The 144,175-nt window shown below is 49.8% G+C and overlaps 1 protein-coding gene across 7 annotated transcripts; it reads right to left on the bottom strand.

Annotated features, from left to right (window-relative positions):
- Nucleotides 1-26,946: 26,946 nt before the first annotated feature.
- Nucleotides 26,947-122,352, bottom strand: Soxn (SRY-box transcription factor soxNeuro). 7 transcript variants are annotated; one of them, XM_076822789.1, is made up of 4 exons: nt 119,438-122,349; nt 66,458-66,523; nt 34,007-34,151; nt 26,947-27,107 (listed from the first exon to the last, which is right to left on the bottom strand). In XM_076822789.1, the coding sequence occupies exons 1-3, from the start codon at nt 120,811-120,813 to the stop codon at nt 34,082-34,084; spliced, it is 1,512 nt and encodes a 503-aa protein (XP_076678904.1). In that variant the 5' UTR covers nt 120,814-122,349; the 3' UTR covers nt 26,947-27,107; nt 34,007-34,081. The 7 variants fall into 7 exon arrangements, with proteins under 7 accessions (XP_076678904.1, XP_076678906.1, XP_076678909.1 ...); XM_076822791.1 differs by having other exon boundaries at nt 34,007-34,133; nt 119,438-122,348; XM_076822794.1 differs by lacking the exon at nt 34,007-34,151.
- Nucleotides 122,353-144,175: the final 21,823 nt, after the last annotated feature.

Below are 144,175 nucleotides of genomic sequence, written 5' to 3'. Positions count from 1 at the left end.
CCTTTCTCCACAGTAAGGTCCGCTTAAGATATTGAGAAGCCTCTCTTAGGGGGTCACGCTACTTTGATCAGCCGAAAAATTAAGCTATTTGTGAAGATTTTTTTCTTAGTAAATACAACATATAATGAAATGAATCTTTTTTGTGTTTATTAAGCTACTCTTATATTATATAAAAATAAATTTAAAATTTTTTTTACAATTTATTTTAAATTGAAAAAAAAATATACAATTTATTTTAATTGTTTTTTTACATCGTCAATATGGCACCTAAAAAAGAGGTATGCTTACGCCATAGGTGATTTCCCGGCTCAGGCTTATCCGAAACAGGAAATTCCAAAAGATTCTTAATGTGTATGAGTGTCCCTGTAGTCCCTAGCGCAATTAATAATTTTTATCGAGAAATTACCGAGATTTTTCTCATGGAACATCCGAGAATAGATCGTTTTGAGTGTTTTGTCAAATTTTTCTTTCAAATCGGCACCATTTTCTTACTTTTCAACAAAAATAGTTAATTGAGATAGGGGCTATTATAGCGACACTCATACAGATTAAGAATCTTTTGGAATTGTTTGTTTCGGATAAGCCTGAACCGGGAAATCACCCACGCCGTGAACATACCGCTTTTTTTAGGTGCCATTTTGACACTGTAAAAAAGCAATTAAAACAAATTGCAAAAATTCTTTTTAATTTTTTTTCTATAATATAAGAGTAGCTTAATAAATACCAAAAAGATTTATTTCATTATATATTGCATTTACTGAGAAAAATATTTTTAAAATAGCTTAATTTTTCGACGGTTCAAAGTAGAGTAACCCCTTACGGAAGGATTCTCATGTATCAGCCCCCGAAATTTATGAATTTCTTTCTAAAAACTCTTGTCACTATTGCATTAAACTCTGTTGGGATATAAGGAGGCATCTTTAAACTTGTAAAAAAAAATTTATGTCGATCCTTCTTATTATTTAGTAATTATTGTGGAATCGTGTTAACCTCTTCGCCGATATTGGCGTCAGGTGTAGCACCTGTTACAGTCATCTGACTGCAAAAAGAAGAAAATTCTCTTAAAGTTAAATAACGTAGCGTAAACGCTGGGGCTGGACCTAAAATTTTAATTTTAGTTTTTATTTATAATACTTTTTTTCGTCGATATAAAGAATAATATACAAAATTTGTCTAAGGAACAAACTTAATTTTTAATTTTTTTCTTTAAAGTGGACTAATCCCAGCGTAGACCATCTAACTTTAAGAAACTTCTATTAATTTTGCAATCAGATGACTGTGATAGGTACTACACATTCCGCCAGCAGGAGTTACATCGTCGAAGAGGTGGACAAGATGCCACAACAATTAATAAATAATAAGCAAGATCAACATAAAAAAAATATTCTCTGCAAGTTTAAAGGTGCCTCCTTATATCCCGCAGAGTTTAAACCAATATGAACAATAGTGTTTTCAAAAAAAAATCTTAAAAATCAGTTACTTTTGGGGCTGTTAGACGAGAATCCCCTTAATCGAGTGTTTACACAATAGGTGTACTCCTTGCGTGACTTCAGTTGTTGAATCTTTAGTGGTCTTGTCACTCAACGTTGAAACTAGCACCCAAGTGAAATAAAACCGCGATAGCCATGGTAGAAGCGATATCTATAATGTTCTTCGTTGTACAACGTGTCCAGAGGAGGAGAAGGAATGATTAAAATCGAAGATCCTTTTAATTACCATCCGTGGCTGGGTAATCGTTCTTTTGTAGCGAAAACTTGCGCCGTCATTTGGTGGTACCCGGCAGAACGGGCCCGGATAACAGCGAATCGCCACGTGGACTCGATGAACTTCGGACTAACCGCAGCCCCGAACTTTTAAGGCAATTCGACTTGCGAAATGTTTCAAGTAAATCGACAGCCACCGCCCGTACGTACGTAAGCTCGCTGGAGTATCTCGAACGGGGCGTGACCAGTCGGTCGTTTAACCAGGAACATAATTAAGAGGACCTCCCATCCTCTTCGTTTTTATCCCGCGGGGCTGGAATGTGGGGCGTGAATTATCTTGCAATGTTGCCCGATAAATTTCACCTCGTTGATTACACGAAACCACTCTCGGTTCCGCGGGGAGGAAAAAGTTTGCCCGCCAAATTCGCCTCGCGGTAGGGAAATAAAACCAGGCGGGAGAAAAGAAGAGAAAGAAGAAAACCGGGAGTTAAGTACGACGCGCGAGTAACGTACAATATTCGGGTTTGCAGGCGGAACCAGCTCGGCAAATACGAGGCCCGAAATCTTTGCTCGATTGCCAGTATCGTCTTCGCGGGACATTAGCGCCCTTTTACAGACGGGGCTATATAGTTTAAAAGGGACGAGTGAAAAAATAGGGTGCGCGTGAATTACCTCAAAGTACCGAGGCACGAATCGTGAACCTCGTTCTAACACGCGTGACATTTTTCCTCCTCTCGTGGCGGCCACAAGGTAGCTTCTGCGTTACGATCCACGGAATCCTCTTCGACAGTTTTCACCGTGGTCGCTCGTGAAAGTTGGTCAGCCTTACTAAGTTGGCGCCGTTAAGACGGGGACGAGGGGCGAAATGCAAAGTGTTCATTATTTCATTATATGCCCAAAAGTGGCCGGTTTGCTGCAATATATTACGCGTCTCCGCGCACCTGCAGCAGCACGAGAAGTCGTAGGCGATCCTGGCAAAGTGTGAGGCCGCGGGGCCACCTATGAGACCCTCCTCTCATATTTTTTCTTTCCCCCAGCCTCGCACCAGGCCTCCAGGAATGCGGTCGAAAGGATTTTACTTTCTATTTTACCGCGACGTTTATCGATACTTATTTTAAGGACACCAACGCTCTCGGCCCGCCGCCACTCTGCTCGATATTTATAATTTCCATATTTTAGCGCGTAACGCGCGTTAACCTGTCGCTAGAGCGTCGCGTTTAATTGGCGGGAATAATTTGCGAAGCTGGCATTTGGCGATAAAAAGTCGAACACCTCGAAGTTTAATTTAATTCGTCGAGGGCAACGTAATCGCGGTGGTTCCCGTCGCAATCGCTCCAACTTTTTGCAACCTTTTCAGCCCTCCTCCCCTCCGTTTCTTTCTTCGACAACACTTAGCAGCGATCGCCTGAGACGCTGTGAAACTCAGACGAGTGGAAACGAAGTTCCAAAGCTGTCCAACGGTTTGGCCAGATCAAGACCATCGGTATTAGCGGAGAAAGCTCTCATAAACAGGGGTGTTTTAGAATTCGAACGGTGGACCGGAGGGGGTGGGTAGCAAACAACCGTCAGACGTGCCACCCTCCTTGCAATACGACCACTTGGGTGGCTCCCCGCATTTCATCCTCGAGAGGAATTTGGCCTCAAATTAAAAGATCTCAGCCCGAGCCCCGAATGAAATCTCGTCGCACGAGGGGTAGATACGTTCTCGAACTACGACCTACTATAATCTGTACACGGGGTGTCTGGAAACTCTGCGCCCACTCGACGCACCTAAGCCCGCAAGCTTTACTCGCAGAAAATTTACCGGACCTTAACCAAGGCAGGTCTTCCAGCACTGGCGACCATTTGCGTGGGAGTAATTTAACAGCGTGAACTGTGTTCTACGCTACGAATTAAAAATTAGATATTAGCTGTTAAATTAGCTGCGCCGCGAGTAAATATTCGCGGGGCAGTACACCTTAGAAAAATTCTTCCACCGTTTCATTTCAATGCCTCGCGCAAATTCTACGAATCGCTCGCGTGCGGAATAGAATTGTAACGCGGGTGTCGCGTTACCGGGCAAGTTTGCTGCTGCAAAAATTGTCTGCGCAATAAGGAAGGTGTAAAAAAGTTAAAGGGCCTCCAAGACGGATTTAATATTACGTTTGGGGCCGTTTCCCGCCAGCACGAGCAGCCTCCATGGAAAAAGATTTCGTACACACCCTGTAGATGGGAGCCGCGCGTACCAGAGACCGACTATCAGGCGTATTCACCGGCTTAATGCTACCAATATCCCAAAATTAAAACGCGCCCACGGCCTCGCAAATCATTCGTGCAACGGCGCGCACAACGTGGACGAAAGTAACGATGCAATGGGGAAAAGGGAACGGGAGGAGCGAGCATTGTTACGTCGTAAGGAACAGCGACACTTCGGTACTGTCACTCGACCGAACGATTTTCTAGTTCCAGTATCGCAGAGGCAAGTGCTTTTAAGTTCAGCCATGCGTTTCAGCGATACTTGCGTGTGCTTTTGTACATCTGTCTCTGCGAGGGAAGAATTTAATTATCCTTGGTAGCGGGGCGAAGGCAAACCGAGTCAAAGGCCATTAGTGTCCAGCCACGGCTGGTGGATTCACGATGCTAAATAACGAACTAACGAAATCTCGAAGGGTAAACGGGTTCGTTTCGACCCTCGAGCCGCGGTCGCTGGAGAGCCTAAGAATTTCAATCTGCGGTCAGACGGGTGGCAGCGATGAGGGGTGGACCGAGAGACAACTCCCTTCCCGTGCCCCTCTGGGGTGCGACGTGATTTCATTGCACCCTCTCCCTGAATGGCGGGGGATCAATTTAAAAAATGATCCGGCAGCCGCCACCAAACCGATCTGTCAATGCGCGAGCTAATCGAGAGATCAATCCGGCACGGTTCGCTCGATCGTTTTCAATCTGCGCCAAAGGTGACGCGCGGCAGACTGTCCTCGACGCGTAAGCGAAGTCTTCGACTCCTCCGACTGAACGCGCACCCTGCGTTTTTCGACTGCGACTCTTCGTCGTTTCCACAGCGTTTCCAGCATTATTTAGCGAGCGTGTACGAACGCGGCTGCGTGGCCCCGGAAATCCGGGTAAAATGGAGCGACGGAAGGAAAAGAATGGCACGCGACTTGGCTGGTCAGAACGATACGAGCTATCAGAGGCGGCCAACTGGCCTGTTGCACGGCGACAAGCTGCATTTGCATTTCAACTGTTTCGCGCTCTCGCGCGGCCACTCTCAAATTCGTCCATTCAGAAATTTTTGACGCGCTGCACGCTCGGCCGCGTAGATATCCGCGGAGATCGTGCGGCAAGATTCATGGGAAACGCCACGGGGGAAATTAATCGGCTGCCGCGACGAACACTCATGGTCGTTGCCACACGTCCGCTCGAAATTTTTTCGACCAGCTCTTCTTTCCCGTTCATTGCGATAATTCCGGTGTGAACCCACGGCAGCCCCGAGGGGCTGTAAATCGCGTGACCACGTTCACCACCGAATTCCTGCCGGTGCAAAAGCATTGACCGGAGCGGAGACGCTCGCGTGTCACGAAAACGCTCCTGTTTAACCACGACATCCTTTCACACGTGAGTAAACAAATAGACGAACAAAGAAGCTGCGGCGCTGCAACGATACCTGCGCCGTCGATTTTTTAGCCGCAGCCAAAGTTTCGAAAGCGTCAAAGGACGATCTCCCCTTCCCCTGGACGGTTCTGCCAGCCCTCCGAAAACGGTGTACAGCAAAATAAGTAGGAAAGGAGCTTTCCCTGATCCCTGGGAGCCGAAGCGGTTCGAAATAAGCGGAGTCGAGGGTAATTCCGAATAATCAACCGAGACATCCATTTCCACCCTGTCCACGGGCCTTTTTATCATGTTCCACATCCTCGCCCTCTTTCTTGCCAGCGCTACCAGGCGATCCACCTTAATTAATGAGTTTATTGGAAACTCTCGCGATGTTGGCCTCGGGCCACGGCAGCCCTCGGGGCAGACCAGCAAGCGGCTCGAGACTACTCGCTCCGTCACTCTCCGCCATTTTAATTTCCCCAAGAAACTTTCTAATTACGAACTTTTCTGATTAATCACAGTAATTAATTAGTAACCTCCGCGAAAGGAGGGAAAATACGAACCCGCTGGATGCGGCGAACTGCCTCCAGTTTTCATCGGGCAGCGCGCCCCCGCCCCTACCCTCCCCGCCGCGTCTTCGTCCTCGTCAGCTTCTTTCCAGATTTTCTTCCCCCTCCGTGATCGCTTCGGAGTCTTTCCAGCCCGTTCTACCGACTTCGCCTCCCCCCTCGCGACTCCATTTTCATTATTTTTCAAGATCCCGCGCTCCCAGATTTCGTACCATTTCTCTCGCTTCGATTTTTTCGCGTACCGCTCAGGAACTTAGCTGGCTCTGGAAGGCGCTGCCTTTCCTCTTCTTCTATCAGGCATTTTTTGCGACTGCAACGTTAGTGCAGGGACCAGCTTACCCTTCCTGAGGGATTAAGAAATTAATCCTCGTTATTAGCGACGTTTATCAATTCTGGGAGCTTCGCGAGTTTCGGATGAGCGTGGCAGGTACAAGTCCGTCTGAAGTTTCCGACAAAGTTTCGCGTCACGGGCATTCTTCCTTTTTTCACGGGGAAATAGGTGCGCCAGGGGCAACGGATGATAAGACGAGGCGTCAATGATTAATATCTCGGTGCAACGGGCGCCCATCAAGGTAGTAATTAATTCACGAAAATGTCCGGGCGTCTTATCTTCGCGAGCTCCTCCCCGCTCCTCGGTCCCTCGAAGTTACGTCGATTAACAGGTCTCAGCAGTTTTCGCTATCGCGCGAACTTTCAGAAACGTCACTGATTACCCGGACTCGCGTCCGGCGAGCATTCTTCCCGGCCCGACGTACCTGTCCTCCCCTCCGCGAAGTAATCAACGAGCGTTTTAGAAACAACACGGAGGATCGACTACGGCGGAGGAAGAGAGTCGCAGTGTTTCCCTCTTATTCAGAGGCACTCGCTCGGGAACTGAGACTCGCGCGGTTAATCCGACACCTCGTTTCTAGGAAATGGTCTAAAATAGCATGAGGCTGCATCGTAGATATCCCTTATCCTTCCCTCCTTCCCATTTCGTCCTCCTAATAAGATGTTTTGATTGGCTTACCCGCTGGGCTTCGCACCTAGCGGCCGGTTCCTGGCATGTTCCAGGTAGCCGATGACTCCGCAGGATCAGGTGTACAGTATCTTTCGTAAATGGAATAAAATTCCTCGGACGCTTCGAATTACTCTGCGAGCAAACGTCTCCCGTCCCCGGGCGGCAAGGTAATGGACGCGAGCGATTTTAATTCGGAAATTGTCTTCGAAACCTACGGCGCCATTTACTGTACTCTCCGTCAGCCTCTCCGGAGTCACTTGGCTGGGTATTAGGTCCATTAATTTAATTAATCTCTCCCGACAGTTGTGGCGCGCGAGGATTGCGCGCGGTCAGAACGTTATTGACACAGAATCGTTGTAAAAAGAGTGTTGCCCCTGGACGCTCCACAGGTATCACGCTCGCGAGGTGCGTTTTTCGAGTCTGCTTGGAGGCTGCAGAGGAGAAGGAGCCGAACTTCGTGCATGCCATACCTATCATCCGTTTCTCCTCCCTCTCCTGGATCGATCCTTGTCTCTCCTCCGTCTTCCACTCTGCCTCTCCGTCCCACCATACCTCACGATCGCCGAGTCATCGTGTAATGACGTGCCGGCTGTCAGACCGCGAGGCGAGGCAGCACAATTCCAGCCACGAAACGATCGGTACGCGGCACCGTCAAGAAGGCGCGAAGAACAGGGATAATGTGTAGAGAAATAAGAAGAATTAAGAAGGAAAGCCACCAAAGGGAGGGATTAAAAAATTACTCAAACTAGCCAAAGGACATAGGAAAGCAGTAAGGAACGAGGAGAAGATTCTCAAGTGGAGTCACTAGTTAGTCCTAGTCTACGAGGATTGAACTGGAGAGGATTTTAAGAGCAGCTTAGTGACTTGTCCGCGATCGTCTGTCGGCTCCCTGAGCCATCAATTTCGACAGGGACTTCGCAGGGGTTGACCCGGTGTCCGATAAAGCTGAACGAAACTGCCGTAGGTACGTAGCTCGCGGAGACAGGTCCGCGCGACAACGCAACGGGGGCATAATTAACCGTGGCCAGGAAGAAGGACGGAAACGGACGTGGAACGGAGGGGATCTAATTTCGTCGAGGATCCTGACACCCAGACGGACATGAACGTGAGGCGAACGTTATAGGCGATGTCCATAATGGCGATGACGCGCGGACAATGGTGCGTGGACATAAATACCACGATCGGATCTCGCCAGGCACGCCTCCGATTAAATTAGGAACGGCCGGCGAGTGGCAAAAAACGATTTAAGTGTTTAGACGCTCGAGTGGATCTCGGCTAAGGACGCTTCACTGTTACTGACGGTGCCGCGAGGCCGTCGAAATTATCGCCGATTACGTTCGAATCGAGCAAGCGTTCTACTTGCCAGGCACGTGTCCCCGGACACTATCCAGGGGGTTTTAATCCGCAGGTCCCCGAGCAAGTAGCTTCTAGGTATCCTGGATTCCGGATCTTACAATTAGAATAACAAGCGCAAGACTAGTTATCCGATCAGAAAGCGACACGGTATCCAAAGTTGGCTGTCGATCAACCGAGGAACAGAGCGTGAAAGTAAGTGGAGGAGGCAACCGGGAGGCTGGAAAGGCGGTGCGAAATAACCAGGCCTGGTTCCCGGAGTTTCCGGGCGAAACAAGCCAGAAAAGGAGCCGGGCCACGGCGAGGATGCGCGTCGCGAGGCAAAGAGCCGAGTCGAGGAGTCAGGATAATTCGTGTGATCAAAGCGACCGGCTCGTTGGTGTCTCTCGCACTGGCATCGTCTCACCTTTAATAAAGCTATCTGGCATCTCTAATATCTCTTCTCGGTTCCCCCTTCACGGAGAGAGGGACGGAGGGGGCGGCCGGGACCGGCGAGGGTGAACGATGACGGGGACGAAGAGGACGAGGAGGACGAAGGCGGAGGAAGGCGAGGAGGGAGGAGGACGTCGGTGTCGAACGTTGCGAGGAACTCGGTACAAGAGAGCGGAGAAGAGGAGAGAGATCTCGGGCCTCTTTGCTCGAGAGTCGAGACACCTTTCCACAACGAGGCCTTGTTCAGCAGGAGAAAAGACACGTCAGCCGTGTACGCACCTCGTCTCTTCGGGGCCATCGATACGACGACGTGGATACCTTCTTTCGATCTCGCGGCTACGTCTTCCTCCCCGCTCTCCCCCCTCGGCAGTCTCACTTATTATAGTTACAATTCGCAGCCGATGCTTATCGGCGACCGCCGTCAATTAAGCAATTATCGACACGTTCCTCCGCCCAGGCCAGCGAGGACCCAGAGCACCGTGTCTGCTGGCTCATGGCCTCCAACTCGAATCGATCGAACCTTGCGGGGATCCATGCATCCTCCAGCCCCCTGCCCTTCGCTGGTCGCGAGCCTCCTCTCGGTGTAATTTCTTACGACTCAAGGGTACGCCACCCCGTTTCCCTCGACGCTTTTCTCGCCCTCGAGCAGCGAAATTCGCGCAGATTCTTATCGCCCAGCCACTGCCAATTAAGCAATCGTAGTCGCGGCCCGGGCTCCGTGGATATCGCAAGAAAGAACCCCCGATATCACGGGCCAGGGGCGAAGATACGGAAACGGTTCTATGGGCTTAATTGACCATGGCGAAGCGGCGTCGTGCGAGCCATTAGCGGAGTTATCGAAGTCCCACAGGGTAGTCCATCAGCAGACTCGTTAAGTTGATTAACCTCCGATGCACCGTGCAACTTCTCGCGCCGCTAATAACAAATGGGGGATGTGTAGATAAAACTGTGAAATATGCCCGGTTATTAATTTCACGGTAACGATTGTCTGCGGGAGGCTAAAGTAGATTGCGCTCGGCGGGCTGGCCTGTTTTCGCCTTTCTTTTATCCAGCGCGGCGGTTTAACTAACGAAAACGAGTGTCCGTCCACGGGCCAAGCCTCCGAAGCTCCTTCGCCCGAGTGCATTAGCGCGCACTAGCTTTCCAGCGAGGCAAGAGGTATCTGAGAAAAATCGAGGCAGGATAGCCTTAGGTAGATTTACGACGCGCGCGGAGCGACGCTGCGGAGAAATTTGGTAGGTAAAGCTGTACATACGTTTCGCTGTCGCTGGGTCCGGCGGGTCGATCAACATTTAATAAACCGCAGGAAGCGACGGGGAAGAGGCTGGACGAATAAACGAGTCGCCAGTCGGTTAATTGGCGCGCGCGGGTTTCCTTAAATCAAAAACTGTCACGGCTCCGATACTCGTATATCAGATATCGATCTCCGTTGTTATTTACGAGGCAACCGGATCGTGTCAACGTAACAGCTTCCAGGATACCGGTGTCCTGATCACGTACCGTGTGTCCCCCGCCGTGTTGTCCTTACAGGACGCGTTTACGCTGGCCGTACACGCATATATGCGTGTAGCAATTTACTGGCCGAAGAGGAGGCGTCGGGCTACATAAATCAGGAAGACAACGCGTCAGCTTATTAACCACCGACGATTTATTTCCGCCTGTTGGTACACGGACTTTCCACGCGCCCATCCACTCCATTTCCAGCCGCCACCGTTCCCGACCGGATTGAAAAATTCCTTCGAAACAAAGGGCGCCACTGTTTTTTTCTGTTTTTTCACGAACCGCCTACATGGGACGCGGTTGATAAAATGTATGGCAGAGTTATTAGAGGGTTGTTCACGCGGAAGATGCTCCGCTCTGTGTTAAGCGAGAACGCGATGGGATTGTAGTGGATTTGGCTCGCTTTGCAAACGTTTCGATAGAGCTTTTCAAGGGTATTAAGGAATTTCGTGCTGCCTGTTGACTGCCTCCCTTTCAGCCTCCTCCTTGCGCGTGCATGCAAACGAATTCCAGACATAAATTTACCAACTTCCGCTCTCCATTCAGCGGCAAAGAACGCCGGGGCATCGGTACGTTCGACGAGACTTCCGGCAATTCATGCGACTCCTTTGCAAGCTTCGACGTATGATAGCGCGCTATCGATGTCAGGTGGATAACAATATTTGCTCCTCTTCGCGCGAGCGTTGCGCTCTATTTGCGCCCAGCGTCGCCGCGAGAATTGCTCCGTGCTCGTTCACAATTTTGTAAAATCGAGCAGCGTTCGCGCGCGATTACGCAAGAGGAATGGTAGTGGAAGTTCGCGAAGGGAACGCGTGGTATCAGGAACGGCAGGAAATATGGCGAGGGGTTAATCGTGTCGGGGAGGGATCTCCTGCAATTAATCGAGGGAGGAGCACGTCGGATTTTAAGGACTCCTCCTGGTGCGTGAGGACCCACCGCGGGTTCCGTCTTCCGTTATTTATGTTCCTGGATCCAAGGAGCTCGGGGGGTCCAGGAATGTCCTCCGTTCCTCCGAAACGCAATTCGACCGCGCCTATTAATTATTTCTGGCCCGTTCGCGCCTAAGATTCTTCCGACACCGGGTAGGCCACTGCGAAACTGAAGATCCGCGCTACTTGGTAAGATGCGTAAGGTGAATTTACATTTGCCACTGCTGTTCTTCTTTCTAACGTCTCTGTTCGGACGAGCGTCACGTTGCGCCTCGGACGCTGCAGCACATATGTATCTCTAGGATCGCGTATATTCCAGCGGCATACGCGCACGCTTGGAATAATTAACGAGGAAGGGGAGGAGAGACATCGAGGGGACAGGTACCTAGTAGAGTCAGGTGTCTTCAGGTTCCTCTTGGGCTTTCTCGTTTCTTCCAGAATTTCAAACACTCTTCAGAGTTACCATTCGCTAAACGAGACGTCAGCACTAGCTATGTCCCATAAGAACCTCGCCAAACTCCTTGCACACATCGGCCAATTTGCCGACAATCGTCACCAGGAGGCCTCGGTGCACCCTGCAACGAAAAGAGTAGCTCGAGCGGAGAATCGGAGGCGGAAGAGGGGTCCAGGTAGGCAGACGGTGATCTGCACCTTGGCCACGTTGCACGGAGGAGCACGTCGCTGTAGGTAAAACGTACCAACGGCATCCTGCCCCCTCCGTTCACCTTTTTCCTGCCCCTCCCGAGGATCTGACCCAGCGACGGTGGCAGTAGCGGCGTGCATAACAGGGTGGACGTTTAACATATGACCGGCTACCAGTGTTATTAATGCGCCGGTAGCGTCGTGCTCGGTTTCTACCGAGCCCACGTACGGTGCCTACGATCCTCCAGGCCGGGTTGGGGCCACCCGCGGGTCCTCCCTGCCCCACGAGGAGGCCCCTCGATCGCGCTGGAAGAGGGCCACGGGCCACGGGCCAGGGAAACGCCGCAGAGGAGAGACGTAACACGACACTCGGAAACTGCACCGCGACCACGTCGGCCTCTCCACCCATCCCTCAACGAGTTATGTCTTCCTGCCGTCTACGGGGGCTAATTAATATGTGTTTAGGCAGAGAGACACACACCGTGGCTGGCCGGCGCGGCCAGCTCGGCTTTCCGGGGTCTCCAGTAGCGGCCTAACTGGACCCCTCGTCTTCTGCCCTTGTAAATCGTCCCGTTGTAAATTGGCCCGATCGAATCGGCGCCGTGGCGAGCCCAGATGGATGGCTACAAGGTATCCCCGAGCTCCTGCCCGAGCAGGGACGAGACTTCTTAATTGCCAACCGTTATCAGGGATTTAGGGATTGAAACGCGAGTTTCGTGGCGTTGTTCAAGTCCCTCGGTGGGTTTTAGGGAGCCCTCGATGATCTTCGGTACCGAGAGCAATCAATGGTACCCGCGCGCCGACGCCAGCAAAAATTTCACCAAAGGGGAATGAAAAAATCGTCGTGGGTGTGCCTATTTGTCCCCGACGGGGGTTGGGGCGGGGGAGGAAGCGCAGCGCGCGATCGTGCGAGCCTATAGGCGAATATCTCCCGCTCAGCCAGGACATTAGGAGTTCTCCGGCGTCCGGAGGATTATAAATCCTTAATACAGATCGGCACGCGATGCCCGGCTCGTTAGGGTGATGCATGGCCGACTCTGGTGTCCCGGGGTGTACGGTAGCCGATACCAACACAGCCCTGGCTGCTCGTCGGGCTGCCTCGTTCCTGCGGGAACGGCTACACCCTCACACACCGCCAGCCACCAGGTAATAATGAGAGATCAGAGATACGGCTCGATATTAATTGTGCGCATCGAGTGTGGCGGTGCTGCTGCTGCTGCTGCTGCTGCTGTTGCTGCTGCTGTTGCTGCTGCTTCTGCTGCCTCCACTTCGGTGTTGTTGCCCAGAGAACCGACTGCTACCGGCTTACACCGATCCTTCGATGCGATATGTGCGATATACGATACAGGACCGTGGACCTGATCCCGCTGGCTCGCTCGCAGGACTCGCGAAAAAAGCCACGCATGATCGAACCTCGGTCCTCCAGGCTCGTGGACAGTCTCGTTTGCAATTTTATCTGTCTTGCTACCCACCAGCCCACGCATTTTCGGGAATATTTGTGGGTGCAAGTGTGAGCTTGCCTCGCGATCTTGAACAGGTTTAACCCCTTTAACCCTTAGCATCATAGTGTAACACGGATGTGAATTGGAAAAAAATCATACGCGCCATTTGGGGGCTTTTTCACGAACTTTAAAGCGTTATTTTATTATTACCTAGTGTTCCTGGTTTCTCGATATTTCTTTGTTTCTCGAGAAATCAGAAATGAGATCGTATCTCTTGAGAATTCTAGAGTTCTCGAGAAATTGAAAAAATATTGCAAAAATTATATTTTTGGAATAATGTTGATAATTTTTATCAAAAACACAAGAAAACTTCAACTAAATGATTATTCATTGTATAATTTATACAAACTTGTGTAAATGAAAAAATAGATATTAAATATAATTGGTAAATTTATTTATTTAATTCAAAATTTGTACAAAGCGAAACGTTACTTTTTGGTTTTAAAATTTATTTTTAAAAAGCACTACGCGTCTAATGTAGCGTCAGCGAATCTATTTTTTGTAGCAAAATCTGTTATTGTTATATTTTGACGTTTTAGAAATATCTATATTGGCTGTTAAATGAAAAAATGTGTCTTTTGACCCTTTTGGAAGAAATTCTGGAGCATGCAAAAATTTTATATGGGTTACAATAGTCTTATCTCCTCTTTTCAATATTTCTTCTTTAATAGCCACAAGAAACTCATTAGGTACTTAATTCAGTATACAATTTTTCTAAATTTTTAAATAAGAATTTAAGAGCACTTTCAGCAGTTAATAATATCGAATCTTCTGTACTATGATTTTCTATTGGAATTCATATAGGTTCTAATGTTATTAATAAGATGTATTATAAATTGTTTATACGTTCGCGATTAACTAGTAATACATTCATTTGCGAAAATAAATGAGATTTATAATATCTTTCCTAGACTTAAATTTCTCGAGAAATTATAGTATTTCTCGAGAAATAAGAAATAAGCAATTATAAAATTTCTCGAGAAGGAACACTACTATTACCACATGTAAAAAGTGTCCTTAGGGCAGAAATACATCCGTAGAAATTCTACTGTAATACACTGTCTTGTACTGTTGATTACGACTCTTAATTTCGCCAGGACCACTGAAAATACCAGGTAAATGCTAATTTTTCTTTCAATTATTTCAGATTTCCTTTGTGAATAAATTCAATGTCCAACATAATAATGTACGTAACACTAGCGTACCATTCAGCAAAACAGAGCATTGGCTTAACATTCTAATACATAGGTATCTTTACGCATGGTTTAACATTGGTGTTACATCCATATTTTTTCATTCATATAAAAAATTGTTACCCTACGATTTTTTTTTACTTATTTCTACGACGAAGTGTGGACAAAAATTGACCAATAACAATTTTTCTGAGTAAACTAAAAAAATCACGATACTCTGGGTTAATCTTACGCAAAACTCCTTCGTTTCCTCGGGTACGCTAGACACCTTCTATTCCCACCACCATCCGTGAAAGAGAAAACACAAACCTGCGAGACCGGGAGCGAAAGAAGCAAAAAGTATCGAAGAGAAGTCCGCCAATCGTGATCGCCCTGTCGTCCCTCAGATTACGTGCAGTGGACAGATTGAGACGAAGAAACCACCGGGGCTCCTCCCTTTCGTCCTTGTCGCGATCCTTGCGCTGCCTTCTCGATCGACCCACGCCCAGAGTGTCCCGTTCCACGGTCCGCGGATCCCAGGAATATTTCCTCCCCCGTCGACCAGTGTGGGGGCCACTTCGAAGATACGATCTCGAAACAAATTACGAGCGCTGCTCGCGCGCTGTCCCCCCGCTTCCTCGTCCTTCGTCCTTCGCAGCCGGACGGGGGAATAATCGCGGCCCGTTAGCGGGCCCAAGTGAGATCGCGTCTTTTTAGATCGACGCGCGTATCGGCGCTCCTTTCCTCCTCGTCCCCCCACGTCGAAGGGAGCCGGAGGATTTATGTTCCGCAGTAATAAGTTCCCTCGGAATTAAAGTTCCACGCCCGGTACCAGTTCGCTCCGATAGCGATCGAAGTCCAGGGGAAGGATCGTCGCGGTGCACTTTCTTTTTACCCTTTTCCTCGCCGACGTTATCGATGCGCGTCGAATCTCCAGGCGACCACTGGACTGTGCCCTCCGTATCTGGGTCACAGTGGGCCAATGAAAAGTATCCTGCCTCGGGTTTGCGCTTCGCTTCGATTGTGGGACCGTGCACTTTTATGGCTGGGCGATTGGAATCGCGCCTTCCACCTCCTCTCAACTGTCCACCGAGCTTCTACTATCCCAAACTATCCCACTCGGTACAAAGCCAAAGGGATCCAGTCTATTTAAAAGTCAGCTGCCGCGAGAAGCTTCCCCGCTTGCAGCACGGTTGCCTTCTAAACCTGTCGGAGACGCGGTGCAAGCGTCGTCGGCTTGCTTTTTTCCAGGGAAACCGAGACGACTCTAATCTCCGCGGGGTAGCCAGGAACGCGACGGGTGCAGGAGCAAGAAAGCGTATAGCTGTCCGCACAAAGTGTCGCAGGTACGTGTGTGCGCCTAGCTCTCGGACGGTCCGCGGCTCGTCTCGATCCGGATTACGGTAACACCTGGCCATCCGCAATTTTATCATCCTTCGTCCCGGAAGGATTCCAATTTTCTTCTCCCGCCACGCCACCCCACGCCGCGCCGCCTCTTATCCAGCCCCCGCTGCCCGGCGACCGTCTCCTTCGCTCGCTTTTTTTCCCCACCGTCTCCGGGGGACTCAATCTGTGTCTCATCGTGGATTATTGGGATTTCGCCGGGAAGAGACTCGGAGGAAGTTGGCTGGCTAGTCGCCTGGATCGTCTGCGAGGACTCGTTGACCAGCGCTCGCCTTTAATTCCTCTCTCCTCCGCCACCCACCCCGCCAGCGCTCGCTTCCAACCAGAAATAAGGAGCCCCGCTGATCGGTGATTTCGTCGAATTGTCCCGACTGACGATTTACGCCGCTGCTGCTCGCTGTAAGTGGCGCCGGGATCCTGGACTTTTAAGTCCCCTTTCTTCTCCTTTCTCAGGATACCGGATGCTCGGACTGCAGGATTTTTAATTCCGTCTTGTTCACCGGCCGAATTCGGTTTAGCCCGTAATTGCGACGGTTCCTTGGGAATTGGCGAGTCTGCGAGGAGGCTCGCACGTCCCCGACGCCTTTTGTTTTAAGAGTACGTAGTCCGCGGAAAAGGGCGAAGGAGCAGGGGCTGCTGACAGGGTGGAATATGTAAAGAGCGCTGAATTCCCCGCGAGTTGAGGGCTCTGCCTCTCGCAAACGGATTTATCGAAACGCTGTTAGGGATCTCAGCAAGCGACACCCGCGACCAGAAATCTCGGTGATCCTCTGACCGACGAAAAAATCCTCTAACCTTCCTTTGGCCAGGGGACCCAGCAAATGAATGGACAAGGGAAAGTGTGACGATGAAAATCGCGGGCATAATCGGGGTAAGGAGCTTGCCATCCCTGGTAGCATTTTTGGTTGGCCGAGAGTTGCCGACAGCTGGGAATTAGTTGGGATATAGTTAGTGTTTTTGCCTACAAAATCCCAACATAGGGCCTACGGCAAAAAAGTTACGACAGTTTGCCTACGAATATTCAATGTTGGGCCAACAATTACTATGGTTGGTTAATTAACAAAAAAGTTACGACAGTTTGCCAACGAATATTCAATGTTGAGCCAACAATTACCATGGTTGGTTAATTAATAAAAAATTTCCAAGGAGCTGCGCAGATCGGTTGCAAATCGGTGGGGGGTACGTCTACTCTTATATGGAATGGTATATACAGTGACTCGCATTAATATTCGGACACTTTTAAAAATCGTATAACTTTTTTAGAATTGGTCCAAACAACTTGAGTTTTTTCGAGAAGCTAGAAGGATTAGTTTGCTAACTGACGCGTTTCGTCGTTTTGAAAAAAAATGTATTTGGTTGGAATAGCGAAAAGAATAGTAAAGGTCGATTTCTAAACTTTTTTTTTGTGAGCTTGTAATGAAAATTCAAAAAAACCCGTTTGTAGATTGCAGTAAGTTGTATACGTGCCTAAAATTTCATCAAAATCGGTTAACGTTGCTCCGAGCTACAAACGTTTAAAGATTGCAGAATAAGGTCGAGAATCGCGAAAATTCCCGAAATCAGCGAGTCACTGTACATACAACGCAGTTTGTTAATGTGTGGCCATAGTTGGCCCACTAAGGTTTTGTTGTATGAATTCTTGGAATTTATTTATTCCTTTAACATTTTCCACTTTAGTTTAAGGAAGTGAAAATATCAATTCAGAAAAAGGTGCTTTTCGGAATCGATACTGATATATTGTGGTCTCGCCACCGTCGTTGTGTGCGTTTTCTATGTTACGGTTATTTCAATCCATTATCTATTAATATTAAATTAAAACACGTATATATATTGTAAAATATGTTTGTGGTTATATAGGCGATTTGAATTGTTTGCATCGCCATGATGCGTTGCCTTGACAACGATCGAATGATCGAGAGGAGAGCGGTCGATTGTATGCGTCACAGCGCCACGAGGCACGACGCGTTATTCAGTAGCATTCGATAGCGTGGCTGATGGCTGATGGAGGCGAATCCGCGAGGCAGACGAAAAGAATATCGTTTGTTCCTTTTGTGATTGTGATTACTGTGATTTGTTGGGTTTCATCTCGCGGTTCATCGGACCAGATAAATATTATACTTGAAAAATTATTCATATTTTCAGAAACCTAATCTTTCTAGGTTAATCGAACTAGTCTTTCCTTGTTTTAAAGCTTCCATAACTATCTTACAATTTTGTTGTGGCTACATATAAGTATATATGTCTGTCAGTATTTTAACTATTACAATTTACAACCAATCACTACGAAATTCATCAAAAAGATACTGGTTTTAACCTCAAAGACAGCTATAAATATACACAATATGAAAATAAATACTTGGCCAGTTGCATGCTCTAATTATTATTTGTTTGAATGTGTAAAAGACCCTTGCAATTAAAACCTATGTATAGAAAAACAAAATGGTGGCAGAAACTGCCAGAGATGCTGAAATTATTGTCATCTTAACTAATTGGTTCAGATTTACAAAACATAGAGATTAAAATAATTTAATGATGCAGCGAACTAAACAATGGAATTTGGCTGCAAACGAAATCAAATCAATGATAGTCTACGAATAAGTGTTGTTTCAGAAGCATATTTTAATATCTCTAATAGCGATTCCAATCAGAGTCTATCATCGTTTCATAATTCTACCAATTTATATGTACCCTGTAATCGTGATGATGCATTGTGTGGTCTCTTTATTCTTCTAATGTAAGTACATAAGAAATGATTACTTTTACTTAACTATGTATTCTGAAAGTAATACTTTTATTTGTATTCCTTTTACTAATGTGGAAAAATGTACCATTAACCCGGGAGTAGGCGCATGTCGGTCTTTTCGACCGACGATTTCATATGTTTTGAAACATGATCCAGCGTTCGACTGTTTATTTTTTCCGTGAAGCTATTCCTCTTTGAAGGAGTTCTTGACTTATTTATGTTCCGCAGCGACGCTCAGTGCACTCGTGTAGGTTTTAAATCATACATATTTACGCGTCGGTCTTTTTTTTATAATATTTTTTGAACAACAAATATAAATATAAAATATATTAGATAATTGCTATTATTGAAAATTAAAAATCAAGTGATAAATTCAAATTGATAAATAGACAATGTAGTTTTATATTTTGCATTCGCACAAATTTTTATATAACATTTTATTTTTAAAATCAAGTACAATGCATTATTTTGTATAAAAATCAATTTTCCAGAACTCATAATATTATAATACGATTAATCATTTTATCATAAAAAATGAGAATTATTTACGTATAACGATTCTGAAGTAAATAAAATACAATGTTATGCATTATATATATTATTTTAGTCCTTTTATTAAGTTATTTCTGATTACATTACCATCGGTCAAAATGACCGACGTGCGCCTACTAACGTAAATTATTTGGCGCGCCTACTCTCGGGTTAAAGATCCATTGTATGTAAACAAATAAAATTTTCAGAAAACCGTACTTTGCAGTTACTTTTTTTCTCGAGATTGATAAGGCTTTTATAGAAGTGTAGTAAACTAACTGCCTTCCTACTGTTGGTTTATTGTAGAGGCTCAACTGTTGGGCCTATGGAAAGAAACCTTCAGTTGGGCCTATGGAAGGAAACCTTCAGTTGGGCCTACGGAAGGAAACCTTCAGTTGGGCCTGCGTTGGTTACAATCGTTGGCCCATTTAAAAATAGCGCGACACTTCAACAGTTGGCCAACGGATAACACGTCATTGGCCCAACAAACTCCCAACAAATAAATGCTACTAGGGCACGCACGGAAAATGAGGGAAAGCCGAGGGGTCGAAGTTACATCAAAGGACGTTGCGCCCCCGCGAAAACTTCTTTTTATCGTTTCCCGGTGACGCTCGGATGGCGATGCGCGAAATCGATCCGCGATGATTAATTTTCAATCGCGGCTTAATTACGCCAGCCGGCTAAGCCCGATTGAAGAGGCGTCCCAGGGATGGTGAAAGAGCTAGCTGCGTCGAAGGAGAAAGAGGAGCGAGCGAGAACGGGGCGAAAAATGGAGGAGGCGTAAAGAGAAGAGAGAGAGGAGAGAGAGAGTGAGGCGGAGGAAAGGAGAAAAGTCCCCGGCCGTCCCTACGGCCTTCAGATAAAAGGGACACCCCCGTCGTCGGTCTTGCTCCTCGTTCTCTGCCAGGATTGCGTCCAAGATGGTGGGCTCCCAGGGCCGGGGGGCGCGACGGGATTGCAGGACACGATTGCCAGGAACACGTGATTAGATGGCCCTCCTTCCACGCGATTCTCCAGATTGGACACCCCCTGGGCCGCGAGGGGGACCTAAAAAAATGCAATCGGCTCTTACCGTAATGAAAAAGAGCCGACCCCGGGTAATTCGCGTACGTGTGCACCCTTGTCTTCGTGAGTTGGTCCTGTTTCCAGGAGGGGCGAGCTCGGGAGCCGCCACCAGTCGCTGTCGATGCAATTGCAGCTGTCCCCTTTGAGGATATCGTTCCACGACTTTGTCACTGGCGATAGAGAGTTTAGGTTCGTTATTTTCTACGGTTCTTTGAACAGAATTCGCGGGCCTGGGGAGGGAACCGTTTGCGCGAGTACATCGGGGGTGGTTTCTTGGATGTCGTTCGACGTTGCAGGAACGATTCGTTTGCCATTTTTCTGTGAAAACAAGGCGACAAGTCTTTTCCTTCGAGTCACGCGTTGGTATAAAACGCAAAATGGAGAACACGCGTCCGTGGACTAAGCAGGGCGAGCAGCAAGACCCTACGCCGCTGTGGGCAAAAAGCCCATGATTCCCGTGATTCATGGGCGTTTTTACGCTGGGTGGCCGGAATAATTCACCCTAATGCTCCTGCTAACTGCCTGCGGCCGTTGCGCCCGATTGTTTATTGCCAAAGAGCATCTCTTTAATATATATATACATCGTCGCCTCTGCCCGGGTGGATCGTCGCTCGCTAGGGAAGAAGTGGTAAGAACAGGCTCGTGGCGAAAACGAAACGGATGGGTCGCGACTTTTTTTTTTTGTTGCGGCGTCTGGTGGATTTGTGTCGCGTCAATAAGCGCCGTAAAAATCGGGCGTAGCCGCGGACAAAAGACGTGGAAACTTTGTCCCTGTGTCGTTAAAGGTATCCTTGATCGCCGGGGAATTTCGTCGAGCCGTCGCGTCAAGGGTTGCGGGCCTTTGTGCAAAGGTGAACTCGTTGCGAGGGTGAACGCGGACGTTCGAGATTAACGAGTGTCGATCATATTTCGACCAGCCACGGCGGCTCTAGAACGCTTGATGGAGAGAAGGGTACAGTTTTTTTTCGCCCCTTTCGATGTCGACGTGCGACAGACCGTCGAGTATCGGCAGCGATTGCAAAACGACCACGCGGACAGGAGTGCCTTTAGTTAGACGCGTACATTAATAACACTCGACATTCGGTATATTCCTCCAGCTCCGCAGACTGCTTTCTCTATTCCTCTGCCCCCTCCCCCCCGTCGCTGGCCAACTCCTCCGCGTCCCTCCGCGCTGCAAACGCAATTCCAGGACGATTTCGTGGATGAACCATTAAACCGCGCGCGTAGGTTTTCTGTATTCGTCGCTACGCCGCGAGTCCGCCACGAACTATTTCCCTCCTGTCCATCAGATTCAGTTGCGTTCCAATCTCCCGCAGCGGGAGTACCACTCTCTGCGTTGGACGGCGACGCGAGTTCTGTCGCGATCGACGAGCGTTTTAGAAAATATTCGAAGGGGCGAGGGTTGGCGCGTTAAAGGGCTGAATGGAAGAGGGCAAACTCGCGGGGCTGCGGGAGGGAAAGTGGAGCAGTCGAATTGACGTACGGTAAGAGAGAGAGAGAGAGGTGTATTAATTAGCGACGGGAGAGAAAACTGCGACTGAGGATAGGCTGCCCCAGGCTTGAAATCGTTATCGAGGGTTTGCCTCGCGATTCTGGCTTAGCCGCCCCGGTCTACCTCGTCAATTCTAATTGCGTTTGACAGTAATTTGGCAAGGGGGAGAGGGCTGATTGACGGGCCAGCCCCGTTCCGAGGTGTTCCTCCTGCGCCTTCTCCATTCGCGTCCCACCTTTTTCCTCCAGCAACAATACTTGCGCGACGAGCAAACGATACCTACCGAATACGTATCCGGTATCCCTGATAAGTTTCCAGTTTCACCGATGTTAATTAAGACTAATCGATACCTTACCCGAGTCCTTAGCGAACGGTGAAGTTCGCAAATGAGCGCGCGTCAACCCTCACGTCGTTCATTTTAACGTTCGCGTTCGTCGTCAGTGTATTCGTTGCGTCTACACCGAATTTATTCCAATCGAAATCTCCCTGACTTGCTCCTGCTGCTTTTCTTCTTATTTTTAATTTTTCACGTGCGACTTTTCAGCCGGAATTGTGTGGGGGTTGTACAGGGGAGGAGTGTAGACAATGAAACCATAAAATATGTTCAAATCAATTTATTATTTCCGTAATTATTGTGTACAAAGGGTACATCACAACACATTCTCGTGTATTCCGACTTGTTGCTACTTCAACTACTTTAAATGCCTTCGGCAACATAGCAACTGTTTAGGAATTTCGCCGGGGCGATGTCAAGTGCAGCCGCAAGAAACGTTCTCGTCAAAGTTTTTCCATCCCCGATTAAAATACCCGCGGTGTGGGTCGTTCCTCTGGGAAGAAAAAAGAGAAAAGGGATGACGCCTCTGGTCGTCAAGCGAGGAGGATAGAAAGTGATTTCGACAGGACACGAAATCGCGCGTGTAATGCCACACTCGCTCGATTCATTTCATTAGACACGCAGCGAGGACGTGACGCGAGATCGGCTCGATCCTTTTGCAATCTGACAATTCTCCGGATCGCTCGGACGCCGTGGCCGAGGAAAGCGTGACGAGGATCACGTCGGTCCGCGCCGTTCTGGCCCCACACGCGCGTTAATTAAAGTTCGCGCGACGAGGATGCCGCGGCTCGTCTTGTTTTTCTTCGCGTCCCGCGAAGAATGCCTCGTAAATTATTGATTGTGCGCCTAATTGGTGTTGCGCCGAGTGTAACTGTCCACCATTTAATTCCCCGATTACTTAACACGGATTCCTCTCGCTCCGTGCAATCGTTCCCAATTCAATTTCCCTCGCCGCGAGGACCCATCGACGTGGACGCTCTCCCTTCGGACCAATGGCCACAAAAAGGAGCTGCTTTTTAACCCCCAGGAACCACGGGCTGCGGACTCGTAGATCGATACCTTCGCGATAAATTAGCAGGAGCGTTCTACTCGCAACTGCTCGTGGCCTGGCACCCTTTGTCTTCTTCGTTCGGTCACGAGATTTCCGCCGGCAAGAACAGGTATCAAGAACGTTGACAACGACGACGGGAATTTATAAGCCGGACGGTGGACGGTTCTTGGCACCGTTTGACAGCCAGAAAATAACTTTGACAAAAATACCGTGACGACGGGCGCCGGCAAATAATACGATCCCCCTCTTCTTTGTCCCGGAACAATGGCCGAACTATAAGTATCAATGGAAATATTAATATCGCGTGGATGGGGGGGTATGTACGCGATACCTCGGCTTAAATATGCGCCCGTACAAATCACCGCGAGCATCGAGAGTCTACCCGGTGGCAAAATCGAGCAGACCGTGGCGGAATTAATTAATCCGCGGTCCGATATATCGCCGGTGGCTTATTAATCGACGTCGATCGCTAATTATGCCGAGCAGAGTGCAGAGAGGACGTTGCATGTGCTGCATCATCAATCCGCTGGGAGAGTCGCGCGACAAAAGCCGAGGCCCACCCGTGCCCCGTTTAATTTTCATCGCGCCGCAACGCCCGCAACTCGGTGGCAACGGTGCGTCGTGAATTTTGTTGAAAATTCAAAACCGATCCGGGGATCCGCGGGAGGGGGATGGAGGTGGTTGGGGAGTAGCGAGGGGGTAGGTGAGGAATCCGAAGTAGATGAGAAGCAAGGGTGGAAAGGAAAGCTGGGAGGAAGAAAGAGAGCGCGAGGGTGGATGAAGCGAAACGGAGTCGCAGGTGGGTTTATCTCGCTCATCCTCATTAAAACCCTCCGCGGCCCACCCCCCTTCTTCCTGCCAGCAGCTCGTTCCTCTTCCTCTTCGACTCCTCTTCTCTCTACTTTCTTTCTCCTCTCTTCTCTCTTCCTTCGGCTGGAATCGCAGCCCTCTCGGTGTCCTCGTATGTGTTGGTAACACGAAGGCAAACACCGACGATGAAAAACGGCTCGACGCGCGGTTGCGCCCTCCTTTGTCTGCGTGCGTTCGTCTCTATCCCTCGCGTGTATGCCTGTGTACATGTGGATGAGGTATACCCGGTAGGCATCCCCGGCTCGTTGTAGCACGCTCTATTAATTAAAAAAATGGGGACTCCAGGGAATGCTGGTCAGCGACAGGGGGTGAGCGAGCACATCGACGCCTCCGTAATTGGAGAGATGGAGAGAAGAACGAAGATTTCGTTGCTCTAACTACGCGCTGTTAATGATTCTTTAATCATTCCTTAGCTCTTTGGCTGGCATTGGTGTGCCTCCGCGACGCGACACATTTATGTACATTCTATTGCTGGATCTCTTACGCTGTATGTACCTGCATTACTCCTACGCATTCTTCTTACCACTACTAAACCGTTTCTACCTCAGTAAGATAATACATCGGCACCATATCCCACATACATTCTACGCTTATCCCACATCAATTCTATGTCATTTTTACACTATTCGTTAGTAACATAGTAATCTCTATACCATTCCCACATTAATCCTACATCATTCTCACAACAGCCCCATATCATTCACACAACACTCCACCGTACTGTATATTATTCCCATACCGTTCCTACGCTATTTCTACATTATTCCCATATAGTTCTGCCGCTCCTCTTTCGCACTTCCCACATACTTTTAAGCTCTACCCACGCACTAGCACGAGCCCCACATCAATCACACACACTGTTTCTACACCACCTTCACAGTATCCACATGTAGATGTATGGGAATAGTCCCATACTACTCATAATACTACTTTCTACGTGAGCGTCACACCTTTATAGTATTGTTACCTCCACATCATTCTCACAATACTTCCCCGATGTTCCTACACAACTCCCACGCCATTCCCACACTGCTCTCATACGACACACACAACATACAACACCACACAGCACGCAATACAACACTACAGCACACAATACAACACTACACCACACAGCACGCAATACAACACTACACCACACAGCACACAATACAACACTACACTGCACTGCACCACACAACATACAAAGGTGCAAACAAAAAATCAGCGCCTCGCGAAAATGCAACAAAGTTGCAAATGACAAATTTTTTCAACAATGTTGCAAACGAAAATTCGGTGTTCGGAAGCCAAAATCTCGATTTGCAACTTTGTGCGTTTTCGCCGGAAGCCAAAATCTCGGTTTGCAACTTTGTTGCACCTGAAATTTCAGTGCAACAAAGTTGCAAATCGAGATTTTGGCTTCCGAACACCGAATTTTCGTTTGCAACATTGTTGAAAAAATTTGTCATTTGCAACTTTGTTGCATTTTCGCGAGGCGCTGATTTTTTCTTTGCACCTTTGTATATTATGTGTCGTATGGTGTATTGTTGTGTACATACGTAGAAGAAGTGGGCTACCTGTGAGATAGAATTAGGGTTTGTCGATTTTAGAAAACCGGGTTTAAGAATCGTTTTTTTTTTATAAATTTGTAAAATTTGAAAACCGGGTTTTAAATTTAAGATGCCGGTTTTATATACTAGAATTAATATGTAAAAATGAATTAATTATTTAATTAAAAGCTTTAACATTTTTACTTGAAATCGCCTCGGACACAAGCATATTGTAGCAGGTAACAGTTTACTGTAAAACTAATCTTCGTGAGTTCATATTTTCGGAAAAAATACTGAATGAAATAGGGACTTGTAATTTATATTTTGTACGGGGGTATTACTTATTTTAGGTTTTTTTCATTTGGTTTTCTATGCAGTGTACTTTATTGTGTTATATATTTTTAGATCCATAAATATTAAATGAACTCAAAAATTGTATGGATTTGTACGGATTTTTTTTCTTTACTCGGTTTTGTATAGATAGAGTATATTTTATTTTGTTATATTTTTGTAATCCCATAAATATTAAAAGAACTGGATTTTTTAAAAAAATAAGTACAAATATGTATTTACTATTTTAATTATATTTTTGTGAAAAGTCGAAAACCGTTTTTTTCAAAAGTCAGTTTTTGTATAAACCTTAAAATAATATGAAATGTGTGAGAACTATACACTTCAAGATTTAGGAAACACATGACGAACAAATGGAACAAGTGATGAATAAGGAATACGTTAAGAAATATATGGGCGTGATTAAAAAACCCAAAATATGATGTGAACACAGTTTTCATTTAATCCTTTAAATGCAATCTTATAGAAATCGAGTACAAAACTAAATCGGTCTGGTTTGCCGTTCTTCAGCGTTGTCCTTGCAAGGATTTTAAAACCGTCCCTAGATAATCAACGTCGGGATAAATTAAAAGAATTCCCCGTCTATAGTCTATCGGGACGCGGAGCCGCCCACCCGCCTGGTTTCCGGCGAGGCAGCTCGATTTTCCCTAACCGTAGCCAGGAAAGAAATCTCCTCTCGAGAGCGTGCTCATCTTGCTCGGGTTCGGGTTAGGTACCTTCGATATAACGAAGGGTGGTGGCTAAAACAAAGGGCCGGTCGCGGGTTGGTCGATAGTCCACGGCCGCCAATCAGGCGAGACCTCGCCGGCAACCCTCGTCCTTGCAACTTGCTATCCGTCGAGGGTGGGTTACACCACGGGGAGAGTTTGCTCATCCCCGCGGAGGAGAGGAACTCGGAGAGAGAACCAAGGATGGCCAGGGTGTCTCGTCGCCAGGGTTACGACTCGATGGCGAAGACAGCAGCTTCTCTGTTCGTTCTTCGTCCCCGGCTATCCCCCGCGTCTGTGTTTCTGTCTGCGTTCCTCGTGCTCGCCTTGCTAGCAACTAAATAGGTACCGCCTCGAAAATGGTGAAGCCGAACGACTCGACAATGCTCGCAGGACGAAACGAAAATGAATGTAAGGACGTGGCCGCGTCGCGAAGCAAGGGGAGGGGGTGTGTTTACAGGAGCGCCAACTGTTGCGGGAACGAAATCACTGGCGGCGGATTGTTTCAACGTATCTCGTTTATTCAACACTTACTTTTATTATACATCCTTACGCGTAAGATCTACATAAAAACTTATTAAAACGAGCTTAATCATATGTTCGTAACTGGTTCTGGGCTGGAGCAGCTTCGCGCGGCGCTTCGGTGCACGGTGTTCCCACTCTGAAAGAAGCAACACAGAATTTCCGTTAACTTGGATCTGGATCTTAAATCTAAGCGGCATGTTTAACTGTATCAATCCCCGAAAAAGATCGCGCGCGCGAGACGAGGCGCGACGGGAACAATGGGCGAGCTTGGAATCGGGGCGGAAGGGATGGAGCGCAGGAGGGAACTAAGGGAGAGAAAGAGGGACGGGGTGGTTCCACTTTTGTGAAGCGGACAAATGGGAGGCAATCGCTCGATCGGTGATCAGCCTTCAGCGCCACCGTCGAAGTGGCAGTATTAATTTATTCCCGGCAAATGCATGCCGATCCTCCGGGACCCAGGGGGGTGAAAGAAAAAGAGACGCGCCTGTCTTCGCGATTCCGCGGATCGACGATCATCGATTGTCGCAGGGCGTCAGGCCAGAACGATCTCAGAACCGTTATTAACTCGTCTCTCCCCACGGGACGCGCCTTCCTCTTTCGCCTCCTCTTTCTGCACGCGCAGCACGCGTATCGCGTAATTAATAATTGCGAGTAATTACCCCTATCCCGTTCCCAGGGGGGGACGCAGCGTTTTCGGGGTCGGGATCGACCGGTGGTTCGATTTCCCTCGACAAGGAGCCCACCTTCCCTCGCGTTGCACTCGGTCCTCGTGTTTTATTTTTTTTTACAAATTCAATTTCTCAATGAGATATCGATTAAGCTTACCGGCGCGATTGCATTGTCGCGCTCCCTATCGAGGTGATTAAATTCACCTGAGAAAACGATTTCCCTTTGCCCACGAGTATACCCCGACGTTGCACTTGGAATACGATTAGGTCGAATAAAATGTCTCTAGTTCTGTAAAGGTGAATCAATCGGTCGCAGAAGAGGCCTGCAATCCGGGGAATAAAGAAAGCGAAGAAGAAGGAGAAGAATACGAACATCGACGCCGGCGACGGGGACGAGGAGACGCGCGCATCATCTCCAAAGGCCCGTGACAAATGAATTTTTATTAAGCTCCGTACCCCCGCGGTTTATCAGCCGATCCGATTGGCACAATAGTGCCAAGCTCGCTCGGGACCGGCAATAGCGGGGCTGTAACCTCGCCCCCGCACCCTCTGTAATTATTTTTACGAGGGTGAGAAGCGGGCTGCCGCTGACAGGCTGGTGGAGCTGGAGAACTAGCTGACGGAGACACGACGAGGCTGAAGCCCGGCCAGAGCGAACCAACCAACCGTTCCATCAACAGAGACACGAACCGGTGAACAGGTAGAAAACGGATCCACCCCTTTCCTCTGCTTTTTACGCTCCGCTCCTCCGAAGGCGGGGGGTGGAAAAGGCGAGCGGCTGAGCGGCGGAGACAAAGATTCGTGTCACTGGCAGTGTCTCGGCTAACCGGGAACTGACAGCCGGGACACGCGGCCGGAACACCTGTCCAGGAGCTGGGAAACGTGCCCAACTGCTTCGTGGCCCCGTATCTGCGTGTTTCTCCAGCGACCTTGGCTGTCCAAGCCGCGTGGCTCCTTCGACTTCGTGGGCGGCGGCCATTTTTAACGTCACAATGGATTCAAGAAGGTGGGGGGGAAGTGTCTGCCTGGGGATCTGAATGGGCTAATTGATGGAGCAGTTGCCCGGACAATCTAATCGGCCGATCCGCCGTCGTCCCACACACTCGTGCCTGCAGTTTCACTTTTCCGGGCTTCCGTGTCACTTCGAAGACTCGAAGTCTCTCTTTACGGCCGCGAACCGAGGGACGAAAGTCGACGCGGAATGTTAAACTGGTCGGAATTCAGCGGGAGGGATGCGTTGCTCCGATCCTGGCAGGACGACCGGACCAGAAGGACGAGAGGCGAGAAGGGACGAAGGATGACTCGGCGAGAACGAGCATCGAGCGAGCGTGGTGTGCCCCGCGCTCCGCTTCAATTTCTGGCGTCAATTAAAAAGTGACGCGGACCGAGGAAAATCAGTAATTAACGAACCAGCCACCTTCGGCTCTCCTCCGCCCTTCTCAACCTTCTTCCACGATTTTGCTACCACCGTTTTCGCCACTCGTCTTTAATCGCTCTTCGATAAATCCTCCCGGCCTCTCTCGCCCTCAGCCCCCCTCCTCGATTCGAGTCAAACCCATCTTAAATTTATCCTCGAGCAATGAAAAATAAAAGACCACTAACGCGGAGCGATCGAGCTAGCCAAGTTTAGAAGTAAACGTAGGAAATAGGGAAATTCAGTAGTACGACCCTGCGATAAGTCAGGCATAACAACGAGCTTAAATATCTCACCTTTCCAGGCGTGATATCGAAAAACGTTTCGAACAAAAGTTGAGTAGTTTGAAGGTCCGCATGACCTGCTGGAGAGAGTTTTTTGATAGCTGGATGTGTAGAGGAGGTACGAAGGCCACCTCCATTTTTTTAAATAGAACCACGTACTTTCTAACACGCTAATACATGCAGCCCTTCATTCCCCGTACAAAAGTATCAAGGCACCTGCAACGAAAACCCACTAGTTTAAGAGATATGTAATTTAAAAGAGTTCACCATTAAACAGGCCAAACTAGCTCTTTGTCCTTTTCTCGAAACCCTCGCTCCGCGCTCCTATATTATACCCCAGCGTCCCGTATCATCCGCACGCAGAAACGCCAATTAGAGAATCGACTGCAGTAGACCGAACCCTTCCGCAAGAAACACGGCCGGGGAACTGTTTCCGCGAGAAAACGGAGCAACAGCCAGGCGGGGAATTAAAGAATCAAGGTGTAACCTCGTTGCCGGTGGTTCGAGGTGGGTATCGGGCGGTAATGACGTCTCACACCCTGTGACAGGGTGAAACGGTCAGCCAGGATTTGGCATCGCCGTCGATAAAAGGGGGGAGAGCTGGGCAGCAGGAGGCGGCGAGTCCACGGTTCAAGTTCGTTATACGCCGTGACTCGGCAGGGCCAGGCTTCTCCCCGAGGTGCCAGCCCAGCCTCCCCGCCACCTCTCACGCCTTTTTACACCTCGCGTCGGGTCGCTCGTCATTAGCACTGGCCCGTAATTGCCAAATTCACGGGCCAGGGGCCCGCGGTCGCGCTTAATCGGCCGATTACACAGTCCCGCTCGCCCCACCCCGCGCGGCTTGTCCCCCCCGGGCATCTATCTCAGGATCGCGATCGTTTCTCTCGATAAACGCTCCGCCATTGTCCAGGCCGATGCTCGATCGCCGGCGATACCCTGCGTCCTGCACGACGACTGTTTGCCAGATTGTACGAGATCGCGTCGGAATAATTAATTGGCTGTCGCTCGGGGCTGCGCCGATGCTTGTTTGCATCGCGGGCATTGAATACTTTGACGATAGGGGTGGTAATAGTTTGGCGTGTCTTCGAGCGGAGGGAAGCGGGCGACGATCCAGGCATCGTTTAGTAGGTACAAATCCCCGTAAAAAAACTTCGAAAAAGTAAAAAAAATTACGCCAAGTACGTGAAATCAAATGAATCGCAAATGAATAGAAGATAATGATAATTAGAATATAAAAAAAGATGCGAAATCAAAGTGAGCTGCAAGTACATAAAGGTGCTTTCCAACTGCGCTTAACATGACACAACTACATATGCACAGGTTAATTGCTGTGTTCATACATTTCATTACCCATATCGCGGACATTTTAATAATGCGAAGATGAAATGTAACATCTAGACATTTGCCTAGATGACCGCGGCCTGGAAGTCAAATACTTGGCGTGGCCAGGCAAGTTCAATGTGTCGATGAATAAGAATTATTTAAAAACGCAAAATAATGAAAGTGTATTCATATTGGCAGAGTTTTAAATTGACAATTTTCTGAAAGCTTGCGAGAGGAAAGGTGTCGGTGTGGATGAATGATCTTAGAATTATTTTAAAACGCAATATAATGAAAATGTACTCATATTGTCAGAATTTTAAATTGACAAATTATGTGAAAGCCTGCGAGAGAGAAGGTACGTGTATTGATGATCTGAGAATACCTTGCTTGACCACGCCAAGTAAGCAGCTCATTTTGATTTCACATCTTTTTGTATATTCTAATTATTATTATCTTCTATTCTTTTGTGATTCATTTGATTTCAAGTACTTGGCGTAACTTTTGTACTTTTTGAAGTTTTTTTTATGGTGATCTCACTTCTTTTTACAAAGATAATTTGCATACCGAATGACTTTAGATAATTTTTAATATTATGACTTACAAATTATTAGGAGACAGAATTAAGGATAAATCCAGTCGCAGCATCATTTTACGCTTGGATTATCTATACATACATAAAATCCTCAATTTAGTTACAAATAAAAAACAGTTGGATGATATTCAAACAAGTCGCAATTCAAATTTTGGCAAATTACCTTGTGTTTGAGACTGCATTTTGGTTGCAATTCAATGGTACAACGAAACGTTGTATATTTGTAAAAACACGTTTATAACTTGCTTATAACTTGACGGTAAGCTGTCAAAATTTGGAGTGGATTGCACAGCGAAGATAGCGATTGACGAACGAAACATGTGTTAGTTTCTTTCTGGCTGAAGGTGTGCGTGTAACGCGTATACGTATTATGTCGACAAAATTTTGACTGCAGAAGAATCAGAAGAATCAGAAGAAAATTCTTACCGTTTCCGACTGATCCATGAGACGATATTACGATACCTCTGTCACGCGTGGACCGATATTATTGAATTTAGTCTTATTCGAAAGCTTATATGCGGTTTACATAAGAAAAATGCCTTTAAATTTAGAAAATATTGCAGGCGTGATGAGATATTAATGAAATGTTGAAAAAGTTTCAAGTTACGTTGGAATAGCCGTGCGACGAGTAAATGATAGCGGTAGTCGACACGATACGTCTCTAGATACTATGTATTCATCGGTCCACTAGCAAGAAACTTTTTCGCGGCCGCAGCTGTGAATTAACAGGAGAATCGACGCGTGAAAGAATCACGAAGACACTGTACAATAAATCCCTCGGCGAAGGGGGCGCGTCGCAATTAACCTCGGGCCAGAGACGCGGTTTTTTTCGCGGGGGAGCAAGGCGCGTCGAAGGGGCGTGCGTGAAGAAATCGGAGCGGTGTACGCAAATAGAGGTGTACGCGCGAAATCGGCCAAGAACGGGCCCGGATCGTGGGTTTTTGCGGTGGCGAGGAAGAAACGGGGCCCCCGCGGCTAATTACCTGAAATAACCCATTAGTCCTGTATACTCCAGAGATTACGGAGCAAAGAGCGAGACGGGGGATAGACGCGTCATCTTTGACGAGTCAATCTTGTCCCGAGGATCCAGCGCGGGGCCCACCTTTCGCTCGGAACTCGTTGTTTCCATGAATCAGCGGAAATCCGCGGACCGAGGAAAATCGGCGTCGCGACTCCAGCGGCCTTCGATCGGTGGAACGTGGAAATCGATTACGAAGCACTGGGCGATAGGCATGTTTCGTAGCTGCTCCAGATTCCCGAGACGCCGATCGGCTCCGACAGGGAAGTTTTTCGAAGAGGAGACTTCCTTGGGGGTGCGGAGGACGATTTGTAGCAGCACGCGTGCCAATTAAGGGAATTGCTGACTGTCAGCTAATCACTGTAGAGGGCCTAACTGGTAAAAGGGTTTCGAGGACCAGGAAGACCGGTTGCCCGCCGAAGGGATGAAACGAGAGAGGAGCAATCACCGGCGATTTCATAGCTGTCGTCTCAACTCGAAGAAGCTTCGGAGGCTGGTCTCCAAGGTTCCTGCGCTATCGAACGGGGATCCACGGGATGACGAGGCGCATTCTCCTCTCACCCTCCGAGCTTTCCCTTTCGAAAAAATTCCGGATGACACCTCCTCCTACGGACCAGCCACCTGACGTTTCAATTTTTAATTAAGTCCAGGGCAAGCAGAACAGAGAGGCTACGATCCAGCCTGGACCGGCAGAAAATTTCAGGACCCTCTGCTAATTACCAGTGGACTGGATCAATCGCTAGACTACTTTCCATCGAGGCTTTTCGAAACGAGGGGCTGGTTTGGCCAAACGAACATCGGGGATGGACTGGAGAGAGAGGGTACGGTGGCTAGAGGGAGCTGAAACGATTTTCCAATTTATTTTCGCCGCGAATTAGAATCGTGGAGAGAGGAGGCCCGGACAAAGTACCGATCCCTGGATATCGGGCCGTTCGATCGATCGGCAGATCGTCCAGATTAGCCGAGCGGAACGGACCCGCCGCGCGGATCGGCCCTGTCAGGCGAAACTGGGGCGAAACACTCGATCGGCGACTTTAATCCGGCCCGTGGAATCGGCGATGCCGTGAGAGTGGCCGCTATCGAGCAGATCTTCGGATCGCTCGTCCCCGCGGAGGCCCGTCGCGACGCAGACGTGTCATGGTGATCTCGGTTTGGACGTTCGGATTGCTACCTCGAATCAATTAACTGCCGTGTAATTGCTTTCTCGATCATTCTAACCTGTCCGTCCCGCGGAAAACGAGCGCGCCGACCGAATCCCGGCTCGATCTGATTCGCCGGAGAGGTTGTAATTTCGTCGGCAAACTCTGTCGTCGCGTTGATAGCTAATCTCGTAACTGCTACGTCACCTCCCCCCCTCCCCCGCGCTCGGCATCCATCTTTCGCCCTGTAATTAACCGTCGCTAGTAATGGAACTACTCGCGCGGAACGCTGACAAACACGCTGCCCGAGACGCCGATACTTTTACCCACCGCCCGGCCGGTGAGGCGCGTTCTGGATGCCACGGCGATAAAGTCACTCGCGTAGCCGATCCTCCAATTATCTTAAGCGGCCTACATGACTGATCACGCTCGTTAGATTAACAGCGGAAAAGTGGGGCAAGAGGAAGGCGGGATTAAAGGTGCCGAAGGTAATGCTCCCTATTAGTCACCGTTAATTAGCCCCCGTCGATGGGAACTGTTACGTCGCGCCGGTGGGGCAGAGAGGATTCGGTGCTGTTTGAGGGTAGATGGACTCACCGTCAGGCGCGAAACAATCAAGGAGCCTGATCCTTCGGTGCTGAAGAGGTTCGAGTTCGCCGTGCCGAAGGATGCTCACGTTGGCCAGGATTCTTGTACGCGGACGTTGCCCGTCGCGTTCCAATCCCTGAAACACATACCACCACTGCTCTGAGTGATCAATCGAATCCTTTTGTATAATCAACGTGATCGAGAGACCACCGCCCGCCGTCGAAGTTGGTCGCGTCAATGGGGATTTCTTTAAGTACCCGGGATCCGAGGGAAAATTAGCTCATCAACTTTCGCGGCCGGTTGCCCCGCTCGGTAAGTAAAATCGTACAGTTAATCACCCCGCTTTGTGGCCATCGGATCGCAGGCTCGGAGGGCCAAGCCTTCGCGTCGCCGCGGCGGAGGATTTTCGACAAGGGCCATTTAATCCTCGAAATTCCTCGCGCGGCGTCGAGCCCGCACTCGAGACCCTTGTTATAGATCTTCGTCGAGGTGTGAAAATGACGGATGGCCGTAACGAGACGGGAAGGAGCGAGAGCCGAGTCGGGATCATCTTATCTCCTTCCCTCCTCGTCCCTGCCCTTCGTTTACACGCCTCGCGCGGACGTCACGCGAGAAGAAGTAATGAGTCGGCTTCGTTACTTAACGGTGCGTGGATCGCTTCACGCCCACGCACGGAGCAGCCTCGAGACGGGTCGGATTGATTCGAGAATGACAGTTACGTCGTCACGTTCGCGCTAATTCATCATCGCCGGATCCTTGGCGACCCTGCGACGGGTCCCTCTCGCGCTCCAAGGAGAATGTCCTTTGATTCATGAAAGGCAAGGAGACTCGGTCAAAAGGTACACTCCGCTGAGCCCGAAGCCTCGAGGAAACCTCCACCAACCACTTGCAACCGAGACACGGTATTTAATTCTAAGATCCGGGAAGGTACAATCGCTTCAGGAAAGGAGCAACTCCGTAGTTCGTAGCTGCTCAGAATTACCTAGCTTTTCCAGGGACACTAGGAATCTCCTTAATGAATCCGCATCGACCGCGCGGTTCCCCGTCGAATTTCATCGCCGTCCTGCGAGCACGATCCCCCCGTGACAGCGAGTAACGATACCGCTTCGTTAACGTCCCCCGTGTATACATCATTCTTCGCGGTGCCCCTCGCTGCCTGAAAACCGCCGCGAAATAATCGACAAGCCGGCCACTCGTTGCCACCGCGGCAATTTCGAGGATCCGTGGATCAGCGACGAGAGGCGCAGAAGGAAAAAGTGGAGCAGAGATACGAGGCGAGGGTGAAGAGAGAGAGAGAGGAGAAGGTGGGTAATGGGGGAGAGGGAATGGTAGAAAACGAAGCAAATAGAAGCGAGAGACGTGGCGTTGGAGGAGACTGAGAAGACGAGAGAAAAGGAGAGCGGAAGAGAGGAGGATGCGCCTTTATCAGCCAGCCCAAAGACCAACCAGACTGGAGCCAGCTTAACCAACCAGAGGCATCCTTCAGCTGCGGATGCTCAGCTGGTTCGAGCGGCGCGCACCGACGCCGTCGACGCCGTAGACGCCCGCAGACGCCGACGGCTAATGAGCAGAGGCTCAATGATACCCGACAAATGAAAAATCAGCTTCCCCTAATTACGGGATCCTTGGCAGCGCTGCATCTTGATGACGTCTGCCGCGCCGTTTTCGGCCTCGCCCGGGATCTTATTCGTTTTTCCCCGTCTTTGATTCGCGGATGCGTTAATTAGTGCCGGAGTCGCGCGCCAGACTCAGCCGCGGGATTTCCTGCTGCGCGGGCACAACGCTCGTTAGAAATGTCGTCTTAGAGCGTGGATCCGCTGCGAGGGTGCAACCGGGGGGGTGGACTTTCAGATGCGCGCAACTCTGCCCGGAGTTCGTACCAACTCCCGAGCAACGGAGGCTGCGAATTAATTAAAACACTTGGACCACAATTTGATCTTGTAACAGCGAATGCTCTCAGGGGTGGAGCAGTAATTGTCGGGGGAGTGCTGTCTATTACATTCGCCCTGAACCGGTGGAAAAATAGCTTCCCTTGGTGACTTTGCCGTGGCCAGCCGATTGGGCCGCGAATCCCATTAGCTTTCGATTTATACGGCGACACGGGATTGCGCCCTGTTGGCGCGGTAGCGAGCGATGTAAAAAAAAACGGGGTTGTCTACCCTCCTCCGGCGACCACAACAGCCCGGTCCCATTGTTCGAAAAAAATTAACTCTGGACTTTTATTTACTACCCCGACCGGCGCTCCAGCCCCGCGCCTCTGACCCTGACGAGACGACCGCCGATCGATTCCCCGAATTTGCATCTTCCCTCGTAAACGAGACGGACCGCGGCGCGATTCATCTCTAAATGGAGCCTCCGCCGCGGAGGATGTCGCGTTTACCCTCGGCACAATGAGAGACTGCCCAACAAACATTTCTTCCAGTGAATGTAACAGAAGGGGGAGAAGAATGAAAGCTAATAGATCCCAGAAAGCGATGCGTAGAAATCCACTAATTTTAATTGCGGGAGTGTTGCCTATATCGTACCACTTAGGGCATTTTACGTTGTAGTTCATATTTGGTACTAATTTGAACGCAAGTGACCATTGGATATTGCAGCTTGATCTTTTAGGCACTTAATATTATATGTTTAACCTTTTGTTCAGAACAAATTAATTTGTTATTAATCTTTTCGTGACATACTGTAAAAGGTACGATTTAAGTAACCGGTCTCCTAAAACGTACCCGTCGGATTCCAAAAGCGTACCTCTTTTAAAAAAAGTGTCAATAACAAATAAAGAAGAACATATTCAACATAAAGTAATGATTATTAAATAGTTACTTACACATATGTATATATATATTTCTAATTATCAATTTAAACTTTATAGTGAATGTAATATGTACGTAAAATGAATGTAAAATATTCTATATTAAACCCGCTTTTAGAAAAATACAAAAATAAAGGATAAAACTGCATTGTTTGATTATTATCAGCTAAGATAAACCGGTAAAAAGTCACATCAATCATACCTGATTTTTTTAAATCTTTATAGCACGCACAAAATGGGGTATAAGGTCTAAAGGTTTTGTTTCTATATCTCATTTCGCATTTACTTGATATTTTTATCATCAGATGTCGTTTATATTCATTAGTTACTGGAGAAACAGATGAGGTACGATTTAGGTGACCAGTAGAGGAGACCGGGGTAGGTTGTAACACAGGGTAAATTGTAACATAAGTAAAATCTCTTGAACGACAAATCTGGTAACCCAGAGCATGGCTGCCCAAATTTACTCTAATAGGGTGCAATTGACCCTTGAAAATCCGGTTATTTTCCAATTTTGTGTGATAACTCGTAAACTGTAAAATAATTTTTTTTACCAAATGATAGATCTAATTAAAAGAAGTAATTCTTGTCTTGAAACTTTTTTCTCTATCTCTTACAGTTCGCGTGTTACAACACAAAATCGGAAAATAGCCGCATTTTAAGAGGTTAATTTCACCCTCTTCGTGTGAATTTGGGCAGCACACAAAATTTGCGTTGTAATCAGGAGGAAATCCCCTACGTATTAACAAAGTTTCAGAATTTTTTGAATTTTCGGCTTCGGGATCTTCCCTTGTAAGTGTCCAATATTTGTAACGCACTTACATTCAATAAGTTCACCACATATGTAAGTAGTAAGTCACGCAAATTATTTCCTGATCGAGGAAAACACTTTCGAGAAAAAACTGAGAAAACTTTTTCGTTACAATCTGCCTCCGTCTCCCCTACGATATTGGCAACTCTACCCCACAACCCCCAAGACTCGAACCTTAATTTCGTCCATCTTATCACGTTACTATTTTTTCAATATGCTTTAAGGTGGGCAGGTTGCCGAGAAAGTCTACCGACCCGAAAATTCCCGCCAGTTGCTGTCCAAGTTAAGTAAAAATTTGCTCCTTTCCGTGTTCCAGGAATTAATCCCCGGACGTGGAAGCGGAGGATCGTCGACGACCAGCGTTTCCTCGCCTCGTCCTGCTCTTCGGTGACGCTTTTCATCATGCCCACCCTCCCCCCAGCCCCTCCTCCCTCCTCCCTCCACACCGCCAGAACACGCCGAGAGAGGGTTGAACCGGGACAGCTCCGGGAGAGAACGATGGTCCGCGCCGCTAGTTTTTATGAATTCCGGTGCGACGGAACTTCCGGCGAGCGACCTCATCTCCAAACCACCCCGACGGCCACGTTTTTACTCCGTTTTTCCCCGCCGCGACCTCCGTCGATTCTCGATCGGCCATGACATCGCGGGGCTACATTAATAACTGACCACGTTACTCGTCGCCGCGTTTTTATCGCTATCGATCCATCATTTCTCCTCTATTTTCTGCTAATCCCGCTCCCCCCGTCCTCGATACTTTTTACCCATCCCCGCGAGCGCCTCTCCAGTCTCGTTCCCGCTGCTTTTATTCCTCGCCGACGCGTTTCCGTGCCCCTCATTCCCCGGGTTATAACCCGTCGCCAATTGCTTTTATTGCCTTCTAATTTGTAGAATGAAATGTGCGCTGGATGTATTACAGGTACGCGAATAATAAAACTGTACCCGTCTGCGAGATTCATGGGCTTGGCCATTTCTTATCGCGCTGCTGTCACGAAGGATACGAGATCGATGCGACCGCGTGTTCGATCTCCCCGGTTTCCCAGGAAAGGGAGGAAATGGAGGACAGGTGGACGCGGAGGCGTCTCGACACCACCACCGGAGGCAGCGTCTCGCGCGCAGCCAGTCATTACGCCGCGATTCGCGAGCAATTAAAGCCAAGTGGCCGGGGCAAACATCGATCAGGAAGAGTGTGCGAGGGGAATCGGTGTACATAGAGGCTCGGGCCCTTGGCTACCGCGAATAGAAGGCAAACACCGCCACTCAAATATTTGCAGGAGCGTGCAAACGGTCCCGGGCATTGTTTCACGGCGCTACTATGTGTAAATTTAATCTTCCGAAGAACCCCGAAAATAAGCAGACGCGCGTGCACGGGCACGTGCACCCGACCGTCGCCGGGCGTGTCTCGGCGATCGTTTCGAAACGATTTACGACCCTGCTTCGCTCCAGCCTCCTCTGCTCTATGTTCCCCACGACTAATTGTGTAAATACCAACGTAATCGGTAGGGTATTGTGGGTGGAAGGGATGTACGGAGGTCGCGAAAGCAATGCGAGAGGAAAACCGAGTACTCTAAGCTGGACAGGTGCTTTGGACACATTTACCTCTGCACTAAGTAGGGGAGACCGGGGCTAGTTGATACGTTATTCTGTTTTCATTTTTTTTTCATTTTTTATTTGAATTAATTAATAACAAATATGCCAAAATATACTTTGGTCCTTCCTCTTTAATATATAGTAAGCGAAAACTTGGGAAAATACATAAAAAATGAATGAAAAAATGTTATTTGGACAAAGGTAAAATATATCAACTTATCCCGCTGCGGGGCTTGGTGATACGTTATTCTGTTTTCATTAATTTTTCATTTTTTATTTGAATTAATTAATAACAAATATGCTAACATATACTTTGGTCCTTCCTCTTTAATATATAGTAAGCGAAAACTTGGGAAAATACATAAAAAATGAATGCAAAAATGTTATTTGGACAAAGGCAAAATGTATCAACTTATCCCGCTGCGAGGCTTGTTGATACGTTATTCTGTTTTCATTTTTTTTATATTTTTTATTTGAATTAATTAATAACAAATATGCCAAAATATACTTTGGTCCTTCCTCTTTAATATATAGTAAGCGAAAACTTGGGAAAATACATAAGAAATGAATGAAAAAATGTTATTTGGACAAAGGTAAAATGTATCAACTTATCCCGCTGCGGGGCTTGTTGATACGTTATTCTGTTTTCATTTTTTTTCATTTTTTATTTGAATTAATTAATAACAAATATTCCAAAATATACTTTGGTCCTTCCACTTTAATATATAGTGTGAAATGAATGAAAAAAATGTTATTTGGACGATCAATTTAGATGTATCAAAACCATTGAGCTATAAAAATACCTGCAGAGTGAATAGAGCAATGGCGGCCGGTCTGAGAAAGAAAGAAAATAACGGGTGAACCTATCTCTGTCTTACAAACAGACTATAGAGTATAGATATTAAGCTGTACATACATTGAACTGAATCAACATAGCACAGATCACGGCATGACGTCTATAATTTACTACATGATAGTACAGATAGAGAGGGATAATAGGAAGAAGAAGAATAGTTTCACCCGTTATCTTCTATTTCCCTCAGATCGCTGTCGCCTCTACTTCTTCCCACTACTGTTCACACTCCAGGTATTTTTATAGCTCAATGATTAAAACTATTTACATTTTCGCTATATAAACGAAAACAGTTAAAAAGGATTGTTAACGTCAAGGTACACAGACGTGCGCTGGATCGTAGTAAAGAATTGATGAACAATAAACTTCATATATCTCGCTCAAATGAAGCTGCATATATACGATGTCGAGATAATTCGTCTGTATCAAACTGCCCCTGTATCAACTACACCCGGTCTCCCCTAACGAAAGGAAAGTTGGTAACGTCAAGGACAACGATTAACAGCATTTACGCCACGAGGGCGCAAAATGCCCCTCGCAAAGGTGATCATAATACCCAAACTACCCCTTCTCAATAATTATTTCACAACGCCTCACAGTCAGTCCTCCCCAATAAACCTCGACACCCAAAATCGTCCACTTTCCACGGAGTGAGAGTCCCATTCCCCGAGAAACAAGGTCCCAGAGAGATCGATAAGAGTCCGCGAAAGCGTATCGCGTCCACATCACAGGAGCACCGCCCTCGGTGTTAACTGGCCCTAAAGCATTGGCCAAACACGTCGAGCGAGGAGTGACACCGCGGTGTTAACTGGCCCGAGCTCTCTCCGCGGCTCTGCCGAGCTCTCGAGAGGCCCGGAGATCGAGGATACCCTTTCGATGACCCCGAGCAGGCCGAGAGAGGAGCGAGATAACCGAGCCCGGTGCCCAGGTGTCTCGTGATCGACCGACAAAGGGCTGGGGCCCCGTCCGAGAGGCACGCCATCGAAACTGGCCATGGAGACGTGTCGGCAGAGTCATCCTCCGCTGCGTCCACCTCCACGGGCGCGCGCAGGGGCACGCGGGGGCGAGAGGAGCGCGTCCTTTTTCGACTTGGCCTGCGTGAGGCCGAGGGGAGAAGATGAAGATGTCACCTTGGAGAGCCGCGGTGGTGACCTCCGGGGCCGAGTCAGCGAATTCCTCTACGCTTGATCCACGATGACGACTTTATCCCTTTCACACCCTCCGCGGCCTGACGGACGGGGTTTATGAATGATCGATCGCGCGCCTCTATAGTGTTTGTCTACGCGACGGCGCGGCTCGGGCGAGGGAGGCTCGTGCGGAACACTTCTGTGATTAGTGGCCGCGATGGGGGTAATTAATCGTGGCAGGCGACGTCTGGGTATCGAGCTGGAAAAGGATTTTCTCGGCTCCGAGTGGTCAGGGTGTTTGCGGGATTTTCGTTGCCGCGAGTTGCCAAGGTCAGTGGATGCAGGTACACGCTGAAATGTTCCTGTTAGGAAGGCGAATGGAGCCTGCCAATGGTATGCGTTTAGTGATGAGTTACTTGGAGGAAGGGTTCAGCTGTCTTGGAGGCAGCTGGAGATTGACCGCGGCCACGTAACCACGGCGCGATAAATTCGTCGAACGCGGTGGAACGAGGGAACGACGTCGACGAGGATTCCTTCGAGGCAGGTACACGTGGCAGCGTGAGAGAAAGCCATTGGAAGGTGGAGGAGGCAGAAGGGATCGTGGAGCACGGAGGAATGCCATCATCGGGGCACGGTCCACCTAGGAACGTAGCTAATGGGCCCACTTAACGTCTCAACCATCTCACGAACGACGCGCAGCATCTCCTGGTCCATCTCAGCCGGCTGTTCTCCGCGCGCGCCGCGTTAATAATCGCCAATATTTATTCCGGATTGGTCACGGCTCGGTCCACAGACCGATGAGCAGCTAGCTGAAGAATGGGACGGACCCAGGACGCATTGTACCACCGGAGATTAATATGTACCGTTTACTTTCTCGTCGTCTCGTTGCCGGCCCACTCCTCGATTTCCTTTTGATCCATTTCAACCGCAGTTCCCACTCAATTCCCATGGCAGATTCAATTTCTACGAGTGGTGCTGAATTAAAGTCGATCGAGGACCGTGGGATCTTTCGATCGACCTTAGGTGACGGAGAAAAATGTTCGAAACGACAGAGAAGTTATTCCGCGAAAGGTGCACCGCTCCCGGAAACAGAGACACGGTTTGAATTTTGCTTATCGTCCCCGGTGCTCGATTATCCGACCAGCAGCGATCTCGCTGTCAAGGGACCGGAGAGGACGATAAAGTTATTAAGGGAATTAGCTTAAAGGCGATTACCAACTGCCGACAGGTCCGGCCTAGCGACTAACGGGGCCCTCGATCCACGGTCGACTCTTAATGATTTGTCTCCCGAGCTAATGAGTCTCGGGGTCTTAACGCCAGATTAGTGACCTAATCCTCCTGACGAGCGATTCGCGTGTTGGCGACACGCCGCGACTTAACGCGCGCGTATCTATGCGCGTATAATAGACACGTCCATCGCGGGGCCATTAATGCGACAGGTGCTGTTCCGTGGGTAAACAAATAACGTAATTACGACGCCATTGAAATTGTCCCGTGCCTTTCAATTCATTCCCACCGTCCAACCTTTTCAATTTGACTCCAAGGACGCGCGACAGTGTCTCCGCTCCTCCTCGTCTAATCTCGACTCTCTGTTACCCCCAACTTCCCTTCGAAAAATGCCGAAGTCTTCCAAAAGGTTGATAGAAAACAGTGCACCCCCCCGGCTAGAGTAATCGCAGAATTTTTCGGGAATATTCTCGCCCGAAGCGCCGCTGACGAATAAATCAGGCAGCGGCGAAAAAGCACGGGGCGTCCAGTCGGTTAATTTCTTCCGAGTTACAGTTTCCAGGATGAAAGGGCGACGGTGGAACGGGCGGAGGTGATACGGTGTGTCGCTTATATGGGACGCCATGTCCTGGGGACGCACAAAGGGTGAGGATGAATCGCCTCCGGAGAGCCGCAGGACAAATGGGGACATTAAGTCGCTTTTGCGACCTGGTACCAGAGCTACCGGAGTTCTATGCAGCCCCTACCCCCGGCCCCTTCCTTCCCGTCCACGTGTCCGCGATTCCTGGATACATTTTGCACGGGCCGCGTACGTAAATCGCGCCAGTGCTCGGGTTTCTTGCGGCGATTTCAACGCGACCCCCCCTCGATCGAGATATCTCTCCGTGTTACCTCCATTTGGGAATTGTCGCCGAGCGGCCCATGGAGATGGGGCGATTTCAAGGAACGCCCTTAATTATTCGATAGGTAGCTTGAGTACCGTGAAACGTACAATGCTGGAGCGAGAAATCGTAGCTAAACTGAGGAGAGGTTTGAGGGAGAGTTGGGGGGGTATTTCATCAACAGCGTGTCTGATTTATATCCGAATGGAAGGTGCGCGTGGTGCGTGCCCACCGGACACTCCAGCGGCCATTTCGATTGCTATCGAGTTCCGGCGGGAAGGAGGAAGCGCCGCAACGAGCCCGCTGATCTACAAGGTATTGTTAGCGAGTCAAAGTCCACAGCCACGGTTCTTCGCAACGAGGAGTTTCCACGTGAATGATTTCGAAGGGAGAGATTGGAGGGACATTGGAAGACGATTCCCTACCGAATCCCTGAGACTTATTAATGATCTGGATAGACATTCCTGGAGAGAGCAGAGGGAAAAATTCCAGGACACCCGGTGGATAGTAGCGCAGTGCCGTAGGATGGTTTCCTCGGGGGTAGGAGCGAGGACCTGTCACATTACGGAGTGGAATTTATGCCCGATGCCCAGCGGCGTGACAAGTTGCCGCTGATGAACGGCCCCACCGCGAACTCTTGGCCCTCCTTCAGGATACGAGCGGAGAAGCTGGAGGAGAACGAGACACCGGAGACTCCTCACCACTTCCCTCCTGCGTCCTTGGGCCTTCTCTCCAAATTTCGCCCAACTTTAATCGCCTTTCCAGCAGCCCACCGTTCCCTCCACTTTCTGCGCAATCTTCTCTGCAAATTTTATCGCCGTGATCTTTACGAGATCCTCTAGTCGAATAGCTTCGAGCTCCTGGCGCGCGTGCATCAAGAGACACGGCAGTGTCTCGCGCCAAGTACACGCGCAGCGCGAAACACAGAGTGTCTATATTACGCCACGACCCGCTATCAAGAACCCTTAGATTATCGAATCTCAGTAATGGTTGATCCGATTAGATTTTGAATGGTCTTAATGGATAGCTTGGGTTTGATGTACATAAGGGTCTTCGTTTTGTTCCTACGTGCCTTATGAGCTGAGATATTTCAATGCAAAGTTCCAATTTGCCGAATTTTAGGTGCTAAAAGATTAAGTGTCGTTGTCGTCAAGTGTAGGCAAAAGGGGAACATGAAAGGGTGAGGAAATGTACCGCTAATTCGCGCAGCACGAAAAAGACAAAAAGCAGCTACGTCCAGGTCGCTAGTAACGTAACCTAGTTAGTGTCAATTCAGCATAACCTGCCCAGTGTCAAATAAGGTAAGTTGTCCAAATTTTTTAAATGTCACGAGTTTTTACACCAAATAGAACACTGAATTATTATCTCAATTAACAAGGTAAAGCGCTAAAAAATTTTAATAAACTTTTTAAGTAGAGCTGATAGAAACGAAGGAGACGCACAGACTTGGAAGTTGTACGGAGAAGATTCAACGGAGATGCATCTTGTTTCGCACAAGTTTCTGGAAATTTGTACCACGCTTGTACAAAATAATATATTGTAACACATTGCATTTAATTTGCCAGATATTTTTATACCAGCAAATTATTTTTAGTTTAGAGTTTCTATGTAAAGCTTATAGAAATGAAGGGGCGCACAGGCTTGGATAAAAATGAAGGGGATGCACAGGCTTGGAGGTAGTCCGGAGAATATTAGAAGATAGACAGAGCATCTTGTTTCGCACAAGTTTCTGGAAATTTGTCAAATAAGGTAAATCGACAAAATTTGTCAAAAGATATAGCATTAAGAATTAAGAAAATTATAGTGGATTGCTTGCAATGTAGAGCAAGTCACATTAGTGAAGAAAGTACGCTGAAAACACATCTCCCTTGATTCTTTTCAATCTTTTGTGAAAGACATTCGTAATTCTTTAAAATGCACAGTAGTAGTTTATTAGTTTCCTATTAACAATATTAATTTAATTCAACTATAAACATACTAAATTAATTTTATTCCAACACCAATAAATTGTGCGTTAAAAATATTGGATCTCTTCGTGCATTTTCGCTGAATTACCACTAGCATTTAAATTTCCTGCGACAAGACTTTCTGTCATACGCTCTCACCTTCTTCGGATACATTTTGTAGTCTCTACACTTACTGTAGCAAAGGGCCACTCTATTTCTATATAAGTTTTACGTTATGTTGTAACTAAAATGTGGATTTTATATATTTACAGAAAATCAAAGCAAAAGATGATACAGTGTGATTTACGTCAGAGAAAAATATTTATTGTGACATAGTATTATATTAATTAAACGATTTTATTTAGCTTCGATCCTCTGTTTGCTTCTTGTATGTTTGGTTCACATCTGAAAACTTAAATTTAAACCAATTCCACCAATACAATATATTTAAAAAAAAAAATAACCCATGAAGGAGTGAAAAAATTATCCAGTCATCAATAAACACTACAAAATGTGTGAAATCTCCACAAAATTACCTTTTTTAAAAAAAGGTACGAAAAAAACTGTCGTAAATTTATTAATGTGCTATATTTAGCTTTACAAAACTAATGATATACAAAAATTGCGCCAATTATAACAATAGCTATTTATACAAACAAAAAATGAATTAAATAATATTAAGCAGCTATATTTTTATCTTATACAAATAGATATTTCAATACCAATAAATATTTTATTCAAAATACTTGGCGCTGCGAAACCAAAAAATTTTAATTGTCTTGGTTAATATATAAAACAAGACAAGACACCACTGAGACAAGAAAGAAAGAAAAAGATTTTAATGCAATTTATACATATTTATTCAGTTTAGCAACACCAATTCGGGGTGCAGCGCCAAGTATTTTGAATAAAATATTTCTTCGCATTGAAATATTTATTTGCATAAAAATATATCTGCTTAATATTATTTAATACATTTTTGTTTGCATAAATAGCCATTGTTATAATTGGAGCAATTTTTGTATATCATTAATTTTGTAAAGCTAAATATAGGCACATTAATAAATCTACGACAGTTGTTTTTTCGTTCGTCTGCACGCGCGTATACTTGGCGCACTATTTTGTACCTTTTTTTAAAAAAGGTAATTATGTGGAGATTTTAATTACGCTGGGGGTGGGGGGGGGGGGGAGGGCGAAACGGAGCCGTGACACGATTTTCTGCGAATCTCGCGATGACGTGGGTGGTGGTAGGTTGAAAGGGACAGTGGACGGAGGGGGCGAGAAGCCAGCCGGGCGGGAGGTCCCCGTGGCCGGGGGCATTTAAAAAAGTCCCATATGATTTTAACGCCCCACGCAAGAAGTCGTTCCTCGCGCTAACGCCGCCGGCCGTGCACGGTCTGCCGGTGATAAACACGCCAAGTTACGATTTCTCGGAGCCAGGGGCCTGTGTGAGTCCCCGTGCGTGTCTCGCGGCCGTGGAGCATCGCGTGCTGCGCCTCCCGGTGAAAGCAACCAAATTCACGGCAAGCTGATCCAGTTCCAGGCCCCGTCGATCCGACCGAGCCTCTGGTGAACTCGCAAGAATTGCACTGGAAATCGACGGTAGCCAGCCAACTAGAGGAGAGCCTAGCCAGCCGGGAAATTAGAAAAGCGAGATGTAGCGTCAGAGCCACCATTTAAGCCAGCGTTTTCTCGAAACGCTGAGCTATCAGGCGCGAGAGGATCCTCCAGAAATGTCCCCGGCACGGAAAGACGAGAGATTTTCCAGAATGCAGAGCGTAGTGCATTGCGCTGGCGTCCAGTGACGGCGGTGCAACTCGAGGATGCAGAATGCAGCGGTGCACGTGCGCTGGCACGTAGGGCCAGGGATCCGAGCACGTGCAGCGGCCGCGAGAGCACGCGAACGGTGACGTTTCGCGAAACGAAAGCTTCCTGGAACCGATTCGTAAGGGGACACTCGCGAAACGGCCGCGGGCAGATTTGTTCCGCGGCTGTACGCCGGCTGACAACAATGTTGGCACTTTGCTCGACCCGCGACACGGTCTGCCTCGCGATTTCTGACCACTTATGAAAAGCTTTGCGCGGCCCTCGTTGAAAGCCGAGGTGCGAGTGGATGCGGAGAGACTTTTCGAATCGCCTCTTCAGGGTGAGAAATGTTGCTTCGCAAGCGAACGGTATCAGGAGGGTTAACGCACTCGCAGGCTTTTATTGTCTTCGGGGGTAGAAAAGACAGTGCTAGACTGTGAACCACTTGGGTAGATCGCCCGCGGTGTGTCGGGACCTAACCCAGACGAAAGTTTCGTCACATGCAAGACAGATGTGTCCAACCATCCCAAAGACCCCGCACGGCTCTGACTTCCGTGGTTGCGTGAAAGTTCGCTTGGGGACGTGGCCATAAAACTGCAGAAATTTGCATCCAGGGAGAGGATATTTACCGCGCCCGAGGACGAAGCGCAACTTGAAACGGTTTCTATCGTCAGTGGATGCTGTTCCGTGCAATTGACGTCGCAAACGCGCTCTGATGGCCCGAGTTGCGGGTTCCGCCGCGATTCCGATCAGCAAACAGCTGCGCAGAGAATTATTCTCGCGTTTCCGCGGCTCGGCTGCTAAGCTCGCGGAAGCGGAATGTTCGCGCGATTGCCAGGGAGATCGCGTAGGATAGACATACTCTGTTCCCACGTTGGAGTTAATTGCCCGTCGATGGTATCTCATTAATCCCGCAGTGGATACTTCTGAAAAGCAGGCGGAAAGCTCCGATCGAATTCGCGGACAAAGCGAATATCCACTCTGTCCCTCAACCAAAGTGACAAGAATACCAAGCAACCCCGGCGGTTCCCCTTTCGAGCCAGCAGTTCCGTCCACCGCGTCGCGGAACCGTCCCTAGCAGCGAGCTAAAAAACGACGCGCCCGAAGACAAAAGCGGGCGAGAAGCTGACGCGATCGCGGAGGATCCACCGGGCATCCCAGGGAACAAAGCTCGGCGGCTGGAAAACAGCACTGGCAAGCGAAACAAAACCGTTTTCCTGGCCGGGGAGCGGAGGGGCGATGGAGTGCGCGTGATTTTTACGGCGGGAATGGCGATCGAAGTTACGAGCGCGGAAGAATCGAGCCGGCCGGACGTGAAAACGTACATACTTCGATAACGAGCCATCGGAACGATAACTGGCCCGCGAGGCGTATAAACCACCGCCGCCCAGATACTGGCGAGTGTAAACTTTCCGATGTCCATCCGGCAGGCCGATCTGGCCGATTTCACTGGCCGATAGAACGCCGCGCCGTCGTGGTCGTCGTCTGAGAGCGGACGATACCGGATGGAGGAACACGGCCAGCTCTCAGGGCCGAGGAAATAGACGAGGACACTTTCCGCGCTGGTGAATTGTCCGCGTCGAGCGGCGTCCTCTATCTGATTCGTCGCGATACAATGGACCGCGTAAAATTACGTAGACCACCGTCCCCGTCTCTGTCTCCCGTCCCGTCGCTCCCTTGGCCCGCGCCTTCCTCTGTCCCCGTGTGCACGGCCACTCCGAGTATCGATCGCCGGAAGTTGGCCACCGCCAGCCCTCTGGATACTCGCTGGACCGGTATTTCGGCCGACTTGGGGTGGAGAACGGGGTGCCTCGCCGAGTAGAGACGTTTCTCGAAGGGCGCTGGAAGCTTCGCGAGGAAGGCTTTTCGTGGACTGTTTCGTGGGGTTCTTCAGGATTTTTTTAACGGATTTTGGAACGGGATTTCGGGGTGATTTTTGGAGGTGTCGAAGAACGATGTGTATCCGATGTTCCGGTGGAAGTAGGTGCACGTATAAATCAGGGGTTGGGAGCAGAACAATTTTTTATTTGCTCCGCTCCTGCTTCGCTCCAGCCGCTTTGTTTTCAATAAAAATTCTTTTAATACTTTCAAACAGTGATCTGTCATTTGCAACAAACCCCGCCTTTCTAGCTTTTCATTTTCATAAAGAAAAAAATTCATAAAGAATGCTTAATTTTCGGGCAAAGAAAGTACTCTACACTCTTTCAAAAATGCCAACAAATTATTTCTTCTCAATCATCCGCACATAACCTAGAACTAACCAGACTGACGTGATCTACCGCTGAGTCCCTTTAACGTTTTATTATTATTATTATTTCTATAATTTACCCCCTCTCGTTCTTGTTCTTTCTCCTTTTTCCTATCCTATTTCGGGTCAGGCATAATAGCAGCTACGCTGAGCCTCGCCCATTCCGTTAATTATTTTTGCTATACTAATTGTTTACTGCTTCTGTATTTTGTGTGGAATAAAGACGATTTATTATTATTATTATTATTACTATGCCTCCATAACACCGGGCTGCGAGGCCCTACAATATAATATTTGTTCAATTACGAAAAATTGAGATTTGGTATTTATTAAAACATTTCATTCGTCTGCTCTCTTATAAAATGAAAAAAAGTCAAATAGGTAATAAAAAAAAATTGGAGGAGTGGAGGCAGTGAAAATTTCCCGTGCTCCCGCTTCGCTCCTGCTCCGGGCAAAACCCCATTGCTCCACTGCTCCGCGCTCCAGCTCCGAGCTCCGCTCCCTCTGCTGGTATAAATGGGGAATTGAGAGGTAACGCGGTCGCGAGCGGGAAATGGACGATACAGATAGGCAGCATCCTCGAAATTGCGGAGTATCGGTTCGCAGAGATACGCTGCACGCTTGCAGGGGAATAGGTGGAGTTTACGTCAGTTCCAGGACGAGATACGAGGTCCAGTCCCCGAGTGGCTCGTACACGCGCGATCGGAATCGAGCTGGCTCTCGTTATCGGGGACGTTTGCGTTTTTCATTCCGGATTCCGTTTCCCGCCTGCACGCGGCGGGATCGCGATCGTCGCGAAAACAGCAATGGCTCTCGATAGAGGCTTTTAAGCTGCGGTCGACGCTGTCGATTCGTTCCTCGAAAGGCCGCGCAATAATTCAGACAGGTCATTCGCGAGCTCGCCGCTCCTGATCCCCGAAGGAATCCCCGAGGATTTGGATCGCGGAGCGAGCATCGAACGGCGAGGTGTTCGCGCGGGACCGGAAATGCAAATGCGGCGTCGTAAATTTCGCGGCCCGACGCGGGGAAAGGGCCCGCTCCGCTCTCCGGTCGCGCGAGAAATCGCGAGGGGAAAGCGTAAAGGAAAGTCCGAAAATTTATGCTTTCCTGGGCTCGGCTCGGGTCGCGAGCAGCTGAGCATCCCTGTCGTTTAAGGGCTCTGTTTCTACCGCTTCGCTCAAAACAGTCTCATCCTCTCGTTAACCCTGACCATTGTCTTTGGCAGTTTTGATGGGCGGCTAAGTATCGTTGCGGTTTCACAGACAGAACGCCCATGAAAACTGCCAATCGACTTTCAGCCTGCTGAGCCAACAAAGACGCGGTAGGGCCCATTTGTCTCTCGGCCCTTCCCTTATCTCCAGTCACTGATATTCATTTAGCCAAATTTCCAAATGCCCCGGACAGTTCCTGGGGTTCGGAAAGCCTATCAGAGCAATCCTGTTAGCTGTAGCCAGAAAATGGGCAAGTGATGAGGCCCAATTTGAAGATCTATTGAGAGAGAGCGAGAGAGAAAGAGAGAGAGAGAGAGACAGATGCCTCTGACTCTTCGAATCGAGCAGCTCAGAGACTCGACATTCGATCTCAGCCAAAGAGTAAAGACAGGTACTTAGATCAAAGAGGGGAGAAATTAGCAAGCGGTGGGTTGAAACTGTTGAGGAGGCTCGGCCCAGCACCTCGTGCCACCGGCCGTTCACGCCGAGAGGCTCGTATCGACTGGTAAGATCGCGCGAACCACGATTCGGCACAAAAGTGACGACACGGAAGGACAATCCATCGCGCAGGATTAACGGCAATTAGTCAGGACCCGAGGGCTCGTAGGCGTGGTGCGCCCTGTCGTCACGCTGAGGGCAACGGGGAAGGAAAAAGGCGACGGCGAAGGAACGCGAGGGGGTGGAGAGAGGAGGAGAGGAGTCAGACGGGTGTCCAAGGGGACGAAAGAGGAAGAGCTGCGCCCGAAGAAGCGTAGGAACGACTAGTCCTTGCCGATTACCTGCTCGTTCCCCCGGGTGTTCCTGGCACGGTGGCCATAAACCAAGCATCGAGCATCAGGGTGGACACTTTTATGGTCGGCAGCTTTGTCTAGCTACGGCCTGGCCACGTTATGGTCGTAGCATCCTGGCAATATAGCCCTTTGAAGGGCGAGGAGGGGCGGCGGGGAAGGCGACGCGCACCACAGGACAGCCAGGACATCGCCAGGATACTGCTGGGCACCAGGAGGGTAGACGGAACGAAAGAAGGAGCTCATAACGTTTCCACCAACCGGCTGGATTGCCCCAATCGATCACCCACTGGCTTTTTTTCGGACCTTCCATGAACAGCGACGTCCAGCAACCTCCCACCCAGCTCGTAAAAGACACCGGTCGATTTGTAAGTTCGCTCTGAAGTCTAGCGGGGGAACGCAACAGGAAAAATGTTGCTCGAGGCAGAGGTGGACGCGACGGAGCCGCGAGCGAGACAGGAGGAATTTCGACACCTTTCCCAGGACCCCGCGGGACTCCTTCGATCCCTCGAAACGATTGGAATTAGGATATTAGCGACAGCCTCGTCGCTCATCCCCGAATTCCAAGGTTCGTCTTATTTCCCCGCCAGGTATATTGACAAGTATCGATGTCATTAGCATTCCGATCGATCCGTTCTCGCGCGTTAATTTCTGACGGGCATTAAGACAGACGGGGCCTGATGGGTCCGGACAGACCGAGTGGTCCTGCCGGCGCAGGATCAGGAGGAATCGAGGGATTCGAGCGGCTCGCTCCCCCGTTGCGAAGCACGGCGGACTTCAAAGAAGCCGTAGACTTCATCATCGATACTGGGTCCTGATCACTGCCGACAGATTAGACGCCTCTGCCGTCCTCCCTTCGCTCTCGCCTTCCCTTTCTCTCTCTCTCGCTCCTCCCGCGACCATCGTCCGTGTGATTACAGACACATCGATCTTCGACGACTCCCTTTCGAGCTGCACGTTCGAGTTTCACGGATGTCGCAACCGTCGCCGATGCACGCTTCTGAGACGTCTCGACGAATTCGATCGTCCCCGGTTCTCGGAATCGCATCCGCTGCACCGAGATATTGCTGCATTTATTAGCGGAGCAGAGTCGAGGGGTGAACCAGGCGCGTACGAATCGCGGCGGGCTGAATTCGTCTCTGAAGTCATGCCCGCTGATGATGAGGCCGCCTGAAAGTTCGGCACGCAGCGGGCTGACAAAAGGGGACCGCCGAACTGTACCGAATCCTCTGAATCGCGAAACCGTGTCGGGAGCGGGAAAACTGAAAGGCGTCGTTTAAAGTTTGCACGCAGACTCGACGAGCCGTTCGCAACCGCATCGTGGCGACTTGCCTCGGTTTTCGCGCGAGAGTTCCAGCAGGCCGAACACTTGCCGGGACGTAATTGCTCGTCGGACCGCAGCTCGCGCGTGGAAATAAGGAAACCGAGCAGAAGCCGAGGGTCGGAGAAGCAAGTTCCATCGCGAGTGCTCTTCGTTTCGAGCTGCAAGAGGAGGAGGAAGAAGAAGAAGAAGAAAAAGAAGGAGAAGAAGCAGAAGAAGAAGATGGGGAAAGTTTTCATTTGCAGATGAACAGAGGTCGGGGCCAATGGCGGCTTTAAATCGTTCGCAATTGAGAGGCGTCCTTTCTCCCCTCCGTGTCCCTCTTTCCCTGTCGAAGACTCGCCGGAAGTCGACTGGTCGAGGAACAACCTGTTGACCGGCTCTTACGAACGAGAAATCCTGCGAACACTCGCTCGTAAACCGCTTAATCGTTAACCTATTTGCAGGCTTCTCGTTATTACATCGTCGGTAGCTAGCCTTTCTACGTTCTCGCGCGTAGCTCCTACTTTGACCGAGAGCGTCGAGGAGTCTCTTCTAATCTTCTTGCGCAATTATTCTGCTCAGCTGTCCCAAAACTGTCGCTCGAAATCGTCCAAGGTGAGCGTCAATTAACGAAGCAAACGAGATTCCCGCCCGCGCAGACGCTTGAGTTCCAATTACCGCGCTAGAATCGAACGTCCGAAAGTAAGGCTCCCAGAGGATTTGGCCGGCGATCGTTCGTAATCCACGGCTGTCGTCGACGGCTTATCAGTCGATCGGCATTAAGAGACATACCCAGAGGAGGAGAACGAAGGAAAGGAAGCGGTCGGCGTGAAACAAGGGTTAAGTTTCGACAACAACAAATTGTTCCCCGGCGCTGCATCTAATCGGCTTAGCAGCCACCTGTAGCCCCGAAAGGGCTTACGGGATAAGGTGCTTTCGTCCTTGAAGAGGGTAGCGTTCTCCGAAGAAAAGCGTCCGCACGATTTTGGCACCTGCGACAGGTAGCCCCCGGAGTATTTCCAATTTCCACTGCAACGCGACCTACCGTTTCGAAACGAGCGAGCCAACAGAGGAACAGGGCGTCGCGCCGTTCGAGTTTGTGCGAATTCCTGCGACCCAAGTATCTCTCCGGCTGCCGTGCAATATCAAGCACCTGTGCGGATTCAAAACGTTAACGACGCTTGCTCCTATCTACGCAACGATCGACACCACAAACCGAAGACTGTTTGGGGGTGGTGGGTGTATTACTGCGGACTTTTAAGGTAGGTTAACTTTAAAACCCTCGATACGGCGTTCGAACGAATGAAAGTTCCTCCTTCTTTTTTTAAAAGAAAGGTGGGACCTTAGTAATTCCATAAAAAAATATGAGGGCAGGGTGGTAAGCACAGTTAATTAAAAACACAGAGATTTGTCGATCGATGTCATTGCAGGAGTTACTGCGGACATGCATGCATTACTGCGCGTCAATTACTAACGAAATACCAGTTACTGCGCGTGCATTACTGCGGTCCGACGTCAGGCGAAACATAACCTTAGTACAAACATCGCGTCAGTGAATACGGTCGGAAGAAAGGATAGATTGCGCTGTCGTCGGTCCGCAATAATACGCGCACATGGTGTAAAGTACTGCACCTAATACCGCGTTGAGAAATAAAGATTAAAACTAATATGCAGGTGACTGATTTACTGTTTTTCTGAAAAAATAACTCTTACTCTATCGAGTGATAACGCTGCATTACATGCATTACTGTTAATAACAAAAATATAAATGTGTTTCAAGTAGGTGTTCATGACGCCGTATCGGGAATCGACCGAAGTTTCGCCTTGACGAATTTCAAACTACGATAAAAGACTTAATAATAACTTTGCTGTACATATTTGTTAGTAATTATCTGTGATAGAGTTTAAAATAATTTTATCAAAAATTTTCAAGAGCTTATGTACTTCCCAACATTAAATATAATCTGTTTTAGAATACCCGCAGTAATCGGGGCATCCGCGGTAATACCCCCACCTACCCCGCCGAACTCTGTCGAACAAACGATGCGCGCACCACCCTCAAAGATCTCGCGTTAATTACTTTTTCGTGCCGCGCACCTGGACCGCTCGGAAAGCGGGCGGTATTCCGCCCCCTTTGTCCCGGCGAGCCCCGTCGAGAATCACGGATCGTCCAGCGATTCCGCAAGTCAATCCCGCACTTTGAGGAATCGCCGATTGTAACGAGCTTTTAAGGCGGCGTGCAATTCCGTGAAAAATCTTCGCACCTCCGGCTGGATGACGGTGCAGCTTCGAGGGAGGCTCGTTGCACCGGCCGCATAGACTCGTCTGGGTACACAAACGAGGCGTTCCCGAGGCGAACAAGCGCAAGTGTACCTGTTTTTCTCCCTGTCGAAACAATGGGGCCCTGGGCCCGGCCTCGACGAGTCACCGACAAAAATCCACGATTTTCCGCTACCATCTTTTTTTCTTCCCCTGCGCCCGGCGAATTCCGCCCCTCGATCATAATTCACGGAGGAACGTCTTCCTCCACGGGAGATTTTTTCGTCGGATCCACTGCGCGTGATTAAAACGGCACGCTCGATATTTAATGGGGATCGCGGGGCTGATCGAAGGCCGCGCAGCCTCGCCGAGGAAAGGCGAGCGCGGTGCGGATTTCTATTATCCGAACGACAGGAGCTTGGCTATTTATCGCGCGGCTTTGCTGCCAGGGCGCGTGCAGGGATATCTGCGAGATCTTGCGGGGAATCGGAGCGACACATCGCCGCTGGCCGTTTAACCGTTCAGGAAACGCAACCGGCGCGCAAAACGCTCGCTCACGTAGGATCCACTGAATCGTAGGTTCTCGCGGTAGTTTCGCATAAGAGAGAGAGAGAGAGAGAGCCGACAATATTCGCGTTGCACAAGCGGCCAGGCAGCACTCGAATAACCCGTCGGCCACTCGAAACCAGCGAAACTGGCGATATTCCAACGTATGCGCATGCATGGAAGGTCGAGTGCACGCTTTTCCCTTCCTTTTTTCCACCTATTTTTTCTTTATACTCGATCGACCTGCCGCGAAAATATCGCTGATCGTGCCGCTTCTTCCGTGCCATAAATCGCGGCTGCACGGTCCGCGGACCAGTCGAAACCAGCCGCCCACGATTTCCCTCTCATTAAACCGTTTAAACCGCGTAGCACGGGCTAATGAAGACGCGTGGAGAATATTGAGAACTGGACGTCGACTTTCGTGAGAGCCTCTTTCGCGGAGAAACCCACTTTCGCAAGACGTATCGCGTAAATAATTATCGCGATTGTTACTCGGCCGGGAATATCAATTTTCCACGAAAGAATCCCAATCGACCAGCTCAAGTCGCGCGCTTTGTCGCCACCGACGCTGCCGCGGAATAGCGCGCGCGATAATTATCAGGCGCCCACGCAACCGTTAAGAGTAAACCTCGTTATCCGGATGCGAAAGAGCCGAGGAAAACTCTCGAGATCTCTTGAGCAGCCGGCAGGCGTCAGTTTGTTGCTCCCCGTTAGCTTGGAAACCGGCGATCTCTCCTAACTCGCGTCCCAGAAAATTGAGAAATTATCGCCGCAACGGGACGTCGAAACGCTCGCCCCTTGCTGTCTGCTTTAATTAGTCGTCAAACGAGCGCTCCACCCTCGCGACGGTGGTTTGAAAATCGTCGGGCATGAATCGTCTGAACGAGAATCGAAGGAAGATGAAATTGAAGAGGGCGGTTTATTTAATGCAGAATATAAACGATGCGAGGGTAAAAATCGAACTCATTAACGGGGAGGAATTAAAGGAACTCTCACTCCTCCCTTCCGAGTTTTACTATTCTCCTAAACTGTCCGGAGACTTCGAGCTACTTGGGAATAACGAAGCTCCGTTTGTTTCATCAGTCATGGAATATCCCACGAAGTGATCGCGATCACCGCGAGTGTTCGCCGCGCGGGAACAAGGGCGGCGAATAAATCAAGCGACGTGACGGATGATAAGAGGCTGATCCGCGGCAGGACCGATCGATTTTCGAGCGGCGCCGAGGCAGGGTTCACACCTGTGCTCTCGAGGGAGAATCGAAATCGCGATCTCCGGCCGGCCGTGCGGCCTGGAAACTGATAAATTGCGACTTCCGCCTTGCGTTTCGATCGTGCCGCGTAATTTCCTGCGGAGTAGCCGGCCTGTGATGGAGGAAGAGAGGGACAGCCTGTGGAAGCCAACGGCGATCGGAAATTGGCCCGATGACATTGATTAAAGCGTTTAGCGGCGGCGACAATGCCGTAATTATTAATCGGTGACGACGGCCGCGCCAAGATTCCCGATCACGATGCACGCTGCGCCTCTGGGCACCGCAACTGGCTCGATCGCGCTTCGAGCACTCTGCTTTATCGAGATGTCCGAACGAAACGTTGCACCGAATGCGGAAGGGAAACACGGAGACTCGAAACCGAACGCAAGTGCTGTATAAATTGGGTACAGTGGCTTCTGTTACTTTTCCTGGACTCTTGGGATTTCAGAGCTGATTCGAAAGAGTCCTGTTCCACGCGATGCAGGATAGGATTCGAGACTTTGTGTCTTTGGGAGATCGAAGCGTGACTCGAAATTCAGCGCGGAGGGCTTTCAGGCGGCTCGAGGAGAGTTTGACGAGGAGCGGTGGCCGAGAAATTAATTACAGCGCCGGCTGTGGAGTAATTAATACGAGCTCTGATATCGGGTACACAGGTCCGTTTCTAATCTCTAACAGAAATACAATCGATCCCGCGGCCGCCGCGCGGAAGATAATGGCGGGAGAAGGGGCCTCTCGGAGAAATAAAGGAGCAGAAGAAGGGAAAAGGAAGCTGTCGAGTCACCCGGGCGAGCGAGCCGATATTTTTCGCACCTTGCTGGGCCCGGCTGGCGCAGGTAGGTGTGCCAGCAGCGTATTTCATGCTACCTGCCGCGACTCCGAAGCGCGAGAATCTTCGGAGAAGCTCGTCCCCGAGCCGGTGATAAATCGTGGCCACGCAAATTAGCCGAAAGCTGGGCCGAGCGACCGAGAAGATACCGAGGTCCAAAGTCGCGGCAGGGTGGTGTTAAGCAATTTACAGAGGGAAATAAAGATCGACTCCTTTATACCAGCAGGAATCACGAAGGACCTCGCGGTAGCCATTACCGAAGAATCCGATGAAAGGGAACAACCCCTCGGAGCACCGACAAAGAGGCAACTTACCAATAAGAGTAAACAGCGACTGCGAGAACTGGGCAGAAATTCATCGACGTGCAACGGACAGGCGTCAAGGAATCACGTAAAAGTATCGAGCAAAGTGCAACGACACGAGGATTCGAGGAAAAGAGGGAACGGGTAAGCAGCTGAAAGAAAGATGCCAAGCACGAGCGCGAGGAGGAGGAGGAAGGGAGGGCCGGGGGACGAAGATGCCTTCGCGAGAGAAGAGCAGCCGATTTATTGGCGAGTTTAAAAGAGCTCGGACCCTCGACATAACTCAGCATTCGTCTGATGTTGACTGAGTGGCCGACTCGCGGCTGCCAGATAGCTGCGGATGGCTCGGCGTACCTGAGCTTCGGGTCCTCGTCGTCGGCTACCTCGACTGCCAATCAACGAGCATTCAACGGTACTAAGTGGCTCGGCTTAATTAAGCGCGCACCGGCCAGGCCGAGGGGGCCAGCGGCGGGAGGGCAAGAAAATTGCAGGACGCAGAGCGACAACGGGGCGCGCCTCCTCTTTGCGGTTCGGAAAAATATGTTTTCCCCGTGGAAAAAGGAGACCGGTTGGGTGCGATCTCGCGGAAAATCGAGTAGACAGCGGCGGCCTCTTTGGAATTACCGGCGCCCCGAATTTCCTGCGTCCCTTCCTCCGTCGATGATCGCTGACCGGCCAAAGACCCCCGTCAAGGGAAATCACTCGCCGCTTCGTTTACCTTTGTCTTCGCCGACCAGTCTCGCCGATTTTTCTTGGCAATTGCGGAGATAGGTTCGGCACTCGAGTGTCGCGATCGAAAAGAGTTACTATCGGATGATTCCTGCAGTTAGCAGGATTGAAAGTGGCACTCGAGCTAAAGGGTGGAGAGCGGATAACCGCGCGAGGCTTCCGCAAGGAAATATCTGCGGCGTAATCCAGCGTGTCATTCGATTGGCCGCCGCAATAAAATCGAATGACGAGCCAATAAAATATTTATGGAATCGTATGCAAGCCCCAGAGCCGCACAATCGCCCTCAAACCCCTCGTTGTTACCCCGATGGTTACACGATGTTTACCCCTCGGCAACCCCCTAAGGGCTGCTTCTGCGTTCTCGCACACATCTACGCGCGCGCGTGTCTACACGTGCGCTGTATTGCGGCAGCAGGAGCGCCGAGAATCCTCTCCGATCGAATCCCCCGGCGTGGTGGTCCTATTAACGCCTCTCTGTCTCACCCCTCTCGGCTCCTCTTCTCACCTCGTCTTGCTCTTTCTCCCTCCTCCCTCGATACTCTCGCGTCTGCATGCGTCCTTTCGATGATTTTCATCCTCTTGCTGGCGGACAATTTCTTTCTGCCGCGTCGTCGGAACTGTCAAAGCAGGCCGGCCGGGCGCGTGCTCCGCTCGACGCCAATGGCGAATTAATAATCCCCGGCTGATGCGGGGCGTTGAAGAATATCCTATTCAGGCGATCGCGATTAGGATGGTCCCTCTCGCTCTCCTTGTCCCTCTCGGCGGACAGCACGAGTCGCGTGATTGCGTCGGCCGTGAAACGAAGGTGTTGAATTACCCGTTGCGTGTCTCGGCTGCTCGCTCCAAGGAAGACTCCTCGCGAGCAGCGCGACCAACGGAGCAGGCAGGCACCTTCATTTGTCTAACCAGCAGCGAGGACAACCCCGTTGCTTGTATTGGAAATTGCTTATTAAATAAACGAGCCTTTTAGTTTTATATTTTAATTTTATTTAGCGGCTGGGAAAGACTGTCTTTCTGTGACGGTACGCCGAACAGAAGCGAGCTCTTCTCTAACAACGGACACTGTTTTATCACCGTTGCCAGATATTGAAACAAAAAGACACTCTACAGTCTACAGAAAATCGTTATCTTTTACTATATTCAGGTTTCCCTGAATGTTGAATCATTCTTGCCTTTTAATAATTATAGTAACCCAACAGCTCCCCAGCCTAGCTTCAACCACGAAGGAATAGAGTCGAGGCGAGTCTAAGTACCCAACAGCAGAGCAAACTGTCCTAACGACGAGCCGTTTGAATTTTTCGCTCGGGATCGATCCAGTTTCATAGAGCGGCGCATCGATTTCTCCGTTTCCCTTTCACCTGTTTCGCCAATCGTCGATCGAGAGACGATCGCCGATTCGCTCCGCAGGCTCGGGCTGATCGAAGGTCGAGCCCGAGTCGAATCGAAGGCCCGATCGACGTCTCGTTCGACACGCGCGCGATCGTTTTCTAGATCCCCAATGACACCGATGACCCTGTTTCGCAGCTGGGACCAGACAGCCCCCCTTTTTTTCGCGCAGCTGTGCGCCTCGCGCTCTTTGCGCAACACCATCCCTTCACCCGGACCTAATCGAGACACGCAGGCCTCTCGATTTTTATCGTACCCGGGGCCCCGTAATCCTTTCTCCATCGAATTCGCTCTGCACTTTGTCGGGGGTGTATTAAAATGTCGTTAGAACGAAAGGACGAGAGGGGCGGAGGGCGCGCCACTGACAGTGACAGAAGCGAAGACCTGTTAAGAGCCATTAGCATCGACTAAACGCTGTTAAGATGAAAATTTCCAGGCAACTTGAACGCTCGTCGATGAATTTCAGCGGATTTTCCACGGACTTCGTCCGAACGATATCCGCTGTTTCGGGGATTGTTAGCGAACACACGAGGAGGACACTCGAGCGGGTGGAATATTTTCCAGGACTGAAAGAATAATCGTTTAACGCGGGGACTCCTAAATCAGAGGACATAATGAAGTTACCACCGTAGATTCCATCCTAAATTCGGGGCCATTATACGCGGGACCCCCATAAATATGTGCATCTCGAAGACGAACGTTCTCGGAAGGATAAAATCTAATGTATGCAAATCCCCACGCCGGAGCTAGCCCGAGAAAGCGGCTGAAACAGAGGTTTCGCGGAATCGATCCATAATGTAGAATCCCTCTAGCGTGACATGTCATCCACGCCGACCACTTCGCGCTCCGAAATTACTAGATTAAAGAGTCGTCTATCTTCCACCTTCGCGTATAAAGTAACAGTCTGATTACTTTACATTCTAACTCCTCAAAGGAAGCTTCTAATTGACTTACGCTCTGCCGAGGGCCACTGGCCTTTGACATATCCGACGATTTCGTAACACAGAATCCTCCCATCGAACGAGCCACCAATTAAACCCTTCCAGTCGCCTCCACCGGCTCAAAGGACCCGGGTCGAGGAACAGAGGAGCGGGCAAAGAGCGAGGAAAAGGACGAAAAGAAGCGGCTGCTCTCGTCCACCCTGTTTGTTTTGCTTATCGGAGGACAAATTTGCTGTCTTGTAAGCGACACCGAAGGGTCGTTTTGACAAACTGGGGAGCAGCAGGGGTGGAGTCGGCCATGTAACAACAGGAGAGGATGACTTCTGGCCACGTTACCGAAGGATCTCTGTCGAACGTGGTCCTGGAAGCCCGAAACTAGACCCTCCTCCTCTCTGGTCCCTGTCCGCTCCTTCCTCCGAGCCCTCGTAAAACTTGACCAACTTTTTTTTCTAGCCGTGGATTCTCTCCGGTCCCAGCGGCTCCGTGGAAACTGGGAAGGCCGAGGACCGTAGAGGAAGCATAGTTATTTATCTGGACGTCGACCGTGGAATTTATTGCCGATGATAGCTTCCTGCGAGAGATCCTTTCGAAATTTCCTCCGGGCTCCTCGGATTCTTCCCCGGGGTAAACGTCCCCGCAGCCGGGGGCAATAACTTCCCTCTGAGGTAGGGAATTTTTCTATTTCACAAATGACTGTCTTAATTCGTAAATGCCTGCCATTAATCACAACGAGGTTTCAAATTGAATCCCACTGCGGCCGGGGGAAAACGCGAGATTCGCGAGCGGAGGAGCCAGGCTCCCGAGGATAATCGAGCCCTTCATCGGGCGCGAGTTTTCCCGGACACGGAGAACAAGAACCGTTCCGATAAATCAAACTGCTCCCTTAGCGCAGGAAGAATTCAATCGGCCATTTATTCCCCTCCCGTGGTAATTAATTATTAATTAGGATTACAGCCTCGACCCGGCGGCCTCTCGACGACGTAACGACTTCCTTCTTCCCTCCCCTCCCTCGGCGGCGAAGATAAACGAGTGAGCCTGGAAGACTGCTAAGTAACTCCATGAATTTTCCCGCGGCACCCTCGGCTCGTGCCTACGGGGGTGTAGCATCTAATCATCCCTATCTCCTGGCCACACCCTCCTCTCGAAACCTGACCACGAGCATTCATTTTCTTTCTCTCGCCTCTCCCGGTCTTCACGCTCCCGAATGGATATCTCCGTTCTTTCGCCCGCGAGCTCCTCTCTCGTCCACGACATTCGCGACCCCCCCTGCCGCTGCTAATGCGACGCTGAGCTGATGTTACGCGGAGGGCGGCGAGAGGGTGGGCGCTGATGGCGACGAGGCTTAACGAATCTCCAAATGCCTCGCGACACGTATGTCCGGCCGCGTGTCGCACGCGACCTTTTGCAAATCGATTTTTTGCCATTCCACCATCCTGTTCCCTGTCGTTTTTTTTTTATCGCTTTTTTTTAGGCTACGTTGCATGACTAGAATTTCGAGCGGAGTTACCGGAGGAAATATGGGGAGCTTCCTAACTACTCATGTTTTTATTATTATTATTATTATTAAGTTAGTTGTTTTTTATGTCCAGGGGGTTGTAAGGAGCCGGGAAATTTGTCGAACCCGGGGAGATTCCAGTGGAATAATTCGAAGAAGGTTTAATCCCCGCGAGAGGCCGGAATTGAATCGCGCGAACCGCTGCAGCGAAAATCGCCGTCAGGAAACGAAGGGCGCGAACGGGGGGAGGGGAAGCGGAAGTAAATCGCGCAACCCCCGTGACAGCGTCGCGCGATGACAAACGAGCACGTCGACGTCATCGCGCAAGAAACGCCGGCGACATCTGATAACGACCTTAATCGCATTAAGGCCCTACCCCCGGTGCACCCCCCTGGCCAACGATCCTTCTCCGAACCGGTGATCGTGTCCCTAATGTCCCGAGAAAAGCGGCAACGCGATTGCGGATAAATCGTCCCTGACAAACTCTCCTAATACATTTCTTTGCCTTCCACTCGCTCCCCTCTGACGCGACGAAACAAATGAAGACGAGGCTCGTTGCGAAATCTCTGCGAACCTCCCACGCTACCCCGAGGGAACCACTCGCGGCTCGCAGTGGCTAATTCCCGGCGCTGGATAAGATGATTAATGCAAGAAATAAAAGAAACTCCTGCCTCGATATCCTGCGGTCGCGTAATCACGTGTCAAAGAGGGAAAGAGGGGCGGGCCGGGTGGAGAAGGGACAGCAGGCGCAGACGGGATCGCAACCCTTTCGCGGACAATGCAACGTTTCATTATTAACCCTCGCGCAGCGGCGGCTTGGTGGTTCGAATTAAACGCGCAAATATTTGGGTATTTTATTTCCGGCGGGGATTCGCCAGCCAGCCGAGAGCGTGGACGGGGGGCGGCGGTGGGCGTTTTGTTACCTATTCGCGCGGCGGCGAGTTTAATTCGTTTCGTTATAAATACATCAGCAGCGGTCGGGCCGCGCCGGGAAATTACCTTTACGGGCATAATGGCAAAAACAGCGAAAACCAGCGCGGAAATAACGACGACCGAGGCTGGGATTGAATTTTGCCCCCCCCGACCACCGGCTGAATTATGAAAAATCGGCTCGATATTTCGAGTTCTGGCGGCGGGGAAGGGGGATCACGTGAAATCGTTCGACCACCGTTCGTTAAAATTCATGCGCGCAATTTGGACCGAATCCGCGGCCCTTGTTTGTTTCCTTGCCAGCATATTTACGGCTGATTCGATCGATTCCTGTTTTTCAGGTGAAAGAACAAACAGGCAAATTATTGTTCGATTAAGCCGAAACGTATAGGGCGATCGTGTTTGAACGCTCCGTGATAATGATTGAATGTAAATAACGAATTCCGGTGCCACGCGCATTTTCCAATCTCTTGTTCCGCGGTTTTAACGGGGGTCTTCCAAAGGGGGGAACAGGGAACAAGAGTGCCGCGATATTTTTCGCGTTCATACGGGGCAAAATGCAGTTGGCTACTTTCGAAGAAATTCAATGCATCGTGGAATTATCAGGGTGCATTGGCGCAGCTTGTTAAGGGGAGGTTCCGGTTTGAATATCGATTTTTTTTTATTTCATTTTTCGAATGCTCAACCTTTTAGGAATACTTGTTTAAAAGGTTTTTTGAAATTCGTAAAATTCCCGATGCTATAGGCACCCGGCCACTCACGTGAAACTTTAAACGCGTTTTTCGCGAAACAGTGTTCTTAAAATCGGGGGAACCTGCAGGGTAAAGGCAGGTGATATGGAACATCTGATTTCAAAAGCTTGTCAAAAGTAGGGGAATTTGTTTTTTTTTTAATAAAACTGGCATGAGGGGACGAAGGAACTATTGCATAATCATATTTACATCGTCAAATGTAGAAGAATCCAATTGTTTTGCAATTATAGTAAAAGAAGTGAAAAGAGTGAAAAGGGGCCGTTCGAAAAAGTGGGTCCTAATATGGAACACCTAGGAAATTTGTAAAGAAATCTCAAAAATCTTTACTTTTATTTTTTACTAAAAATGAAGATTTATTAAGGTGAAGATAAAATAAATGTATATCAATTTTGGAATTTATTTCTGCTTTTTGCGTCTCCTACACATTGGGCACGTGAATAATACGTCGGAAGTCCCACATTCCTCGTGTATCCACTGAAAGCAGCGAATACATTGGGTCTACTTCTCATTGTCATTATCTTTATAATTACCATCGCGAAATAAGCATTTCGCATCACCGTCGTCATCGTCATTATTAACTTCATCTATGTTACTCGGTATGTTGCATATTACGTGCACACATGTTCCGACAAGAAATTAAAAATTATACTAAGAAGAAAGTAACTTTATTGGTAAACTATTGTTGAATAATCAAGAACACACAGATTTAATGATAAATTATGTCAAAACAATACTTTGTAACATACCTCCGCTACAATATTTAACTGTTTGATGAACTTTTCAGAAAGTTTTACACCCCACAAAAAAATATAAGCGTTTCTCTTTTAATAATGGATGCCCGAGTGATACTCAATTGTCAGTATCATCGTCTATTGTGTCTAGGGATCTAGTGTACACGATTGCCTGAACAGTTCGTTATTTCGTTATCGAAATTTTACTGCCTTTACCCTATCTCGAAAAGTTATTATCCGATTCGACTGAAACATTTTTTATTTTCAAGAATATACTTCTGGCTCGTGGACAGACCCGTAAAATTAAAAAAAAATGAAAATTTGTAATTTTTAAAGGCGTCAAAAGGACGAAAAATATAGGAAAGTGATTTCAAACTTCAAGTGTCGTTATTTTCTCAAAAAATGTCATTTTTTGTAATTTCTACTGGTCAGTCCACGAGCGAGTTTCATTCCCTTTAATAATCTGGGACTGTTTTCTATTTCAGACCAATGGTTTAGGTGCTACAGGTTCCACCGTTTTCGATGAATTATTTTACGCCCCGATTTTAACGATTCCCCAGTGCCGTCTGCAATAATTAATTATAAAACAAAAAATTTATTTTTATAGTTCAAGACATTCGTAAAACAATGCGAAAAGTTCCATTAAATTATATGCAGTAGTTTTCCTTTAATTAATTCCTAAAGACCACCCACTTTTATGGGCTCTAGACCGGAACAGCCCTTAATGAAGAAGGGCAAAAATTGCGAGGGGGTAAAATAGAAGTCATCTTATTTTTGTTGTACGCATCGATTAGATACCGAAGCAAGTCGACAATCGTAATAATCTCGAAGCATATCCTCGGCGCAATGAGGAACAGCGCAAAGTTCTAGTGATCACGCAGGTATTTAATCTTATCGACGCCTATCAATCATGTAACGCCTCGTGTCACAAACTACCGTTCCGCAATAATTCCTAGAACATCGCTCTCCCCGTGACAGGATTAAAAACTACTTGATTTCAATTACACCGTCGTCGAGGCTGCACCGATGCGTGCAGCGCATGGGCGTGAGGTTGCACTTGCATCGAGGATGCACGCAACCCCGATTAGAAGTTAACGCAGACAGGAAAGCCGTCCAGATACTTTCTTCGCGAGCTTATGACAGCGCTAAATTAACTGCGTCGTCGATCTCCGCGAGCAGTACGCGAGGAAGCTTTCTTAAATACAGATTCCACAAGAGAGTCTAACCCGATCTTCTGACATTCACCATGCACGATCAATTTCGTTCTCGCAAGCTTGTATAAAGCGTTATTAAACGCGCGATATGCGCCGTGTCATTATGGTGCACTAATGTGTAGCAAGCGGTGTAGGTACAGTAATATCGCGATAACATCGGATACGATTTCAATATCGAGGGATTATCTGAATAATACGTGGGCAGGGACAAAGGGCACGGAGAAGCACGGTGTATAAGAGCAAGCTGCTTGATTATCTGAAGGTATGCCTGTAACTGGACGCGCAACACGTCCTCGTACACGGCGCGATTTGTACTTAATTAAGATTACGCGTTGATGAGAACGCGGGCGGCACGCGAGCCGAGATACCCGAGGGAGATTACAACTCGCTCGATTCGAACGTAAACGTGTCTTACGACGAAGGTCTCAGTCGCACTCGCGAGCCTCGTAAATTATAGTCTAACGCTGTGCTTTCTTTTAAAAAGGTCTTATTGTGGACTCACCATGCTCGAACGGACTCTGAGTAACAGCCGGTTTCTGGGTTCAACATTTTGCGATCACTCTCCGACCTGCAACAGAGGATCCCCCTTTATGTAGAACATCGGTAGAGTCTGGAGCGTACGGTTGCTTAAAGCGTGGATCGAGGGAGACTACAGTGGGCTCGATCTCGGAGCGCAGAAGCTCTGCAGAATTCCCTACCGTATGTGTCGCGATCGCTAATTCAAGAAGCTTCAACCAAAGTCTAGGCAGAAATTTGAGGAAACTCTGTCGCTGCTGTACACTCGCCGAAAAATGTCTGACTCGCAGGGAGAAACAGGTGGAACGAAAGTTTACGCCCGTCGAAGGATACCGGAGGTTGCACATGCACCGAGTGCATCGGCTGCACCGCGAGCGCACGCCACAATTTCACACGCGAGACGTATTCAAGCGACGTGAAAGGAGTCTCGCGATCGACATCCTTCCTTCTTGAAAGTGTAAACACAACTGGCAGTGTATACGTATCGCAGCGGGCGTCGAAACTCGATATCAAAGTGGATTGTTATGGTGTCGCCGAAGTTCCGATTCAACGAGATAGCTCTGCCTAAATACAGTGGCTCGCATTAATATTCGGACACTTTTTAAAATCGCATAACTTTTTTAGAATTGGTCCAAACGACTTGAGTTTTTTTCAGAAGCTAGAAGGATTAGTTTGCTAAATGACGTATTTGGTCGTTTTGAAAAGAAATGTATTTGGTCGGAATAGCGAAAAGAATAGTAAAGGTCGATTTTTAAACTTTTTTTTGTGAGCTTGTAATGAAAATTAAAAAAAAACAGTTTGTAGATTGCAGTAAGTTGTATACGTGCCTAAAATTTTATAAAAATCGGTTAACGTTGATCTGAGCTACAAACGTTTAAAGATCGCAGAATAAGGTCGAGAATCGCGAAAATTCCCGAAATCAGCGAAAATTCCTAAAATCAGCGATTTTCGACCTTATTCTGCGATCTTTAAACGTTTGTAGCTCGGAGCAACGTTAACCGATTTTGCTGAAATTTTAGGCACGTATACAACTTACTGCAATCTACAAACTATTTTTTTTTTAATTTTCATTACAAGCTCACAAGAAAAAAGTTTAAAAATCGACCTTTACTATTCTTTTCGCTATTCCAACCAAATACATTTTTTTTAAAAACGACGAAACGCGTCAGTTAGCAAACTAATCCTTCTAGCTTCTCAAAAAAACTCAAGTTGTTTGTACCAATTCTAAAAAAGTTATGCGATTTTAAAAAGTGTCCGAATATTAATGCGAGCCACTGTACTTAGTAATTCCTTTTGCAAGGTTCTATCACAGTCACTGGACCGTTGACAAAAGAAACGGAGACGACAAAATGTGTACGAAATACTACAAAACCGAGAATCTTCTTTTTTTTTTTAAACATCCCTTGTCAATTACCTAACGCCTACCGATTCCCCGAAGGCCGAGGCCCGTTTTCCTACAAATTGTGGGGCGATGCACGAGCTCCAGGTGGACTCGTAAAAAGAGTACCAATGGCGAAAGTAACTAGCGCGACAACTGGTCATTATCGAGTCGACGATGTCGAGTGGACGTTGAATGGGAGACAAGGGTGTAACGCGCGCTGGTGCTCATCGGCTCGCGGGACGTGTGTCGATAAATTTACTTGCATCGCGGTGGTTTTATAATAAAACGTGTCACTGCTTTCGTCGGCCATTCACGGCGGACGATACATTATCCGTTGTGCACGCGGGAAATTTATTCGACGCGCACTCTTTCACCCTACTCTTCGCTCCTTCTTCGCCTTCTTTTTCCCTCCCTCCCTCCCTCCCCCGCCCGCGCCGCCCCATCCGGCTCCCGCTCACCTTTTATTATTATTTTCTTTTTTTTCTCTCTCGCGTTTCAGCGAACGCGCCGCACCGTTTCGCGTTATTGTCATCTGTGTATCGTCGATTAAACGCGTGTCAGGCCGACACTCCCTTTCACCGGGGCAGAGCGCTCCGCGTCGCGGCTGGGGAGAGATAAAAATGTGACGGTTTCGAGTCGAGGCCGTCGCGTCGCGATTTGAAAGACACGTCGCGGGAATTTCAGGGGCAATTTTTCCACGCTCCGCGGGACGAACGCTTCCGACCCGCACGGCTGTCAACCCCCGCGACCTGTCTTCCACCGGGTTCGATTGTAGACAAGAGCGGTCTCCCTTGCTCCTCCTCCCAGCCACCTAGCTCGTCGAATCTGCATAAATGTTTCATGAAATCAAATTGGACGTCGGGGGACCGGGGCTCCCGTCCGCTCGATGTACCCTTGTCTCTTTCTGCTCGGCGAGGAGCCGCAACCCCCTCCCCCGGCCGGAGAACACGAGTAATCCTTTGATTTTTCAATCGGCCGCGAGCCATTGTTTGCGTGTTGTGACAGCGAGCATTATCGGGCCCGATTATGAACAGTATTAAGGGCGACTCGTGAGAACCCCATCTGGCCGTGGAAAGGGGCGGCGGTGGCCGACGAGGGTGGAAATCACTGTCCGCAGGCATTACGCATTCATGCACGCGGTGACTCTTCCGTTGCGTGACTCTTCCTGGTGCTTTGCGTAACTCGTGTCTTCGCGTACAGTCCGTCGCAATAATGGCTCGTCCCCGTTCCTACCGGGCGTCGCGAGCTTCTCCAATTTTCAGGGGAACTGCGAGCACCATCCTCGTCGTCTAACTTAGCGGGAGACTCTGCTGATTAATCCTCCGACGTCTCCGCGAGTTCTTAGTGGTTGCTTATTTTTCTATGAAAGCACAGAGGCACGCGACTGTTGCGAACGACTGTACAGCGGCGCGCATGGGAATGCGAATTCGACACGGTACCACGTAGCAATGCCGAGGGGTCGACAGGAATGTGATTTTTGGCCGCGAGGGTGAACCGCCCCCGTCACTGCGGTTTGCGGGTGACGTTCGCTCGATGAACGGGGCGATTCCTTGTGGTATTTTTTTTTTTATTCCTGTATCGCCTCGGCGGTATATGCGGTCCCTATGAAATTATGTCCCCCGCAGAGGAGCGAGAGAACGTACCGCTCGGTCACCCCATGCGAGCAACGCTCCCCTCCTAATAACAACGATGACAGAGAGACGTTAAAAGGTTCGAATGACACGAATTGCAATTCGCAAATTTCCCTGACGGCATTGCATTCTTGTCGCCACGCGAAACCGGCCTCAGGAAGGGCCTCGGAATAAAAATCGCTGATACGATGTTCGACGGTGTTCCCGGAAACACATGGAACCCGACGAGCGCGGACTCCTAATCCGCGTAACTCGAGACGCAACGCTCGATAGGAACATCGAGTTTACACGAGCACTGGATCGCGTTTCGACTCGTCGACAGGCAGCGAATAATGCTCGCCTCCGAGTCGCACGCGTTCAATTATGCAACTGGCTGTTCGGCCAACAAAATTGAAATTGGGGATCATTGTGGGACCGGCACGCTGGCGGGGTTTAATCAAAAATCAATTAGTCGCTCTGAGCGACGGAAAAGTAATTAGACGATGCATGATTGAAAGGATTGCGAAGCGAAACACCGCGTTGGCGAGTGAGTCGATGAAAACTCTGTCGGCCGTGGAATATAAACGCGCGAGTGCTCGCGACGTTGCGTGGCGCTAGCTCCCCGTGAAATTATCCCCGATGCATTTAATAAGCTCGAGCCTCGGCTATTTGTCAAGGCTGTCGATGCTTAATGACTGATCGCCAGGCAGGGGCGGCGGTCCTCCTGTCTTCGAGGGCCTCGTGAGAGACGAGCAGGTGAAGGAAGAGGCAGAAAGGGGCGGCGCGCTGCCGGTGGAAGGGAGGAAGGACGAAAATTTAAGGAACTGGAAGGACGTGGCGCGTTTCAACGTTGCCTGGTACCTTTCGTTCCCCGATCATTTGTCAAGGTGACAAGGCAATCTCACCCCTCGCCGCTATCACCCCTCCGCTCGGCCATCGCGACTCGCTCTCTTCCGCAGCGCGAGTGTCATCGATCAAACTTATTATTTCGAGATTGGATGTTTGCTATTCCTACACCGAAACATCGTTCCTTTTTTTTTCATCCCCGGAATAAAGTCCGCGGAGAAACGGGGAATTCGTTGCGCCGAGAACACGGCCCTTGCCCTCCAATCGGCGGGGGTGCGACAGATTTGCCGCGACCCAGAGATCGCGGCGAAATTTACTCTTTATAGAAAGATTAATTCTGATTTGAAAGGACAGGGCGAAACGTAATACCGACGAGAAGGACTCGCGATTTCAGGGAGATTGTCGGAGGGAGGAAGCTTCGGACCAATCTACCGGCAATCCAACTAAAAGTCGTCGACTCCAACTACCGTATCCCTCGCGACGTAATCGTTACACTCAAGAAGAGTGGTTGCCTCATCCATTCCAAACAGCGCACGCCTCTATTTCCATTAACCCGCGGGAGAAGAAATTAAAACCAGACGGAAACCTCGAAACGGTGGCTCGAGGAATCGACGCGAAAGTTCCGTGCAATTTCATCCGTCACACGGTCGAGCCTGTGCTGAAGAACTCGGCGGATTTGACTGGAGTCATTTGAGCGACCTGCTCACAGGTTTCGGTACTTGGACAAGAGGCGATCGCGCTCGATCCGCGATGCGAAATCCTTGCTCCGTCAGGAGAGCTATCCGGCTTCCTTGGGCGGCTCGATTTCCCTCGCGGATTTCCACAGGAGCTCTTTTTCGAGAGGAAAGAGTGGAATCGATCCACGTTAATAATCGTCGAGTGCTACGCAAGTACCGTGTCCCCAGTCACGTAATCACTGTACTTAAGGGGAGTGCTCGCTCCACCCGTGACCGGGTTCCCACAACCTCGCCGTCATTAAACGACCAGGCGAATCACGGCGGCCTCCTGTCCCATGCGATCGACCGTTTTGGCAGGTGGTGCGTACACGGATTTCCCATAAAACCACCGGCGAGCTCTAAGCATTAATTAGGCCTGTCCTCCCCCCAGGAGATTCCCATAGTGTCGACAGGAAACTACCATCAGCCTCGATCGAGGCTGTTTAAATCCCGCTAAACACCATCCTGCCGAGCGCCCTCGACACCTCCGTCCTCGGTAGCCAAAAGAAGAAACGAAAGAATCGACGGTGACTTTCAGACGAGCGCGTCGACATTAATCACGCGCGAGGGGCAATTAATTACTCCGGAACCGGAGCGACCAAGTCGAAACAGCCGCGGCGTATAAAGCGTAGTGGAAACGAAGCGACCTCGTGTCGTTCCGCCTCGGCAACCTCGAGGGTGGGGGGAGGCACGACTTCCTCCGTACCTATCCCCGAAGCTCGACTTTCATGCCCCATCGCCAGGCCCCGTGTAACAAATCGACCTTTTAATCACGAGTGGCTCGCTGCCTCCACTCATTCCGCCTAATGGGGGCCCCTTGTTTAGGAGGTGGGTCGCGGCGGTGCGCTAGGTGCCCGGCCAATTTCACCCCTGGGCCCCGTCGATCCGACGTTTTGTTTAAGCCCCGAGCTGCCCATTAGTCACCGTTCACGTTCAGGTACAGTGATACTGGTCACCCTTTGATCGGGAGGATCGCTTTCGGGGATCGAGCTGCGGCTACTCGATCGGCTTGAACGAAGCTGAAGGGCCGGAGGGTCCTCGAAATCTGAGCAGGAGTGTATTCGGCGGTGACCAGAGGAGGCGTTTGGATAGAACTTTCGGGTACGGAGGGAACGAGAGGAGTAGCGTCGGGGACATTCCGTGCGAACTCGGACAGATTTCGGAGTAAGTTTTCGTAGATTGCTGAATTTTGAGTATGTTGTAGTCTTTAGTGATATTTAAACGTAGCTCAAAGGATTTTTCGAAATTTTGAAAAATGTCGATTTTACAGCTGTTTCAAGTTAAGTGCTAACTTTTTTTTCAATATATTATAGCTATGGAAGGAGTAAACGGATGGAGATGAGTTTTACGGTGGTTATAGAGAAGACATTGACGTTTTAAGAAAAAATTATTTCAGTTTAAAAAAAAATTGGACAATTTTTGTGCAATTATTTTAAACCTTGAAGGTCATAGTGTACCATATGGTTGAATTTGTCTTGACAGTCGCTTTCATATTGGGTAATCAAATATATAGCATTCCATTTAAAAAACTAAAACTCACCCTCGTTTCAAGGAAAATATTGCGAACACCAAAAATTGAGATACCGTATTATGTTGGATAAGAAAAACAGTAAGAGTTTTCCTCCTTCAGTTTTTTTCAAATACTATAAGAATATCAGGTATAGCCGCTTGGCCGCTGAGAGTACCGCGGTGCTGGGCGACGCAGCGTCAACTTTCGGCAATTTTTCCATATTTTTTAAAATTTGTCCATCAAGAGGAAGGATAGAACTATATTCTCCTTTTTCAGATTTTTAAAATCGCGCACAATGTTAAAAACCTGCATTTGTTAAAAATAATTGCACAAAAATTGTCCAATTTTTCTTTTAAACTGAAATAATTTTTTCTTAAAACATCAATGTCTTCTCTATAAGCACCATAAAACTCATCTCCATCCGTTTACTACTTCCATAGTTATAATGCATCGAAAAAAAGTTAGCGCTTAACTTCAAACAGCTGTAAAATCGACATTTTTCAAAATTTCGAAAAATCCTTTGTTTTACGTCTAAATACCACTAAGGACTACAACATATTCGAATTTCAGCAATCAACGAAAGCTGACTCCGAAATCTGTCCGAGTTCGCATGGAATGTCCCGTCAGGATGATCGTGAGTTCTGCCGGCGAGGCAGACAGCCAGCATTGTTTTTATGGGAATCGGCAGAGTCGCGCGGGCCTCGCATGATTTTTACGGTACCGCACCGAAGCGTGGGCGACCCTAATGACGACCCTGGCCGAAGTCAACGAGCCGGTACGTTTCATCAGCGGGTAATCAGTGCGAGCCAGCACTGTCCGGCACGTCGTCGGTCGCCTAGGTTCCGCACCCTTCCGGTTCCGGTGTTCCGGTAGGCTTGACCTCTCTCTCTCCGCAGGGGAACCCATGTTTCCGGTTTTCAGGTGGGATACACGCTCAGCCGAGCGCCGTCACGTTTCGGATCCATGGATCCATGGATCCTCTTTCCTCTCCCTGTCTCCCTCTCGTCCCCCAACCGTCTCTTTCACTCTCCCTCTCCCCCTCTGGCCGTGGCGATCGATCGAGCCCCAGATTCGTTTTCGTTTGGGCTTCCGGCGGTGCCACGGCGTAACGCGCGATTAATGAAAAATGGCCGATGTTAAAATACATGGAATCATTAGCTGGCCTAATGGAGGATCGCGCGGGCGAATTATTGCTTAATTATTATGATAAAAATTCCCAATAGCTCTCGGTCTGGTCATTTTTATTGCTTCACGGTTCCGCGTGACAGTGGGGGCGAGTGTTTTTTAGGCTCGGCCGATGGGAAAAAGCGATCGCGGCCGGAAGTGGAAGTGGAAGTGGAAATTGAGGCAATGAGAGCGTTGCCCGGCGCGCGGTTCTTATCGGGATATCGCCGGTTTCTCGTTTCCGCAATTCCCTATCTACCCTGGCCCCGCACGGCCGCCAATAAAATTATATTTCGACTCGTCCCCGTGAAATCTGCTCGCGTATCGACCGCAATTCCTGCGCGCCCTGCGCCGCTACGCGTGCAAATGTCCCTCCTTTGATTCCACGTCGATCTTCGTCGGGCTTCGAATTTCAGATCGAAGCTCCGACGCCCGAATCGACGGCCGACGCACCTCGGAATACAAACTGGCCGCGGTGTCGAAGGAAAGCTTAGGATTCAAGTTTTCACGGTTACTGCGGCCCGCATCAAATTAACGATCATTAATCCGATTCGAATCATAGTAGTTTCGTGCTACAGTTAGGCATATTAAGTCGTTCCGCGTGCAACAATGTTGAGAGGCGGTTTCGCAGTTCCGCGTTCCCTGTGATTAAGAAGCAAGGCGAGCAGTAATTCTCTACGCGATCTGCGAACCAGTTTCCCAGTCTCGTGGCTCAGGAAACGTTCCTGTCTGCGGGCCTCGAGGATCGACCACCTCTCTCCGAGTCCGAGGAACCTCGACGAGTTTCGGCGCACGGGATCGCTAGCCACCGAAACTGCCGTTCGGAGAATCCCGCGGAGAGCGCGCAGGGGAGACGCTCGGACGCAAAATTGGCCTCCCGATCGGGGTCTGCGCGACGAGACGCGCTCGAACGGCGAACGGTGGACGCAGGGGGCTAGAGGGGCTCTTGGGAGAGAGACGGAGGCGCGGAGGACAGGGTGAGAGTGGGAGAGAAAGGGAGAGAAGTTCACCCTTGCGGCAACATTGCGAGAGAGCACACCTGGCCGGAGTCGTGCAGCTGCGGCCGCAGCCCCCGTCACCCCGGCAGGGGATGAAAAGGGGAGGGAAAAACGAGCGCGCCAGAGGGTCGTTGCGGGGCATCACGGGTTCCAGCGGCCCGTTTCCAGAGGGGTGGCGAAACGGGGGCCGCAGGAGGGGCGGTCTGGATGCTGAGATTTCAGTTACGCATTCGCTCGCCAACGATTTCCAGACTCCACCGAGCCAGCAAAAATGAAACGGCGACATTGTTTTCGGCTCTCCGCCGTTTGAAGCTGCGCGCGCGATCCCCCCTGGAACCGAGGCGGGGGGTGAAGCGCACGCGAAACGTTGTCGCGACGCGACACTCCACTTTCCCCGCTTTCTCCCCCATTTTTTGATTGTCTATCGGCGAGGAGAATTCGCGTGGGCAATACTTTCGGGCACGCCGCGGAGATTCGCTAAATACCGAAGTGTATTCCTGCTTCGCTGGAATCTGAATACCGAGGGCGCTTCGAAGGGGAACGGTATTAGCCAAACACTGTTCGATTGGATGGATCGTGGGGAGTGATTTAGTTGTACTTAATCGCGCTGCTTGCTAATGAATGCACAGTGCCTCCTCTCGAGCCACTGTCACCCCCTGTGACGCTTCTCTCGCGGCACGAGGAGCGCCGTGCAGGTGAATTTATTCAAATGCCGATCAATTCAGGAGGATGGCACTCATCGACAGTTCTGCCTCTCTTTTTTTCTTCCCTCCTTTGTCAGCGGCGTTACGATCCTTTTGTGCGGCCGCCTCAGAAGGGGCGGCCCCCGGAACAATGACCGTGATATACGATTCGAGAATTTGTTTATAAATGCCGACGCGTCGTCTTTCGAGGATATCCGTCGCTGTGAAACCCGTCCGTCGATCGAGAGGATTTCCGTGGAGACCGCCGAGGACACCCTGTTTCGGCCTTGACAGGTTCATTCGCATTATCTCGCCCGTGCCACCGGCAAGGGTTGTTAAGACGTCACCGCCAGTTGACAGTGGACAGAAAATGAACGAATATTAAGCTTACAGCGAATCTACCAGCAGAGTAGAACGAGGGAGAACTATTCCTTCCGCGGCTGACAAAGTCCGTACGAAAATAGAGTCACGACTCAGTCACGTCTCGTGGACGCTGTGTGAACGAATCTCGCGACACTGACGCGCAAGATAAATGCGCATTATTATCACCACTGTCTCAAGGAACCGCCGCGACCCTAGGCGCCCAATTATCAGCCAAGGGAGCGCCGCGAACGCGGGGGATGAAAAATGTTTGCCCGTCGCGGTCCCCGGGCATTAGTCCAGAGACAAAGGAGCAGCAATTACAAAAGAAGAAGCGTGTCCGCCTCGAGGAAGAAGATCCGGAAGCCTAAGTTTATTTACATCACAGTGCCACGGTCGGGCTCTCGCTCCTTTTGTCGACCGTACCGCCAGTAATGCATATTAATAGGAAGTAATCCCCGAAAGGGGGTTGTGGGTGGCCACAGAACGTAACGAAGGACTCGGAGAAAGCTCGGAGGAGAACGTTCTCCGCCAGATACAACGTCCTCTCCCGTCACCCTGCGAGTTCCTCGCCGATTCCGTCGCCGGATAAATATTCATGCGCTCCCCCGTGGAATTTTTATCAGAGAAATAGCCACCAGAGCCGCGCTAAAACTCTTGCGAGGAAGCGAAGTCCTATCGACGGATTATCAGCCGGATTGCCCGGGAAACAGAGTACACACTCGATCAACGCGTGTAAAAGATTCGACCGAGGAAAAAAAAATTGGGTCGCCCGGAGGGACGAGGTACAAGGGAGCCGGTGAATGAAAGGAACTGGTAAATCCTGGAAGCATGAACGGGAAAATCGCTGAGCCAGCTACACCTCTTCGAGGCCCCAGCCCCCGCCAGAAGAAATCCTACTTCCGAGAATTTCAGCCAGAGAAGCAACTTTCCTTTTTTTCCCTTCCGCCACTGAGGCAGGATTATCTTCCCACGGGACTTTGGACCGGGAACAATTACGGGCCTCTCGAAAATCCACCGCGAAAGAGTTCCCCGGCTGGCCGTGGAAGGTTCCGCTCGAAGAAAGCGTCGTCCTCGGTCGCTGTCGCGGGTATCACCGCTCGGTTCTCGTCGGGGCTCGAATTAAATCGCGATGCTCCCGATAATCCGAGGGTAGTTTCACGGGTGGGACGTGGAGAGTAGAAAAATATGAAATTCAGCCCGACTCCCGTGGACCGACGAAGTCTCTTCTCCGCGGCTGTCAGCGCGACGCGGTAGCTGGCGTTTGGTCGGACGTGCGCGAAACAGCTCTGTTCAAATATTAACAGGGAAAACAGAGGAGATTCCCAGACCTTGCTTGGTTTCGTAACACCGGTAGCCGAGTTGACACGCTTACCCCGAGGTTATCTGGTACCGGTGTTTGCCGACACCTCCGCGTGCGCGTGTAACTTACAGCGCGCACCCACGCGCGCGTTACATCACCAGCTCGCCCTCGCAAGGGACTCTTTCCAACAATTCGGCAAGCTCGCGTATTCGTTGCAAATATTCCTCAGCTTGACTGGTTTGCCTACACTCTATCCTCTTTCTTCCTCGTCGCTAGAATCAAGAGCAGACTCGCAAGCGCTGCTGGCGGAGGGATCGAGAGCCACTGGAGTTGGTCAGGTACCCGTTCGAATGGTGGAAAAAATCGCTGCTCCACCGACGCGTACCGAAGAAGGATCGGCAGACAGTTGGGCGCCCAAAGCTTGTACCAGGAAGGTCCTGGCGTGAGGAGCTCAGGTAGCCGTTTCCCTGCCTGGTCCCCTCCTGCGCGGTCCTCCGCAGTTAGAGGCGACGAGGGGACGCCAGGGGAGCCCCTCGTCTATCCCTCAACACCCTGATCTCGTCCACCCCTCTGCTCTCCTCGACAAGCGCACCTGGTCGCAGGCTGATCCTGGTCAGGGCTCGCTGGATGTTTGGGCTCGACTCTCTCTCTCCCCTGATTTTCCGCTCTCGATACCCGCGCTCCCATCACGATTTTACGAGCTCTTCCTTGGGACACGGTGAAACGTTGCGCGGCAGCGAAATCACCGGTTACTTTGGAGCCAACTCGCGGGAACCACGATTGATTCTTCAAATCGTGGACCAGTAGAGATGTTTCCACGGCCGTCAACTGTGAAACGATCGCCAGCAGCCTTGAGGAGGACTCGCTCGAATCAGCGGTGGCCAGGTAGAGTTTATTTGAGCGACGAGGCCGAGGTCTGACGTCTCGCCGGCACGCTGCCTGTACCTGGTAACCTGAAATTGGTAATCATACACCGGGACAAACCGAGAGCCGGCAGTCTGGTTTTCGAGCGGGTGGCGCACAGAGACGCTGGGGGAGCTGAAGAGTGAGAATGAGACAGGGGGAAGGGCGGCGGTTTCTCGTTACAGAGCTTCCTGTATGGAAATCACTGAATGCCGGCCAGCCTCTCTCTCTCTTCCTCCTCCGTTTTCTCCTTCTGGCACGAGGCACCGTGTCTGGCACAATGATCTCAGATTTAAATCAAATCTAGCCTATATAACCGTCTCTCCCTTCCCGCTCGGGCAGCGTCGTCTTCCGGAACGAGCGCCCCTCCGGATCGATAGACCCTGTAATCGATTTTCGAGTCGGTCCCCGGGAGCCCCGAGAAATTCCAGTGACTTGTTGCGCGGCCATCGGATCCGTGCTTCGATTGGACGTGGATTTTTTCCAGCGAAGCGCCCAGATAGAATCGCCGGAACGCTTGTTCGACTCGATTTCGAGAATCTGCCAAGCGATCTGGGGAAAGGGAATCGGAGGGGTTGGAGTTGGTTGTCGCGTGTACCCGGTCGAAAAAAATCAAATTAATTAACGAACGGGGAACGGCTCCCGGCTCCCACTGGCCGGAGAATCGGGCTAGTTGGGAAGGAAAGTTTGTTTCGATTCAGGAGCCACGGGGGTTCCATCCGAGCCGTGGAACTCGTCTGCAGGTCGTCTGCAGTGAACAATTACTTTCCACTTGTCATGCTAATCGTGCGTGCGCGTGAGCACCGACCAACTCCGCTTCGTGCTTGACCGTTTTGCTCTTTTTTAGCCCGCGAATAGAACGCGGCGGTGCCGGGCACTCGTGACGAGAAACTGTCAGATTCCTCTCGGAATTTCAGTGGTGTCGATCGATCTGTGGGGAGCGGAGGAGGATTCCGAGGAGGGAAGCGATCGAGGGAATCCCTACGAGCTACTTGCTTCCCTCGCTCGCCCCTGCGACGCGATCTTCGGAGGAAAGGGACCGATCATTCGTGTAACTAGCGTGGCACGGAATGAAAAACAGGCGCGTAACGCGCACACGCGGCCACGGCGTGGTATGCGTGTACCGTGCACGGCTGCTATCTTGATAGCCATGCAAATGGCCCGGTGTCAGATCCTATCGTGGAGCCGCATAATCAAAAGCGGAGGCACGCAAGCGCGCGAACCCATCTGCCCCCTCCTCGACCCATTCTTCTCCTCTCGCCCTTCTCGCTCGCTCTCGCTCTCTCTCTCTTTCTCCCATTCTCTCGTTTTTCGATTAGGAGAGATCGGAAAACTCCAACCTCCGTGACAGTCCTCCGCCTACTGAATTAAACGTCGCGAGGCTCGTCCGCGGGCCTGGCCTCGCCCAGAATCACGCCACCGACGCATGCGCTTTCCGTGATACAGATTTCCTGCTGTACAGTTGCTCAGAAAATTCAGCGTACACCTGGATTGGTAACGGAAATTGGCGGGAAAATGAACACAAACGCACTTATTCAAAAATGAAAACGCAATATATATTTTAACAAATAATACGTGAAAAGAATTCTAAATCAAATCGACTATTGGTCTTTATTTAACAGAAATGGTAAAAGTGCACGTATTTTAGTGACACAAAGTTGAGCGTACACTTTGTTAAAACAGTATTTACGAACTTATCCCCTGCCATCAATTGCGGCTTGTAAGCGACGTGGCATAGAATAAATTAGGTGTTTTATTAAAGAAGGAGGAATTTTTTACCAGTCTTCTCTCAACTTTCGTTTGAAATTTATATTCGTGAAATTGTTATTTGCCATCCTGGATTTTATTTCTCCCCAGGCATTCTCGATGGGATTGAGATCAGGTGATTGGGGAGGTGTTTTTAACATCTTTGGGATGTTATACAGCTGCCATAATTGAACTGTATACGACGAATGCTTTGGGTCATTATTTTGTTGAAAGTAATACACCCGCGGCATTTTTAATTTTTCTGCTGAATCTTTTAGATTCTTTTTTAAGATATTTAAGTACTTAATTTTGTCCATTATGCTATTTACGTATTCGATAATTCCGGTACCATTTGCACCTATACATCCCCATAACATAACCGATCCTCCCCCGTGTTTAACCGTTGGACATGTATTTCTATGGTGGTGCTCAGTATTTGGCTGTCGCCACACGATTTGCTTCCTTCCATCCCGTCCAAAAAAATTGATTTTAGTCTCGTCACAGAATATAACATTTTCTCAAAACCTTCGTCAAAATTAACAAACGTTTTTGCAAATTCTATGCGTTTCTGCCTATTTGCTTTGGAGATACACGGTTTCTTTCGTGCGACTGGACCATTATATCCCTCTTCTCTTAATGTTCTACGAACTGTTTCAACCGAGATGTCTTTATTTATACGCGAGGAAACATTTAACGTTAACTTCCGCACACTTGTACTCGGATTTCTTTTAATTTGTCGACAAATGAATGAATCGTTCATCAGTGTTCGACAATATTTTCTTTCCTCCTTGGCCAGGTGTATTTCGAACTGTTCCATCGTATCGAAATTTGTTCATAATTTTTTGTACGGTAGAACGTGTTCTGCCGATTACTTCCCTTACTTCACGAAAGGATTTACCTTGCGACTAATTTTACAATAAGATTCCGCATTGAAATGTCAGTCCGCTTCCTCTTATTAGCCACGTTGCTACTATAATCGTCAATCTACGGATAACAGATAGTTCTTTGTTGCTGGTTCCTGAGCAACCGAACTTTCAAAGACATTTCGCGGGACTTCCTCTTCAATAGTACCAACATTTAACCAATACAGCGTAATGTGAAAATTCCTACGTGTACGCTCAATTTTGTGCCACTAAAATACGTATACTTTCACAATTCCTGTTAAATATAGACAAATAGTCAATTTTATTTAGAATTTCTTTTATGAATTATTTAGTAAAATATACGAATAAAATATTACCAAATATACGAATAAAATATAATACCACATCTGTTAAATATAGACCAATAGACCATTTTATTTAGAATTCTTTTTACGTATTATTTGTTAAAATATATATTGTGTTTTTATTTTTGAACACGTGTGTTTGTATTAATTTTTTCGTCAAATTTTAATTACCAACCTAGGTGTGCGCTCAATTTCCCGAGTAACTATAGATCCACGAGCAGCGATCTACGGGGGACTCGACGGAGCCTAGGAGATGTCTTGGCTTCGGAGAGAATCTCCGGGCCCTTCTGCGCCAGGTGTCTGGGCGAGTCGCCGTGGCGGAGAGTGGCTGCGGGGGTAGTAGCTTGCTCGGGGAGCGCGTTGATTTTCGGAGCGAACTTGCGGGAGGAAGTCTATCCCGACGCGCAGCGGCAGGGATTTTATGCCGCGCAGCCAAGTTTTCTTCGGGGAGAGGGAACTTCAAAGTAAGATGATTATTCCGCGCGCACGAGGGCGAATAGCGGAACTGGCAATTTCCCTGGGACGAGCTGGAAATTTAGTTCCACCTTCCACGGGAAATTGTTTCGCCGCTGGGAGCACGGGATTCGTTCGAATTCCTGGGAACAACGTTACCGGAGCCGCGGAGGGAGGGGGGGGGGGGGAGAAGACGGTTGGCAGCGCGGCGCTAAAAGGGGCTCTAATTTGTGGACAAAACGGGAGACCGTTTCGCGGAAACAAAACCGCATTACCCGCGCGATTTTGCAGGAAAAGCCGGGTCGCGGACGCCGGAGGGATAAAGGGGCGAGGGGGGGATGGAAGGAACGATGGAAAGCGGTGGAAAAAAGAGCGCATCGACGGAGCGCGAGACCTGTCGAAGCCGATAGACCGGGGAAATTGCGAGCGAAAAGGAGATCTGGCCAACAGAAACAGGAGAGAAAGGAGGAACAGCTAGTGCTCCGTCTCTCTGCCCCTCTGTTAGCCCACCTACGTTACCCTCTCTCGTTTCTCTCGAATTTTTATTCCCCCTCGTTTCGCCGTTCGGGCCAACGTCCACAGACGGAGATATTCCGGCTGAGTTGCGCCTCCTCTTGGCTATCGTGGGCCAGATCAAATGCCGGTCTAAGAACGGCGGGAGCAAGAAATATCGTGGGCTGGAAAGAGAGTGTGTAGCCAGGGGTGAAATCCGGTAGCCACGACCACGTCGACCCACGTTTCTGTTCGACGGGGCGCAAAACGTTCGGGCCGCCACCGCGACGCGCTGATTTCCCTGCTGGGCCCCTCGGAAACGTCGCTGACTGACTCCCTGGCATCTCTGTTAAATCATGGATCCACAACGAGATTGGTGGATCAGAGTTGCTTCGTGATTTTGAACGAGGAAGCACGGCAATTCGAATCTAGAGACACTTTTAACGCAGCAGCTGTGAAATGACTGATGCTAACGGCAGGGCAAGATAAACTATCACCGAAGGCGAACCACGAAAGGGTGTAGCCGTGCGCGAGGGGATGTGGGTGTACACAAGATAAAGGGGCAGGAGAGATACGTCTCGTAGCCGAGTAGTAATTTCCAGGCTGTCACAGCCACCTCGTGTCTCGACCGCGTCTAGGCGGTTCGGGATCGTCCTGCTCTCAGATTCTGCTAGCTGATTTCATCGCTCCTTCACTTCTCCCAATTCTTCGGATCCGCGGAGCATCCCCTTTAGTCAAAGCAGTCGAAACTAGTGTTGGCTAGAACCGTGGTTTCCCAATCACGGTGATTTTTCACAGTGATCCGTGATTTTCGTTATCGCTTCTGATTGGTGCAGATAGAAGAGTGATCCGTAATTTTCGTGATCGCTTCTGATTAGTGCAGGCAGAACAGTGATTCGCGATTTACGTGATCTGATTGGGGAAAAGCGTAACTGCTCTTTGCACGCGCCACATAATCCCAATTTATAATTTCGCTTGAAACATTCTCAGGTCCTCACTGTGCTTATAGAATTTCAATTGTATATTTTAGACTAATTTTATTAAAATTAACGAATATTCTTTCACTTTAATTCAAAAGTATAATGTATATGCGAATACTTTAGTCAATCGAATCAATGCGTGCATACGTTGACTATTTATGAATGTACACACTATATATTCACTGGATTAACACGCTTTGACTGTGACACAAGCTATATTGAAGTACTTTATAAGAAAATAATTCAATCAAGGTCAAGAATTAGGACCACGGTAAACAATTCACTAAAGTTAAAAAAATCACGATCACGGTCGTGATTTAACTTCATTATCACTGTGATAAATCACTGTTAGTGATTTTGCACTCCATCCCCAGTGAAAACGTTCGAGACCTCCGCGCGCGACCGTAGAATTCTAAAGAGCCCAAGTCGAGCGACATGCATACTTTGTCGCTGGCAAGACCTCCGCAACCATTCTCCACGGAACACGAGCCTCGCGAATCGGCCTCTCATAGAGCTCGAAGGGACCCTCGAGAGAGTAATCGGCACGCGGAGTGTGCTTCGCGCCGGGACACGCTAATTACGAGCCTGATTTAAGGTTTATTACGCGCGAGGGCGGCGAGACGCGAAAGGGTCAAGAGCCAAGAGCGAAGTCTCGGACCTACGCCTCGCCGGCGATTCGAGAAACCAACAACTCCCCCATGCAGACGGAGTAAGCGCGTGTCGCTGGACGTGTTCCTTCCGAGGGATCCTGGAAGAAGGAAATCCTCCCGTCGCGCACAGTTCCCGGAACGTCGAATCACGGCGAGCCGCCTACGTGAAAATTACGTGACGGGTCTGCGAAGGGAGCCGATTTCCCTGTAATCATCGACTCCCGTTTCCTGTACGCTGGCACGTGGCCGTTTTCGTGTAATTTCCCTTGACGGTGGGCCGCTCACCTACGTGCCCCGATGCCCAGGACGATCACTTACGATCGTTTAATTAATGCGCCGCGCCACGTGGCACGCTTTGGCTTTCGTCTCACGCGCATCGATACCTTCCTCCCGATAATTCCAAATGAGGGGGAAAATGCCGTCCACGCGCACTTACTCATTCGTCTGCCCGGCGAGCAGTAGTGCGCGCGCGGCTCCAACGCTATGCACGCTGAATAATCTCTCCTGATTTCACGGGGACTCGGTCGCGCGCCGCTAAATAAAGCCCGTGTATCGATAGCCGGGCGCCGACAAAGTAGCAGCGACGGCCCGCCGGAATTTCAAACAGCCCGACACCTTTCGCAGGCGGCCGAACGATCGACCTCCCTCAAGTTCGGCTGAGGTCCGAGGCGGAAGGTAGCCAGGTAGGGCTTTCCGTTTTCCGTCGAGGATCCGAGCGCAGCTGTTCGAGGAAACGCTCCAGCGTGGTTACCAGGGTGGATTTTATTTTCGACGTTTGAATTTTCTTCGCGGCACCCTCCGGAATAGTTCCAAATAATTAAAAAAAGATCCGTGTAAAGTTCGAGATCGATTGGATGAGGGGAAGGGTGCCTCTGGGCCCTTAAACATTTAAATAGTTATTGATTAAATAAAAAAATATGTCGAACGAAAGTTGTAGAGCCGGACAAGGAGCATCTTTTATGTTGTATTACTTTTTCTCGCGCGATAAAGGAGTTTCGAAAAAAGTTCGTAAAACTAAAAAAGAACAACTTTTTTTCCCTGAGATTTTGAAAGTTTAAATGTTTCTAGAATACTTTTTATTTATGAAGGCGAACAGAAAAATGGAATTTTTATTTTCGAGGACTATTTTTTAAACATTTAAGGGGAAGCATATACTGAAATAAGCGAAAAAATAAAAACTTTTGTTTCTTATTTTTAGTGTTTGATGTGTCATGAATGTTTCCTGAAAATTTGGGACCGAAATTCGCAAAATATCGAAGATATAGAGTCTGATATTTCGATATTTTTGCGAATTTCGGTCCCAAATTTTCAGGAAGCATTCATGATATGTCAAACACTGAAAATAAGAAATTTTTTATTTATCTTTTTCGCATCTTTCGGTATATGCTTCCCCTTAAATGTTTAAAAAATAGTCCCCGAAAATAAAAATTATTTTTTTTGTTCGTATTCATAAATAAAGAGTATTCTAGAAGTATTAAACTTTCAAATTTTGAGGAAAACAAAGTTTTTTCAGTTTTTCGGACTTTTTTCGAAAATCGTTTGTCGCACGAGCAAAAGTAATACAACATAAAAGATGTTCCTTGTCCGGATCTACAACTTTTGTTTGACATATTTTTTCATTTAATTAATAGTTATTGAATAGTTATCTCCAAGTTGGAGGATATTATACAAAATCGACTTCGCGAGCTGTTAAATAATGATATAACTGTTTAAGGTCCCAGGGGCACCCTTTCCCGTTATCGGATCGAGGTCGAACTTTACGCGGATTTTTTTTTAATTATTTGGAGCTATTCTGGAGGGTGCTCCGAAGAAAATCTTGAAAAAAAATTTTACCAAGCCCAAATAAGAGCCACCCTAGTGGTTACAGTGTCCCGGCAGGTATATGTATTTCCCCGACAGGCGAGAAGCCCTCGGCTGGCTGGACGAAAAAAGATCGCAGCCGAGATGGGAATCAATTACTAAAAGCAGAGTTTGCGGCGCGGCGAGGAGAACTCGACTTCCGCGGTTCCGAATTTAATGCGGCTGGCAGTCGTTGGTCGCACAACGGGAAAGACGCCCACGACCGCGCACCCCCTGCCACCCCCGTAGCGGGTGTGCGTCAAAACCGGCGGAGTTTCTTGCCGTAACTAACTACTCGTGAATTTATCGAGGCACCGAGTCGAGTTTCTCGCCTGCCGACCGCGGCCTCCCCTTCTGCGTAGGCGGCAAGGTAACCGTAGGAAAGTTTCCAACAGTTTCTCTCCCCGCGGCGACGGCGGAGCCCGAGGGAGGCGGGAGGGTGGCCCTCGGCCGAGGGACCAACTTGTAGTTTATGAATTTATAGCGGCGGAAAGCGGCAAAGGCGAGCGAGTTACGCGCGCTCCAGTTTATTCCGTCTCACCTCCAAGATTTTCCTCCCATTGAAATTCCTGCTGTCGCACCCCCAGGGCCCCGCCAGCCCCCGTTCCAACTTCTGCCCGGACTTCTCGCGCGGAGCCGGCCGGGAAATAGTCGCGAGCCATTAACGAGAGCGACGCGACGCGCTGCAATTCCGAGGCCCACGGACGAGCCGCGCGCACCGATAACTTTTCGCGGATCGCCGGAGTCGTTAATGGAACTTTTGGCCCCACCCCCGTGGGGGAGGGGTGTTTTGTCCCCGCGGCGGGTGTCATCGAGCCGGATGCCTCGACGGAAGTCGAGGGGAGCCGGGAGATTCGACGAAATCGCAAAAACTCGCGCGGCAAAACGAGATGAATACTCTGACGGCTCTCGACGCGCCGCAAAGTTTTCGAATCCGAATTAGACAGGTGTCGAATCCGTCGCAGGAGACTTCCATCGACAGGAAAGGGAGAGCAACGTCGCCGATCACCTGGAGGAGAGCGAGACCCGAAAACGCGGCGATTAAACACGACACACGCGACCGCGAAATCGAAAACCGCGCGGCGACCTCCTCGTCCTTCCCCCCGGTGCACCACCTCGTAATTGCATCGTTCGAAGGAGCTGCAGCGGGGCCTAGGCGCAGCACGGAAACCGATGTAACTGCATATGCAGTGTCGTATGCCCGGCGTACACCTGTTCCGTTTCCTGCGAAAACACGACGAGTTCCAGTTACACAATGGACACGCCGAGACACACGGACGTCGCACGATCGCGCCGCTCGCACCACTTACACCAGCGCGACGTACGCGCCTCTCCGTGCAAACGCGATGCGTGGTGGCGCCTTCCGCAGGTGCAAACAGGTGAGCAGGCCCCTCGCGCTCCCGCTCCAATTTAATGCGCTTCATTTCCGACCGCGGTTCCAGCGCGGCGCAGTTCGCGAATTTCTCTGCAGGACGGGGCATTTCGGGGAGTATCGCTATGCAGCTTCTGGCTTCGGTTAATTTAGAAGAGACGTTCAAGCAGCTTCTGTAGTGCGATACCGCGTGGACGTTAGGAAGTGTCTGATACTGAATTGTTGCAGCTGTGGGAAGGCTCGTGCGTTTCGTTTCTTCTCGATTTCTGAGCAGCAGGGATAGAGGGTCGCAACGCATGACGCCGGTGGTGTCGGTGTTTCAGAGATTCAGATTCGGTCACGGTGCCCGACGGTCGGGCCTCGCGACACCACGGGGCACCCACCATATCTCCGCTCCGACACACGCGCGGATTCACGGGCGCGTGGGTGTGTCGGCTTACCTAGGATCGGCTGCGTCGTCACTGATACTTCTCGCTTCCTTTCGCTCCGGTTTCCGTAAAATCGCGGACGCAGGACGGCCTGCCAGCAGCAATCGATACCCAGAGACCGCGAATTACTCGTCACTTTACCCACGGGGCTCGTTCCCACGCGGCACGTTTTTACCATTTCCTCTTGTCGCTCCGAATGAATTTCAGCCTCCAACGACCCGCCACAACAATGTACCCTGGATCGTTATCCTCGAGGAGGAAGATGGTAGTGGATGCCGGGCCGAGGGAACACTCGGCCAGGGGCAATTAGAAGAATCATGGACAGAGCTCTCTGAGAGGGGCCAATATTTGGTGAACAATGTCAATAACCTCGCGCGCGACACTCGACACTGCGCGTCCCTTCGCGCGTGTTCACGGTGGCGCGCGCGGCCAAGAGCACGCCAGGTTTTGTTGGCCGAACATGTGCATCGTGACTGGGCAGTTAACACCTCAACGACCTGAGTCATCGATGAACCGTGGAATCGATCCTTCCATGAAGCCGAGTGCTGGCCGAAATGTTCCCTCGAGGCTCGATGCCGTCGACCCTCGATCGATGCTGACTTCGAGACGCGTCACGTTCGCGTCCGACGAGACACACGATCCGCGTAGAAAGCTCGCGGGCGGATCTTGCTTGGGAAAATGTATCTTTAGGACGAGGAGATCCAGCGCCGCGAGTTTTCCAGTTGGTTAGAGAAAAGGGTCGTGAAACTGGCGTCCCGCGATGCTGCGAGCGCGTAATAGAGGAGTAGAGGCGAGAACCTTGTCCGGTGAAACTCGAAACTCTCGGTGACGTCTCTGATGTCGGTAGTTCGCTTTCCCAACAGGCTGTGTTGTCGCTTTAATTCACGGAGGACACCGGTGATCCCGCGACCGAACAGTGGCTCGTCCAGGTCCACGCGGAGCGTAATTAAAATCTCTCCGCCCAGGGATCGGCGAGGTTTACAGAAACGCCTGCCACGCGAATAGAATCATTTCTGGGAAACGGCGGCAGGGTGCGGCGAAGATCCAGCCGCGGATGTAATCCAAAAATTCATCCGTCCTACGGGCTGGAAATCTTAGACGTTGGGTAATGGACGAACCATTAGCTCCCATATATCGCCAGCCCGCACGATATCGAGTTGCAGGAACATTACGTGACTCGTCGCGTCCCATTTAATGTCAGTATCACTCCGGTGTGACAAGTGGAAGACGCACTACGTTAATTTGTTCTGACAGTAGAATATTTCGAATCGTTTCTCGCGTAAGTGATGGGGGAGGACGAGCGTGCTGTGGCGTGGGCGGGCCATTTTTCCATACACCCTAGGAAGCTGGTAGACGCTTCCATGAAATCCTCCTCGGAACAGGCGCTTAGAAGAATTCCAGGCCGGCTGCGGGAGAAGCGTGTCGCCTGGTACAATTGAAGTCGCGGGCCGAGGACGGCCGCGGGGGATCGGTTTTTCGCGTTTGGGAGCCGTCGAACCATTTAACCGGTGGTGGCTGGATCGAGAGAGCGAGGATCGCGAGCGATTTACCGCCGCGTCGGATTAATTCTCGGCCGCCATTCAAGCATTAAGCAACGTTAACTCGTTCCAGTAACTTCTCCCTCGCGGCACTTCACGTCTGAATACGCCGGAGATCCCGGGTTGCGCGGTGCAACGACGGGGCGAAGGGATGCGCAGGGAGGAGAGGCACAGAGAGGTGGAGAGAGAGAGGCGCGCAGGCCGATTGCAAGCGCGAAGACGAGCGCACAGGATACATCGCTCTATCGCTCCCTCGAACGGGAGCAGCAGATGCGGTGGCTCCCGTTAATTAATTAGAAGCGACGGTGACACTTGTTACTCGGTGATTTCACCCGTAGGAAACGTATACGCGTGTACCTGCCAGCCGCGGTTGTTTCTCGCTCGGAGAGAGCGGCAGCGCGCCGGCAGCAGAAGCCCGAAGAAGAGGGCCTCCAAGAGCGACGGTCGATCTCGTCGCGGGTTTGTTTAATGCACGGGAAAAGAGTATTCATCGCCGCGTCCCGGATCGACTTTTTCGCCGATTGTCACGGAAATTACCGTGAACGTTTTCCCTACCCGTTGTCGAGTGCAATCGAGGAATTAAGGTCGATTCGGCTGGCTCCGCCACTGGAAAACGTTTTCCCCGTTCCCTCGGCGACGAGACGCTGCCTGTTTTGTGCGCTTCTTTCAATCCCCGTGGATACGTTTCAAACGGAATTTCGCTCCCACGTACCTAGTCGCGTTCCCCGCTGCGTTTACCGGGGAGAACGTTCGAGAACTACTTTCCCTCGATCCACCTCTAATTCCACCGCATTCTAATCGAGTGGCGGATTATGTATCGAGTGATCGAGGTGTCGAATTCTCGAGGTGCGCGGAAGATCCCTCGTTCCAACTGTCCGTTTCCAATCGCGCTTTCCCGACAGGGTATCTATCAAGCATCGACAGAACTCCTTCGGCGCATAAAGTCGTCAACAGTATCATCACGGAAGACCGATTCGCGCCTCATTGTGCTCGTGACTGCGGAGTGCCACCGCCGCGAGTTCGGGGGCCCATTAACGGGGGAGGCATTGAATTTCCACGGGACTGACAAAGCCCGGCGGATTACAAATTCAAATCCCGGCCGTTCACGCGGCACGTGTGCCGCGCAAGTCGAAATTCTTTTCACCGCCGGTGCCACCTGTAAAACACTCGAGACGCGGGTCCCCGCCCACGAATAACAAAAAGCAGGATTCGCGGAGAAGGGAAAAGGATGATCGACCGGCGAGTACAACCCGAATCAAACGGAATATCGAAGAATGCGGTTCCTGTTTTTTGGGCCTCGCCGAGATCAACGGCCCGCTGTTGAACGTATCCAGGGAACAGCTCGCAGTTTTCCTCCTTCGCGAAGCGATAATTATTTAAGAAAGATACTGGCCACGGCCTCGTTTTACGTTTAATTCCAACGTGGTTCGTTCCGACGACAATTCAGGGGGCGAGGGAGTTCCGTTTGTCGTTTTCTACGAGCGCCAACCGGGGATTTGCCGGGTTCTATGAATAATTAAAGAAACTCCCGTCCATCTTCGACGTTTGCGCGCTCCCTATGTAAATCCGCGGGCCGACTACTGCGTTTCGAGCATCCTCGAGAGCTACTCGAGCGAACTCCACCCACGTACCGTCGGACGCTACGAAATTTACTACCTACGCAAGCATTCAGAAACGGACCGCTCCGGAACACATAATTTAGCGCGTTAGAAATCCGCAGACCTCCTCCGCTCTCGAGCCAGCGTCGAACGCCAGAGTCCTTTCCACCGCTATCCTCCGCGGAACTTCTCTAACTTCTCCCGATCGGCACGCGTAACTTGTTCCCTCTTCCCGAAACGTGACCGGTTCCCCTCGACGCGAACTCTATCCCAATTTCCAGCGCGCCCCTTCGATCTTGCCGACGGTAACAGGCTTGTTGCCCGAAGGGCTGCTCGGCGCAAAGTTCTCGCGGGTCTGATAAGATCTGGAGCGAGGCAGATTTTCAGTGGAGGATAGCGAAGCGTAGCGAGAAGCAGTCCACGTTCCGTTTAACCGTCCCCACCCCACCATGGGTCGATTCGCATTCGACTGCTGCGTTTCGAGGATCCTCGAAAGCTACTCGAGCGGCCCCAGGCCACGAGAATGCGCCGGACGTATCGTGAGCGAAACTTACGAAGCTCCGGCGAGCGTTGCGCAAACACGCGCGAACCAAAGCACACGCACGGCCACGGGCGAGCCACTCGAGAATGCTTAAAGCGTGTACCGAGCTTAATTAGGGGTATACCGTGGAAGAGTGGTCGACGCAGCACCGCCACGTGCTTTTTTCTCGCGCCACGTTCGACATGGCCCAGCGACGTCCACGAGTGTGTTTGCCGTTCGTTCCGTGTCCCGCAGCACGCGTCTCCCTTCGATTCGCGCGTGTTTGATCGCCGCGCTGCCTCCTTCCAGGGCTCCGAGTGTTTGCTCTCGTTCCAGGGAGACGGACTCCTCCGCTTCCGCGGGGCTTCGTCTTCGCCCCGGGGCCAACATTCGAACGTTCGAGGCACCTTCGTCGCCGCGATGCTTGGAATGGATATCGAAAGGGATAATGGTACAGGTACCATTGTCTTTTGAGTAACCAGCACTCTATTGACTCTGAAACCAAGCATCGGCACCAGGCTCTCCATTCGGAAATGAAAGCGGTGTAATTTATTACGCCCGCGACCAGCTGAGTGCCGGCAATGATGACCGTTTTTCGAGGAGCAACAGTCAGCGAAGAATCACGGAAGAGTAGCAAAAGCACAATCGTGGAGAAATAAAATGACCAGGCTGGACGCGGGGGAGGCGAGTGAATGGGCCAGGAGCCGGTAAAAGCCGAATGAAGAGTCCACCGAATACGCATCGATGTTCAAACGGATCGTCACCTAAAAAGGACACATCCGATAAACCATCGCGCCGCGGGACAGCCTCGAATTACCATTGAAACCGGACAAAATGCACTCTAACGAACGAAATAGACAGCGACCGGCGTGGTATTCATCGCCGATACGCGGCGGCACAAAGGATCGATGAAAATGATCGGAGGCCACGGTGGAAAAGCTGCCGAAAAAAAAGAGAGAAGAGAAAACGCGGTGCACGGGAACTCGCTGCAGAGAGGGATCGCCTTATCGATGCTCGGGGGCCCTGTCCGAAAACGCGCGGGAAATTAAGTTGGAAGGGACGAGCGTACCGGCGATCAGTACATGGCGAAATAAAAAAAAAAAAACCGCGCGCAGCCCAGCCACTGTGCTGTTCAAATAGGTCGGGTGCCGGCCAAAAAGGAATTTATTAGCGGCGCTGGAGTACATTCGCAATAAACCGTATGTCATGGTAGGTTACGGTGTGAGGTTGGTTACGGCGATGCTGGCAACTGCCAGGCCAGCCCTGGGTACCGCTCGCGTCGAGCAACAGCCACCGTTGCTGCCGTTGCTGCCGTTGCTGGCGCGAGCGCGCGAGCCACCGGGATGATTTAATGCCGGGGCAGCCCCACCCTGGAATGCCGTCGTTTGCGCGAGATTTTCAAAAATAATATCGGCCCACCCGAGAGGGAGAACGAGAGAGAGGCAGAGCGAGAGCGAGAGAGAGAGAGGTAGTGGCGTTCTCCTCGCAGGAAGAGCTGCCGGGAATTATGCTGGAATGTTTCCTAGTATTTCACCGCGAGCCCCACGTCCGTTGAAATTTCTGATAGATTTACGCCGGCTGGACCGAGTGTTCGCTGAATTAACGCGGCTTTAGCATTTTTACAGAGTAATCCCCTGCAACTGGATGACCTCTCGCCGATAAGGCTTTATCCTAGACTGCTGTACTACTTCGGCCCACGTCCGATGGAAGGTTAACAGCCCACCAGAGAGATGTAGCATCCGAAACCTCTTTCCACCGTCGGGATTCTTCGATCTTCTTTAAATTCGTCTTCCCCCCTCGCTGCCGGTGACGTCAATCGGCATCAATCCTCCGCTGGTGCATTTTAACGCGGTGGGTTACGTCAGGCAGCGGCGTTAAACGAAAACGTTGCCGGGTCCACCGCCGCGCCGAGGACCGCGGGGCAAGCTTAATTTCAGGCTCATTGGAGTAATGCGCAGGGCGCGCGGCACCGGGCAGCTAAAAATCGTTAATCAATCGGACGCATCTGCGGCTAATGAATTTTTCCGCGCGTTTCCCCGCGCACGTGACGCGCGGCCTCGTATATCAGGGCAGGGCGCGGACCGGTCATTCCCCGCGAGCCCGCCGACCATTTATTAACGATGATCGTCCAGTGTACACAGCGCGAAATAATAAATAGGCGTTAAAGGGAGGATGTAATGCCTTGTACGTTTAGGGGCCACTATTTCTTCCTTCTTATTGCTCGCTCACCTGTCGTTCGCCACGCGTGAGCGAATCCGCGCGGACGCGTTTTTCTGCCGGATCGGACGGGGAACAGGCTCACGCCTATCGGCCTGTATCGTTATCACGATCTACGATCGCGATATCTCCTCCGATCGCTTCGCCTGATCCGGCTCGGCCAACGAGATTCTCGGTTCCGGCTTGCTCCTAGACAATTTAGTATTAATTGCCGCGTCACGGCCGACCTGCGGCCCTCTCTGTAACTTCGCCCTTCGATTCCTCCTCGAAAGCAAGTTCCTTTGGCTGCTCCATCGCCGCGCCGAGTCCAGACGCCCAGCGTTTTTAATCGACGAATCGATTTAATGGGGAAGAGAACGAGATGAATTGGGGATCGATCGGAGGACCGAACTTCGGAGGAGCTGAGCATCGAGTGGGTAAAAAATCGTGGATGCGGCCCTGCGGGGAGCAAGCGAGGACGTCGAGGACACCAGGTAGAGGATACATAAAGGTCCTGGTCCCGACGGGAGGCTGTTGGTCACGTCCGAGCGTGTCATATTAGGATAACCAGGACTCCAGGATTCCGATCCTTCGTTCTCCACCTTCCTCGAACTTCAGCCACGGACCGGCGCGCGAAAACCACGAGGGATCCAGGGTTACACGTAGCCGAGGACAGATTATTTTCCACTTGCAGAACCGAAGACTCGGCCATCGAATTAACCGTCTGATTTATTAGATAAAGTCCAGCACTGTGGAGGTGTTCGGCGAGGAATGCCCTATCCATGACGAGATAAATCGCTGCGAAAATCGGTCATAGTTGCAGCGATACCGAGCTTCCATTTCACAGTGAATAGCGTTCGACGTGGCTGGCCAGGTTAATAGTGACAAAGGAGCCGGCTAATCGCGGTAAGCTGACCAGTAAATTACCGCGATGAGGCTCTGGCCCTGGAACCGGTAACCGGTGGATCGGCGGCCGAACGAACAACGTCACCGAATCTTTAATGGGCATTCGCATTTTTCAACTTCCCACGTTTCGGTTTGGACCGAGCCTCTAGGCCAGTCCTAAGCCGCGTGTGCCCGTAAATTAGATTTCTTCGAGGATGATTTGTGGCGCGGCCCCGTCCGCCCTCCCCGGCCCTGTCTCCTCAAACTCGCTTGCAACCGATTTAGAAGCGACACACCAGTTCGCCGGCAATCGAGTCCGCGTGGAAAAAACTAGCCCGCGGCCGTTCGCCGCGCGAGATACTCCTTCCTTTTCTGTCGCGGACAGCCGATGCGTGGCAACTCATCGACACGCTGTTATTAATTGATACGCATCTCCGAGCGATTAAGCCGATAATGAGATTAATTAGCGCCGGCTCGAGGCGCGAAGTTTGAGGGACTGGGGAGGTCCGTGTCTGCAAACGTCTGCGTCTTCTCCGGCGAGAGAGAGAGAGAGAGCCGCGGGTGTCGAGTCATCGGCATTTTTCGCATCGCGCCGCGAATTATTATCCGCCGGGAGAACAGAGGGAAGCAATTACGCTCCACGTCGCTCGGCCCGGCGCATTCCTGCGCAATTCTCTTCGTCCCCAGATCAACCGTCCAATATTACCCTCCTCCTCGACGTAGCAATTAATAGTAAAGATATCCAGCCGGTGGCAAAAATCCAGCCGGTCCCAACGGACCCTTGAAATAAATTCCTCACGGTCCGAGGATCACGCCGCAGGCACGGCAGACCGATGCATATGTATGTCTCCTTTCCTAAACGCGACTTTTAAAAGCTCCGAGGGGGCTCGCGCGCGTCGACGAGCTCTTTAATTAATCAATCGTTCCGGGCGCGAGTGTTCTTTGACCACGGCTGAGAGCCACTCCGTTCCTCCTTTTCATCGGTAGGAAAAGCGGCGCTAATCTCAGCCAGCCGCCAATCCGATAGCGATTCTTTTCCCATTTCGCGGCGGCGAGGTACGCGAGAGAAATCACGGGATCGGGTCTGTCGAACGAGCGAGGAGGTTTATTAGCCGCGCGTACGGCTAATATCGGGGATGTACAGCCGGCGGCGATAACTTTGACTCGTCTTTGATGTCGCGCACCCCTTTGTGCCCGCGCCGCGGACAATGAGATCGCTGGAAACTCGCCTTTACGCCAGCTTGGCCCAGACACGCGGTTTCCGATTTTCCTACCCCCTTCCTTCCTCAACCCTCCCCCCCCGGCCCTCCACCGTTCGCGAAAGCGACGCCCGAATGGCAAGTTAATAACGTCGACGTTTCCACCACCCATCCCCCTTTCCGCTGGCCGACGCGGGTAACGAGATGTCTTTATGGGGACGTTTACAATTACGCGTGACGCGCATGGATCATTTGCTGGCAAAAGAGGATCCGGGCTTAAATTGTTCGGAGGGGGGAGGCTGCACCGTTCGCCGCAGCGATATCGCGGATTGGTGAATATATTTTCTCCGGAGAGGGGTGGCAGCGGAGCGACGTGGCGCTGAATGAAACGACTCGTTTCTTCCCGAGATTTCGCGACACGAGGCTGCTGCGCTTCGCCAGTGATTGCTGTGGCTCTCTGTGCTCGAGACGCGGGGTGTAATGAGTTTGAAGGAGTGACCCAATAGCCTCTGTTTGGTCCCACGATTTTGTAACTGAATTTTTTACCAAATGATACCTGATCACGTGACTTCATTCGCAACAGATTTTCTAGTTGAGGTGACAATTTGTTTCTGAGATATGGGAGGGTGGAAGAAGTGAAAATTTATTAATGCACCAGCCCGTACCTGCGCTTAGATGTACGGACTTTTATGTTAAGTGTTGACTCTGACATTATCTTGTAGTTTTGTACTAATAGGCTAAAAGTATATGTTGTTCTTGTTATTTATTATTGTTTAATATGTTTACTTGATGAAAAAAGAATTGGTGGATCTTAATACTTCGATTTTTATGTATAAATTCATCAATTTCAAAAATATATTTCGGGGTCTATTACTGACACCCTTAAAATGTATTTGAATTATTGACACTCAAATTACTGCCAGCTAACCTAATACTGTTTATCTCATTTTAAGGTCATGTTGTCTCACGTACACGAGCAACTCTGCTATGACAGTAATACCAAAATACTTGAAACGCTTGTACCAATCCCTGTCACCCAATTAATAAATAAACAGACTTAATGAATCGTTGAATTCCGATCGTGATTACTTTCCACGCTGCTTATATTATCTAAAACATTATATTTTGTTACGTTCACAGCATAAATATTACAATTACAGCATTTCCTTTAACGACTTGTCTTCTCTTTTGCTAGTCATCTAAGGAAGTTCTCTAAGGAAGTCATCGTTTCACTCTCCAAATACCCGCTTAAAATATTTAATCGTTTCATCCAAATTAACGAAGAAAAAATTAAGCGCTGTATTTTGTATCCTATAAATTACACTTTCAATCGTGTGCTAAATTTTTTTTATGTATCATTTCACAAGATTTATTCGTTATTTTAAGTAAAACAGCTTAGGGTGACAGTAATTGGGTCCTTTACCCTATTAAGTCGTCGTGTTCCTGAGTGTTACGCTTACGGTTCGGCAAACTCATCGAACATTCGCGTACGCAACACCAGGCCTCATTTTTGGGTCACTCTTTCTACGAATACCTTTCGCCCCCTGACCATTCGTTTCTAACGAGATTTAGGGGTACGAGGGAATCGTGCTGTGTGCTGGCTCGTGCGCGGCCGAATCTCATGTTCGAGGTACCCATTCAGCTCGAAGAAGTATATTTTATCGAGTGGAGGAGTCTAGGATCAGCCTCGAAGAGGTCGCGAAATTTCACTGCCTCCCGCAAACATTCAGTGCTCGAGTAGCAACCGCGTCCGTCTATGACGCGGCTCCTACTACTAGCAAATACATTTTTCCCGGATAGTTTGGAGTAAATCGACGCGAGCTGGATCCCTTCCATACTCGGTTTCTCTGGTGACGGTGGTGGCCGAGAAAGGGACTGAAACTTGTCGGAATTTCCCTGGCCAGGCCTGCCGGAAGCCAAACGCTGGAATAATTGCAATTTTCATGGATTCAAGGATCGATAGTCTCCTAGTTCTTACAGTAGCGGGATTTCACGAATCGAGGATCCTCCGGAGGCAATTTGTAGCAAAGGGAGGATTAAAGGAAGGGCATTTCTAGCCGAGGAGTGGTTCCGTGAACTTCCTCGCCCCGAATTTGCGAGAGCCGATGCGCCCTGTGGCAGACTCGACGCACCGCTCGGTGGTTTCGCAACTGGTACGTAGTCGATATCGCGATTCGACGAACGAAAGCCATTTTTCTTCCATCCCCGGTCCACCAGCCGCGAATCCGGATTGGAGCGGGTGTTTGGAAGCGCATGCGTGACCACGTTGCTATCTGTGCGTCCCACATGCACGTGGACGTGTGTGCACCGCGATTGTTAAGCACGCCGATGCACGCGCGCAGGCGCTGCGGTGCATCGGATGCACCGGAGAGGCCACAGAGGAGAACGATCGGCCGCGATAACGGTGCTGTTTCGCAAAAGGTCCGATGATATGGAAGTGGAAGCGTCTGTCTGACCATGAACTGCGCGAGACTTATCCCCTTGTTCCGGGGAGTCCGCGCGCCATCGAGAATCCATGGCAATCAATTCCTCTGTGGCTCCTAATTAATCGAATATCGAATCCGCGGGGCATTCGAGTACGTCGTACCCGAGACTTCAAAGGGGACCCCGGGTTCCAGGAGCGACGGCGGATCCCTGGAAACGCGAGGACTCCCGGCGCGAAAAAGTCACTCCGACACTCGACTGGCATAAACGTTCAAAGGAAGAGACTGCGTCGAGGGACGCGGGAAGAAACGTCGCGAAGAAAGGGAGGAAAGTCCGCGCGCACCTGCGAGCACGTACGAGCGGACGTGTAAAGGCGAATGGAGGGAAAGGGAGTGGAACAGAGCAGGAGCGCTGGAGGATAGAGCGAGAAAGGGTGCGGGAGAAGTGCAAAAAAGAAGGGGGAAGGTGCGAATCACGCTCCCGCGAATCCTTTCTCCGACGCCGCGAGGGTGCACTTAATTGCGAGTTTAAGTAATTAGTACGCGAGTCGGGAGCGCCGCGCTCGTCCTCGCTCGGTCGCTCGGTTCCGCGAGCACGACGAAGCCCTTTCTCTTCTTTTTTTTCCCTCCTCTTTCCTTCCTCTCTTTTTTTTCCCCCCATTTCCTAGAGGATTCTTCAGCGTCCGCGACGCTGAAGCGGTAACCGGGGTTGTTTCTGTCGCGCGGCCCGCTGAATAATTGCGACGACGACGTACAGCTAGGGAAGATGCGAAATGGCATTTCGGACGTCCTTGCCGGCTGCCAGGGAAGAAGGGACCGGAGCAAGCCGAGGCGGCTCGGGAGGAACAGGAGCGGCCGTTACGCGGAGTATCGGGACGTGTAACGAGCGAGTTGCGGGAGTTAAGCGAGTCGCTTCTCGCCTGTACGCGCGTCGACGCGTGCAATAGTTACTCCCTCGGACCGTGACGCAACTCGAAAGCCGGATCTGATAGGAAAAAAACTTTATCTTGGAACTCTGACATTCGAGATAACGGCCACCGCGTGTGTCGGTGATAACGGAAGCGTCGCGGCAGTTTTGCCCGGCCAGCAGTTTTTCTGCACGCGTGTGCTCTCCTGTGCCCTGTATACCCAAGAAATTTCGACTGGTTTACGGAAAAGAATCTCTGTCATCGACTTATTGACGATGCTTAAGGGACCGGACGAAGCGACTGGCTGATGGGCAAGCTCGAGGAGGGACAGGAATCGGGCAGATCGATTCGCCGGGAACAAAGGGCCCGCAAAGAATCGACCCGCCTCGGATTCACGCGGCCCCTCTCGAGTGTACCCCCGCGATATCGCCGGTGGAGGTGACAAAAGGCGAACGCGAGGCATCGCGCGCCCGCACAATATATACGGTCGCGCGTAATTCACGCTCCTTTCTGAACGCTGCAAACCCCTCGAGGCATTCTACCTTTTAATTAGCCTCATTACCATAAAATAATTACAAAAAATTACAGTGGCGTGTAGCCCTCCCGTGGAGCCAGGGGGCCTCGACGTCACACGTCGACGAGTTTGTACGTCACCGGCTCGTACGCCGCGTGAAAACCAGGCCTTCGTTTCTTTCTATTTATCGCCGCTGCACGTCACCGCTCTTTCCACCCAAGATAATGCACACTTTTTCCATTTACGTCCCAGGGAGAGGAGCAGAGAGAGAGAGAGAGGGAGAGAGAGAGTGGAATGGAGACAGGGGAAAGGTTTCACACCCACGTGCTCTAATGAGTAATTAGTAATTAGCAGCGACACCCTGTGCATCCAGCGCGAGCAGTCACGCATTTATCGCGTAATTAGGTGAGCCTGAGCGTCATTCGAGTTTATCGAATCTTTCGCGGAGAGGGCTGCGCTTTTTCAGCCGCGATTGTGTCGAATGGATGAAAGGTATTTTCTTCCCTTTTCACCGGCCTCCTCTTTCTTCGTTTCCCCCGAAAAAAAAACGCCATTTCGCCAAACGGGGGAGCATAAAGACGTTGAGTAATTAACGGGGAGAATGGGTGTACGGGCAGGTAGCATTCGTGGTAAAAATGCGTTAGTTTCTCAATAAATTTCCATCCAAGGGGGGAAGCTTGTTCTGTGAAATCGATGAATTATATCGGAAGAGTAGAAATCGAACCCTACAGGGGAAAGGTGGGATAGGTGATCAGCGGGTATACATGATCATATCTGTTTTTAAACGATTTTAATCAGCTTCGATCCTCTGTTTGTTTGTATGTATGGTTCAAATCTGGCAACTCAAATTTAACCCACTTCCAACTATCCAATTGCCTTGAAACTTTGCGAGCGTGCGTGGTTTGGATGATAGTACAATATTTTTAAAAAAATTAACCCCGAGCCGGTGAAAAAATTTATCCAGTCATCAGTAAATATAACCCATAACCACAAATCCAAACGACTTGAAATCAGACACTCGCGTTCTTTACGAAAACGACAAAGAGCCGCTGAGTTCGGGACGCTAGTCGCATCGCGATTCCCGAAAATACAGAATTTATCGAGAATTGATCCGTCACGTATGTACGAATAGTGAAACTAAAACTTTGCAGGCGTTCGTAGTATATCACCATCGAAATTGTAGCACTACAACGTTTGAGCAAACTGTTAAACTGTATACAGCAATAAAAGATATTTGTCAAGAAGTCTGAGCTGTGAAATGTAAATCCACAAACACTAAAAACTAGAAAATAAAAAATATATAAAAAAAATTATGTTAAACGGTTTTCTTAAAAATGTAGTAAAAGCTAAATTAAAATGCACTAACTAAAAAATAATTCTTTTCTTGTACTTCAGTGTTGATGGTGTTAATATCACTTCAAATAAAATCATGGAGCACCATGTGCAACCAGAAGTTGAAGTATTAAAGTGATTCTTATCCTGTTATGAAATATCGTGCCCCAGGATTTTATTTAAAGTGATATTAACACCATCAAAATTTAAGTACAAGAAAAGAATTATTTTTTAGTTTTTAGTGCATTTTAATTTAGATTTTACTACATTTTTAATAAAATCGTTTAACATAATTTTTTTTATATATTTTTGATTTAATTAATATATTGGCAATTTGTGCCTGCTGCCACGCTATCGTGGTAATGTTTGCATTATCGCAACACTTCACGGTGCATTTTTCTTTTGGGAGCATAAAATAATACTGTTAAAAGCTTCGATTTTATTTGCAGCCAAAAAATAAATATTTCGGTCTGCTTGTTCTTCCTCTCTTTCGAATAAATATTGCATTTTCAACGATTTGAAATATATTAAGTAAAACCAGCAATTCCTGATCTATTAATGCTATTTATTGATTCAGCTAAGTATTTAAGGTAAGTTTAATTTTTCATCTCTTTCAAATCGAGTGAGTTGAGGGATACTTGATCAGTGTGTGAGGTGGGATACGTGAACAGCTGAAAATGCCCCAAAAAGAACCACAGAACGGCTAATGAAACAGAAAAATACGGCAAAGGAAGTGAGAAGGAAAATCTTTTCTTCATCATCATCTTGATCAGATGATATCTAAGTGAACTGTCTTTTAAGAATGCATTTATGTTGTTTTATGTCATAAAGTTTAATTCTTCTTTTTTCTTTTTCAGTAATTCTTTCAAGTTACTTATATTTTACTTTCTTTTTACGATATTCCATTTATTTCATGTCATTGACGAAGATAATAAATATTTTTTAGAAAGTTAATGTGTCAATTACTCTTAAAGTTCACTGGTCGAGTCTCCCTAACCTTTTGATCAAGTCTCCTTCAGTGGGGGATACTTGTGCATAGCATCACTGCCAGAAAATGTTGAAATTCAGTAATTAAAATTAGTGTTCAGCTCTCAAATCTGTACAAGTATATTCAGAATACTCTAATTCAGAATACTCTAAGAATCACAACTTACTCAATTAAATACACGCAAAGCAAACCATTATTATTATTTTAATAAAAAAGCAAAACTGTGATCTACTACTATCCCACCTCTCCCCTAAACACGAAGCGCAATGAGGTGGAAGACTACGCTATCGCCAAAATGACATAATGTCTTAATTATGTGCGGCATCTGTGCCAATGACGCGTTATCGCGTGTAAATGGTACCACTTGGCGATAAGGAAGCGTAGCCTCCGCGGACATTCCCCGATATGATCGACGCGTATCTATCGCGCAGCTCGTCACGCGATTTCCCAGCTCTTGCAGCCGACCATGCAAGTCCTTGCCGTTCGAGAACGCAACGAGCAGCCGGCAAATGGAACAGTTCGCGCCTTTGGCCATTGTGAATCGTTCAACGGGGCCATTGAATGGAAGCGAAATCCTAAAATCGCGGTGACGGAATCTCTTCGAATCTCACGCCGCGCGGAGCCCCGCGATCCTTTGGAAAGAGCACGAAGGGGAAGGACGAGTGTCGCGAGAGGCCGTTCAGCTTGGACAGGAGAAAAGAAATGGCATAATTTGTCACCCGCGGGACGTCGCGGGCGATACATCACGCAGAGGGAACGCGATGTGACTGTAATTAATCAACGATGCCGCGATAAATAATTAAGATTCGAGCCGGCCGGTCGTCTCATTAATTACGACCGCGCGCCTCGCGACTTTCTACTAATTGTGAGCGTGGCGTTTCTGCCGGTGCCCGTTTCCTTTTCCCACCCTGCCCCCCCTCGGCAGTTCCACCCGCGGCGATCGCATCGTTTAAATAACGATTTCGCGCGGCGTGACACGCTCGCGTAGAGATTCTCCGGAAAGAAAAATATCCCGTTATCGGGGCAAACGTTTCTCGATTCGCAGCACGCGCGAATTAATTACGTTATCGCCTCGAACGCCCGGTTTAACGCGCGTCCCCCCATCGCCGCCCGGTGTTTTCGGGGCCCCTTATCGATCATCGAATTTTAATTACCAGCCGCGATTCCGCGCGCTGTCCCTCTCCCGCGTCGATTAACGCCGCGCCTCGCTTCTCCGAAGAGGGAAGCGTTGGCGATTCCAACGTTCCCCAGGAACGGAATCTAATCGGGGGGGGGGGGGGGGGGGGCATTCGAGTGACATTTTTAGGCGTGCCGCGGCGAGAGTTCGTCGGAGGTCGAGCCGTCGATTTTCGATACGCAAATTAGCCCCGAACTATCACCCCTATTATCGACTCCCCCCTGAAATACGCGGAGACAAAACATCTTCGCGCTTCTGCGCCGCGTAAACGGGAACCCGGCGATAATTGGACGCCCGAGAGACTGGCCGTCCCGTGGCGTTTTCGCACCTCAAGGTCCTCGACACAGTTCCGTCGTCCTTCTCCGGTTGCCTGGTTCCCAGACACGTGAACGGGCCCGAGCAGTTCGACAATTCCGCAGCCTCGAGCGGCGACGGTGTCGCGGCTGATTAATTGGCAAAGTAGCGGGCAGGGATCGTAGCCGGGCGATCGATTATACGAATAATTCGCGAGGCTCCGCGCGTGTTCCTCGCGTCGTAGGCACGCTGGTTGAACGGCATGGCGCGGCGAGGCCGATGCGAATATAATTGCCGAGTCATTCATCAGGCATCGGCGGGCAGGTTGTACGTGAATTACGTTAGAACGGATCGTACGCTCCGACGAAACGTCGATGAACGCACCCAGATACGCGTGCATTCCTCGGATTCGTTGGATTCTGGGATCCAAGTGTGACGACGGCTTTCAACGGCATATGCATGTATAGCGTACACTAGGGTGGCTCTTATTTAGTCTTGGTAACAAATTTTTTTCAAGATTGTTTTAGGGGCACCCTCTAGAATAGTTTCAAATAATTTTAAAAAAATCCGCGTAAAGTTTGAGCTCGATTGGATAACGGGAAAGGGTGCCCCTGGGCCCTTAAATATTTAAATCATTATTTATCAGATCACGAAGTCGATTTTTTATATCTTCCAAGTTATTGATTAAATAAAAAAATATGGAAAAGAACAGTTGTAGATCCGTACAAGGAGCATCTTTTATGCTTTATTAATTTTTCTCGCGCGACAAACGGTTTTCGTAAAAAGTCGGAAAAACTAAAAAGAAACTTTTTTCTCTGAGATTTTGAAAGTTTAAATGCTTCTAGAACACTTTTTATTTATGAAGGTGAACAAAAAATGGAATTTTTATTTTCGAGGACTATTTTTTAAACATTTAAGGGGAAGCATATACCGAAATATGCGAAAAAGATAAACTTTTTTTTCTTATTTTCAGCGTTTGATATGTCATGAATGTTTCCTGAAAAATTGGGAAATTCGCTAAAATATCGAAATATGAGACTCTATATCTTCGATACTTTGCGAATTTCGGTCCCAAATTTTCAGGAAACATTCATGACATATCAAACACTGAAAATAAGATTTTTTTATCTTTTTCGCATATTACGGTATAGGCCTCCCCCTTAAATGTTTAAAAAATAGTCCTCAAAAATAAAAATTCCTTTTTTTTGTTCGTTTTCATAAATAAAAAGTATTCTAGAAGCATTTAAACTTTAAACTTTCAAAATTTGAGGAAATCAAAGTTTTCATTTTAGTTTTTCGGACTTTTCTCGAAAACCGTTTGTCGCGCGAGAAAAAGTAATAGAACATAAAAGATGCTCCTTGTATGGATCTACATCTTTCGTTTGACACATTTTTTCATTTAATCAATAACTTGGAGGATATTATACAAAATCGACTTCGCGAGCTGTTAAATAATGGTTTAAATGTTTAAGGGTCCAGGGGCACCCTTTCCCGTTATCCGAACGAGCTCGAACTTTACACAGATCTTTTTTTAATTATTTGGAACTATTCTGGAGGGTGCCCCGAAGAAAATTCAAAAGTCTAAAATAAGAGCCACCCCAGTGTACACTGATTCCTCCCGGAATGCAGAAGCGACCATAATCTATTCGCGGAGAAAAAAATCTCCACTTTCCCTGAGGGTCACTGTCTCTGGAACGAAAGCGTTGGTCGTTTGTTGCTGGTTACGTGAATGGAGGAAACTCAGACGATGCAAGCACGGGATTAGCCGATGAAACCGAAGCTGCCAATTATCGTTGCTCTACTGGCTCAACAAATATTCATAAATCTTTGACCCAGGCGAATTTGCGCGGCCGTCGGCTGGTTGCAACAAAGTCAGCCAGACAGTCATTAGCACGCGATTTTCTACGGTTCCGATGGAAACGGTTTAACTGTGTAACCGAACGGAGGGAATGATCTTATTAGGCGGGGTTTCACGGACTGTTAAGTGCGTGCGCGGCGGCTAAGTCGCCGCGCGGGAAACGGGAACCCGCTAGAGCTTCGCGGGAGAATGGAAAATTGCATAAGAGTCCCTCGAGCCGGGGCCCGGCTCGATAAATATGCATCAGGCAGCGGTGCATTTACGCGCGGAATATGCGTCGATGCGTCCTCTCGCGAGGAAGCTCCTGGTCTCGCCGCCGAGCGGCAAAGGGAGCGGAGAAACGGAGACGAGCGGGAAATTACAATCGGGCAGTTCCGAAGAATCTTATTTTTTCCCCGAACAGGGAAAATTCCCAGAAGAGTGCATAGATTCTCGTTACAGCAGCCTGGAACGAGGGGGGCCTCGGCCGACGACTCGCGCGGATACTCGAAATCTATCGATCCTCTCTCGCGTACACACGAAATACGACCTTGCCTCGCGGAATATGTATCGTAATCGTTTGTTTGCGACGCTCGATCGTGCCACTAAATTTATATTCCCGATACGCACCGCTGCGTCGCGAGCCTTTGGACGAGGCAGCCATTAAATGAGACATTGTACCGCGATAAGGCATTCGGACCACTTCGGCCACGTCTCCTCGAGGCACCGCAGAGGAAACGACGCCCTTCTGTTTAAACGAAGAACGCCTCGAGGCGACGAATTAACCCTTAACTGGTATACTGTTTTTTCGAACGTAACTGTTACCTTGGGGTCGTGGCAGACCCCAAATAAAAAAGGACACAGAAATTTGTAGAGTCGACATTAGATCAACCTCTATGAATATTTTCTTCTTAGGCAATGTAGAAAATAATAGAAGCGTAGAAAGTTAAACTATTATTTTAAAATTAATTAGAAATTCAGTTTACAAACTTAGACAACCAAATATTTTGCAGCGAACCCTGCGTGCTTGGGGTCACGACTGAGCCCAGGATACCAGTTAAGGGTTAAGGTTGCAGGGCTATTGAAAAATTGCGATCTTACGCAATCGCGGCAGGAAAGCCGGCTGGCTATGAATGCGTGTCTCACTAATTTCCGCTCGGGCTTCCATCCCCGTTTTTATCTTCAACGCACGCCTTTGCGCCGCGGTGTAGGTGTCAGGATAGCAAATTTCATTTATTATTCTCGAGCCAGGTCCCCGGTTGGAAAGGACGGACAGAGGAGGCTGGTGGCTACGACGATTTCTTTCACGCGACACACGCGACATTTATCACGCGCGTGACATTTTAATTAAATACGATGACAGTCACGGTTCGGCCCGGCCGTGTAACGCAACCGCCGAATGTACATACACAGCGCGTTTCGCAAGTGGTCTCGTAGCGCGCGTCGGTGTGGATCCTCGTGGACGAACGCTGGACGGCTAGGTACCTTGATTTCGGCTAATCGGAGCTTTTCTAATTTCCAGCTTCCGATGCCTCGAGATCCGACGAGTTTCTAATTCTCTAGCTGATCGCGCGCAGAGGAATGTTTGGAAGATAAAAGCGAGACGCGGCAGTACTCTTCGGGAACGGAGGAGAGCCGCAATTACCATCGATCCACTCGAATTTCATGTAACTCGTACGCGCACATATTTTCAAATGAATTCCCAAGCCGAGGCGCGCGCCGCGACGATTAGACCGTCTCGTAATTAAGACACGCCAGGAACTCGTTAAATTACATCGGCCAACTCGATGGAAATTAGTAAGCATCGGCTTAGTACCAATTCCCAGGCGTCGGATTAATGGCAATTGCGCACGCGAAAGCCGTGCCGCGGGAAAGCCTCCCAGGAACTCTGCGATTTCGCGCGGAGCCTGGACCACCGTGAAGAGCCGCCGATCACCGATTCGCGATCAAGATCCCGCGACAGGCACGCGTGCCCTCTGTCCAGGACGCGAGCCGCGGTTCATCGATCTAGCTGGGGAGTAGCAGGGATCGGAACAATGTCCGGAGGGTCCCCGCGGAGGCAGCTGGCCAGGAATAATTAAGACGTCGGCCGAGACGGTCGTTATATCGCTTACGGGAGCCATTCAGCGGCGAAATTAGCGTCCGCCGGCACCAAAATCCAAATCGTCCCGGCGATCTCCCCGGCGACGATGAGGAGGACCGATACGGCGGCCGCGTGACGGCGTTGCAACGGGAGGACTGTAGGGGGGGGGGTCGATAAGGACGCGGGGAAGGACCCGTGGAGGTGCGCGCTCTGGTCGCCACCGAAATTAAGACAAATCGCGGCGGCCGATTGCGATCGCGTTCAATTAACCGTCGGACGGATCTGACGTCGGGCCGCGATTCGTCGCCGTTCCTAGGGACGCGCACATGCGAATCGCGCATTAGGGGTGGCCTGACGCTGGCGAGCCAGACCTCCTGTTTTCGTTTCGGGACGATAACTCGGCGCAAGTACGGCGTACTGGGCTCCGGCGATGCGACCGGGACGGGTTATCGGGCGGGACACAGGTTTATCAGTGGCTGCCCGCGGCCGCCTGAAGAATCACCGGCCGGAAAATAATTGTTAAGTGCTTTATTAGCGCAATAACGCGAGTCTGGGGTGTGGAAACGGAGGAGCCGAGGGGAGATAGCGACCCTGGCTTTCGGGTCCTTCCTCGCGATTTATGGCCCCCTACTGGACGGCACGTGTTTTTCGACCTGTCGCACGGTGGGGAAATTTTGCGATTTTATGGCCAAAACTATAGGAATTAAATTTGTTAATTTTACGAATTTAATACGAATGTCAATTGGAGAACATTTTCGTGGTTAAAACTTCAAAACTTATTTTTAATATATAAAATTTGTCACTTTTACGTTCTAATGTATGAGAAACTAAATTTTCCGAAAAACAGCACTTATAAAAATTATGATAAAGGTTTTTGTTATTAGTTACATTTGTACAGTTTTTTCTTTGTTAGAGCATGCCTCTGCTACAGCGCAGCAGGGCATAGCAGAAGGGTAATCGCTTCTGACGACAAACAATCAAACAGAGGATCGAAGCTGAATTAAATCGTTTAAAAAAGAATAAAAAGGTTTGTAATGTATAACATGTGAACCAGTCTCGGTCACAGTTATGTCGTATGTTAGGCAAGACACACTGGATCGTGTTTAAGAAAATGCATATAATTATATAATAAAAATAGGAATGAAAATCATTGCAGGATCTTGTGGGATTGATAACTATTTTATGTATTGAAAATTGATTCTTATATGAAAAGGTTATTTCTAAAACACTATTTTAAAAATTGTATAAATTACGTATTAAAAACCGAAACATAATTATTTTGAGGACAAAAAGATATCTTACGCACCATCAGAAATTGAATCTATGCTTTGAAATTATTTTCAGATCTTTGAATAACACAATATAAGTGTTTGAAGCAACTTGAACATCTGGATTAATTCTTTGCGATCGGTCTAGGGATTGCAATCTAGGAGTTTCCCGGTAAATCGTGAGAAATACCCTAAAATTTTTACCGGTAATTCGATAAATTACATATAGCAATATAGCGCATATATGCGTTCATTAATTCCATCGACATCCACTACGTTATCAGTAAAAAAAAAAACACTTCAATTACTAATAAAGACGAAAACCGAAGTATCTCATGAAGAACCAACTCTGATCCAAAAGAAAACTAAGAATCTGAATCAGTCATGAAAACATGGACGTATTTTCAAGTAGAAAAAGTAAGGAGAAAATATCTACTATGAATGGCATATGATTTCTAAATGCCTACCCGGCCAACAAGTGTAGAATCTGAGAGCGCTTTATCCGTGGCTGGATTAATTTTGCACAAAAATTAGGTAGCGATCAGGAGACCAAAGTTTAGACGAATTAGGTATGTTTTTGCGTGCTTATTTGATAAAAAGAATTGTTAAATAAAAAATATTTAATTACGTAAGTTAAGATTCTTTTCATTGTTTTCGTGGTGACGATCCATATTAATAAATAATGTCAATAGTTATACAAATATATCTATTTTGTGTTATATCATATTATATTTTATATTCAGAATAGTTTTATTTCCATATATATTTTTTATAATGCTCGATTAGAGTTAAAAAAGTTTTTTTTGTAATGTTTACTCTTATATTTTCAATACCTTAAAAAATACCGGTAAATAATCGGTCAACCGGTTTTGATTAAAAATTTTCCGAATTACCGGTAATTGAAAAAGTCGGTAATTTTGCAATCCCTAAATCGGTCTAACCTCACACGAACATAAACATTTGCGAGTCTACACGAGCTTTGTATTAAAACATTTAACAGTAAAACCGGTGGCACTTAATACTCATATTATTTTTCCAATTGACACTTGCATTTATTTTGTCGAATTGAAAAATTTATTTCTGTGGTTTTGGCCATAAAATCGCGAAATCTCCCCACTGTGCGTCGTTTCGCGTGTTGCGCGGACTCGGGGCACGGTTCATTGTTTACGAGAGCGTGGATACGATACTGTTTGCTTCGTTTTTTAATGTTTCGCGGAATCTGTTCCACTGTTTCGGCAACAGCACTCGGGAATGTCTGGATGACTGCTCATCCAAACATTCGCCATGTCCAATGCAGTTTAGCTTCGGTAATCTAACGAGGATCGTCGGCGAAGGCACGATTGTGTTGTTAACGAACAAAGACTCGATTACCAAATAATCGTCATGCGTAATAGCAATAGGAAACTCACGAAAGGTGTATTCCGTGCGAAGAAATTTCTCCCAGAAGAAGACGCTGCTCGAAGTTCCCCCGGGATGCTCCCCCGCGTTATCACACACACATTGAATCGAACGCACACGCCGTTTACTCGAGAATCAGTCTTAAGGCCCGACTGTTTACCCGCAGCGAACTTGTCCCGCATGAAGAACACGTTAGCGTGACGACCGCGCCGGGTTAACTGATTGGCGTGATATAGGCAGGAATGGGTGGGGTGACGCGGGTCGTGTGTCCTTGCTCGAGAACGGCGAAATGAAAACAGAGGAGGAGGGAGGTAGAAATCGGTTCGCCGTCTCGAAAGCAGCCCCGCGTAACTTAATGATCGGATTTGCGTCCAATTAAAGTGCCTGCTGATTACCGGAGAAATTAAGGGGCGCAGGTTAGGGGTCGGGAAGGGCTCCAAGACGGGAACTAGCCGAATTATGACTCGCGTTTAATTGCCTCGTTCCCCAACGACTGAAATTACTAAAGTAGTCGGCGAAATTCGAAGCCGAAGGGAAAGCGGGTGTCGCTCGGACGGCGAAGGTTCGACGGGGGCCCGAGAAATGGGTCAGCGTTCTCGCGAGGCAATAAATACCGAAGGAGTGGCGTAATTTTCAGGGGCAGTCGCGGTCGCTGCGCCTCGATCGCGCTTAATTTCACACGGGACTCGCGGAGATTCGAGAATAAATCCGAAGACCGATGAACGGGCAGAGATAGGGAAGAAAGGCTGGAGGGGGAGAGGGAGAGGAACCCGTCCCCGAGAGGTTTTGTCCCTGCATCGGGTGCCGCGGTGCCGGTGGTTGGCAGTCGAACCGGTGGTGCTATTAACGACATTAACGCTACTCCTGGCAAACACGGCCCTATATCATCCAGGGTGCTGCGGAATAATAAACAATAAATTTCGGTGAAATACGGCGTCGAACAAGCGTAACCCATTTGTTTGCGATAAACTGACCCCGCCAGCTAGTCGAACCAGTCTGCAGCCATCGTCTCTCGCGTCGTTTCACCCTTCCTCTCCCCTGCCGCCCGGGCCCTCCAGCCAACCCCCCCTGCCCCTTTTCGCCGTCTAACCCCTTGGGTGACGAGAGGAATGTCGCCGGGGGAGGATTAGATTTCGGCTCGAGGCACGACGGAATTCTCCGAGCGATTCACGCGCCTCGAGATAGGGAAATATCTTCCCCGTTGGAGCACGCGGAAATTTGAGGAACCGAAGAGATATGGTCGCGCATCCCACGGAAAAGTCCCTCCGCGCTTTCTCGAGCCCCCGATGGAATTCCTTACAAAGTAAGAGGACCCGCGCTGCCCGCCGCGAAACACTTGCGGCCGCCATCAATTGCGAAATAATCATCCTGTGGTCGGGCCCCGAATAGCCGTGCAACAGATTAAGGAGCTTAATAAACGCGTGCAAATAAATGCGACCCGGACACGGGTGGGAAAAAAAGCAGCACGTAATGCGCGCAGGGACTGTGTCGGCAACGGACGAAGTTAGCCGCAGAAATACGATCGCGCGTACGTTATCGTGCCAATTAACAAATTGGAAGGTCCAGCTGGATTCCCGATGACGGCCGTTCGTTGCCATAACTGTCCTGCTCGTGCCATAAACACGAGCAGCGCCGAAAAACGACGAGAAGGAAGGGGGCCCTGCTCTTGGGAGGATGAAAAAAAAAGTGGACGCGAGTCTTGACTCTTTCGGGGGGGAAACAAATATCGACTGAATTATCGCGGTCGTAGGGAAGCGGCTAACTTAACTTAGAGTTCGCTAGAATTGAATAACCTGCGCGAAGTGAAAAAAAGTAATCGCCAGGCAATCGACTAATTGGCTACCCGGCAAAGAAAAATGAAGCGCGCAAGATTACACGGGGATCGTTCGCCGAGAATCCTGGCGAGTCCTTTCGGCCAAGGGAGGCAAGGTTATGGGCTGGTAAAGCTTACTTGAACGTTAATAACAAGGTCGTTTCACACCGGATACTCGATTGCACAGTGGCAGGCTGCCAATAACCCAGCGCAGCTCTATAAGGAGTGCGTTTTAGGTAATTGGCCGTGAATATTATCTTACTCCGAGGGTTACCCGGGCCAAGAGCAGGGGAACGAGGCCACGATACCTTGGCGCACCAGCGAGGGGATTTTTTCACCGATCACCGTGCCAGCCGAGCAACTCGAGATTGATGGGCGAGCCCTAGAGGGTGATATTCGACCCCCGTGTCGATATTTATTTAAATCAATCAAACGACCAGGGTGACTATCGAAACTAGCTAGCCCTGAAGAGACGTCCCGGGCTGAGAGACTCAACGAATTTCGGCAACTCCACCCAGCACCAGCTCCGCCAAAAGCTCTACGCGGGGAGCACATGTCCTGCAACCGAGAAAGCTGCGCGACTGAAACAGTTCCAAAGAATTCCCGCATCTGCGCCCGACGTGATTCAGAGAGGAGCCCGGCATTCCAAGCAGCGGCGGCTGTTTAAAATTCCCAAACGAAAGTTAGTACGTTTCAATTAGAGAGTTTTTCGATCCCCTGTGGGAGCCACGACCTTGGATAGCGCGGAGATTAATCACGGCGTCGGAGTGTTCTTGGCCGGCAATTAATTAAATGGTCACCGGTTAGCAATAGCGGCTCTATTCAGCAGATAGCTTTATCAATGCCGTTCCCTTTGCCACCGAGGCGTTCCGTTTCGCGCGAACCGAGAAAATTCCTCGCCAATGTATGCGCAAACATCCCCCCCCTCGGCCGCGAGTCGGGGACGGCGTAAATCAGCCGAGAAATAGAGTCAGGTGCGAGACGCCGCGTGGGCGTATGGACTTAGACGTACCGCAAGACGCATGTACACGCGCGTGCACCGGCTTTTCGAGCGGAGGAAAAGTTATGCCCGGTGGAAATGAATTCCGCCCGTGAAACATGGGATTTCCGGGGAAGAGTTATACGCTCACTTACGGACAGCTGTTTTCCCCATCGCAATAGCCGCCCTGGCCGAAAAATCCTTCCACTCGATCGCTTCTGTGACTTATTAACTCCAGTCAAGCGACCTGCACCGGACGGGAACGCAGCTTCCCAATCGAGAATGCGAAACGAATTCCTTCGATCACCGACGACTCTGTGCGCGGTTCTCGCCCCGAAGTCACGGTGATTTGAATGCCTGCGTGAAAAGGTGCACGAAGCAGAGGGCAATTCTCGCGAAAGGCTTAATTTGTAATCAGCGAAGGCCTGTGGCACACCCGAAGGGGGAGCCAAGAGGCCTGCAAAGAAGGGGCTTCTTAAAGAGAAAAGAAATCTGGATTTTACTGTTTAAATAAATTTTTATAATCGCCTAATGAATTTTATTCAATTTGCATTAAATATATTTTTATCCCTTCAACTCTCTGCCCCCAAGATTAAATCCTGAGTGCCACTGGGGAAGCCTACAAGTTTTTACTGGGAAGACTTTGCATACTCGCGTCTATAAAAGTTCAGAGCTACATTTATTTCGCGGGGGAAATGAGTCTCTATTCGGTTACAAAGCAGCAGGAACTGATTGCTCCGACTGCATATCGCGAATTTATCGCACTGGATTTTCGTGCAACCTGCCGGTCTCTTGCTATCGCCTCTGAACGACGCTACGCAGGTTGAGAGAAGCTACTGGTTTCGGTGCTTCGATCGAATTGGTCCATCAATTGGCTCGTCGCCTTCGAACGAGCCTCTCGGTGGACGCAGAAGTATCCTTGGTATCTCTCGCCTCTAGCGGAGCTCGCAGCTGTTCGATCGTCGTTTACCATTACCGTAACAAACAAGTGCTCCTTATCGAGCGTTTATTGCATGTTGCAAAGTAATAGCGCGATACTGCTCCGTTCGCGTTCTTGACGGCTTCGAAGCCGCGCGCGCGATAACGACGGATCTCGCGTATGAAAAATACAGCGAGAATTAATTATCCAGTCGCCGACGGTCGCGGGACGCAAAGTGCGCGACGAGATGAAATCTGAAACGTCGGAATCGAGACGCGGCTCCGCGCAGAGACGAAGACGAATGAAAATCACGTGACAATGGCCCCGATATTCCGCCCCTCGAGGGGGGCAGCAAACATTTTGGGAAAGCGTTCTCATTTTCCGTCGTCGACGCGAATCGGAAGCACCGGCGAGGCATAATCAATTCTAATGAACGTAGATTACGGCCCGTGCCTTTCAATCTTGTAATGCATGCAGGTTACGGGGCAAAGAGCCGAATCAACACCACACAGAGGAGGAAGAGAGAGAGAGAAAGAGAGAGAGAGAGAGAGAGAGCAAGATGCCAGAGAGAAAGAGAGAAAGGTTCGTAGGCTTGTTTGAGGCAGAAACGACGTAGAGAGAATCGGGATATAAAGGAATACCTGGCGGACGACGAAGTTGGGCCGCGCGCGTCGCGTCCTCGTGGGGCGTGAAACACTTGAAAATCCCGGTTATGCAAAACATAGGAAAACGGCCCTCCAGGCCAGGACGTTAGGTGGAACACGTAATTGAAAGCACTTTAGAGACCCTACGGCACGCACAACGAGCACTCGCATTTGCATTCAGTGGCAGAGGGAATGCCTTTTAACCGAAATGACTGCGTGTGTATGACAAACGCCAGGTTTATGTGCCGGAACGATGGGAATATTTATTGGCACGAATTAATGTCTCTACTCGTCCGTGCCCGGGCGTTATATTTATTGGGACATTTCGCGACGGCTACGAGCGCCAGCGCCGCGAATAAAAACGGCTGTTTCGCCGCGGGGAGAAAAGGGATACCGACAAATCCGCGCGTCCCGCCACTAATCCCGCGATTCGAGTGCCTTCCTCGCGGTTGTCTTCATCGCGATAACCTATCGTCCATCCGTTTCTACGCCGGCGTCCCTCGCGTCTGGCTCTCCACGTCCGCGAGCGCATGGGATCTACTTAGAAAAGGTTCTCTAATGAATTTATACAGCTAGCTTCCTATTCACTTCCTGACAATAATGCGCAGACCTTTGTGTATAATAGTAAAGCGAAATAAAAATAAATATTACACGGGGGCAGTCGCCTCTTCTCTGTTCTCTGCCTAGATAGCTCGGAAGATGATCCACTGTGCCTGTCTACTGCAAGGGAATAGAAGGATGTTGAGAGCAGAAAGGAAGAATGTCGGAAATCGACCACGCGGAGAGCAAGGCATGCAAGGTACACACAAGAGTCACACACGGTTTGGTTTTGATAGAAGTGAGAGTTACCTGATGAAGATATTACCTGATTCGATTCCTCGAGGATCGTTCTAACGACGCCGAAACTGGGAGTGAGTCCCGGCGAGCGAGCAAGGTATCGAGTCGAAATGAAACACACTTGTGGGATTGCTCTTAATTCATATACATATGTATATATATATTCGAAAGTGCCACGACGGCTCGTTGCCGTGGCGAACGTATGTACATACACAGGAGTTTTGCGGCTTAAAAACTCCACGGATTACGGATTATCGGAAATTTGTACAAAGCATTCGATATATCGTTACTCTTCCCTCTTCTGCGCCGGCTTTGCGTGCTCGTATGCACGAGAAGACGTGGGTGAGCGCGCGAGAAACACGGAGGCCGAACGGGGAACGCTGCTGTATCGTTCGCTCCCGTGGAAATTCGCTAATCGCCAGGCGCAGGCCTGCTCTCTTTCCCGCTTTGCTTGCTGCAACGCGACGTTTCGTAAAAGGCCCGAGATCCTCGGTCGTTTTAGACCCGTTCGACTCGATCGAACGTTGAGGTTCAAGCGGCGCTCTCCAGTGGAGGCTGGAGAACTGCTTCGATCCTCGACGCGAGGCGACAACCGATCGCGCGAAAAAATGTTGCTTCGCACTTTCTAAAACAAGACCAATCCAACTCCCCTTTCGCTTCGCTGGATACGCCGAGTGGTGGTCCTTTCCGAAGGTGCGAAAAAGCGAGGCAAAAATCGTTCGGCGAGGGCTTCGTAGAAAGTGTCTTCCGTCGCCGATGGATCGAGGATTTCGGTGGCCTGTGGTAGGCAGGTCGTGTCGCAGCAAGCAAACCCCTTCGGATACGAGAAGACGCGCGAATCATCGTTCGCGCACCTCGAACGAGGAGATTCGGTCGTTCGCCGCTGGTCTCGGTGTCTCGGCAGATCGGTCGCGATTAATCGACCCTCGAGCGAACATCGCCACGGACTGATCGTCAGCCTGCGGGGCCGCGCGAAATCGCGACGGACGCGAGTTACAGTTTGTTTCGTCCTGCGCGATATCGAGTTGCGGGTGAAGGGAGGCGGCGAATTAATGAATGGAAACGAAAGGGACGCGTGGACATGGGAAATGGGTGCGTAAGGAAAAACGATAACCACAATAATAATAATTACGATAATAATAATGATACGAATAATAATGAAAAGAAGCACATATTGATAATAATAATAATGTTAATATTAATAATAATTATAATCATACTTTTAGTGTCACTGCAGTAATAATAAAGGTGATGGCGCAAGGGTAACGATTACGTTACTCGCAGTGTCCCTCGCGGGTCACGGAGGCAGACTTTGATTCTAACGACACCCTGGGTACGAGCTTTTCTCGCGTGACCGAAAAGGAGACAGGCTTCTCTCTTTCTATGTACAAATGGGCAGGGGATGAGGATCGCGGGGGACGATTAACGACCAATCTACAAGTTTCCTCTCGCATACGAACACACACAGTTTTCCCCCGGGAAACAGCGAAAGCTTCTACTCCAACGCCCGCCGGACCAACTTGCAGGAGTTGATATGCACAATAAATACTGTCCTCTTTCGCGTCCTTTCGTTTTCGCGCTCTGATCGATGCGGAACCGTGTCGGAGCCATCTCGTTCGTTCTTCGCGAGCGTCTGTCGCCTGATCTCCAGACGCTTCTCACCCTGCACACACTCTCTCACGCTCGCGTTCCTTCCCTCTTTCGTAACATTCCTTTGTTATTCGTGTTTGCTCGCTAATTGGGACGTTATCGCGCTCTCGCGCCAGCAAGGTCGCGATTGGAAACCGATGGACGCAGCGACGGACGTCGAACGAGACGTCGTTGAACCGGGAGAAAGAGAGAGAGAAAGTGAAAAGGAATATTGCTAACGCGGTAAATATAATACAAGTGTCTCTTTTTTCTTCCAATACGTTTCTATATATATATAATATTTCATATGTATGCAGTATGTATATAAATATGTATATATATACAGTCACGCGATAACCGCGACACGTCAAGCCCCGCGTCACTCTACGCGAAAATCTCTCCCTTCTCGCTTCCTCCTCCTCTTTTGCACTTACTGTCGATCCTTCCCTCTATACTCTGTCGTCGCCCCGTCTACTTCCCTCGCGGCTATACCCTGGATATCTCATTCTTACACGCGTGCTACGTCCGTGCAGCGTTCGTTTATCACAGTAAGGTTTTGTCGTTTCGCGTGCTCGTCTCCTTTTCTCTCTCTCTCTCTCTCTCTCTCTCTCTCTGTCTCTCTGCGCGCTCTCCTTCGCTCGCCCACGAAAGGAGAGAACCGACCGTGGACCGTAATACTCTTGCCGTCGAATCACCGACGTTCCGCGCGATAGATCGATCTCGATCCATTCGCGCCGCGATCCCTATTCGAGCCTCTTCCGCGGCGCAACGAGAGCTCCTCGGGGACGAAAGGAAACGAGGACGCGGCGTCGTCGAGTTCGCGACCATCTCTCCCACTCCCATGGTCCGCGAGAACGCGTCTACGCGTTCCACGGAACAGCACCGTTTCCCTCCGCGTCGCCGCGCGCCGGTGGAAAAGGGCGGCTCTCTCCGACGAGACGAGGGCCGAAGAACGTGCGGGGGCCGCAGGAGGCGTCGATTCGTCGCAAGCCGAGGGAACCGCCGGAAGTTCTTGCACGCCGATCGCGGAGGACACATTCTTAATCCGAGGATTTCGCAACAAAACTTCGTATCACACACTCTCGCACGTGTCGATTGTCTCTCTTCCTTCCCGCGTACCTGATTGGATTCTCCGATCGTTCGTCTCTTCTCGGACCCTCGTTGATCTATACAAGACATGGAAAAATGTGGTCGAGTCCTTGACATTCGATCACCACACGTATCGACGGAGAGGCGAACGTTTGACGCGCGCTCTCTCTCTCTCTCTCTCTCTCTCTCTCTCTCTCTCTCTCTCTCTCTGTTAATATTTCACCTTCCTCCATCCGTGAATTCTCTCCCGAGATTGCGAGAAACCAATTGCGATCCCGCCTCGGCCCCCACGAACTCCCCGAGTTCGTTCGTTTTTCTCACCCTCGTTCGTTCGTTCTCTTTTTGTCCGTCACCCTTTCTCAAGGTAGCCCCACACGTACTGCCGGCCATCCAAGCGAGTCACTCTAAGCTATCCTACGAGGTTATTGTTTTTGCGTTAGGTATTGGGGGTGGTTTAAATGTTTTGTATTTTTTTTTTTTTTTTGGTTTTTGTCGGGCGTTGGGTAGGGTGAGTCAGAAGCAAGCGACGGCCGGAGGTTTCGTTTCTCTTTCCTCCTGTGATTCGATCGATCCTTCGAGAAGTACCCTCTATCGGTTAAGATGGAAGCTCTTGGCTCGAACGCGAGTGCTCGAGAAATCGGCAACGTTGATCCTCGCGTTGCGGCGACGACAGAGAAATCAACGATCCCGCAGCAAATTAGGAAATAAACGCGACGACGATCGAAGGCAAAGAAACACGGCCGACCACGTTCTCTTGACTCAGCCTATGGACTCAACGGCGTTTAAACTCAACGTTCGTTTCACGCACGGTAAACAGAGAACAGACGCCGACGTTGAAACAAATATTGAGTCTGAACCGCTGGAAATTCCCTACGTTCTGGACCCTTAGAGCATGTATCACGCGGAAACCAATTAGAAATCGGAAACGAAAGCCGAGAGGAACGGAAATGAAAGAGAATGGCAAAAGAAAGGAGATTCGATCGGGCAAGAAACTTCATCGCGAAGAGAACGAACGAACGTCGAGAGAGGAGAGAACACAGGGTGAACAGAGACGAAGCAGACAGAGTTGCTACTCTGCATCCTGCTTACCACGTTGAACAAAGTTTCTCTGTTTGTCTACCGCGTCGGGTGGACCATCCCCCGAGGACTTCCGCCGTAAATCTTCCCGAATATCGTTCACGCGCTCCCTCGACGAATTAATCATGTTGAAAGAGCTTGCTCGACCGGGAAACGCGGCCTAATATTTCTGAAGAGTGTATCTAACGCGCCGATCTTCCAAGCGATCCGAGGCAGAGAGAGGCGAAGAGGAACGGCAACGCCCTTTCTCAAAAGCAAAAGAATTCTGACTTCGCAAGACACCGAGCGTTAAATTGTTCCAGCAGAGAAGGAAGCACCCCGATGGTCCAGGATCGTGCGTGTCCCGGGAGTTGCGAGTTTCTAGTGATCGGCGGGGATTTAAGAAGTGCGTGTGGTGTTGGATTCGTTCCGCTGCGACTAATTGGCTCATGCGTTTTGCACGATTGACTCTTGGCACAGGGGCGGGCTTACGTTATCTCATTACGTAACAATCTGCTCGACATTACTCGCCGCTAGTTCCAACTACAGCAGGGGGGCTAGGGTGTCGGATGTCGGTGCTAATTGTTACGTACTCAGGACTAATCACAGGGTCCAGAAGTGGAAATGTCGTGGCGATGTTAGTATGCAAGCGCGAGGCATACGCGAGTTTGCAAATCGAAAGCGTGACGACGAGCGCCGTTTCTCAGAGGGGGTGTGCGCATCGCCAACGATTCGGAGGGGTCAACATCTGCTTCCGAATCGCTCGCGACAAGGTATTACCAAGCTACTTTATAAACGAGAAGGATAAACCGGCTATCTAATTCGTAACAGCTAGCTACAACCAATAATTACTGTACAAAAATAAAATCACATGGATCTAGGACGGATGCCATTTCAACAGATCCCCGAGTAACCAAGGTTTATCCTACCCTTAAAAGTAAATGGGGGGGTTGGGGGAGGGGGTGTGGTACGATCGAGTCTTGCTTGACGTGAATTTCGCGCAGACTCGGCTCTCAACAGACTCTTCACGATTGAAACAATATTGCATAATGCTTCTCAACAACGTCGTACATGTAATTGAAATTTCTTCGTCGAGCAAGACATCGGTCGGAACCCTGAAACTTTAAACGTCTACGCCCGGGCACAGGCAAAGAGTAAAATGCAAGAGAAATCAGCTTACATATGAGTGAGAGGCGGAATGGCGGAGTGGTGTTGGGCGAGCGGGTCCGGCGACGGTCCAGGCGAGTAGACACCGGCGCCGTGTTGCACGACCCCCTGCTCGACACCCTGTGGCAGATACATCGAGATCATCTGTCTGAGGTCACCCTGCGACTGCTGCGACTGCTGCTGGCCCATGTATTCCCGTTTCACGACCTGGCCGCCAGCCCCGGACGTCGACGACGACCCAGTGGGCGTCGGCGTGTGGATACCGCCGCTCGCCGGACTCGTCGGCTCCGATTTTATGCTGCTACCGCTGGGACTGTGACTGGACATCTGAGAGCCGGGCTGAGCTTGGTGATAGGGCGACGGCGAGCCCCCTGGCACGGTGGTGCTTCCGTAGCCGCCGTAACCGTTCATGTAGCTGTTGATGGGGCTGGGACTACCGCCGCCCATGTGATGCCCCATGTCGTACCTCGGATATCCGGCGGCCGAGGCTGCGGCAGCCGCAGCCGCGCCACCCATGTGGCCACCGTAGGCGACGTGCTGCTGATAGGCTGCCGTCGGGTCGTGCATCATGTATCCATTCGGCATGTAGCCGTTCGGCATCTGGTAAACGTCTCGCGACAATTGCGCCTGCTGGGGGCCACCGGTGGCTCCGACCTGTCGCTGATCCACACCCAGCATCCCGCCGACGCCAGCTACTCCACCGCCGAGCGGAAACTTGTCCTTCTTCAGCAGGGTCTTGGTCTTGCGTCGCGGCCGGTATTTGTAATCCGGATGCTCCTTCATGTGCACGGCGCGCAATCGTTTCGCCTCGTCGATGAACGGGCGCTTCTCCGTCTCGCTGAGCAGCTTCCACTCGGCGCCCAGCCGCTTCGAGATCTCCGAGTTGTGCATCTTGGGGTTCTCCTGCGCCATCTTGCGCCGCTGGCCACGGGACCACACCATGAACGCGTTCATCGGCCTCTTCACGCGGTCGATGTTGTTGTTCTTGCTGGTGTTGTTGTTGTTGTTCGGCGGCTGGTGGTGCTGCTGGGCCTGTGCCTGTTGCTGTTGCTGCTGATGGGGGTGGTGCTGTTGCTGCTGTTGCCCGGCAGCTTGTTGCGCCAGCGAGTGCATGCTCTGCTGCTGTTGCTGCTGCTGTTGCTGCTGCTGGGCGGCCTGCATCGAGGCGTAGTGGTGCTGGGATGTCTGATGGTGGTGCTGGAGGCCCAGGCCGAGACCTCCGGTGCTCGGCGGGCTTCCGGAGAGGGCCGGACTATGCACTATCGAGCCGAGGCTGCCGTAGGGCGATACTCCCGTGTGGTGACCCATCGGCGAGACACCCTGATGAGGGTGCGGTGGCATTTGACCGTGCAGGCTGCCGCCCTTCAGGTCCGTCTCCATCGTGAGCATGTCTTCCTCCCTGTGGCCGTACAGCTTGCCGCCCTTTCCTGGTACCTCTCGACGTCAAGAAATTCGACGAAACGCCGAGGCTGTGCTGGGTCCAACGGTCTCTCGCCGGACGTCAGCCGGTGCTCCACCGTGTTCACGAAAGAACCGGCGAACACTACGCGACCACGAGTCTATACGCGCCTCTCCGAGCGTGTGACATGGAAGCCGGCTTGATCGATCGTCCCTCGATCATACGATCCTTCCCTTCCTTTACCCCGAATCGCACCACTTGTTGGAATTACGCGCGACGACACACCACCCGAAAACACTGTCTCACTTTCTATCTCTGTCAACCGAATAACCGTCCTCCTTTCCTTCCCTCCTCTGTGTCTCTCTCGAGAAAAGAAAAAAATAATCACGGTACAGATCCTTCCACCATCGGTGGCCACTCCGCAGGACGTGCACCGCTCTCGAGACGAGAATCAACGCCAGTCAATCGAGCACACGATAATCACCGCGCACCGTTCGTCCATAGGATCCGCGATCGAGCATTACTGCCGCCGGATTCTCGGGAATCGTGTGGTTCGCAACGGCCGTATACGAAACAACACCTTACGATGTTTGGTAATCACGAAATGTCACCGTGAGCCCCGGTTTGGTCACCGTGTACACTCAACGCTGCTCATATCAACACAGTCTTCCTCTACCGCGGCTACCTCGACAACGGTACGTAAGATCCACCGCAAAGTCCCACCGAGAACTGACGCACTGTCACTTTCTTCCCCTGGTAGCACGCTGCGTGTCCTCTCTGTCCCTCTCTCCCTCTCTCTCTCTCTCTCTCTCGCCCCCTTGTTCCGTCTCTCTTCCGAACTCGACAGCTCGCTCGTGACTGGCTGCGAGCTGGCGATACGCTCGACGAATCGGATCGCGACGATGCAACGATACGAGCCTCGCGGATTTTCCCTCGGGCCTGAGAAAACTCCGACACAACCGGAAACCGTCCTTTCGATCACTCCTCCAAGAAACTCGACCAAGACGGGCCGTGAGCACGACGACGATGTTTCGTCGCTGGCGGGTAAAACTCTGTCACTGTCCCCGATCACGACGACGGTTACGTTGACGATGCCTCCCAGGTCCACCTGATGGTGAGCGCGTGTCGTGTGTACAGCTGCGCGCACGTTCTTTCATCCGCCGTGTTGGTGCACTCGTCGATACGGCGGCGAACGTGCGGACGACGGCGACGAAGAAGAAGAAGTAGTCGAACAAGTAGCAGCGACCTCCACTCTCCACGGAAGAACGGAACCGTCTGAGCATTTGTGGATTTCGCCTTGGGGTCCCACTCTCGGGGCTCACTTCCTGCCGAGGCGGCTGTCCCCCTCTCTCTGTTTCGCTCGCTCCGCGCTCACCGCCCCTCCTCTACCAACCACCCTACCATCCATGCTACCAGCAACCATACCCAACGGACCGACAGACCAGACCAGAGCCTACCAACGGCAATCGATTGGCACACAAGCCTGCCATCATTTCTCTCGACCAATCGCGCGGCTCTCTCCTCCAACGAAGGCGGCGCCATTATGCCGTGACGTCATACCAACCCCGACGACCTCTCGCGGCGACGCTTTCACCTCCTCCCTCCCCTTATACACCCCCTTTACCCACGCTCTCTCTTCCGCCGACGCTCAGCCGTATGCTCCTCGCCTCTCTGCCTCGTGTCCACGCGATCCTCGCCTCTCCTCCAGGTCGCCAGTGTTTCGTCCACGCGTTCCTCTATCCCGACGCTCACCCCTTTCCCACCCCCCTCTCACGCTCGCTGGACCATGGCTCCTACGCGGATCGCCTCCCCCGTAGAGACGCCTCGTGTCGCTTCTTCTGCTCTCCACGCGCAAACCGCTCTCCTCGCTCCTCTCGATCCTTCTCCACCCCTTCGCCAGCACCGTTCCGCGCTCTTCTTACGCTCTCTGTCTATCGCGCGATCGCCTTGGGCGCGCAAATCGTGTCGCCAGATTCCTCCTTTCGCGCGGGTCCAGTGACCTTCGAATCTCGCGAACCAACGCGCCACCCCGCGGGGGCGAATAACGAGTCGGAGTCGTTTGTACGGTTACAGGTTTCGCGGCTCGGGGGACGATGCGGGGGATGAATGCTCCTCGATGCACAGAAATCCTCCTGCAGCTGCGCGGTTCACGAGCCTCCGCGTTCAGACGCTTTGTAACCCCTGCTGAAGGGTGAGATCGATTCTATGACCATCGATCTGGTCACCGAGCAAATCAGGGGCGTTTGGAGAAAACACAGGAGGGGGGTAAATAGCGCTGCAAATGTTTAGGAATGTTTACCGAGTAAACAATAACGACCCACTCGATGCTGCACGTTGGAGAGCACTTGCAAGTGCATTCTAACTGCGTAGGCACTTAGGTGTATCTTATCGGCTTTTCCTGGTGTATCACGCTTTCTTTTGTGATCCTCATTTTTTGCAGCAACGTGCGAAAGCCTGGATGCTTAGTCAGAAACGCGCGAACAGTTTTCTTAATTATAATTTGATCTAGGGAGGACCTAGGGGTTCCTCCAAAATGGAACATCCGTGTTTGCTCGTTGCATTTCCACGTCAGAATCCCAAGACCGATCACTCGAGACAGAGATCGGTGATCGTCTCTCCCGAATCTCGCTCGACCGATCGGGAGCGAACTCGTGAGTTAATTTAGCAGGCTACGGCAGCATTAGCTCGTGTCGCAGTTCGTCGTATTCAAATCTACCATTATATCCGGTCGACTTGACCCATTTTCTCCTTGTCTCTTTTTCCCTCTCTATTCATTCTCTCCGTTCCGCCGAGCCTCGCTCTCCTCCCCGCCCCTATGTTCGTGAAATCGACAAAGAGGCTCACCAGCCGCTCCTGAAAGAACCTTCATCGGCCGATGCGACTCCGTTTAAGCGGGTTCCTGCGTAGGACCTGTTGCCGCGGCTCCATGGACAGACAGAGAGGGAGGGAATCGACGGGGGCGAAAGGGGGAGAGAAAGAGCGAAAACGCATAATGGAAGAATGCGTCATAGATAATCGTAGCGCAACCCCCGGCGTGCTTCGTGCGTCAGCGACAATGAATGTAACGGCGGCTCGGTGGAATCCCATTCGAACGTTCGCCGCCGTTCACTTCCGACGAATGGCACTCGCTCTTTTCTCCACTTTTTTGCCTTCCAGCGGAGCCACCCTTCTTCGGATCGATCCTCCTCTTACGGCGAAGAGACTTCCTCCCTCCAGGGGGTTAAAGGTGGACGTTGGCGTTGCAGCAGTTGCAAGGATAATTATTTTTTTCACCAAAGTTAACTTCGTCCTTATAAAGACAACTACTTCGCTTACTTCTCGTCTCTCTTCCTTGGTTCAGCGTATTCAAAATTCCTGTTTGCGTTACTCCTATTGCGCCCGCAAGATTCATCGTGTCTCTCCTTTTTTTTGTAAAATCCTCTTGATTACTCATGTCGCACAGATGGAACCTCCACTCGTGCTGTCTTGTTTAAAGTACTCTCTTCTCGTTGCCCGTCACATCTTTACAACATCCTACTTACAAACCTTTCTTATCACTCCTCTCGTTCTCTTTCAACCCGATCCCAATCTCTTCTCTCTATTCCTGCACATCGTACCTCTAAATTTCAATTTGAATCTTCTTTTTCTTATATCGTGACCCATTACTATAACTCCTTTCCTGATACTATCCGACAGCTAGACTCTTATCAGTTCTTCAAACATCCAGCCCTGCAAAATATCCCCCAACACATTTAGTGTTAGTTCCACTTTGTCATGTCTTTCCTTTCTGCCCCAGCCCGTGTTGTTTATTCTTCATCGTTCTTCCCATTTGCTATTTCATTGTCGTAATTAGCAGGTACTAAGTAATGTTTAGAATTATGTTATGGTTAGGCTTACTAACAGTTCTTACTGCTGCCTCGCCTTTACTCGTATCTTACTTTCTCCCTACGTACTATATTTTCTGTTTAACGAGAAATAAATTCGAAATAATAACAACAATAATGATAATAACTAACTCAAATCGCGAAGGGAAAGAATTCAGTTTCAGAAGCTACTTGCAATTATGCACGACCAAGAAAAGTGTATCGGATAAGACCGCAAGGACGTCTCGATAAGATTACCGACTCGATAAGTAAGAAACGCAAGGTCCCTCGGCTGACTTAGTTTCCCGATCGATAGATCTTCTAATCATCGAAACGCGCGGTCGTTACCCCTCGGCCTCCGCATCACCGCGAAAAATTCCGCGGCGATCGCGGGGGAGAAGTCTCGGCGATGAAGAGGGGGGGGGGGCAATAAATCAGAACGGGAATGGGTAATCAGAGGAGCATTGTGACGGGTCGCGACAGTCGGCGTAATGAAAGCCGCAAGAATGACGCCGAGCGTCGCCGCGAAACGCCGACGATCACTCGTCCAGAGTGGCCGAATATTGACACCTGCTTAACGAACCTGCGAAAATTTATTGCTAATTGTGTTGGTCGCAGCGCTATGCGTCATAGCCACGTCCGCAGCGACCGTAAGCGGTGCTTTTGTTTGCGGATCGATTGCCATCAGGCCTTCTGAGCGAGGTACCTGCAACGAGCCAGCGGCCGCTAAACCTGCGCGAAAATACCTGCGGGTCTCGACCGTAGAGTCTCCCCGGTCCCAAATGGTCGCGACTAATTAACAGGTCGAGAGCTTTGCTCACCTCGGAAACGATCGCATCCTCGTTGGAAATCACGAAGACCGCCAACTTCCCAGCCCCTCCTCTCCAAATCCCACTTAATTGCAACAGAAAAGTTGAAAGAGGCTGAACCAAAGATCGCTCGAGTCTCACCACCGCGAATATTAATCGCGTCGTTCGATAGACCCGACACCCTCTGACAATCTCATTTCGCAGGAAGACAATCGACAATTAACGGCAACAGTGGCATCGTGGAGGCTCCGCGCAAATTTCGCGAATATTATCACGTCGGAATGGAGATGGAGGGGGCATTGATCGTGGCACGATGCAATCTGCCGCGCGCAAAGTACTATCGTTCGATGACTGGTCAATGAAAACGATGACAGCGGGTTTCAGGATCGCTTTCGGCGGGAAGTCGGGTCTCGCCCGGAGCCGCGGCATCGCGCCTGCGACCGGGCACGCTACAAGTGGCACAGAAACCGCGCGGAATAAGTGGATTGATAGGTCGTTACCGAAAAAAAAAATAGAGGAAAAGAAAGAGGAAGAGGATCGAGAGCACCGACGGAGGGTAGGCAGGAGAAACTGTACAATAAGTCGGGCCCCGACAATGGTATATACCGCGGGCGGTCTTTGTGATTCAAATCAATGTTTGTGATACTCGATGGCACGCCGCTTTCGTGCCGGTCGAGCTTTCGTTTAAGCGGATACGTACGTACGCGCAGGTACCTACGTACGTATCGAATACGCGCGACTTCAATGCTTCTTTCTCTCGGTTTCCCTCTCTTTTTGTCACCGCTGTCCCCCAACCGTGTCCCTCGCTCTTTCCCTCTTTCCCTATCGGTCCCGTTCTCTCCTCCTTTTGATAGTTACGCTCGCACGAGGACATCATTGTGCCGTTATTACGCGTGCATAATTGGATTTCGCAGGTACCGCTGCCCGAATGGAGAGGCGCCTCCGTTTCAATGAACGCTTTGCTCTTTTCGTGGCCGCTTCCTCCTGCCAGTGGCGGCTCCACTGTGTTGTGAAGTTTCAGACAGATTTGTAGCTCGTCCGTTACATATTTCGGAGCTCCTTGTCATTCTTCCTTATCCCTGCGAGAAAAAGTCGCGCGTTCGAACGAGTCAGTAGTATTGTCTCTTTTCGGAGCAGACGCGGGACCGCTGGGTGGTATCGGAAGAAAAATAATTGAAAGGGAAACGAGAAGCGTGCTCCGCGACGCGGGAGAAACCATTTTTCGCCTATCGAAAGAGAAACCGCGAGGTGAACCCGCGGCACAATGGCGCTGTGTACGCCATTGTCGCTCACCATTATCTTCGTCCCATTAACCGCGTTTATGCAAAGGCGGTCGACCCCCGGCGTCCACCGCGGTCCAACTTCTCTATCCGCACCAAGAAAAAACGTCCACCGCTGGGTTCGGGAGGAAGCGACTGGGGGTGACGGGGGATAGAAGGGGAGAGGAAGAAACAACGGCGGGGAGAGAGGGAAGGAATTCGTGGGCGTGCAATTGCCAACAGGTGATACCATTGGGGCCTCCTCTTAGAGCCGGAATAATAAGAGAAAGGTGGACTGTGCGCCGGAGAAAGAGAAAGGGAGAGAGAAATGGGGTGGAAATCAAGGGGGTGGTGGCGGAAGGGTGGCCAACAAAGTCTTTATCGTTTCGAGGACCGATTACAAAGCTCGATTGTTACCATTCTTCGGGATCCGAATAAACTCGCTGGTCCGACCGACGTCGAGCAGCCATCGGGGGTGAAATTTCTATCCGTTCTATCGGGCGGATGCAACCCTGTCTCTAAGAATTTCCACATGCCGTTTGCTTTCACAACGAGGTGAATAACGTTGGAAGGTATGGGATACAGGTTGCAAGCTGGGAGAATATTATGCAAGAGGGTCATTTATGGCGGGGGATTTCGGCACGAGTTACCGCGTAGAACCCAAGGAGTTGGATTCTCCGCTTGGACCTTTCGCGGTGTTTTTTTTTCTTCCAAACTCCAGAACAAGGACGAAGGCACCTGCGCAGGGGAGCGTTCCGGGAAATACCGAGGCTATATAATCGGGAGCAAATACGATGCAAGTTCGCGGAAGGGTTGTTTTCGCCCCGTCCTCCAGCGGAGCGTCGTAAATTTGGGTCAGTCCTACCTGTCTGCCGCGCTACCTGGTCCAGAAAACGAGGCGGTGCATCGTTATAAAAATTCGACGGTCGTAAAAGTTCGCCTCGGGTGCCGTGAATAAGACTGACCGAATTAGGGGGTGGGTTTACTCCGGGGTAGAGCAACCGCGAGCTCGCTTATTGTTCCTGTTAATCCGCCTTAATACCTTGGCGGTGATGTAACACCGAGGAAGCAGGGTCGATCTTTCGCCTGGACAACGGACAAACAACTTCTGGAGAGGTACGGTATTAACGGGGAATAAAGTTAGTCACGAGTGCCTCGATTTACACCGGCGAGGATGAGCATTGAACTCGTGTCCCCGAGCTGCTTATCAGGAATCATCACGACCGCGCATATCTATTGATACCTAATCGAAATGTAGACAGAACGTCATCCTGTCTTATCGAGATAGCAGAGATCAAAGTTGAAGCCCTCTGCGTTTGCTGGGGAGAGGCAGCGATGGGAACGACCGCGAAATAGTCTGGCGCGGATGTAGCTAGAGGCTCGGAGCGCGTTTTTCGATGCAGCCGCGCGTCCAATTAGCGCGATCATCCGCGTCTGTCACTAATTATAATCGCGGACGATTTCTCACCTCGGTTTGTCGCCCGCAAACTCGCTGGGAGAGGTGTTCTCGGTGCGCAAGGGATCCGGGATCGGTCCCGCGGGACTGAAAAGCGACTTGCCAGCGCACAGGTGTACAAATAAATTGCGCGGGAATCCGATTGGCTCGCCTCCGGTTCTGGCTGCATCATTCTCCCTGATTGCTGGACGACGCGCGTGCAACTGCCCGCCGGACCGGCTGCTCGCGCGAGGGCAACCCGTTCTCCTACGATTATACGCGTCCGCGCAAATCAGAATCTCATTGCGCTGTCATCGGCTCGCATACGCGGCGCAACACGCCTCGCCTCTGACGACGTAATCTCCCCTGCCACGTCCACCTTTTTCTCTTCTTCTCCCCCTATGGAACGTTCGAAATTTACGCCTCGGCGAGATTGAAATCACGAGGCGCTTCAACGTGTCGTCGGCCAATTTAACGATCATTCATCGACGCGATGCCGCGCGGGGAATGTAACACGCCGGAGGCACCAGCATTCGGTTTCGGATCCTTGCAGCAGTTGTAATTAAGTCAATTACACAGGCGTCTCGCGGCGCACCGAGGGGAGCGGCAAATTTTCCAACACTTCTGCCGACCCGAGTAGCAAACGTCGTTAGAATAGGGTGCTCGGGGCACAAAGCCTTTTCTAAAAATTAATCAACGTCACCTGACACCGAACGAAGGACACGCGTCCAACCGCGGATTCGACGCGGGCTAATCTTCCATTTCGAAATGAGTGTGGATGCGATGGGAAATCGCAGCGTTCCCTTCCAACGCGACATTCAATGTTACACTTAATCCGTGACCTGTCATCGACGGCACCCAGGACACGATCCCATTTCCTCGGTGCATACGATATCGAGAGATTCGTTCTGCGTCCCGAATGTTGCCTAACAGATGCTTCAAACTGGTAGAAAATACACGTGGGGTGTGCCGGGAGCTCAGTATCGCCCAAATGCTACGAGCGTATCCTTTCGCTTTCAATGATCCAGCGCGCAGTGATACTTTCCTTGATCATTCAAGACTGATCCGACTATGGAGGAGACTACGCTAATTTTCGCCGAAGAGGAATAAGTTCTCTGCGCTAGCACGCTCGGTGCGCGATTCCCACGTTCCTCTCGCGCCTGCAGCAGGAGTTTGAGAGCCCCTGGCCAGGGTCAGGCCCCGTTTTTCGCAAGCTCCCCCTCGGTACAACCGGGCCCCATAGTTTTGCTCCATATAGTTGAGGCGAGCCTTCGAGGTAAGACCGTGAAAACGAGGGTTCGGCGAGCGGTGGATGGAAACCGGCCAGCGGAGGGCCAAGGGGGCGGTCCCCCGGTTCGATATTTATTGCGGGGATGCGTGCCGGGCAGATATTATTATTTGTACCGCGGGCATAATTCAAGCGGGTCGTTAAAATTATTTTATTACTTGTTCTACGCTCGCCGCTCCCAGATTCCGCGGTGGCAACCCTTCTGCGAGCGTACCTAGCGCCCGTGGCCCTGATCCCCTGGGTGCACACGCGCGGTTCGACAAATTATGAGGTTCGAGAAACTTAGGTTTGCCACCCTAGTGGCTTCAGGAACGAACAGTGTCCTTGAAGGCACTTGCAGAGCCTAGCTGAGAACTCGATCGAAGTCCATCGAGCTCTCGTTCCGTCGTCGTTACCCAACAAAAAACACGTTCCACGGTGCGGTACAATGGGAGGCGAGGATTGCGTCGGCAGACGTCATGGACGTACCTTGCCGAACTGTCCTGCCTCTCGGCGACGAGCGCAAAGTGGCGTGACGAGTGACTGAAGAGAGGATCCTCCAGTTACAGTATTTCCCTCCTTCTCTCTGTCACGCCGAGTAACTTAAAGTCGTATCAATCTCATTTATGCCAATTTCGCGTCTCGCCGAGCCCCCCGCCTGACCCACCGCCCTGGGCCCGTGCCCCCGTCGCGTACCAGCCGCCGCCACGCGATTGTCGCGTCAGACACGTTTTCCAGCGGAGAATTTTCATGACAATCGGCCGTAGCTGGCAGCGAAAAGGGGCCAGCGGGTCTCTCTTCGAGCGTCGCGACACGTTCCTCCGCGTATGCAAATCGACGGCGGAGGAATCGGCCGGGGCCGATTTATTTCGCGGCCGCCTCGATTGATTATTCGCCGATCGGACCCGGTTTGTCGACTCGATTAATCTTCGTGAAAAATGTGACGATTCCCCGCGCCGCTAACGCCGCTGGCGTGAGCCGAGGAAATAATTTAGCGAGCCCGCACGAACGCGCGCTAATGAGCACGCGGGTCGAGATCGATGATAAATAATTACCGCCGAGCTGGCCTTTTTCTACCTCTTCCTACACCACGCCCCGGCGGAAATCTAGAGACGCGGTAGCGTCTCGACGCCAAGTACATGAAAGATACCCTGTATATGTCGACTGTCGCTATCATTTATTCGTCGCACGGCTATTCCAACGTAACTTGAAACTTATTTCATTAATATCTCATCGCGCCTGCAATATTTCCTAAATTTAAAGACATTTTTCTTATCTAAACCGCATATAAGCTTTCGAATAGGACCAAATTCAATAAAATCGCTCCACGCATGACAGAGATATCGTAATATCATGTCATGGATCTGTCAGAAACGGTACCTAAGATTTTTCTTCTGATTCTCCAGTCAAAATTTTCGTACACATAGTACGTATATGCGTTACACGCACACCTTCAGCCAAAAGAAACTAGTGTATGTTTGAATTTTATAACCTACCAAGTGTCAAATAAGGAAAGTTTTCAAAATAGAATTATGGTCTCAATTAACAAGATAAGTCGCGAAAATTTATTAATAGACTTTTTATTTAAAGTCACAGACTTGGAAGCAGTCCGGAGAAGGTTCGACAGAGAAGCATCTTTTTTCGCACAAGTTTCTGGAAATTTGCCAAATAAGGTAAATCGACAAAATTTGTCGAAAGATATAGCATTAAGAATTATTAAGAAAATAGATTATATGGGGGATGCTTTTCAATCTTTTGTGAAAGATATTCGTAATACTTTAATAAAATCCACAGTAGTTGCCACGCTATTCATTAATTCATTAATTTTTTGGATTTACATTAACGATATTTCAATTTACCAATAAACATAATAAATTAATTTTATTCCAACACTAATAAATTGTGCTTTAAAAATATTGGATCTCTTCGTTCATTTTTGCTGAATTATTACTATTACCATTTAAATTCCCTGCACCAAGACTTTCTGTAGTGTCTACACTTACTATAGCAAAATGCCACTCTATTTCTATATAAATTCTACGTTAAGTTGTAAATAAAATGTGGCTTTTATATATTTACAGATAATCGAAGCCGAAGAGAAAGAGAAAGTACCCTGCTGCACGAGCAAATGCAAGCACATTTCCATGTATAATTTTATTATTTTAGAGTTTTAAGAAATATGTATATACAAAATCGAATGTTATTATGAATGTGGAAAAATGTATAATTTAGAAGAGAAAAAAAATAAATTGGGTCATAGTATTATATTAATCAAATGATTTTATTCAGCTTCGATGCTCTGTTTTCTTTTTGTATGTTTGCTTCATATCTGAAAACTCAAATTTCAACCAATTCCACCAATCGACTGAATACGTATAACATAATTTGCATATTTAATTAATGTTAAAGGTGGGATTAATTAGAAAATATTTAATAAACTTAGAAACTTCTTTGGAGAATTCTAAAAAATAGTTTAAAAGAAAGAAGGTTGTAAACTGTTGTACATATTTTATAGAAGAGAATAATAATATAATATTAAAAATTATCTGAAGTCATTCCCTATGCAAATTATCTTTGTAAAAGGAAGTGAGATCCCCATAAAAAACTTAAAAAAAGTAAAAAAATCACGCCAAGTACATGAAATCGAATAAATCACAAAAAATAGAAGATAATAATAATTAGAATATAAAAAAAAGATGTGAAATCAAAATGAGCTGCAAGTACATAAAGGTGCTTTCAGTCAAATACTTGGCCTGGCGAGGCAAGGTATTCTCAGATCATCAATACCCATACCTTCTCTCTCGCAGGCTTTCAGATAATTTGTCAATTTAAAACTCTGACAATATGAGTACACTTTCATTATTTTACGTTTTAAAATAATTCTTATTCATCGACACCTTGATCTTGCCTCACCAGGCCAAGTATTTGACTGAAAGCACCTTTATGTACTTGCAGCTCATTTTGATTTCACATATTTTTTTATTTTATAATTACTATTATCTTCTATTTTTTTATGATTTATTTGATTTCATGTACTTGGCGTAATTTGTTTACTTTTTTAAGTGTTTTATGGGAATCTCCCTTCTACTTGCTCGCTCCAGATTTCGGCGATACGTGTAACTCTTACACGCTTCGATGCTCGATCTTTTTCTACTTTGAAATTTAAACGGCAGATATTCGTAACCGAATCACGCCTCTGCGGTAGCCGCGTCCGCGCGCAACTCATACGTATTCAGTGGTCGGAGGAAAAAGAAGGATCCCCGCGCAAAGTAGCCAGCTAAGCCAGGCACCGGCCACTCGACTGCATAATTTCAAATACACAATAAATTTGCTGCTCTCGAGGACAACGAGGGACGCGCGCGGCTCCTCGGACGAGTTTGGCACGATTCGAGGATCCTGGACCGAGGATCGCGTCAAGGACGAAGGGTACGCGTCCAAGGGTAGATACCCTCGTCAGAATCGTCATCGAGGTGACAGGTAAATACAGGGGAGCTCTATCTAGCCTGCCAAGGATGCGTATATAATATACACACGCGGGACGGAAGACGATCAAGGGGCCCGGGGGGAGGGCAGGGTGGCGGAGTCCTTGCAAGCAAAGGAGGATTAAATCCGAGACGACGATCTCGTTTGCCCGAGATCGGGCGCTGTTGTGACCTAGGCGAAATCGTGCGTGTAAGGCGAAAGCGGCGAGTATTGTTCGGGAATTGAAATAGCGAGATTTCTGGGTCGGGGGGTTGGGCGCGAAACGGCCGCCACGAGGGCAAAGCGAACCCCCTCTGGGCTTGGAAAGTTTTCATTAATCGAGGAAGAGAGTCGTCGACTTATCGGGTCGTAACCATAACCTACGGCATTTATGGCGCGACATTTGCCAGCGAGTGACGCCGCAATGCTAGAATTCGTTGAACATTGGGAAACAATAGAGCCATAGACCAGGTCAGAATACGCAATTCCGAGGGGAGCAAACGAGGGAACCGTTCATCCAGCAAATTACACGCAGCCGTTAATTGGCAACCGCTGGAAACCGCCGGGCAGCAAAAAATCCTCCTCTCGCCGCCTGGTCGATCGTCGACGGTTAACTCTTTCTCCTCGCGAAGATACTAATTCGCCTGTGGCTTGCACGCACCATTACGCCCGCTGGACCGAGCGCTCGCCCACGCTTGCAGGCACACGAGCGCGCGGAGGGCAAACAGCGTGGAGGAGATTGGCTCGACGCGTGTGCGAGTTCTAGCCGGAGCTAAGGTGCGACGAGGAGGGACCGGCCGGGGAGCAGAGATGAGGGATGAAAGACGGGACGAAGAAGAGAGAGAACGGCGGCGAAAGGAGGGTGAAGGAGGGCGCAGAGAGCAAGGGAGGAAAACGGGCAAAGAGCAGAAACGAATGGAGGACGAGGAAGAAAGGAGAGAGAGAGAGAGAGAGAGAGGGCGAAGAGACGCGGGAAAAAGTGCGTGCACGTACGCGCAGCATCCAGCCCCTGCTTCCCTCTCGTTTCCCTGACTGTTTCCCTCCCTGTCACGCTGCCGCGAGGGGTGGAAGCCATCTGCATCGCGATGAATGCCACTAACCACCCTGCGAGCACCCCTGAAAAACCCCCTTCACCTTCGTTTCAACCCCTCTGCGAAGCGGCCCAGCCGGACCCGCTGCCGCGGGTTCTCAATTTGCGCCGCCACCGGGAAACGTGCTCGCTGATTTACTGCGCAACGATCGAGTTTCGTTAAATTCCTCCTCTCGCTCTTACCTCTGCTGTGGATAACGCGTGCTCGTTGATCGACGCGGAGACGCGCAGAAGAATAAAGCAATGACTCCTGACGGAGGTGATTCTTCAGGGGTTTAAGCACCATATTTGCAAGAGACTTTGTTGTTCGAAGATGCGAGGAGAGTATTTGGACAACGATTTATCGCGAGAATAATACGTGGAGGGTTTACAGAGGAAGATGAAGGAAGATTATTGCGACTGGCGTCAGCGTCACACCTTTGTTCTCCGCCTCCTCCGTTTCTCCGGGCTTTATTACCGCGGGGTGATGATTTGCAAAATAAGCCCTTCTGTTCGTTTGACTTTCGCCAGCTTCCCGAAGTCAGGCAGTCAGCTCGGCGTTTATCAAGTGTATGAATTAAATTGCCGTTTTATTACCCAAGGGGGAGCAGGGAGAGCCTCGCCACCCCCTGTTCCCCTTTCGCGCGCAGAGAAGATTCGGTATTCAACGTTAAACTTTAACCCCCGTGGATCTCTTCTAAACCGAGCAACGAGGCTGTGAAAACTTCCTCGATATCCACAAAAGGAAATCAGAAACTTGTCATGATCTTCGATGTTTCTGTCGATTGATCGCGCGCCGCGCTCTCGAGTTATCCTAGAAATTGAACTCCGAAAATTCCACGCTTCCAAAGTCGAATTCGAAGGTCGATTCTAGGGAAATCCAGAGGCACCGATCACGAGGGAAAATTCGACGAACGGTCGAAACGTGGCCTCGTCAAACGAACATTTATCCTGCGCAGGCGACTTCCGGAAACGCGACACGATTCGCGCATTATACCGAGTACCTAGCAACGACTGTTACGAATCGCCAGCCCAGCGACACTCTAAAACCCCCTGTCGGATTCTAAACACACCCTTTACATACCACTGAGAGATCCGTGGGTGGGTTTAAGGGGTTGCTGACACGAGGGGATTTCGCCTGATCGATTGTACGTCGCTCGGTACGCTCCTTGGACCACGAGCTTTCACCCCCCACCCACCCCCCCCCGAGCCTTATCGACGAAATTTAAAACACGCTTCTTCGAAATCAATAACCAGAGAATCATGCCCGGGTCCAGGACCCCGTAAGGATCGCGTTAAAAGTGAGACACAGCTGTGGCAGCATTGATCTCGCGGTTATCCAGCATTCAGTCGTTGAGTTTCGCAAACAAACGCGCTCGCAGCCGCGCCGCAACGTTTCCCTCGTGCCTGTTTATCGCTGAATTATAGACAAAGCTCGTTTCGCGTTTCCATCCCTGCCGCGACATACTTAATCGCCCTATTTCGCGGTGTACCCAGCGACGGGTTAAAAAGGAGAAGCGCGAGTGAAAGAGAACGACGGCGTCGATCATCAGAGGCCAGGGGTAAGTCTGAAAAAATCCTCCCCTCCCTCTCTCTCCCTCTGCTTCGCCGCCCCGTCGCTGGTCTCCGTTCATCTGTCTTTTACCCTCTGAACCGCGGCAATCACGGCCGCTGCATTTTTTACGAAGTCCTCGCCGGGTCTTCGAGTTCTTGAATAATTCAGGGTCAAGCGGGGGAGGCCGGGAGTGGCCGATGGACGCGGTGAAAAATGGCGCCTGCGCCTCGACGTGGGAGTACGCCGAAATTTTTGGTCGAGCACGCTGAAAAACTCGACGCTCGCTCGCTCGCTCGCTCGTGCGCGCGCCCACGCCACTTGTGCGATGCTTGAACGGTCCGGCACTTTAATAATTTCGTGGTACGTCGAGTAGTTGCGAGGTGGAAATAAAATAGGGAACCAACCGAATCGCTGCTGCGCCGAAAAATTTGTTTCCCCTCTCCTTTTCCTTTTCCAGTGCTCCTCTCTCTCTCTCTCTCTCTCTCAGTCCTCTTTCTCCTCTCTGCTCTCCCCCCCGTGAAAGAACACCGTGTTCGCTAATATTTTCCAGGGAACGAGAAGGCCCGACGAGCCCGTCGATGCGCCGACATTGTGCCGGCAACGTTCTGACGCTCGTCGAGAAATAATTATCTCTGGAGATACGCCGGTTTTTCCGGCTGGTTTAAATCGTTGTTCCGCACGCCTCTCGCGAATTAATCGCCGCGCGATAAACGCAGAAACTGATTCCTCTCGGCTTAATTCCGAGCGCGCGACACCCTTGCCACCATTAATCATACCACGGGCCGGTTCGTTTGGCACTGTTTGTAAACTGGTCCGCCAGAAAATGATTTCCCGCCACGTCGTGTTATACGAGCATCGATTGTGACCGATACCGTGACGTAATTCATCCCCCTCCGCGCGATCGTCGCGCGACGTTGGAAAAAAATTGAGGGAACGAAGGTGGAAGAGTTCGATATCGACGTGATCGTTGCTTACGAAATGTCTGAAAGTTTCCTAAATATTGGTGTCATAATAGCAGAGTAATGGGTAAATAAATTAGAGGATAAGGGAGAAGCAATAGCAAATTACAATTGACTCTGCGGGACGGTGGAGGCGTCTTATCCTGGAGGACGAAGGGCACGGTACCTGCGCTCGCTGCTCGCTTCTTGCGGATCAAGGACACTGTTATAATCCTTTTGCTACGACCGTAATCCTGGCTTTACGAGCTCGCGACTAGAAACGTTCCAGCGCAGGATTAACGAGTAATTAGCAGGACGACCAGGACACGCGACGAAGACATCCATGAGTCCTTTACCCTCGCCACCTTTGTCTATGAGGAGATCCTGATTGCCATCTCGCCACCTTCGAACCATAATATTTCTTAGCGTAATAGCGTTGTTGTCCCGTCAACTAACTCGATTTGCGTGAAATCCGTTTCCTGTGCCGCACAGTGGGGAAATTTTGCGATTTTATGGCCAGAACCACAAAAATAATTGTTTGAATTTGACAAAGTAAATGCAAATGTCAAGTGAAGAACTAATATGAGCATCAAATGCCTCCAATTTTACTGTTAAATGTTTTAATACAAAGCTCGTGTAGACTCTCAAATATTTATGTTCATGTGAGGTTAGAACGATCGGAAAGAATTAATCTAGATTTTCGAGTTACTGCAAACATTTATATTGTATTATCCAAAGTTCCGAAAATAATTTGAAGCCATGGATTCAATTCCTGATGGTGCGTAAGATATCTCTTTGTCCTCAAAATAATTATGTTTCGAGTTTTAACACGCAATTTATACAATTTTTAAAGTAGTGTTTTAAAAGTAACCTTTTCATATAAGAATCAATTTTCATTACATAAAATACTTATAAATCCCATAATATCCTGCAATGATTTTCATTCCCATTTTACGTTGAACTATTTCGATTCTATAAATGCAATTATTAATTGCTAATAGTTGCTAATCTTGTAATTTATGAATTTTTCTAAACACGATCCAGTGTGTATTGTATAACATACGACATAACTGTGACCAGGACTGGTTTACACATTATACATTACAAATCTTTTTATTCTTTTTCAAATGATTTTATTCAGCTTCGATCCGCTGTTTGATTATCTGTATTAATAAATTTCATGTTATTTTACAAGTAATATCGAGTAGTTCCGCAGTAAATGTCAAAAATATTTCAAATGTATGCTGTAAAAACGGCAAAATTATTTGTTGCATTATATCCTTGGTACATGATGCCTACTACTGTACACAAAATTTTAATCCATGGTCCTCGCATAATCGAAAATGCTGTCCTTTCAATTGGACAGCTTTCGAAGGAAGCTCAAGAAGCACGGAATAAGGATATTAAAAAGTACCGACAAAGTTTTTCTCGAAAATGCTCAATGGAAAAAACTGTGGAGGATGTTTTCAATTGGCTTCTATTATCATCAGATCCACTAAATAGTAATCTAAGAAAACTCCCCGATAAGAAATTAAAAAGCTTGTCATCAGAAGCGATAACCCTTCTTCTGTAGCCGAAGTATGCTCTGACAAAGAAAAAAGCGATTCTGACTGGGAGTACTAGTTTTAAGGGCAAATAATTTCATAGGTTGAAGTGTATAAATGTAAATAATAAAGAAATCTTTATCGTTCGTAATTTTTGTAAGTGCTGTTTTTCGGATAATTTATTTTCTCACATATCTGAACGTAGAAGTGCCGAATGTTAAATATTAAAAATAAGTTTTCAGGTTTTTACCACGAAAATGGATATAGTGCTTCAATTGACATTTGCATTAATTTTGCCAAATTGAAAATTTTCATTTTTATGCTTTGGGCCATAAAATCGCAAAAATTCCCCACTGTGCGCCGGTCCACTTCCTTCAACCCGTGGCTCTCTCCTCAATCGACGGCGAATTAGTTTATAGGAATTAATTGGCAACGATAGAAACTTACGGCGCCTCGACACATTCTCTGTCGTAAAAAGATTGCTGCCGGAAGGTCCGGGCATTTTTAGGATAATGGACTTTTAATGCTTTTATGAAGCCATTCGGGGCTTACGGAGGAATTAGAGGTGTAGTTTTATTGCCACTAAGGCGGAAAACGTTTGTCTCGGGTTGGCCTGAATATTTGCAACTAATTACACGAAGTCAGCTAGCAATCCCTTTATGGCAGTCAGGTCGGCAAGGCTGCACAATAATTCCGGTCGAGTGGGGTAATTGAATGGTCACCTCTCGAATATGGGGAAGGATTAACCGACGGTCCCACAAAGGATCCTCGCAACACAATAAATCATTGTAACGATCGACATGATTACCCATTGCTGAATTCCGAGCCACCCCGAGTAACCTGCTCCGCCCCGAATATCTATTATTCTCGCCGAGAATGAAATCCGAAAGGCAATAAAAATTGCTACCGTGTTTTGTACACCTCGCCCGTTCGCATCCCTTCCTGGATCTTCGCGCCACTGATACCACTTAGACTCGGCTCTGGATGCTTCGAAACAATTTCCCAGCAAACAACCGGGGAGTAACCGAATGAATTATCGGGAGAAGTCACAAAAGGTACTGCGTTTGAAAGCAGAAGGAGCTGAAAAAGGGGTCAGAGGACGTCGCGATGACGATGCGAGCCTTCAGATAGGAAAAGATAAATGAAAATCGAGTCGTTGGACAAAAACCGATTGATCCCAGTGAGAGTTCTCGTGGGGGGGGTGTGTTTGGGAGAGGTCGTAGGTGAGGCTTCGAGGCTGCTTCGAGGACGGTGGACATCGATCAGGGGACCGTCGTAAGGACGGACGTCCCTTCGGCCTTGCGGAGGGGTTGATGGATGCGAGATTACAGCGGCGGGGACACTCGTTGACACCCCATGATGTATCACCCGCAGCCTCCACCTAGTAGCTCGGCTACTTACCGCTCGGAATAGGGGGTGCGGGCCTTCCAAAACGACGAAAAGGAGAAGTCGTGCCTCCTACGCCCACGCCCCTTTTTTTAACGCGTCTTCGCCCGGCGAATTAACCAGCGTTTCCCTGGCGCTCAAAGGAGCTAGGATAAAGGTCTCGGTGGCCGCGCGAAATACAGGAGGAATATTAAAGATTGAAGAAGAAAATTACAGCTTACCGCACCCCGACGCGACACACGCGGTGGCTACGCGACCTCGTACGGAAATATCCCAGGGGAAGAAATGGGTGGCTAGCAGCGAGTGACTCGGAAGAGGAGGACGTAAAGGAACGAGGGAAAGAAGGACAGGACAGGGGGTAGCGTAGATAAGTCGGAGTTGTCGGGGCATCTGCTTTCTTTCGGGCTTCCGGCCATCTTCTGCCACCCCTTTCGTCCTTCTTTTCGGGGTGGAAACGGCTCCGCTCCATTCTCGGGCCAGAGACGTTGTATCGGGCCAACACACCGAGACCCGTGACCGGGGGGCAGAAGGGGGATAAGAGAGAGAATATGTCGCTGGTGGACGAGGGGGTGGGTCGAGGGGGAGGCCGAAGAAGAACGTGCTGAATAGAAGATTGGAACTCTTTCTGCGGTGACGGCGCTCCTTCCGGCCGGGGTGGCTGATAGTGCCGGCTATTTCCGGTGGCCACCGTGACATTGCTATCGCCGAGCAACGTCTACTATACCCCCCAGGCCATCCGCGTTAAACGTCCTCCTCGAACGCTCACGTGTACCACCCCATCCGACCACCCCTTATTCCGTATTTTTGCATCGCAGGACGAGGATCTTCCCTCGAGTTTCTTTCGCCGTCTTTTCCCGCGGCCTGAATTCTGGACACCTTCGGTGAACGGGGTGCTTCCTCGATGGCACCGTTACCAAGCTTTTATTATCGCGGTCCCTTGTTCTTTCTCGAGGTGGCAGAATATTCGATGAGAAAACGCGGAAGAAAACGCGCGAATTTGCCACGCGGCATCTGATAGAGACGAATATCTAGCGGAGTGTTAATCGAATCAACGTAGATAGCGCAGCGGGGATCCAAAAGTTAGATAAGGACGTTTACCAACGTGGCAATTGATCGCGAGAAAAGATAGAGGTATCGCGATGTCCGTTTATCCACTGACACCGACTGCACTTTGACGCTTATCGGTTATCGCGTGTCGACCGCTCCGCGGTGCAATGAGCTCTTAGACATATCGTAACCCAGCCGAACGTCGACCCTTCGACGATGTCAGTTTATCGATGGTGTCCCTCGGACAAAAGGGATCGTCTCCGCTGCTTTGCATCCTCGAAACATATCCTCTACTTCTCAGAAAACTATAGCCCTCCCAACTACATTGATCCTACTTGAAAACCTAATGGACAAAACGACGATCCAATGTACAAAAAGCTATATTATGTGCTGCGGATTACCTCGAAGTTAATCGCTCCCCAGTGGAAGATGGGGTTGCCATTATCTCGCGAGAAGGTACTCTCATGGTCCTGGGATTAAAAGAAGGCCGCCGCCCATGAAATATCGGGAACGTGTTTGCAAACACGGAAATACCGAATGCGGCAAGGAATGGCATGAGAACGGGAATGGAATTATTGCGTGGAATCGTGCTGGGTATGCCGCAGACTCCATGACTAAGCCACGCTCCTCGATTTCTGGTAACTAAAGCCCAGCGAGGGCTAACGGTTTGGTATTACAGCATCCAGCGAGTATACGTGCAACCTGGAAGGACGACGTAAGGACACCGCGAGTCCCAGGTAGTCCTGAGCACGGGTATTCAGCTGTCAATCAGCCAGCGCCGAATCCCGGTAGTCCTGGGGAACATCTGCTCTTGGAGAACGCGATACGTTGGCGGACGGGGGCGTTGCTTATCCCCCCGTCTCTCTTTCTCTCTCTCCCTTTGCTCCTCTCCTATTTTTCCCTCCCCCGTGTCTCCACTTTTTCTCTGCCTCCGCTCTCGTTTCATGCATTCCCTACTTCATTCCCGTTTTCCTACGCTGGTCCTCATCCTCGCGGTTAATATCGACGAGAAGTCGTAAAATGACTGAGATTCCGGCTCCTGGTCGAGACGGAATTGGACGAGGTCGGAGCGTGGTTTCCGTCGCGGTGATTCATAAGAGGCCGCTGCGCGATTAGCCACTGTTTGGATCCATTTAGTATTCGGCCGGCCATTAAGGACCGGTCGATACACCGGAATCGTTGAACTTGCAATCGAGTCGGTGCTGTCCTTCAATAGACTACTCGTCGACGGTAATGCCTCTGCGGTCGAGCCCTTTCATTCGACACTTTCGATAATCCGGCCAGGAATTCCGCGTCGCGTAAAAAGTGAGAGACAAAACGGGAATTGATCGTGCCCCGTCCGGCCCTCGATCTCTGCTGACCCGCTTAACCTTATCGATCCCGCGCACCCCTCTTCTCCACAAACCGGGAGAACAAAAGCGAGCGGGAAGAATTCGGCGCGTTCCCCGGCTCACAATGGAAATCACCGTCGAGACGGATCTAAAAGGAGCTGAAAATTGTTTGCTTTCCACTTTTTAGCCGGTCGAAAAAGGAACGGCGGCGGTTCTCCGGCGTTCCTCGTCCGCGACTTGTTCAATGGCCGCGTTAACGAGTTACAATTGAGCCCGGTGACACCCTTCCAGAGACATCCTCCCGGCTGTCGAGCGATCGCATGTCCTCCCTTGTCTCTCTGCCCGCCATCTTGTCCCCTTTCACCCTCTGTCACGAAAGGAGAGCGTAGGAATCGCCTGCGACTGCAGGTAATTTCGGGCACGAGGGGGGAGAGAGTAACACGACACCGAGACAGCCACCGAAAGCGTTTCGCTTCTTAGTTTTTGTTCCCCTCTCCTTCCTGCCTTCCCGCTCGTTCGTTCTTCCTCCGTAATTCGAGGGATTCACCCTCCTCTCGGGGCGGAGGAGCGATCTCGGTTCGACGACCCCCGGTACCGCGATCCTCCTGCTCCCGATTGCTCGTTCGCTCGTTATTCCGACAAAAAATGCAGCCCGGTGAGACAAAGACGACGGGAGCGAAGGCGATCCGATATTTTCGCCGGTCGCCGCGCCGAAGATCGCTTCTCTCCGCCGCGTGGAAATCCACGGGAGGCCTTTCGTGGAAACTGCGAGCCTGTGGGAAGCTATGAATGGAGCCGCGCTGGTACCTGATCGGAAACGGAGCTGAGGTGCGCGTTCCCTAAGCGCCCGTGGAATTTACAACGATTTCCCAAGATTTTTTCGAGCTTTCCCATTTCTAGCAGGAATTTCTAATACAAAGGAGGGCAACAGTCTCTCCTACGTTCCTTCTCTTATGCAACCCCTTCTAGTTAACCCCGGTTTCGAATGGCAACGGTAATCGAAGAATAATGGAAAGTGGATGACTGATAGATCCTCGATGAAAGCAGCTTTAAACGCTCAAGCTTCAGTGCGGAATATTTAGTTCTCGAGCTCCGAGATTGTTATGGCGCAGGGTGTTTTAGTACCGTGGCTCGCGATTCAGGAAAAGTTGGGAAACTGGACCGGAGCGGGAAGTGGGTGGCGCGGGGATAAATACGCCAGCTTATCGGCGATCTCGTCGAAGGACGAGGCCGAAATGAATGGGGCGGGTGTAGCCAGGAATTTCATTCATGATCCTGGAACGGTCATCTCGAAAGGACATCTCTCGACCGTGCCACCGGAGACCGTGGAAGGAACTCCTCGAGTTTCGGCGGTGCCTAGCCGCTTTTCAATCGGCGGACATTCGAGCTGAAAGAGAACACCTTTCGAACGAAAGGCCGCTTACAATGAACCTCTCTATCGTCGCCAGCGCGTTCGCACGACTACTGAGTAGCCTAATGAACGAATTGGATCACTGAATTCGATTTTACGGATCGGAGGACGCGTCCCGATGCGGCAGAGTCTCGGAGACCTCGATTGCCACGAGGAACACAACAGCCAGCGATCGAAAATCCGCGATGCATGCATCTGCAGGCGTTGCAACCCTAGTGCAACGAGCTAACGATTTTTTCCCCCACCTGGGAGAACGGAAACGAGTTCGGAACGAGTTCGAGACCCACGTCGACAGGTTCGTTATCGCGACGGACCCTTTGTTTGTCAAGCGGTTATTCTTACTCGCGTAACTCTCTCTCTTCCGTCTCTTCTGCCGCGAGGAGCCTCGCGCAGGCTCTCCTGAATAGGTGTGCCACGCCGCAGGACACCAGCAGCCGGTCAGGACACAGGTGGCACCGGTGACGCTCGTCCACGGGCAGGATCTCCTCTAATCTCGGCCCGTGAGGACGACGGGATTAGGCTCATTAACTCTTGCAGGACACCCTCCTTTCCCACGCGCATCTTCGCTCGCCGCTGCGCCCTCCTCTTCTTCTTTTTCGATGCAGGCGGGACGATCGTTAAGCGTAGATTCTGTTTTGCAATTTCTTTTTCCGCGCTCCCCGAGGACTTGCTGCGTCAGCTTCTGAAGGCTGATGATCTTCACCGTCGCCGTTTGATCCAGGCTAAAGACGATAATCGCGATGGAATTCTTCCAAGTTTCTGGGGCAAGCGTGACACATCTCGTTGCATTCCCCCCAACGCGGTGCCGCGAGCGTGTAAATCACAAGCATCGGTGTATTCGCGGAGGATTTTTGATCGATGCGCCAGCATTTTGGGGGAAATAAAGGCTGCGTTGATACCCGTCGAATATGCCGGTATAATTTCCAGCGGATCGTTTGTCCCTCCCTCCCCCGCGGTTTCGACGTTCCTCGTTTTTTTTTCAGCCGCCGTCCCATGG

Source organism: Andrena cerasifolii, chromosome 11, assembly GCF_050908995.1.
Source record: "Andrena cerasifolii isolate SP2316 chromosome 11, iyAndCera1_principal, whole genome shotgun sequence".
Lineage (NCBI taxonomy): Eukaryota > Metazoa > Arthropoda > Insecta > Hymenoptera > Andrenidae > Andrena > Andrena cerasifolii.
The sequence above is the reverse complement of the archived record's forward strand: the minus strand, read 5'-3'. Positions and strand labels throughout refer to the sequence as shown.

What these genes read in the sequence shown, in the direction of transcription:
- Soxn (XM_076822789.1), bottom strand. Translation starts at nt 120,813, where the DNA reads ATGCTCACGATGGAGACGGACCTGAAGGGCGGCAGCCTGCACGGTCAA. An exon ending in ATTCCGCCTCTCACTCATAT is followed by an intron (nt 66,524 to 119,437) that starts GTAAGCTGATTT and finishes CCTCTGTTGCAG; the next exon opens with GTCGGAGAGTGATCGCAAAA. An exon ending in TCAGAGTCCGTTCGAGCATG is followed by an intron (nt 34,152 to 66,457) that starts GTGAGTCCACAA and finishes CACTCAGAGCAG; the next exon opens with TGGTGGTATGTGTTTCAGGG.